This window comes from Dermacentor silvarum, chromosome 4 (assembly GCF_013339745.2).
Source record: "Dermacentor silvarum isolate Dsil-2018 chromosome 4, BIME_Dsil_1.4, whole genome shotgun sequence".
NCBI classification, from domain to species: Eukaryota; Metazoa; Arthropoda; class Arachnida; order Ixodida; family Ixodidae; genus Dermacentor; species Dermacentor silvarum.
This window is the reverse complement of record NC_051157.2, coordinates 171,972,927-172,117,105: the sequence shown is the minus strand read 5'-3', so window position 1 is coordinate 172,117,105 and position 144,179 is coordinate 171,972,927.

Below are 144,179 nucleotides of genomic sequence, written 5' to 3'. Positions count from 1 at the left end.
CCATGGAACGAATGTGTGTCCACAACCGGCCTTGTCTGTGTGCCGCGTGTGCGGGTTACAGGACCCACCGGAAGGACACGAGTGCAGCCCGAAATGCGCTGCCTGTGGGAGGATCAACCCACGGGTGACCGCAGCTGCCGAAGACGACTTAAACCTGTGCGACTTTCAAAGAAGACTCCGCTAGCCAAGCGCACATCACGGTGGTTTGCCAGCGAGGACGAGGACTCTGAACTAGAGGCCTACCCAGGACTCTGGTTTGAACATCGACGAAGCTGTTCCCGTTCCAGTTCGAGGGAGCAGACCTGGTCCGGGCAACCTGTAGTGTAACCACGACCAAGGTCCCAGTCGCGACCAGGAAACCAACAGCAGCAACATCCCATCCAGATAGAAGACAGCGCCAAGGCCGCAAAGGGCCCACTGGCACAGAGCAAGTCACGGCATAATCACGTGAGCTGGGCACAAGTCGCGTCTCACACTGCCAAACCAAACTCCCCCAAAAAGACGCCGATGCCCATTACACAGAACCCCGAATATCTCAAAATAGTGGAGGAGAACCATTCCCTCAAGAGTAGCTTGGCGGAACTAAGAGCCGAGTTTGAGGCATTTCGTAGATCAGTTTCTCGGAACAATACAAATTCACGCACACAGGCCGATACAAACAGACAGCTGATCATAGCGACAGCACACACACAGGCTGAAACTATCTCGCCGACGACGACGCTAGGCCAGGTAGCCCGAAATGGGGAGAGGCTATTCGCTGAGATTCACACGCTCAAACGACATGTCAATGACTGTATTGCTTCAGTTCGCGCGGGACACCACAAGCGCCCGGGCGCGCCGACGCGGGGACGAAATGGTATGGATGCGACTGACAGCGATAGTACTACCCATGGCTAAACTAGGAACACGTGTCGCAAAAAGTCTTGAGGTGTGGCAGTGGAACTGCTGCACGTTTCGTACTAAACACGCTAATTTCATACAATATATGGAATCGGTGCCTATTCCTCCGGATATCCTTTGTTTGCAAGATATAGGAAAGCACAAGAGAAATCCTAAAGGGTACGACTTGTACACCCATCCCGATTACCCACAGGTTGCCACTTTCGCTAAAAAGGGTGCCGCGCTAAGTGTAGAATACATACATGGGGAGATTATACAACATCAAATAATCACGATATGGCCACATAAGCACGGCAAGCCGAAAACAGTGATTGTAAACATATATAGCCCTCCCTGAGACAGACTGGCGGGCTTTGAGGATGTGGTTTCCGCAGCGATGCGTTTAGCGTCTAGACGGGACAGAGTCTTGGTTTTAGGGGACTTCAATGTGCAACACTCCGAATGGGGATACGTGGTAGGCTCTCCGAAAGGAAAACTTTTGCTGGAATTTGACGGAGAGGTACGATTTAACCCTGTTAACTCGTCTTGATGAACCGACCAGAATCGGTAACAGCATCTCGAAAGATACCTCGCCGGACTTTACCTTTAGGAACCAAGCGGATGAGATAACGTGGACGAACCTAGGGGACAACCTTGGAAGTGACCCCTATATACTCAGCCTTTCGGTAAACTCGTATAGTATAAGACGCAAGGTGGCGCACGCCACACTGACAGATTGGACGAAATATCGTGATCGTCAGGGCAGCACAGGTCCGATAACGAACGTCGGAGCTTCTCAAGACGCTAGCAGGGGTGACGAAGGTTGTAGACACAACGCGAGATGCCCCGGTACTGGACAGGCACCTGCTACATTTATGGCCTCACAAAGAGATGGAAAAAGCAGAGGTTAAACAGGAAGCTTAAAATCCGCATTGCTCAGTTAGCTCAGGAGGCGAACACGTACGCGCAAGAATTATGCGACGATAATGGCGCCAGCTCTGCGATTCCTTTAGGGGGACCCTAAGTAACAAAAAGACATGGCACATTCTCCGCAGCATGATGAATCCCGGTGGAACCAAGATGGCAGCGCACAAGACGCTCAAGCTACTGGAGAATGAATTCAAGGGCAACGACGAGGAACTCATTGATCACTTAAAGCATATTGATATAGGTGCGAATTCCAAAGGGGCTAGCCGGTGCGGTAGATATACGGGGTCGGAACAATCGAATCTGGAGGCACCAATAACTACGGCGGAGGTTTATGCCGCGGCGCAGTCCTTCAAAAGAAACACTGCGCCAGGGCCCGATCATATTACCAACGCCATGATTCGAGACTTGAGCGACGAAACCATAGAGCAGTTAACTGAATATTTTAACGAGAATGTATGGGTGGATCAGGGAGAACTACCGGCTGAATGGAGGGAAGCAAAAATCATCCTCATTACAAAACCGGGGAAGCCCCGAGATATTCGAAACCTACGACCTATATCGCTAACATCGTGTACCGGAAAGCTCTTTGAAAAGGTGATACAGACCCGGTTATCGCGCTACATAGCAAGCAAAAATCTTTTTCCCACAAACATGTTCGGATTTCGCCCAGATGTGTCCGCTCAGGACGTTTTTCTGATGCTTCAGCAGGACGTTCTGCACCCGCTAAGTGGTTCCGAAGACAGCATTGTGCGTTCTCTCAACGCAAAAAAGGCATTTGATACAATTTCCCACGATGCAATACTGGAAGGACTAGAAGCAGTAGGTTGCGGGACGCGCATTTACCAGTATGTACGCAGCTTTCTGAGAAACGTACAGCCACCATCGGTGTGGGCTCAACTAGGTCGAAACCCTTTGCAGTTTCCCATCGAGGAACCCCACAAGGGTCCATGCTCTCCCCTCTCCTATTTAATCTGGGAATGCGTAAACTCACACTAGAAATGGCTGCGAAGCAATCTCTAGGGAGCGCCATTTATGCTGACGATATTACGCTGTGGGCAAATCGGGGATCCTACGGGGATAAGCAGGAGATTCTCCAGTGGGCCATCCAACAGGTCGAGACCTTCACGCAAGGGGCCGACATGACAAGTGCCCCAGAGAAGTCCGAATTTATTCGAATAAGAGCGAAGTACGCAAGACGAGAAAATCGTCTGAGTTTGAACTTTTCTTGACCGGGGGTCGTGTAAGAGAGGTGGATAAACTCCGCATCCTGGAATTATGGATCCAATAAACGGCCGGAGCAGCACACACGCGCCGTCTCCTCAAAGGTACTACGCAAAACGTAGCTAAGATGATCCGTAGGGTTACACGAAGCCGTGAGGGCTTCTCGGAAGAAGAAACGATCCGACTGGTACACGCCTTTGTCATCAGTAGGATTACGTATGCACTCCCCTTCCAAAGCATTATCAAGCAGGAGCTCAAACAGCTTGAAGTCATCATTCGGCTGGCATTTAAAGCTGCTCTAGGGCTCCCGGAAAATACCAGTACACAACGTTTCGACAAATTAGGAATCCAGAATACCTTCGAGTAATATGCGACGGCCACCCTCATCACGCAAAAGGAACGGCTGTGCGCATCAACGCAAGGTCGGGCCATATTAACCAAACTCGGCTTTGCACTCCGCCCCCAGTTCAGTGCAGAAGAGACGGTGCAGATGACTCAGGAAGTCAGGCAGCACATAATGGTGTCCCCAATTCCGCAGAATATGAGTCCGAGATATCATGTAGGGCACCTGAAGGCCCGAGCAAGAACCTTGAAACAGAGGTTTAAAGGACAACCGGACGTGTACTACACTGACGCGAGTCAAATGGACAGGGACAAGTATACGGTGCTAGCCACGAACCAAAATCGTGTGATAGCTGCATCGGTCAGGGCAAAATCTGCCAGCACAGCAGAAGCCGCAGTGATTGCACTTGCAATTAGGGACGCGGAGAATAGGGACGTATCTGCTGCCATACTCACGGACTCACAAACCGCCTGTCGCCTGTATCTCTCCGGGACGGCGCCGCGCTTAGTACTAAAAATTCTAGGGAGTCAAATTACTGGATTCCACAACCTCACTTGGTGCCCCGCACACGGGGGCATGGAGGGCAACACAAGGGCGGACCGGCTAGCTCGCGTACTAAGCATCCGAGCTGCGGACCGACCCAGTGACGAGCCTCCCTCTACACCGCGCGACATCCTCGAACACCAAAGACAGGAGCGGACGCAATATGGACGCCCTCAACCTAAGTTAAACAGTCAACGGGCGAGGAATTGGCGCCGACTTCAAACACACACATACCCAAACCTACATACACTTAGCCGTATTCACCGAGCACGATACACTGACGAATGCCCCTGGTGCGGGAACACGCCAACGTTACCGCACATCACGTGGATATGCCCAAACTGACCGACACATATAAACTCCACACTACTAAAAACACAAGATTTTAACAGGCAGTGGGAGGCGCGGCTTGCGGACGAGGACCAGGACAGCCAACTGGCTCTCCTAGACCAAGCCCAGCGAGCCGCTCGTGCCAGTGGAGCCCTGGACTAGGGGCCCCAATCACGGGACCTCAAATTTCGTTTTATCCATTTAAGTTTCTCTCTCTCTCTCTCGGCAAGAGGGCGCGTAAAGTTAGCGAAATTGCCTACGATCCTTCGGAAGTATGAGCAGCGGCCCAGAAAGCTTCGAACCTAGTTGGCAGGTTGGAACGGGGAAATTCTAGACAGCGCGAACTTTCTCGGCATCGGGCCGCACACCGGAAGAATCGATGAGGTGTCCGAGCATAGTAAGGTACCGGTGGCCGAAGTGGCACTGTGCCTCGAGCAGCCAGTCACGCGGCAATTCTGCGTGTATTCGGGGGCTTCTTACACGCTCGGAAAAACGCATTTATGTAGCAGGTATTGAGCAACAGAAAGCTCTATCGCGAGTTTTTCATGTTGCTCTACAATCTTCTCATTGACACTTTGATAATTAGGACAGTTCTTCTCGAGTTAGATAATTATTTACAATTACCTATGTAAATCTCAGTAACCAAAAAATTACTGGTAACAATACGCACTAGGTTCGCTTCGCGTAACGCCGTTCCTATTTTTTTAAATCGTGCTGCGTGATAGCTGCGACACCCTGTATATTTAGTAATGAGAGGTGCGATACCTCTGATGGTGCCGGTTTCCTCGCATTTTTTAGGTTTTTTTTCGCAATGAGGAGTTCCAAAATTTGATGACGCTTAAGCTTCGCCTTTAAGAGTAGAACGCGATAGCGTTATCCGGAACCGTTCGCATTGCATCGTTCGCATCCGGCAAGTAGGCTTCATTCACTGCAACACAGAACGTGGGAAAGCCAGCTTACAACAACCAAGCTTACACGGATCCCATTAAAGTCGCCTTCACTTTTAAACAGAAATGCATAGCTGGGAAAGCGTTTTTCCAGGGGCAATATAAGTCGTCTTGTATTAAAATGTGAAGGCACTAGGACCTTTTTTCCTTATTTTATTAATTGTTTGCTATTTCCCCAACGCGCGCGTGTGTCCAAAACGAATTTGGCAGGCCAAGTCCCAATTTGACCTGCCGATGACGCCGGCGCCGTCTGGATAAAATTTTCGCAAGTAGGCTACCCGAGTGAGCTGTTGTTATGATAGAAATTCAGGCAAATAAGGTTTGTGTTTGAGTTTCCTAGTAACAGAATTATGTTTCTCGTACATTCAAATAACAGTGCGACGCCACCATGTCTAGGTTGTGCTGAAGTAGTACTTTACCGGATTTCACTGTGAGAAATTAATCTTTTGTTCACTAACACCTTGCACCACGACGAAGGGCCTGCGCGGTCGGGGTGGTACGGAATGGTTTTTTCCTGCTCCAACACTTTGCACCACGTGGAGGGTCTGCACGCTCGTGGTGGTTGCGGATAATTTTTACGCCACGGATGCCGACATCCATGCCGATCCGGACGCCAGATTTTCTGCGGCACAGGGCCCTTAACGCTACGCGTTAAAAACTTGCCGAGAATCCTGCTATGCAGCAATTTCGTTACGGATTGAGGGGACACGTGTCCAGTGTAATCGCCCCCTCTCTCGTTTTGACCATTTTTTTTGCTACGCCCCTGCATTGCGGTAAAGAGCAGTGAAGATGTCGTCCACAGAGAAGTGAATAAGTAGGCGGGTACATATACAATCGAATGGCAAGAAAAAAAGTTAAATGAACAAAATCAGACGAGACCGTTCACTGAGCGAGAAGGGGTCAACTGCATGTAGTGACCAAGGTAGCGAAGACATTTCAGCAAACATGAAAGAACGCTTCGCAGCGATTTCCACATATGCATGATATCGGCTAATTTTTTTGTATTTTCATATTTTTGATGATTAGACTTCGAGATTGTCAGGCATTGCCTTCCACCTAGTCTTCGTCCTTCGTCCGTGCTTTTTTACCCTGTATAGACGCATCATGCTACTACACAATTCGTGTCGCGCAAAGAATCTGATTATAAAAGGTTTGGCGAGAACATACACAACAGATGGAATCAACGATCACATTCGAGTAAGTTCAAAATCACGCAGGTGCGTTTTTACCTGAGTGCTAACTCCTTGAGTCACAAATTATGATCGACTGTGGATGAATGCATGACATTTACATAATTGCGTGCCAGGCTGCTGTAGACTACATTAAGATGAAGTCAAGGTGGTAGAAGGGCTCCTTCTGCATTTTATTATGAGTCACAGTAATAACACAGCGATTAAGTGTCTAATTATTTTGCTCTCTGTAATGATACGTTTCTTCGTAAAAAAGATTTGAATCACTAGCGTGAATTACCCGCACAAGTTAAGTATTGCTTGCAAGCTTTATTATAAAAAAAATATTTCGCAATTGCTACAGAAACGTCATACGTCACACCCCCCGTCAAATACTATAGTGCCTTCTCCAAAGCGATCTTCGGTAGCGATAGATTTCCCTCAAAAGTAAAAGAAAGACACTTGAGCTAAGCAGAGCGTTTATTTACCCTAAGATTAGTTCTTGTGGTCCATTCCTTGCCACAGATGCACAGAAATGGCAAAAATAAGTCGCGTCCACAAATGTGTACACCGTGACTAAAGCAGTTAAGTTCTTATCGGGTGAAATCAGGTCCCTGAGAAAAAGATAAATAAGTAAACCGCTACTGTTGCCACCTGGCTAGCTCAAGCAAGCCTTGGATCTGCGTGTTTCTATTTTTATTTTCAACGTGAAATAAAACAATATGCAAGATCCTTATATATTTTATTTTATTCATCTTTCTTCCCTATGCATCATGCCTTTCAGTTCTATTATACTTCAAATTGTGTCCAAGCATTTATTGCTTGTTCTTTAATATCATAGTGAGAGTTAAAGTGATTAATTTGCATGTCAATTATTACGTGCTATCGCTGCTTTTTGGTACTCACCTTTTGTGTCAGCATTTTTTTTTCTTAACATAGTTCTTGATGATATTGTTACGGGGAGGAAAACACAACAGGAAAACGTATTTACAGTATATTTACAAGGCGATCAAGCGTCAACCATATGGCGGAGAGCGCGCGCCCGATCATCAGCGTCTTCTTCATCGATGTTGGCGTGAATCATATCGTGACATGACCCCCGGCTGCTAAAGCACCGTCACGGTGCTTGCAATGATCCAGGCGAGTGGTAAGGTTTCAGGCGGGATACGTGAACAACGTCAGTAGGTGATGAAACGGTTGGCGAGGAAGACTCGAGCGGGCCAATCTCATACGTGACGTCTGTTACACGACGTAATACACGGTAGGGTCCGGAGTACCGCGAAAGCAATTTTTCTGAGAGTCCAACACGCCGAGTCGGAGTCCACAGAAGCACAAGGGCACCCGGAGTATAGATAGCGTCGCGATGACGGGAGTCGTAGCGGTGCTTCTGGTGGCCTTGCGATGTAGTAAGGCGACGGCGAGCAATTTGACGTGCCTCATCAGCTCGAGAAATGGCATCACGAGCGTACTCAGTTGGCAAATGGACCGCATCGGGGAGGATAGTGTCAAAAGGTAACGTTGGGTCGCGGCCAAACAGAAGATAAAAGGGTGAGAAACCAGCAGTATCATGACGTGAGGAATTGTAAGCGAATGTAACGAAGGGCAACGCAACATCCCAGTCTTGATGGTCAGATGAGACATACATAGAAAGCATGTCAGTAAGCGTCCGGTTGAAGCGCTCAGTCAAGCCGTTAGTTTGCGGGTGGTAAGCCGTCGTAAATTTGTGTTTGGTGGCGCAGGAGCGAAGCAGGTCATCGATAACTCTGGAGAGAAAGTAACGGCCACCGTCAGTGAGGAGTTGACAAGGGGCTCCGTGATGTAAGATGACATCGTGTAGTAGGAAATCTGCAACGTCCGTAGCACAGCTGGTAGGGAGAGCGCGTGTAATTGCGTAGCGGGTGGAGTGGTCCGTAGCAACGGCAATCCATTTGTTTCCAGCAGTAGAGGTCGGGAAAGAACCGAGGAGGTCAAGGCCAACTCGGAAGAAGGGGTCAGCTGGGACGTCAAGGGGCTGAAGGAGGCCAGCAGGAGGCTTAGGTGGTTTCTTTCGGCGTTGGCAGGGTTCACAAGCAGCTACGTAGCGACGAACGGAGCGGTAAAGACCGGGCCAAAAGAAGCGACGCCGAACGCGATCGTAGGTCCGGGAGACTCCAAGGTGACCAGCGGTCGGGACGTCATGTAGCTGGCCGAGAACGCTCAAGCGCAGATGCGTAGGAACGACGAGCAACAGTTCGCGTCCGTCCGGGTGGACGTTGTAGCGATATAACGTGTCATCTTTAAGCACGAAGAGGCGAAGGGAAGGATCGGGCGTGGCGGAATCCAGCTTCTGAATAAGCTCACTTAAAATGGGATCACGGCGCTGTTCATCACGGATGTGGCTTAAAGCGGAGAGCGAGAGTACACATGCAGGCATGTCATCCGAGGCTTCAGGCGGATCCACGGGATTGCGGGACAAACAGTCAGCATCCCGGTGCAATGGGCCAGATTTAAAAGAAACAGAGTAAGTGTATTCTTGGAGCCGGAGTGCCCAGCGACCAAGACGCCCAGTGGGATCCTTAAGCGACGAAAGCCAGCAAAGTGCGTGGTGATCGGTAGTCACAGTGAAATGCTGGCCATGTAAATAGGGGCGGAATTTGCCCACCGCCCAAACGAGAGCAAGACACTCCCGTTCTGTAATAGAGTAGTTCTGTTCGGCTAAGGAGAGGAGACGGCTGGCATAGGCGACAACACGGGCATGCCCATTCTGATGCTGGACTAAAACAGCGCCGATTCCGTAGCCGCTGGCATCGGTGCGGAGTTCTGTTGGAGCGGAGCTGTCGAAATGAGCCAGGACAGGTGGTGTAGTGAGCGACGTGATGAGGGTAGAGAAGGCGGCAGCCTGTGCAGCACCCCAAATGAACGAGACGCCTTTCTTCAGTAAGTTTGTGAGAGGGCGTGCGATTTCCGCGAAATTCCTCACAAAACGACGGAAGTAGGAGCACAGTCCCAGAAAGCTACGAACTTCCTTTGTGCAAGTCGGAACGGGGAACTGCTGCACAGCTCGAACTTTGTCAGGGTCGGGGCGAACACCGGTTGAGTCGACGAGATGACCGAGCATGATAAGTTGCTGACGTCCGAAATGGCACTTAGATGAATTAAGTTGCAGGCCGGCTTTGCGAAAAACAGAAAGGATAGAAGAAAGGCGGTCGAGATGCGTTTCAAAGTTCGGTGAAAATACAATGACGTCATCAAGATAACACAGGCAAATGGACCATTTAAAACCGTGTAAGAGAGTGTCCATCATGCGTTCGAAGGTGGCCGGGGCGTTGCATAAGCCGAAAGGCATGACTTTAAACTGATAAATAAACTGATAAAGGCCGTCAGGGGTAACAAAAGCGGTCTTCTCACGGTCCATGTCATCAACGGCTATCTGCCAGTACCCTGACCGAAGGTCGATGGAAGAAAAATACTTGGCGCCGTGAAGGCAATCCAGGGCGTCGTCTATGCGTGGGAGCGGGTACACGTCTTTTTTTGGTGATCTTGTTGAGATCACCAGTTACGGGGAGGAAAACACAACAGGAAAACGTATTTACAGTATATTTACAAGGCGATCAAGCGTCAACCATATGGCGGAGAGCGCGCGCCCGATCATCAGCGTCTTCATCATCGATGTTGGCGTGAATCATATCGTGACAATATTATATTTCGTACTCGGGCTACAATCTAAGCCTCTCGCACATAGTGGGAGCATGCCATAGTTTACGGCCATTATCAGCATCATCATTGCCTCGAGACGCGTCAGCCTCTTTGGAGCAAGCTCCTGCTAGCCCTCGAACGGTGCTTCAATTTGAATCGGTGAGTGGTCCTTCTGTGTTTCATGCGTAGACAAAACTATTATCACTGTAGCGTGAATGAAAAATGAGATCGCCAAGATATTAACTCCGTAACAGCCCAAAAAAGACCAAGATTGCTATTATGAAAACTTCGTGTATCTGTAAAAAGAACAAATATGGCGATGTGTGCGCTAATGTTAGTGTTATCGCGGGATTCGAAGCCCTGCTCACAAATTCATCGTGCTTTTCGCAAATGCGTTTCCGATGGGGGCCCAATCAAAAAGTTCCTGTGTACTGAATTGACTTAATTCTACGGCATCCTCCCCATTTCCTGCGTCTCTTTGTGACGTCGGACCCAATCAATAAATCAATCGATCAATCCAACTAGTACACGCGCTCGCTTTGATGTGGGGAATAATAAAAAAATGTTCGCTGGAACCTATTGAAACGAGCGGAAAGCTTGCTGAAAACTTGGGTGATTGTGGTCGCTTCTAGCCGGCCGTTTTTTTGTGCATATGTGTTTAACGCTTTAAACTATGAACCAACCGGTACGCCTTGGCACGCGACACGATGTGCGTTGCGTGCGAAAGATCTAGTCCTTCAACTATGGGAACATACTGGAAACTTGTGGGTGCGGCTGTTGATTCGACAAGTAGAACAAAGGTTTGCGCACACTGTAGTACCGTGTGTGTCGTGCTTCGTGATATATATATATATATATATATATATATGCTGGTGACCCACCCCTGCCAAGGCGCCGGAGAGAAGGGCTGCTTTTAGTTGTCAACGACATGCTTGAATGCGAATAAAGGATTCCTCAGGATTCAACTTCTTTACCTACCTTTGTGAAGCCATACTTTGTAGGCCATACATACGCGTTATTAACTCTAGAACTAGAACATGTTACAGCAATCAAGCACTTTGCTGCGTCAGCAACAGTAAAGTAAAGTACGCACTGTCTCGACGAGTACTTTCATCTTCTTTATGGGGTTTCACGTGCCAAAACCAGTTCTGATTATGAGGCAAGGGGTAGTGGAGGGCTCCGGATTGATTTTGACCACCATGAAGTTCGTTAACGTGCACTACAACGCAAGCACACGGGCGTTTTTGCATTTCGCCTCCATCGAAATGTGGCCGCCGCGGCCGGGATTTGATCCCGCGATTTCGTGCTAAGCAGCGCAACGCCTTAGCTGACTGAGCCACGATGCGGGTGTCTCGAAGAGTAGTCACCCTGTGTAAGCTCTCGCTCCGGGCCTATGCTTCTGTAGTTTGCCTACTTTTCATAAATAGTGTATTATAATGACAGATTATACTCAGCCCCCAATTTATTAGACCTTCAAAAACAAGCGCTCGCATTGAGCAACTCTGTGCGCGCGCTGTGAGTGATCCAAAATAGTCCCACCCTTATCATAAAGAGGCAAACAATAACTCAGTTTAGACGGACAATTTATTTAAAAACGCTGTCTTCTTTAATTTTTCCATAAGTTGCTCATCACTAGAAAAAAAAACATACGGACTAAACTACATTTTTTTTAGTTTGCGTCAATATTCTAGTGCCGGTACGTCAATGTGAGGCCACGCATTTCGAAGTATTTTCTGGTATTTATGCCTTGTCGGTGCAGTACGCGTTTTCTAAACAAATTTCAGTGTCTGGCTTTTCTTTAATACACTCTAGCCCGTCTTTATCACTTAACAATTAACTATAGGGGCGAGCAGGAACCGTCAATATCCATGAAGTAATTGCGCACCAATGCTGAAACATCACGGCGGCGTCATAACAAGTATTTCGTTTTTGCGCGTCTTTTCTTCCTAATTAAGTACCTGCAGAAGTGTGCTAAGGCATTACTCCCATTTCTGCACTGAGGAAGACCTGGACGCTTCTATTTAAATACGCATCCAAGGTGTGCAAAAAAAGTCTCCTTTCACGATAAGAGCTTCTCTGTATGTATTGCAGTAGGCCAATTTGCTGATGCGGTTCACATATGCCTATTTCTTTTCTTTAGGGTCCATTAACAGTGTCAGCAGGAATTTTCTTTTCCCTTTCAGCTTGCCAGCTTTATCGCCGTGATGCAGTACGATTCTGCCTATTACAACAATCCAGCTGCCTACGGGCTGGCGTATGACCCGGCAAATTACGCGCAGACGCCGTCCGGACAGGACCCGTACGGGCAGGCTCCATACGGACAGACTCCGTATGGACAGACGCCGTATGGACAGCCGCCGTATGGAAAGACGCCGTACGGCCAGGTTGACTTCGGACAGGCGGGTCCCGCCGACTACGCCTCAGGCCCCGTCCGTATGTAATCAAAAAACTTGAATCAATACTGGTTACTGAGATAGTTGACTGGTAATTATTACGGTGTAACATAGAATGTGTAACAATATGAAGTAGGATGCTCCTTCCTGTCTTGGTCTTCGCATTGCTTCGTGTATTAGAACAAATAGAGAAGTAAAATGTGCCGGCGTATTTTCAGATCTATTTCCTTATAATTAAGCGGCAGCTTTGATAATGAGTGATTCAGAGCGTCGTAGCACCGTAGAAAGGCAACCTCGCGGAAGGCTGTGACCGCACATAACTGCAATTCCTGCTTGCCGGCAGGTGTCGCTGCCAACAGGCAGGTATGTCGCAGTATGATTCCAAAGATCTATTGGGACGTCCTTACCCAGGACTTTGGCTTTAAGGCTAATAGCGGAAAGGGTAATCAATCTGCGGTCGAGAATAGTAAAAGGCTGCCGCTAGAATACTGAGGGCGCAAAGGCAGGGAACATAGATATATTAGGGCAATAAATTTCTTCAAACTAAAAGCTCGAACGGAAAACGGACAGAGATTCAGATAACACGAACGTTCACAAGGATTGATTGGTGGGCTAGTTGAACATGTTGACCTACCAACCTGCCCAGCTTGCTGTTTTGATCCAATAACTCTGTATCTGGATTGATGGTTTGTTAGTATGAAACATAGTAAGCGCAGTAGAGAGGTATATATAATGAGCTTAGTGGAATCTGCCAAGAACTTGTTTCGAATTAAATGGTTATAGTAGCCATCATTAGGTTAGCATATGATATTTCATGTAAATGAAATGATGTGGGGGTCAAACAGCGCCTTCCTTGTGTAATTGTTCTTCTTAGCAGAGAGTGAGAGATTAATTTTTAGCGTTCATACGTTGATATCCGGGAAAGCAGCGGTCATGAAATTTAGAGCGGAGAAATCTATTTCATATATATATATATATATATATATATATATATATATATATGTGTGTGACGGTGCACAGATGGTCCGTGCATGGAAGCAGAGGAAGAGGAAGATTAAAGGAGTGTTCGGGCGACCATGTTTGTCTCCGTCCGCAACCTCCTGCTCGCGTCACACGAGTCGACAGGATAAAGACCTGGCAGCCACCGCATCGAGCTCACATCATCATGCAAGAATTGAACACCACGCCATGAACCCCTTGCGCAGAGATCCACCACCTACACAGACCAGCATCATGACTGCACCATCGGAAGCCTTGGACGTCCCCAAGTACACCGGATCAGTGAACGATGGGCCCGTGGAAGATTGGTTCCACCTTTTCGAGCTCCACGCACCCGCTGCATCATGGTCGGAACGGGATATGGTCTCCAACTTCAATGACTACGTCACTGGTGAGGCATTTCGCTTCTAGCTCACGCATATCTTCGAAAACGACGAATTGTGGGACAAAATCAAAGAAAAGATGATCAGTAGATTTCACGTATACGTTGCAGCACCCCCTCATTATGCAACAGTTGGAGAAATCACAACTGGGTCGCCGTAATGACCCGCATTCTCCACTTAGCAATCATCATCAGTGCCAACCAAAGCCACGCATGACTAGATCATCAACAAGTTTGTCATGTAGTAACCCTGCTGAAAAGACGAAACAGAATCGCACGCCTGGCATGATTTCAGCACGCACAATGGACAAAGTAAAGCCTCCTTTCGCTGAGTGATATTCACGTCGCATTCTTTCAAGACCAAACACTCCACCTGACTTCACTTCTGTGCAGGAGTCACCAATATGTGCGTCTTCATTCCGCTATCGTACTCGTGCAAACGCTAAAGCATCGGCTGCGTTCACCGCGTCTTGCACGCGTGGCCCGCCGCCTCGTTTCAAGTCACGCGACTCTTCTATGAAGCTCATTCGGCAGCCCGTGCTTCACACAATCGCTTTGTTCACGCATGAAACCTCAAATTTTCCACAGACAGACCTATCACTTCAAGCACGTGGTGGAGGCATATTCACTACGGCATCGTCCAGTGATCGACCACCTGAGATTGCAGGCTGCATGGACACAATCAGTGGAACCTATAAAATTTATCCAACGTACTTTCCGCTGGAACACCAAAATGTAAACACCAACACCATATGCTCATTTGGCGACAAAGAGCATCTACTGCATCAAGAGCGGATGAACAGCTTCCACTTGGAGCTCAGGCTGATTTGCATATCTCAAGCTCTTTTGCACACACTAATCTTAAACAAAACGCTGACATTGCAGAAACATCGGGGCCACCAGATACCACACATTGCCAACTAGCAGAAGGTTCCGCTCAGAACGATGGCACATGGATGACAGCCTTAGAAATGGCTTCTGAAGAACCTCACACATGGACCTCGCCATCAGACAAGCCACACAAAAGCAAGCAGTGTGTCAATTACCTGCCGCTGACGGCACGAACATGCGAACCAGATACCAGCCTTATTACAGAAGCAATGCTACATCATCAGCTGTCGCTGCCACACCAGAATGATCGGAATCAGTCACTCCAAGGTCAACTTCAGCTACCTCGACGACGACTTCGACACCGACGACGACGGCGAGCGTCGCCGAAAGCAAATTTGCAACAACAAATAAAATGTCAGTGCGCAAGCCACCTAAACATAAGGCGCACTCAACGAAGACGACTTTTTGCAAGCAAGAGACGTCGCCGAGCACACCTTCAGCACCACCTATCAGGATTGCTCGCACCTCAAGGATTCCTGCGACCACGCTGTGCACAACGACGTAACGGACACGGGCACTTTCCTGGCATACAGGACCAACAGAGATATCACCGCAACGACCCAGTCCACCGAACGTTCGATCAGGGGACACCGTGGCAACGACAACTGAGTTACCACGGCGGCCATGTGTCCAAACCGTTCCTCATTTGGGCATGCGTATATCGTCCGGAGCGCAACAGTCAGGCTCGTCCACCAGAGCTATGCTAGACGTCACCGGACAGATAAACTTTTCTGTGAAGTTGCCAAGGCTTACAGAGTCATCTTGAGACATTGGACTTACTGCGAATTTTTTGTGTTCGTTTATCAGCGTCCTCTTGCTTCCGCAGATGTTTATTGCTCGCGCTCTCTTGGGGGGAGGGGGAACGTGTGACGGTGCACAGATGGTCCGTGCATGGAAGCAGAGGAAGAAGATTAAAGGAGTGTTCGGGCGACCATGTTTGTCTCCGTCCGCAAGCTCCTGCTCGCGCCACATATATATCGATTGATCAGCCGGTCACAAAAAGAAACACTAAAGCAATGATGGTCGAGTACGAATACCTAGAAATATGTCAAATGGAGACATTGACAAAGATGATGATTTAATCAAAGCTAAACGCTAAAATAATGTGGATGTGCTGAAACGTAAGCAGTTACATCTTGTATGAAGTCGCTAGAGATGTATGAATAGGAGTAATGGGCCACGGACTAATGTTTGCTACTTAGCTGCTTAGCTCTTTATAACGCAGAGGAACATGTTACCGTCTTGTCCAAGAGTTTTGAAGGTGTTCTTGAAATTGCGTGTTAGTTCCCTCAAATTTTGCCCGGTGTCATCAGAAGGATTCCTCTCAAAGTCGCGTGGGATTCTACAAAACATATCGTGCAATCCTGAGGCATAAATATTTTCATCAACTAAACGAAAGGTAACAAAGAGTCACTTAAGTCCGGCGCTGATGCGCTTCCCATGTAGATGCGGTAGCGCTGTATCAATATGCGTTTGGACTTTTACAAATTGGCACCAACACGAAAGAGAATGCTTATTTTGCGCTATGGACTACCATTCGACGTCCTCGTTGCTGTGGAATCATGAAATTACATAATATTTCATTGCAATCATTGCAATCAATTTCAATCATTGCAGAATATTCGAACAGAAGAAGCACACAGCAGGTGCAAACAGTAAACGCACGTCCTTGTACGCCCATTTGTGCCTGTTTTTTTTTCTTTAGTACTTCGAGTCCAGAAGTAAACGAATACCAACCAGCCCACTCTCATATCTTGCTTATACACACCGGCATCAAACTCTTCTGCAGTTAACGCTACTCTATATCGATCAGATGTTTCCTTCTTGAATCTACAGTACTCTACGCGATCCGTTATGACGTACACTTGTATAGTTCAGATAAGAACTACTGCGCCGGTAGCGCTATTGAATGCACTGTTCTAAGTCAGTAGGATTTTTCTTTTTGCTCTTTTTGCTTTTTGTCTTTTTTGGGGGTGGGGGGTGGGTATTGCACGCAAGCTACTCAAGCTTGCTCTGTTTTTTCTGCCCGCTCTTCTTGCAGAATCTCAAGAGGCCCAGTCATCGTAAGTACCCCCGTTTATCGTATAGTTGTAAACACATATGTGCCCAAACCGTCCTGTGCGTCTATGCAATGCGTCGGCAAGATGGTTGCTCCAGCATTTCAAATGTGGTAGTATATTTTGAAATATTTTAGGGCACTCCGAAGGATCCATGGAATAACCTCATCACCATTGTAACGAAAGTGACTAATGTGCTTGCCACCACGAATTCTGCGGGAGCTCTTGATAGCGTACGGAAAAGTATAAAAAGGCACAGGCAACATGATCAGGGGGGATTCGGGAAACCAAACTTAATGAGTACCAGCCAAGAGTAAGATTATCGCTGCTGGGCAACACAGATCCGAATACTGTTTATCGATGCGTGACAAAGCATTCAGCGTTCATTAATTTAATTGATTGATATACCTCACGTGCTCCAGACGGAGTATTGCGTAAGGGGGTTTCAAATATCAACATAGAACGAGCATCAAAATTTTTTTAAGTTTTATGGAATTTTTAAAAGCAGCCTGTTGCAGATAGGATAATTCTAGTCCTTGAGCTTGATTTTTCAGAGAGGCGGATATTACTTGCCCGAGAAATCTAAACACATATTCAACTAAATAACAAAGATCCACTATTTATCTCCTGAAATAATTACTTTACGGCGCATATTTACGAATTGTAGCCGGTGAGATGGCAAGGCGTATCCACTTGGGATGAATTTCCAGAATGACGCCAGTTTGGAGATATGTGCCGTCAAGCTTGGCGTAAAAGTGCACTGTTGTTCCACTTACTTTAAAAGAAAGGCTCGTTTATATATTGAAGCACAAAAGTAACTAGAACCCCCGTGTATTTCGTTCCGCACTTTCGTAAATAATATTTAGAAATGGCTGTCATCGTGAAAATTGATTTCAAGTGATTGATTTGATTGATTGTGCAAGCAATATTTGCAAGAATTGATTTCTTGCAAGCTCACAGGCTACAATTAGTAAATTGCGATATGTGCCGTAAAGTTAATAATTAAGAAGTTATTTAGTGAATTTTGTTAATTATTTGAATATGTGTTTTGATTTCTCGTGCGAGTGACACCCGCCTCTTCCAATAATCCAGCTCAAGGACAATTATTATGCTATCTGCCCCAGGCGATTTTGCAAAATGCCATAAAACACAAAAATGATCACTGTGTATATAGTACCGTTAAATTGTCCAATACAATACTTTCTAGCGACAAACAGAAACTCTAGAGCTCTCGTAATGTAAAAGCCTTTTAGCAGAAGGAAAGTATGAACAGCTCACATCATGGTTATATAATTAGGTAAAATAATGAGTTACCTACATCTGAACTAGAAACAACTGAACATTAGCCTTTAGGCAAGTGAGACACTAGGCAAAGATTCGTCTAATTTTTGTTGGAAGGTTACACGATCACCAATGTCCGCGATGTTATCGGGAACACCATTCGAATGATAATTGGCACTGGGAAAAGCCGACAATTTAAATGCATTGGTCAAACTTGTATACCGCCAAAATCTGACGTAATTGTGGAGCTGCCTCGACTGGCGGACTGGCGGGATGGTTGAACGAGCGGCGATTTGGACGGGTGCGCACTGTGAGGGATTTAAGGGGCAGCAGACAAAGTGACATGGTTCTATTTACAGTGCCTTACTGGACTTCTCGCACGATACAAGATGACACTCATGTTTGTTAGGTTTCTTTCTTGAGTTCTCTTATTACTATGGCTTATTACCTTGCTTGAAAGAAATAAAAGGCAAATTAAGCAATTCTACATTCCCACGCTATTACAAGGATGGCAGCGACAGTGACAACCTAATGTTAGTTGCGGTCGAGTATAGGCTATAATCAGTGGCAATGGAATGTGTGATACGGTTCTGGATCGACTCAAAAATGTAGATAAGATATGCCTGGCGAGATGACCTAATAAAAAAATCAAAAGCCCCTTTCTCAAAGAAAGATGGTTGAGCGCGAAGCTTTCTCCCATGCAAACTGAATCAAAGTTCAAAGGCAACGACCACGCAACGAACACAAGAAATGCTGAGCGACCCGATGCGATGCATATGTGATTTCATGGCCTGTTTAGGATTGTATTTTTGAACGTTGAAGTTGAATGAAGACACATTTCGTTTAGCCTTTATTTTAGATCGTGTAGCCGTTGATTACACGCACACGCTCACACTTTTTAGGACGACTCTTGCGAAGTATTGCCTAGTGATCCCTGTGGTAGATGGTCTAAGGCTCTGTCGTTGCACATACACGGAATCGGTCTTACAGGCACAATCGCGCTCGCGCTTACGTTCGCCTACGGCAGCCTCTTCTGTCTTGCGCTGCACCCGCGGCTGACCCATGGTGACGGCGGGGAATGCATTGCGTGACGCGCCTAATGCAGTGCAGGTATATACAGTTCGTCTGGGTAGCGTGGCGTTGCAGTTGCCATTGTTCTTATCGGTGCAACTGCGAATGTAGACTGTAGTGTTCTAGGATTATGTGCGCAGATGCGCATAGTTCCATTGTGTTAGTTGGTTTTCCTGCAGAGCGGTTTCAGCGCTGACGGACGAATCAGTGAGACATAGAAAGCTTCGCTTTAAAACAGCAAATTCTTGAATGGGTTGGACTAGTGTCTCGTGGTCAAGCCTTTTGGTGGAGAAATTCGAACATCCAAATCGCAAATTCCCTTGTTTTGATTCGCTTAATTTACCCACCCGATGCATGGCCGATGGCCCCCTGTGGGTATGCGTAACAACAACGAGACCGACGACAACAACTCGACCACCACGAATGTTGCGTTCTCGATAACCGAGCGTGCGCGATGTGTTAAGTGTTACTGTTCTCATTGTGGACAGACCATGATAGGCTTGCTGTTAGAAGAATACCTAAGTAGTTGCTTGTAGACGTGTAAGCGACTATATGTACACGCTGCTCTAAGGTTGTTGTTTCCGAGCACCGTGACACTGTAATAATGGCACTGTAGCTATTCACCGGGTCAGATGTGCACGCTCAAGATTCAGCATGCTCTAAAGTATAGCTGTATAGACTGCACTACTATGTACAGTATGAAAGATGGATCGCCGTGCGCTCCTAAACATGGATGGCTATCTAATTCCCACTGTATTTGAACACCACTACGGTAAAGTTACCAATGGTCGCAATTTAAGCTGGAAGTGTGCTTATTTTGGTGTTTCGGTCACCACTTTCTATTGTTTGTCCGTCTCTAGAGTGAAAGCGCTGGTCTTGAGGATGTTGTGCTTATGTCCTGATCCCCGTTTATCCAGGCTTTTGAGGCAGCGTGTTCGTTAACCCTAAGAACTCCCGGTCTCCATTTCTCAGCACCTCAGTGTTCCAAGGAAACAAAAATATTTTGTGCCGTAATTGGTTCAATAAAATTTAATTCTCCGGTTTTACGTGCCAAAATGAACACATAATTATGAGGCACACCGTAGAATGCTATCGCGTTCCACTCTTAAAGGCGAAGCTTTAGCGTCCTCCCATTCTGATGGTGTTTCGCTGTAGTTTGGTTCTAGGCAACACTGAGGGGAATGTTGAAAACCGAGCCTCTCTAAATTTTGATCGGGCCCCATGTCGCAGAAAATAGGGTGGCGGTGTTGGCGTCAACGGCGTCCAATAACGCTATCGCATTCCACTCTTAGAGGCGAAGCTTAAAGGGCCCCTAAACCACCCAGCTAAGAGGTCGAAATTCAGTTGTAGTGTTACAGTTTTGCACGAGTGTACAACGAACACGTAGCCGCAAGAATATTTCGAAATGATGCCGTAATAGCCGGGTTACACGCGTTTGATGACCGAAAAACGGCCCTCGCTCTTTTCGCTCTTTCCTTCGCTACTCTCCTCGACGGCTGGTCTCTCCTCCTCGCCGAGTGCTGCTCCAAATGTCACGTGACATACGTCATCGCCAACGCACTTCTCGAAACACTACCCACTTCCGGTTAGCGGTTAAGGCACGTCCACGCTAGCGGCAAATATACCGACGGCGAACCGGCCTCCCGTACCCTAGAACGTCTGCCGCGCGAGAGGTGTCCAATGTATACGGCAGTTCGGCCGGCGCACCGCCCACTGCACGATCGACGGGCCAATCGACAACGCGCGAAGCTGCGCGCCTTCGCCGCCGGCGACGAAAACATCGGCTGCAGCTTCTGTTCCAAGCAAAATTATTTCCGCTAGATAAAGCGATGCATAAATTGTACATTTTATGAAAAACAATATCCGCTTTCAAACGTTTAACATGAACGAGAGCTTCGATACTTGTCGAGCTCAGCTGCAGCGCACGGCTACCGGCGGGAGACGACCGGCTCGGCTGTGCTCGCATCAAAGTGAATGGCGCTCCTAATATCAGCGTATTTTTCTTATTTGTGTATAGTTACTGCGAAGAGCGACAACAACGATAAGAAAATATTGGAGCCCGTGAGCGTCGGCAATTCATTCCGAAGCGCCGTCCGCTTTAGCTTTGAAGGGAACCGGAAAAGGCCTAGCGACAATATCGGCACCGTGGAGCGATCAGCGGCGATGAGGCTTCCGCACAAATGAATCCTGGTCGCATCCTCTCTACGTACGGCAAGGAAATCTCGCCGCTCGCGAACAAAACCGCTGTCGAACGGCGGCCCGCGAATGGCAAACGGTGTGCGGCGAGTTACCGTGCCGGTAACGTGGACGTAGACTCAGCGCTCCTCGTCTACCCGCTCTCTTGCTACGGTGCCGGCCGGTGTTCATGCGAAGCGTGCCGCTATTGACCCTTTTCGCGGAGCAGTTTGCTCTAGAGGAACGAGATGGCGCTTTCGGCCGTGCGCCATACGTTGCCTCAGCGAATGCGCACGAATACGAAACCATTACTGCTTCTGCCCTGCTACTGTGCGATCAGCTGTCGAAAATGCAACTGGGTGTACGCTAATGCACTCTGCCCAATTCATACTGCAAAATGTGTAGCGATAAAGGGAAGACGTGTGCGGTAGTTCGCTGCAAAAATAGTGATTCGCATATTCATGAATGGAATCAACCTGTGTCACCGCTACTACATGAGGGCTGCCTGCGTTGCCGCCCTTCGCGATGCACGGCTTTCCTCAAGAATAAAAAAATATAATTCATCCACCTGCGCTGTATAGCTAATCTCCAAAGAAAGGACTTCCACTCCGGAACGTCGGCACTTGGGAGTGAGTACCGCTCGTTACAAAATGAAGTAGTGCCACTTACTGGCATAGTAAGTTTCCCGCACGTTATCTACACACATCCACCCTTACTCGCACGAAAACTTACGCTCACCCTATCGCCAACATGTGAGTGAATAGGCGCACACTTGAATCAATGTGCCGAAGCATGAGTGACGGTGACTACACCGACAAGACACGAACGTTGGAAGCTGAATGTTTCGTGACGGTCCACAGAGTAAGCGAGGGACTAGCGATAATACGTATTTGCTACGAGCTACCGCAAAGTACAGAACATTTAAATTCCAAGCTTCGTGCGCAGCAAGAACAAATTTATCGCAGCAGAGCACACCCGCGAGTGATTACGCTGAAAATAAACTATCAGATAGTGGCCGCACCGAAGAACATTAATAAGTCAGAAATATGATAAGCCGCTGGTTCAAAATGTTTGCCAAATAAAGAACTCAAAGCACACTGATCCCGATTTAATTCATAAGCGGAAAGTTTGGACAGCTTGGAATGCATTTCTAGCCCCGCTTTTATTACAAGCACCCTATACGCTGCTCGCGCCGTTTGGACAAGACGTAATGAGCTCTGAAAGCACTTACATGTCCTCTAAAGCTGTGGCCAGAGCTTCGTGTCGTGCCCACAGATACCGTCTACAATATGCGTCGAAACGGAGGGTTGCTGCGCCGCACTGGCGTCACGCGCTTGCATTGTAAACGCGGAGGCAACGGAGGCGGCTGAGGCAAGCAATGGACGCGTCACCACGGGATCAAACATGGCAGCGCCCACGGGAGCGCCGCGAAAAGGGTCAATAGAACCTGTGTGGCGCGCTCGTCTAGAAAGGCCAACACTGTCGCACTCTGTTCGCGCAGCTAATGAGACCGCTAAGTAAGACTGTGTTGGAACGCGAGCGATTTGGCACTTGCGTTGCGGGCTGTACTTACCGATTCGCAAGGGCGCACAAGCGAGCAACACGACAAGGCAGGGCGGGGAGCGCGCGTACCTGCTAGCAGACAAACCTGAAGTCGTAGGTACTTGTTCGACCAATGGGCATCGTAGCCGAAGATGACATCACCACATTCACCCTGCTGACATCGTGACGACCGCTGGAGATACCGGAAAGGCTAGGAGAGGAGGACGGCATTGTTTTTTTTTTTTTTTTTGTGGCGCGCCCGCTATCGCTGCAACGTTTTGCATCGTTGATCGTGACGGCATTCTGAACTCGATGCGTGTGTGTACTTGAAATGTTCAACAAATACCTGAGGTTGTTTAGGGGCCTTTTAAGCGTACTCCAAGCTTTAGGCGAGGTTTTATAGGCGCACAAGTTTCGGCACTGCTGCTGGTGGTGGTAGGGGGGGGGGGGGGGAGGTGTCCGCTGAAAAGTGGACCGATCCTGGTGATAATGCAGAAAGGGTCCAAGCCCAGTGGCACATACCAGGGACAAAAAAAGAGAGGTAGAGAGAGAAAAAAGAAATACAAAGAAAGAGAGGAAGACAGAAAGAGAGAGCAAGAGAGAGAAAAGGAGAGTGAAAGAAAGAAAATCACCGCGAAGGTCAGATAAACACACGACAAGCTTCGTTTACCCCATTTTCTTGATAGGTGAAGGACTGGTGATTTTTTTCTAAACCTTGTTCATTTGTATTTCAATGAACGTCGCGATTATAATTTTTACCCAATATGTGGATATTCCAGGCGAATTTTCATTGTCATCGTCGGCGTGGGCGTCGGTGTGATTGTTCGTATGACGTCTTTAGGCTAAACAGATGCTTTAAAATATTGAAACACCAAAGTTGCTTTGACTAGGCCTAATGGTATTGACTGATTTATTCGTCAGAATTTTGGCATTTGCAGAAGGTGAAGGACATCGGAATACATTTCATTCTGTGTGAACGCCTTTTATTGTAAACTATCAAAAACAATATTTTGGCTCACAGCGTCAAATTGATGTAATTTCCCTGATGCCGGCACCAGTGCTATTTTCCGATCTAATATTTCACTTGCCCTAACTAATGTTAACGGCTTCCCGTCCATCTCTTCTCGTGTAGCGTCGAGGATGGCGCCTGCATCGCCAATGGCTGCACTCATGGCGTGGCGTTCCGATACGCCTGGCGGCTGCATGGCGCTGTTCCATCTGCCCATCAGATGTTGTCTTGCGTGCGGCTTCGAGCCATGTCGCAACCGCGTATAGTTGTAACAGCGTCCGAGAAATTCAATCGCAACTGTAGACCATATCATCCCTCTTAATACTTTGCAAAACTGCTGGTTACTGCTGGTGCAAACAGCTGGTTAACGCATTGTGCCTTTCAATCTTGCTATTCATCTTATAGCCCACCGTTGGCTCAGTAGCTGGGGTTTTCTGCTGCTGAGCACTACGTCGGACCTTGCGGCGGCGGCTGCATTTCGAAGGGAGTGAATTGCAAGTAACGCTCATGGCGGCTGCGCATAGCATGCCGACTTCTCAAGATGGCGCTATTGCCTACGGGGTCTGCCGGCGCCCAAGAAAAAAAGAGCTCTGTGAATACTCGGCTGGTAAAAACTTAATCCGGAGCCCTCCAATATACATCTCTCCGAACCCACTGTGCTATTTCGGGACGTTAAACTCAACAATGCACGTCTCAGCCTGCCTGCCACTGTATCAACCACATGACCATGTTTATATGGCAGAATGCACCAAATGTTCCACAACGTTTCAGTAGTATAGAGCCAGGTCGACCTCATCGCTTCCTTGACCGACGTCACTTTCCTGTGTCGTACGTGTGCGGTCATGTGACCAGCTTTGCTTTTCTTTTTTTTTTTTTGACGCAGACGCGGCGGCATGTGGCTGACCACAATGGTGCTGTGCTTCATCATGTTGCTCCTGATCAGCATTACACTGATCGCAGTGGTATACCTGGTGACGATCGGTGAGACACCTTTCTCTCGCTCGCGAGTTTCTTGCGGGACTTCTAGGTGCTTTGAGTTGAATACAGGCTACAGACATTAGGAATTCTGACTTTGTCATCCTCCGTTCTGCTCACTATAACAGCGGTGACGACATTCGAGGAAGCCTTGGCTCTGTGCCAACTCTGATTTCTCTATTCAAACAGTCGTGTTACTCAGGAATACCCTGATTTGGTAACTGCCGGACAGATTAAAAAAAAGTGTGCGAACACCAACAAAAGACGTAAAAGAAGAATGTTGTGGATATTCGCGCTCGCCCTCCTTGGCCGTTGATCCGAGCGCTTTCGTGTCCTCTGATCCCTGCGATAAATAAAGTCTACACCTAAACGTGTGCTTACATTTAGTGAAGGAGCTGGTTTTGCTTTTCCTCTTGGAACTGCGTAACCGGACTCTACCTCGAGCCTCTACTATGCATGATGACGCGCCAACGCAACAGGCTATAGCACACCCGCGGCTGTCATTTCTTCCAGCGTTCCCAGACAGCGTGACCTTCATATATTCAGCCGCACCGAAGACAACGACGTGGAGGACTGGCAGTCCTCCTATGAACGAGTCAGTGCATACGGGGATGACGCCGCCAACCTAAACAACATCCTCTTTTACTTGGGCGAATTGGACCATCTATGGTTCCGCAACCGCGGAGTTGACATTTCCAACTAGTAGTTTTTAATTCGAGCATCGCGGAAATATTCGGCTGACCTACTGCCTGCAAGCGCCGCGCTGAACTGCGCTTGCGTCGTCGCACCCAGCATACAGGTGAAAACTTTACAGCGTACATTGAAGATGTGGTAGATCTCTGCCGCCGCATCAACCCCGCCATGTCGAAGCTCAAAAATCAAACGCATAATGAAGGGGATTGAGGACGACGCCTTCCACAAGGTCGTTTCCAAAAAGCCCCAAACGGTCGTTAACGTCATTTAGCTTTGCCAATGTTACGACGAGCTGCGAATACAGCGCATTTCCACGCGACGCTCTTTGACCCGGCAAGCACTTCGGCTCTCGCTTTTGGTGATTATGCTTGTAACCACACGTCTTTGCTGCAGCAAATACAGCAGTTTGTTCGCGAAGAAGTGGCACGGCAATTGACCCTTGTGCCCGCTATTACGGAGCTTACGCTATCGCTCGCCCCAGTGCTTCAACAGGTGATCCAACAGCAAGTTTCCGAGGCACTGCCCAATCCCCAATGCGTAATTCCGAATACTCTAGCTTCTCCGCCCCTCTGACCTACGCTGACATCGCCTACAGCTTCGTTTGCCATGGATCCCGGGCACCCACCTAACTCCTTCTATGCAGCGCGGCGACCGGTACGTTCGCCTCCGCTCCTTTTTATGCGTCCCACCGCAGTGTCTGCCAACCCTTGGTGCACTGTGGAAAACAGGTGAATATGTTATTAAGCATGAAATGCTTTGAGCTCCCATTGTCGGCGAAGTTCCAAGTGACCGTAAGCCAAAAGCCAGAGCCGTTATCCGGGCACTCAAACGAGAGCATCCGGGCATCGTTTCGAGAACAAAACGAGATCACCCGGGCAGCCACTGAGAAGTTAAGAAAATACTGTCTCTGGCACCCAACCCTTTGAACAGGACCTGATTACATAGGCTCATTGCTGGTTAAAAAAAGTTACAAAAAATATTGCTTCCCATTTCTTCCTAATGTTTGTTCACAATATCACTGAAGCTGTAACTTCTAGTACGCTGAAAAGCTTTATTTGTCATTTCCAATTGCGACGTTCAAAAGGCAGATAGAGGGCACCATACACTTTATTGCCATCTTGTGGTGCTGACGCAGCGTTGCCTGTGCTCTTTTGAGTGTCAGGGGTCCGTAAGTCGTGAGGGGTGCACTGTTGGAAAAATAAAGCGGTTGAATGCGGTGGCACCACAGGCAGCAAAAGACGCCATGTGGTAGCTATTTCAAGCTTACATCTACCCTCGATTGCGGGAGAGGCAGTGTTTTTTCTGGCATCTTCCTGGCCATGTAGTACGCTTTTGCCATTGCCGCGCCTTCCGCATGCGTAATAGTGACCGTGTTTAAGGCTACGCTCAAACTGACCGTTGCAGTTCCGGACGCAAGAACTACACTCGTGTTGAAAATTTCAACACCTCCGTTTTTTGCAGCTAATGAAATCAAGGTGTATATTGAGGGTATCGCTGTACAAGCGCTCGTTGATACTGGAGCTGCTGTGCTCTGTGTTGAACTGTGTCGCAAGTTAGAAAGATTACGACTCCGCTTTCTTCTGTTTCCCTGCGTATGGCAACCGCGCACCATGTCCAGCCTTCTTTGTCGTCCACGGCTCGGATTGCCATTCAAGATGTTCAAGATGTCGTTGAATTCGTCGTCTTTTCACCGTGCTTACATGACGTCATATTGGGCTGGGACTTCCTTTGTACACATCATGCCATTGATCAATGTGCTCGTGCCGAACTTAAGTTATCGCGATGTGTCACGCCGTATCTGAGCCGTGTTTCTCTGCTTTTATCTCCGCTGTTATCGCGATGTGTCCTCGCTGCGGACACTGACATACTTCCTTACTCTTCGCTCTCGTGCCTCTCTCTTGCTACTCTGCTGCCTATTTTACTGCTCTGTTTTCACCCTCCGATGCCTTCGCCTCTTTTACGTTAAGCAATTTTCGTTACGAATTCGTTATCTTCATCACCAACTTTATTCCGTGGTGAATGTCTGGGTCGACTTGAGGACATTGACCACGTTTATCCTCATCAACTTCCTGATCACATGACCGACCTACCTGTCGCCAGCATTACTCCTGCTACTTCAGCTGCTTCGTCATTTTCAGATGTGTTCAACCCATCAGCTGATTCACAACTCTCCGATAACCAGCACACCCAACTTTTGGAGCTCCTCAATAGTTTTCAAGCTTCTTTTGGACCATAAACACTTTTCTTTCGGCCGCACATCCGCAAGCGTTCACCACATCGACACCAGAACCCATGGGCCTCAGCGCAAGCGCCCGTATAGAGTCTCGCACGCAAAACGCCGTATCATTGACGATCAGATATGCTTCACCATGGCGTGATACAGCCCTCACAGAGCCCTTGGGCCTCCCCAGTTGTACTGCTGAACAAAAAGGACTGCAGCATCATGTTCTGTGTGGACTATCTGCGCCTTAATAAAATCACACGCAAACTTGTTTATTTCCTGCCCCGAATCGACGACGCCCTCGACTGCCTGCAAGGAGCAGAGTTTTTCTCCACCTTGGATATTCGATCGGGCTATTGGCACGTCCCTATGGATGAAGTTGGCCGCCCCAAGATGCGTTTGTAAGTTCCGATGGGTTATACGTCTTTAAGTTGACGCCATTGGGCCTTTCTAATGTGTGTGCCACCCTCTAACACCTCATGGACAACATATTTGGAGACATCAACATACTTGGACACGTGCCTTTGCTATCTGGATGTCGTTGCAGTCTTTTCAAGGGACTTCGATTCCCATCTCACCCGCCTCGCAAGTGTCGTCACTTGCCTGACACATGCTGGGCTGCAGCTTAATTTAAAGAAGCGTAATTTGGCTGCACGCTGGCTCACCATCTTGGGTCAAATTGTGTGCAACGATCGTGTACTTCCCGACCCTGCAAAGCTTCGACCCTTCACCGGGTTTCCCAGACCGACTATAATGCAAGAACTACGTAGCTTTATCGGCCTCTGTTCGTTTTTTCACCGATTCGCCCACAACTTTGCCTTCAACAACACCTCTTTGACACATCTTCTTGCAGACAACCAAGACGTTTCTACTTAGTCTTCCGCTTGCGACGACGCATTCGCCACTTTACGCCATGTCCTAACCTCCACTCCTATTCTGCGCCATTATGACGCAGACGCTATCACAGAAATCCGCAGGTACGGACGCTAGCGGTGTCGGCCTAGGCGCAATTCTTGCCCAACGCAAGTCTGGCTTCGACGAGTACCTCACCCTCACCGATGAGGAAACTGTTACGGAGAAACCATGTCTCGCTATCGTTTGGGCGATCACAGAATTTCGACCTTATGTCTACAGCTGACCGGTGCTGGTTGTCTTCCCTCAAGGATCCATCTGGTCGGCTGGCTCGTTCGGCACTACGTCTTCAAGACTATGATATTCGTTTCGTCTACAGGTGCGGACGCAAACATGCGGATACCGACGCCCATTCCCACTTTCATCTTCCCCATGTGCCTTGTACCGCACCTGTAGTCAGCTAGCATTCTTCGTCCCTTACCTATGCCGACGTGCCATCCGAGCAGCGCCAGGGTCCTTGGATAGTCTCTCTACTAAACTTCCTGTCTGACCCGTCGCCGCGTAACACCAACCACACGTTTCAACGCACTGCTCGCCGCTTTACAATTCGCGATGGACTTCTGTACCTCCGCAATTATTTATCTGATGGCCGAATGGTTGCTGATAATTCCTCGTCGTCTACATTCCGACATCTGTGCATCCTTCCATGCGGACCCGCGATGCGCACATGCCGGAGTATTAATGACCTACGCATGCCTGCGGATTCGGTATTACTGGCGCGGAAAGTACCGCTTCGTACGGCAGTACGTCCGCTCGTGCTCTAGTGCCAACGCCACAAAAGCCCACTTTATGCGACCGCTGGGCCACTCAAACCCATGCCCTGTCCCACCCAGCTTTTCGACCGCATCGGAAGGAATTTGTTCGGGCCCCTTCTGGATACTCCAAATGAGAACCGCTGGGTCATCTTCGCTGTGAACCACCCCACGCGGTACGCCGGAAATTCAGCGCTTCCGTCTGCCACATCACGTGAAGTCGCCTTGTTCATCCTCCATAACCGCGTTGTTCGGCACAGTACACCTCTTGAGCTACTGAGCAATCGCGGACATTCCTTCCTCTACGAATTCGTAGAAGCATTTTCTATGTAAATGCAGCATTGTCCATCGCAATACGAGCGCAATATCATCCCCAAACCATTGGATTGACCAAGCGCTTTAATCATACACTAGGTGATATGCCCGCCATGTACGCTAACCCTACCAATTGGAACCAGATGCTACCCTTCGTTATCTAAGCTTACAATAGCGCCACTAAGTCTACCTCAGGATTCTCCTCGTTCTGCCTTCTATCCGGCCGTGAACCTTCCTTCTTCATGGACACTATCATGCCATTTCACCCTGATGTCTCCGAAACGACTACACCATCTCAAGTAGCCACGTATGCTGACAAATTCTGCCAGATCGCGCGCTCACTTACCTCGCAAGTCCAGGCCAACCAGAAAGAGTGTCACGACCGTAGGTTCTACTCGGCGTTATACTGGCCTGATAAACTGGCGTGGCTCTGCGGTCCCTTCTCCGCCCCAGGCCTTTCCTCAAAGCTGCTGCCTAAGTGTGATGGTCGTTACCGGCTTCTACATTTTTACATCAGACGTCCCCTGTCAACTACCTCATTGAGGCCCTCCAGCCATTACGGACTATTGGCGCTGCGGCAGCGAAACAGTTCACGTCGAACGACTGAAACCGCACTACGACCCGCCAGTATCGTTGTTTCCTTAGGTCACCCGGGTGGCTTCTTTTTCACAGGTGGGTGAAAAAGACACCATACGAACACCAGCAAAAGACTTAAAAGAAGATTGCTCATGCTCGCTCTCACCCTGTTTGGCCGTTGATGGGAGTGCTTTAGTTTGTTTGATTCCTGCGATAAATCCAGACTATACGTAAACATCTGCTTGCAAAAGAATTTGTTGCACTTAAGAGAGAAAACTAGCTTATGCAAGGACGCCAAGGACTGTCGAACACGTCAAGCTGTCAGATTTAAAAGAGCGAGCAATCGCAGAATCCAGCTCCTCCGACACACCCCCGCGCTGGTATGGTTTGTTGCGGTTGAGCAAAACACGTGCCCTCCACGCGGATGTCTACGTCAGCGTAGACCGTTCGCAATGGCGTGATGTACGCGTCACGTAATGCAAGCTCATAGGAGCAAACCGTCGCATTTCTACAGTGTGTGAACATCGCTTAGGCCACAGTAAGCGTAATCTGAGTGGGCCGACTCTGATACACGTCGTGTGATACCTGTACATTGTCAGGCATTTACAACACGTCGTCGCGCGCCATGCACGCATGACTTTTCTGCAACATATTGCACATTTGTAGGCTTTGCAACTCCTCATGCACACCAATTTGAGCTTGAAGAATTAAACCTATTAGGACCGGAGTGAGTGCTCTCAAACGCGACCATGCCTGCTCGGATGAGAAACATATTAGCGTGCAATGCCGCTCTGAGGGCCACGCGCGAGGTTTTAAATTTAGCTACGACTGCCTCATGCGTGGCGCGAAAAAGGCGCTGTCAGCGCTCACGACACGGGTTTGGTCGAGTAATGTTTCCTCTACCTGAACAACGATATCAAAGTAAGGTGCGTACGTAGTACAATTTCACAGATAATGCTATAACCTGTTTTTCTTACATCGGTTTCAGCAAACGACCATCTTTGATCGTTTTTAAAAGTTTGACGTCAACACAACCACTCGTTGCGCTCGCAGAAGCACCCTCGACCGCGGAAGAGGTTGAATTCCCGGTGGTCAGCGGTTCTCCGCCTGCCGGAGAGGATGTTCCAGTGCCTATTGCCGAGCCGCCGACGACATCGACAATGCCAGCGCCTGTTGTCACTACGTCCCCCACAACGCCCACGATGAGCCCCACAGCACCGACGGCGCGCACCACAGCGCCCACAGCTGTCCCTGCCGAGCCGCCCACAGCGCCCACGGTGACCTCTGCCAAGCCTTCCGTTAGTGTGTTCAAACCCGATGAAGGCAAGTCTAACTGCCGCGGTAGTTTCGCAGACATGGTGTTGCGCCGCCGAGTTCGATGTCGCGCGTTTGATCCCGGCCGTAGCAGCGGCATTTCTATGGAGGCGGAAATGCTCGTGTACTTGGATTTAGGCGCACGTTCCAAACCTCATCTGCGGGCTAGGATAGGATAAATATAGGAAGACAGACTAAGCAAGATACATGCGGACAGGCAGATATTGACAGAAATATGACAAACACACATGTAGATAAGTAGGCAGGCAGAAAGGTGAGTAGGCTTTCTAAATTTATCTTTAGAATATTTAGTTGCGACTGTTGCCAACATTTCGTGCGGAACCTGAACATTTCAAATTTCTTCAAGCCACACTTGGTCTACGCATTACGTTGGCCAGCCAAATGCATAATTTTAAGAAGGTAACATTGCGAAGGTCTATACATAGCACGCGCTTATACGCCACTTCCCTGTTTTGGAACCAAAGGCAATGCTTAACGTTTAGTTTTGCTTTGTTAGATCACCCGCTGATCTTCACCGTCGAGAAAGAAAAACAAAGACCACATTAGTTGCTAAAGATTGGATTCTAGAGTAATAAAACTTGAAGAGTGAATTTCATCTCTTGAGAGGTCTCGCCGCTTGGGGGCCGAGCTGAGAAGCCGCGCTATCCATGGGCTCCGTAAATTTTCCATGATTGTGAGCGAAAATTCAAGACTCTAAACCGTACTTCGACGAAGAGAGACGTCGGAACATCACTGCCTTCGGAGAACGACAAGTTTTTGGCAGGAGGGCTCCTCTCTGGGGCACAGTAAGGACTTTCCTCAGCCGCCACGCCGGCGGCCCACCTAACCCTTACCTGGCATACGACGACACCGACCCGCTGCGCCGGCGGGTCTCCCACACCCTGGCCTGAGTGGAGACTGGGCCCCGCTCCGCCAAGGGCCAACACCGGCAGAGGACATGGACGTCGTCGGAGTGGAGGGAGAGACAATCTCCCCTGAAGAATACGAGGATCCAGGATGGATGGCGGCACACACCCGCCGAAAATCTAGGACTAAGGAACGCTCGAGCAACGTCTCCTATAAAGACTTTATAGGAGGCGTTGGCTCGAGTATCGGCGACAGCTTAAGGAACGCCGGCGAGACGCATCGGCTGGCAACGAGACGCAACAGCTGGCGCAAGCACGGAACGCCGGCTCCACGACAGCCACAGCTACCAGAGGAGGACTACAAGGTAGTCATTCGTCCCAGAGGAGGTTTTGACACGATGCAGAGCTCTGCGATTATAAAAGACGGCGTTCTGCGTGCAGCACGAATAACTATGAAAGACGCGGAAGAAGATATTCTTCGAGTGAACTCAAAGCAAAACACTTTCATCATGAGCACACCGAAGCTGGAAAACGCGAAGCGTTACAGTTAACTAAAAGAGATCCGGATTGGAACAGGCGTCTTTGGAGCAGCCGCGTATATCACGGCACCTGACAACACATCCAAAGGTGTTATAAGGGGAATCCCGGACTACGATGCACCAGAAGACATAGAGGAAAGTCTTGTAAATCGAAGAAATCCGACAATTCTCCATGCGAGACGCATGGGCCGAACGGACTTGGTAGTGATAGTGTTCGAAAGCACTTACGTGCCGCACTACGTGTACTATAGAGGCGCGGAATACCGCTGTGTGTTGTACCGAAAGAAACACGAGCTGTGCACTACATGCGGTCGCCTAGGACACCGAGCGGACGTCTGCCCGGCACCCAATACCAAGCACTGTAGAGGCTACAGAATGCTGAATCCCACCCAGGATCACCAATGTTATCCGAGATGCTCTTTGTGCGGAAAGGGACACCTTACAGGGGACACACAGTGCCGCGAGTGGTTCAACACACCGTACCTACTGAAAAAAAGGTACTGGGAGCGTGTGCAGCATGAACAACAAGGGACCAAGCAACCGAGGGACGACTCCACACCCACCAAATCGGACCACCAAGGGAACCGCTCAAGCCATGAAACCCTCCGTACAAGACAAGACAACGCGACGCCGACGAGGGAAATTAGAAAGAGAAGCCGTTCCAGCTCCTTCCCAAGACTTCCCCCTCCGGAAGGGAAGCACAGAGGACATCGCCAGTCACGGTCTCCAAAACCCGGTCCCGGTCCCCATCGAGGACGAGGAGACAGGCGTCACCACAAAAGGCGACCAGCAGCACCAGAAGAACGCCAGCAGACGAAGGTGTAAAGGTGAGCTGGGCAGATACGGTCTCCTCTGCTCCGAGGGACGAGAATAGATCCGCTCTAGAAAAAGAAATCTATGATATTAGGAAAGCACTCGAGGGGGTCATTCGTAAAAACGCGACACAGAGAGAGGAAATCCGGCGCCTCCGCTTAGAAAATAAGGAACTTCGTGAAACAAAGGGCAAGAGGCCAATCCCCCGACAACTTTGGGAGGAGAACCAGCAAAATGCACAACAGGAGCACCTCCAGCAAAGAGGAAAAATACTGAGGAATCTAGCACAGATGATATAACTGAGAGAATTGAAAAGATCGAGAGCATGATAACCAGACTGGCCGAAACCGTACAAAAACAGTATGTAGGCATAAAAGTACCACTAGAAAAAATGCAGCAGATTATTGAAGGAATCGATTCTCGGGTTACAATGCTTGAGAACATGCAAAAAAGTGGACGGTCGACGGGAATAGGACCGATAAAAATCCACAAACCCTCTCTGGGGCACAGTAATCGTTTTTGTAATAGGCCTGCGGGGACCGACGTCACTAGAGCCCCCGGAGAACTAGTTCCCAGTAAACATGGCGTCACGTAATCATTATAAAATTTGGCAGTGGAACTGCAAGGGGTACCGCCGGAAACAGAGTAACCTTCAGCAGTTCATAAATAACAAGGAGGCGCCAGACATCATTGCTCTGCGGGAAACGGGAGGACCAGCCAAACTGTCCGGATATAAAACGTATGGTACTTCGAGCGAGAAGACGCCCGTCTCAACTCTAGTGAACAGAAATTTAGTGGTATTAACGCACGATACAGGGGTTTTAAACGTGGACCACGTCCTGATCTAGATAATCTCTAAAGGACATCAGGGAAGTTTATTCGTACTAAATGTTTATAGCAGCCCTAGAAGCAACAAGATGAGGTTTGGAGAGTTAATTACACAAACACTAACTATAGCCAATCGTCAGGCAGTGGTAATACTCGGAGACTTTAATGCTCCACACCAGTGCTGGGGGTACAAAAACGACACCGCGAAAGGCAGGAATCTATGGCTTGAGGCGCAAAGAGCCCACCTTACCTTAGTAACGTACCCACAAACACCCACCAGAATAGGCAATAGCGTCAGCATCGATACTACGCCAGATCTAACATTTATCAAAAACATGCCTGATGCCCATTGGACAAACATCCAGGAAAATCTTGGGAGTGACCATTACATTCTTGAGACAGTAATAAAGGCCGGTCCCCCCCGCAAAGAAAAGGAACATCCCTCACCGTGATAGAATGGGACCTTTTCGACAATTACGGGCGGAGGAAACAAACGAAGATGGCGACACAATTGAGGATTTTGAGGTCTGGACACAGAAACTCCTCAATAGTGTAAAGAGAGCCACAAAGAATATACCAGACGAGGCTGGGCTAGAACAAGCAGATGCAAAATTGCTACACTTATGGGAAGCATGGACCAGCATAGCAACACGATGGAAACGGAAACGGCTCAATAGAAATCTTAGGCGGAAAATGGCCGAACTAGACAGGGAAATTGAGAAACACACAAATAGATTGACGCGGCAAAACTGGGAAGCTACGTGTAACAGAATGCAGAGAGAAGTAAACTCGGCAAAAACATGGAATATCCTACGGCACTTGATTGACCCTGAAAATGGCAAAATTGTACAAAGGCACATCAATAAGCTAACCCACCAATATGCAGGTACAGAAACCGAATTACTGCAAGAAGTCCAATCACTATACATAGGCGACCTAGCGCAGACTCCCTTACCGCACTATACTGGAGAGGAAAACCTTGAATTGGACATGCCTATTACGGAAGCAGAAGTTAGACAGGCGCTGCAGGACCTGCGCCCGAAATCCACCCCGGGTCCCGATGGTATCAGCAACAAAATGCTGCGAAATCTCGATGATCCCTCTATAAAGGCGATTACCCAATACATGAACGACTGCTGGGAGAAGGGGGCTATACCTCAACTGTGGAAAACTGCGCATATAGTCATGATTCCTAAACAAGGAAAAATGCTGAAGTTAGAAAATCTAAGACCAATATCATTAACATCGTGTGCGGGAAAATTAATGGAACACGTGATACTCAAGCGCCTAGTAAGATACATGGACGACAATAACCTCTTCCCGCACACGATGATAGGCTTTCGATGTAAACTTTCCACACAAGATATCATACTTGAAATCCAACACCAAATTATAGAGACAGCCTCAAAAACAAGAGACAACAAAGCCATATTAGGCCTAGATCTTGCAAAAGCTTTTGACAACATTACACCTGAAGCTATTTTATGAAACCTCCAAGGATTAGGAGTTGGGAAACGGGCCTACGAATACATTAGAGACTTCCTATTAAACAGAAAGGCCCGAATTACGATCGGAGACACACATTGGGACGGTATAAGACTAGGGAGCCGAGGAACACCACAGGGATCGGTTCTCTCGCCACTACTCTCCAATGTGGCCCTGATCGGCCTCCCGGAGAAGTTGAACACAGTGGAAGGGCTACATCATAGTTTATACGCTGATGATATCACGCTGTGGGTCACAGGGGGCAGCGACGGATACATCGACGCTACCCTCCAAGAAGCAATACGCAGAGTAGAGGAATATGTTGGCAGTACGGGCCTTCAGTGCTCACCACAAAGTCGCAACTCTTGATTTACCACCCACAAAGAAGCAGCCGTAAAGACAACAGCATATCCCAAATACGACTAAGAGCGGGGAGCCAACAAATACCAGCAGTTGTCAGTATTCGGGTACTAGGCATGCGGATACAAGCAAACAGGAGAAATAATGAAACGATAAAGGCTTTAGAAAGAGGGACGCAACAAACAATGCTCCTGATCGCAAGAATTGCAAACCGACACAGCGGGATGAAGGAAGCCAACCTAATTAAGTTAGTACAGGCTTTTGCTATTAGCCGAATAGTATATGTGACTCCTTATCTGAACCTCCTCATGGCCGAAAAAGCAAAAATTGAAGTCTTGATAAGGAAAGTATATAAACAAGTGCTTGGAATACCAGTCAGTACACCTACGGAAAGACTACTTGCCTTAGGTGTACACAATACCCTAGATGAATCAATAGAAGCGCACAAAACGGCCCAATACGAGAGACTAGCTAGGACTGCTACGGGCAGGGCGATACTTGATTGCCTCCATATAGGCTATGCAACGCATTATGGAATCAAGATGGATATACTACGAGAAATACGCGGAAGGATAAAGTATCTACCGATTCCCAGAAACATGCACCCGGAGAACGACGCGGGAAGGCGTGTGGAGAGGGCAAAGGCCCTCGGAAATAAATACGAAAACATCAAGGACGTGGTCTACGTAGACGCCGCGAAATATGCAAATGAGCAAAAAATGACTGTCGTAATCACTGATAAAGAAGGCAAGATGACAGATGGCGGCTCACTACGAACGCACAGCGTAGAAACGGCAGAGGAATCAGCCATCGCATTAACGATAGCTTCCTCGTCGGCCAGACACATAATTAGTGACTCAAAAGTAGCAGCGCGAAATTTCTTAAGAGGGCGAGTATCACCGGAGGCGATTAAGATTTTAGCCAATTTGAAAGACTACAGACATATACAAATTATCTGGACACCTGCGCATGCCTCCCTCCCTGGGAACGAGGCGGCTCACACATTGGCTCGAGAACTCACTAACCGAGCCAGAGAGCAGCCTCACCCAGAGATGACAGAGGAGCGCATGGTTAGTTACAATGAAATCACCAAATATTATAGATTGGCGAGGGTTCGGTATCCCCCCGCCCACCCAACACTCAGTAAGCCGCAGGCGGTGGCCTGGCGCCTCCTTCAAACCAACACCTATCCGAATCCCGTGGCCTACAGCCGGTATTATCCAGATAAATATGAGGGCAAATGTCGGTTATGTGGAGGACGGGCGGATCTGAGACACATCCTGTGGGCTTGCCCTCAGGTGACTCGACAGGGCCGCAAAATAGTTAATGAGGAGCAGTGGGAGGCCGTACTACTCAGATCTGACCCGGAAGTACAACTCTGGGCCGTCCAGCTGGCTGAAGACACCGCCAGGGCCCAAGGGCTTCTGGCCGCCGTTTAGGCGGGGGCCTATTCCCCAAACCGCTGGACCCAATAAAGTAATTTCTCTCTCTCTCTCATCTCTTGAGTGAGAAAATTTCACTCAACAAGTGGGAGTTGAGTATTGACTTGTGCTTGCAGAATTTCTCTTTACATCTTATAGATAAAATCAAAAGTCCACAAACGGCAAAGCAGTCAAAGGGAAGTCTGTAGACAATGTATAGACTTTCTAATGTTACATTTATAAGGTGTATGCAATGCGGTCTGGCTTTTGTCTGCAGAACTTAAGTAAACATCATGCAGACGACAGCAAAAGTCTACAGGAAGGTAGCGCAAGTCTATACGAAGTTTATACATACTTATGTATGATCATAAGGTACATGATGCGGTTGTCGCACTGTCTCCAGGGCTAGTGTTCTGGAATGCTCGCTTTCGAAGATAGTTTGACTAGCGCGATATTAAGCGTGACAAGCACCTAGCGCGTCGGTGTCTGTCCAATTCCATGATGGTGGAGTTTTGACCCAATGACAAATTGTAGCAGCCCTCTAAGCGAATTACATCGGAAAAGATGGCAAATTGGATTGGCTAATATCAATCAATCAATCAATTATATTTTATTTCCTTTGAAAAGGGGGAGTACGGGACTAAAATCTAGAACAGCTTGACGAGGTCCCGACCCCTTCCTTACAAGTTGGCGGAACGGTGTCGCGAGTCACCGATCTCGGGGGCGTGCGGGTGTTATAAGAGATGGAGATGGAAAACGCATGTCAACACAGCAAACAGATTTTTAATTACACTGTAAGCCCAAACTTCAAACAGAACTCGATCATACTAAAACATGATGAATAAATACTAACACTTACACAACCTAAAAACTACTTAACAAGCACTAAACATGTTCCTAATTCCGCCTACGTTAGTCTGTGTCGTCTAATCTATGAAAGTCAGGCAACCCTGGCCTACCGCTGAGACGCTACAAAGAAGAGTCGTCTTACTGCGCTCGTCGTCGCACGTATGTTCCAGACTGAAGCTCGTCGGCTCTTTTCCCAAGTAGTCGGTGCTCTTGTCAATGGTGTACTCGTTGCATTGCCGTCGTCACGTCGCCTCGTTCGTCTTTGAAGCCGGCGTCTCGTCCTTCGTCAATGATGTGGCGCGGCATTGCTTTGGCCCACCTCGATAGGCCTAACGTCGGGATGCGTCGCAACTTCTTCGTGGGTGCCGACATGGCGTCCGAGGAATATCGAACGTGCCGGTCTGCCGCAGAAGAAGGATCCTCTCTGGGGTGCCCGGTCCCGCCGTGAGAGGCTGTGGACAGTCCAGGAGCCTCGCTCGAACTTGGCCGAGTTCGACGGCCACATCTTGGATGGTCAACGTCACGGACTCAGCCAGACCCTCAAGTCTCCCGTCGCCAGAGCGTAGCTGACGATGCGACCTCCCTGGCCCGGAGCCACGACGATAATCAACGGACAGCGCCGTTCATCCCTCGATTACGCCTCAGGTCACGCGCCTCGAGGGCTCGTGCCGTTCCGAACGCCGTGCTTGTTGTGCTCCTCTTCTTTTTAGCGCCGCAGGCGGCCTCTTGCGTATGACAAACAGCAGTATGACGGCCATTCATACATAAGAATTTGAATGTGTACAATCATGCGAGAATGACTTGCAATACAAAATGAAAGTAACAGAGCGGCAAACAGTCGCACGAGCAAGAAAACAATGGCAATGCACTTAATCAACAACAACAGCAGCGGTCAACTAGAACAGGAAAACAATGGAAGGGGCATGCTAGTCTTGCACATAAAAAAGCTGGCACAAATGTTTGTTATTACAGTTTTGGATGCAGAAAGGATTAAAATCTTGTAGGTTTAATGTGTTTTGCAGCGAAGGTAGTGTGCAAGACAAAGATTTGTCGTCATAGAAAGTTCTAGGGGTGGGTACGGACCATATCTCTTCATGTCTGGTCTGACGAACACTTGTGTTGAAACGCCCGTGTCAAGTATAGTGGTAGCGTCGTCTGCTACACGGTGCGGCGCATAGAGGCCGACGAGAACGAGGTTTGGAGGAAAGCGCGTGGCACGCGAAATTGCGTGCATGTACACGAAAAAGAAAAAGAAATGAAACCCTGATGACGAGCTGACGCATTGTCTCTTTGTATCAAGGCTTGTCCGTCCCCGACGACGAAGCCTGCTCTTTCCTTCGAAAAAAGGCTTTCGCCTTTACATTTGGTGCCTAAAACCCGGGAGCAAGACTTCGACTTGGATGGGCCATGGAGCGCTTGAAGAAGATGCGTGCAGCTCGAAGAGCTCAGAAGACGCGACTTGTGAAAGAGATTAGTGACCTGATTGAAACCAACGAGTTCAACCTGGCAACGCTCCGGGCTGTCCTTCAGCGTCTCGAGAAGAGCACGAATGAGCTCACGAAGATCAACGGTGAGCTTCATGCCGAGATGTCTGACGATGAGGTCGCAGCCGACTACGATTCCGTACTGGAATATGAAGACCAGGCTGCTGGCGCCCTGGGACTGCTGCGACACCATATTTTCGAGATGTCTAATCCTCCAACCACTGGTACAGGTGTTCGTGTAGAGCCGCCGCCCATACTACCTACCAGCGCGCTGCCTTCTGGCGACAACGGTCCCCAAGTGAGTGCCCCTGCCGCACTTGGACCAAGACTGCCCAAATTGGACCTCCTGAGATTCGATGGATCAACGATGAAGTGACAGTCGTTTTGGGACGTGTTCCGCCACAACGTGCATGAGAACTCCCGTCTCAGTGACATCGTAAAGTTCCAGTATCTCCGCTCTCTTCTGGACGACCCGGCAGCCAAGGCTATCGCAGGGATCCTTACCACCGAGAACAGTTACGCCGATGCCATTGAGATTCTCAAGGAACGTTTCGGGAACGCCAAGATCATCGAGGCAAAGTACCTTGAGAACCTGCGTACCCTCACTCCGGTGAGCTCTTCGACCCATGTCACGGGATTGCGAAACCTGTACGATTTAGTACAGGTTAATATAAGAGGACTGAGAGGTCTCGGAGTTCCTGCGTCGTCGTATGCAGCAATGCTCGGCGAAGTTTTAACGAAAGCCATCCCTCAAGACGTCATGGTAAATTACCATAGACACAGAAGCCTTAAGGCAAATGACGATCGGAATTTAAGGCCAACAGCGGAGGAAGACCTTGAAGATCTCCTGCAGTATTTTCGCGTCGAGGTTGACTGCAGGGAGAGAACAGCTCACGGTCTATTAGAGGGATCCAGCAGACAGTACCTGCTGCCCGGATCCGGTTGCCGACAGACACCCGCGTCATCGGCAGCAAGTGCTTAAGAACAGTGCCACTGAAACGTGCGTCTTTTGCGAGAAGTGTCATGCAACATCAGAGTGTGACTCCTTCTTGGACCACAACGAGAAAAGGCGTCGGCTCATGGCAAGCGGCAGCTGTTTCCGGTGCACTACCAAGGCGCATCGGGCCCAGGATTGCCGCCGCAAGGTTAGTTGCACACACTGCGCTGGCAGACATGCCTCATCTATGTGTTATAAGAACAGATCACAGGCGGTTACACCTGAACCAAAGCAGTCTCTCAGCAGCGCGTCGATGCATGCTACACAAGTAGGCAGCAAGAACCATTGCAGATTTGACACTGCTATTCTACTTCAGACGTTTAGAGCATGGATGCGGGGCCGCAATCTTTCCTTCTATGTACGAGGCATTCTTGACAGTGGCAGTCAACGTACTTTTGTTAGCCAAGAATTATCGCGCAAACTGAAGCACGAAGGCATAGATGAAGTCGACTTATGCATACGCGTCTTTGGCCATCAAAGTCCCAGCCGCACTGCTCGACGAAAGTTAGTTAAGCTTGCACTGAAGAGTCAGTTTGACGGGACCCTTGTGGAAATTGAGGCTATTGAAATCCCGCACATTTGCGAGGATATTGTGGAGATTGCGCACGACAACGACTTTGTGAAGATAATAAAGAGTCGTTGTAGGCCCCTCGCTGACAAGGTTGATTATCCTGGAACAATACAGTAACCAGGAATTAGTTTGCTAATCGGAGCAGACCAGAGTTGGAAAATATTAAGAGAAGAAGTGACATGGGATGAGGCCCACAAAGAACTGGTTGCTAGGAAATCGGCACTTGGATGGGCATTGCAAGGCCCAATTAGCAACGACAGATGTCTCAATCGACGGACGCAGACGAATGTGTGTGTGCTCCGTACTTCGTGTTGCATGTTCGACGATCTATCAACATCACTGCAGAAATTCTGGCAGCTTGAGAGTTTGGGTATAACTGAACAGCCAGATTCACCTGAACGTGATAATACGATTTGGAAAGAATTTAACAACAATGTTAAGCTGTGCGACCATCGCTACGAAGTAAGCATCCCTTGGAAAGCGCTTGATGCCGAATTAAAAGACAACCGGATGGTAGCGATAAAAAGGTTACAGTGCCCCCTCCGCCGACTGTCCAAGAGCAAGGACCTTCTACTTCAGTACGACACGGCGGTCACGCAGTATCTCAAGGATGGTCATGCAGAACCCGTGCCTTCGCACGACACAGTACAGAACAAGACGTATTACATGCCACATCACGAAGTCATCAAGGAGTCTTCCACGACGACTAAGCTACGCGTCGTTTTTGATGCGTCATCGCATGCAGCCGGAGCGACATCCTTGAACGATCATCTGGAGAAAGGCCCAAACCTCAACAATGACCTGTTGAAAATGTTGTTATGTTTTCGCATGCATAAGATTGGGATCACCGCAGACGTTCAGAAGGCGTTTCTGCAGATTTCAATCAAGCTGCGCCGACAGGGATTCTCTGAGATTCTTGAGGTTTGAGAACACGCCGACGGGTGTAGAAGACCTATGTCGAGTCAAAGAGTATCGAATGACCCGTGTTCCTTTCGGTACTACATCGAGTCCGTTTCTACTCAGCGCGACTCTACAGTACCATTTCCACCATGGCTGCGAACCTTACAAGACTACTGCGCTAAAGTTGTCTAAATGCTTTTATGTAGACGACATGCTGATTGAGTGGAGAACAACAAGGCAGCTCGCCAGCTGTATGAGGAAGCCACACATATATTTGCTGGTGCAGGCATGAAACTGCAAAAGTGGGCCACCAACAGCGCTGAAATGCGTGACTACATTGAGAATAAAGAACAGTGCGGTACTCCTGACAAGACAAAAATATTGGGCCTTATGTGGGACACTAAAGAGGACACGCTAAGCGTGAATGTACAACCAGTATTGGAATGGTTGAAAACAATGAGCCCACAAAACGATTCAGTTTGCAGACATCGGCTCGAATTTATGACCCACTCGGCTTTGTAACACCGTTTCTGATCCGAGTCAAAATACTTTTTCAACGCATGTGGTGAATAGGGACGTCGTGGGATGACGGAATTCCAGACGAACTAGTTCAAGACTGGAAGAACTGGCTACGTGAATTGCCTGATATTGCATCGTTGGCTGTCCCAAGACTGTACCATCCCTCGAGCTCCTTGTCAGTCACAGAGCTGCACGTTTTCGCCGACGCGAGTAATGCAGCTTACGGAGCAGTCGCCTATTTGTGCATCCCGAGACATGCTATGGACTCCGATAGGCACTTCCTAATGGCAAAGGCTCGAGTGGCTCCACTTAAAGAGCTTTCACTACCAAGACTCCAGCTCACAGCAGCTTTAGTAGGGGCAAGGCTTTCAAAGTTCATCAGGAGCACAATAAATATTCCCTCCCTGCAACATTTTTGTTGGACGGACTCTATGGTGGCTCTAAGTTGGATCAAAGAATCCGTCACGAAGTGGAAGCCGTTCGTCCGTAATCGAGTCGCCGAAATACAAGAAATAACAGATCCTTCACAATGGAACCACTGTTCTGCAAGGGACAACCCTGCAGACTTGCTTTCCAGGGGAACGTCAGCGTGTTCACTCTGCACCAACGACCTATGGTGGAGAGGGCCAGCTTGGCTAGCGACGCGGACTGAATGGCCACCGACAACAAGTGTAGAGACCTGCCCACCACTTGTGATAGAAGAATGTGCCCCCGATGCCGTCGTGTTACATGCGTCAACAGAGCCCCACCCTGCACTCTTCGACGTGAGCAGATATAGCTCCTGGACTCGCGTCCTTAGAATGACCGCCTGGATCCTAAGGTTTGCCGATGGTTCCAGACGACGAACACGTCAAAACGAACATGTGTTACTGACTGAAGAAATTGCCAAAGCGGAAGTTTACTAGCTCTCGTACACCCAAACCCAAGCTTTCTCAACGGAAATAGAATCTCTGAAAGCTTGGCGCGCCATCGAAACATTATCGCGGATAAAAGATCTCCACCCATTTCTTGGGGAGGCCGACGGACTTCTACGCATAAGAACATGACTTCAGAACGAAGTTACTCAGCCTAGCGTCAAGAACCCTCTACTGCTTCCTGGCGATGACCGAGTGACGCCGCTGATCGCCCACAGTGCTCACAAGCGTCTCTTCCACGATGGAATAGCAGTTACAGTGGCACAGCTACGGCAGAGATTCTGGACTGTGGCCGCCAGGCAGTGCGTGAAGAAAGTGATCGCGAAGTGCTCATGCTGTGCTTGTTTCCGCGCGAAACCTGCCTGTGTCCAAATGGCCCCACTGCCTGTAGAGCGCGTGCAAATGGCTCAGCCTTTTGACACAGTAGGAGTGGATTTTGCGGGGCCGATATATGTGACAGGTGAACCTGTTGTGAAAACCCACGTTGTCAGCTTCACGTGTGCCGCAGTACGAGCCATTCATCTAGAGATTGTAACACTTGCTAACACTGAATGCTTTCTAGAAGCTTTTCGCCGATTCACCTCTCGCCGCGGCTACCCCCGTGTTGTTTATTCTGACAATGCGTTATGCCTTAAGCGGGCTTCGCTAGAACTTCGTACGTTATATGAACTCTTACGAGGCAGTGCAGTTGGAGACTACTTTTGTAGCGTTAGCTACACTGGCCTAGCCAAGCCCGTTTCGCGCGGCACATCAAGAGCCGTGCTGCGCATGCGCAAGGATCAGTGATGTCACACGGCTTGCGCACCGGAGCCACCGGAGCCGGCACCTCTCGCGCACTCCGCCGCCGCGCGCGACTCACCGCCGCCGGTCTGCGCATTCCAGAGGAGTGACGTCGTAGCCGTGGTAGACGCACTGGCGCCGGCGCGTGCTCGCTGGGCAGTCGCCGTCTGACACTGCGCTGGAGCCGCTGCGCTTCTGACTGGCGTTTGCCAGTGTGGTATAGCCATGGAGAAGGAGAGCGCAAATGCTGCTCAACAGCGCAGAAGAACGGAGAAGCTTGACTCATCGGATCCCGAAGTAGTTGCCTGGCAATTAGCGGTTGAGCGTACGAGGAATGAACAGAAGAAGGCTATATACATGTGCCACATAATACGTATACCGCGTGTGTGTCATTGGAGCATCAGTAAGCATGACAATCAAGCTAATCCTTGACTATCTAAACACCAGGAAAGCTAAGAATAATCAGCTGAACCTTTGCTAACGCTACGTATATCGTGGCATAGCCGAGCTAAGCCACTGCAACTTTTTTTTTTGTTTACATGGCATGTCATAGAAGTTTTCGCCAGAACGCGCTCTGATGGGCTGGTTCGTGCCAGCTTCTTGAAATTGTCAAGCGGCCAGGTACTCTCTCGACCAGTGCAGCGCTTGTATCCTTTAGAAATGTGCCCCTAGCACATCTAGCGCCGGGAATGTGGAAACGCCCGTGTCAAGTATAGTGGTAGCGTCGTCTGCTACACGGTGCGGCGCATAGAGGGCGACGAGAACGAGGTTTGGAGGAAGGCGCGTGGCACGCGAAATTGCGTGCCTGAACACGAAAAAGAAAAAAGGAATGAAACCCTGATGACGAGCTGACGCATTGTCTCTTTGTATCAAGGCTTGTCCGTCCCCGACGACGAAGCCTGCTCTTTCCTTCGAAAAGGCTTTCGCCTTTACAACTTGTATTAGCGTGTTGTCTTGCCAGGTGAATAGCATCATGAATACCAAATTTAACGAAACTTCTGTAATGCAACATCAACCTGTGATTATAAAAACAAAACACTGGACGAATTTCATATTTCCAAAAAAGAGGTTCTGTGGATTGGGTATAATGTACATCAGCTATGTAGATCACGGCCCTTTTCTGCAGCAAATGTAGTTTCTGCAATTTTGTCGCACCAGTTGTGCCCCACACCAGGATGCAGTACTGCATGATAGATACCACCAGAGCATTATATAGCATTATTTTCCCCTTAGTAGGGATAATGCGTCGCATACGTGCAACGACACCAATGGCAGATGACAATTTGGATTGGAGAATAAACATGCTCATTCATGTAAGTTGCATTGAAAAATGAACTTCAAGGATATTAACACAATCTACCATCTATAATTGCTGACAGCCCAGACACAAAGTCATAGTAGTAGTCAGCTTTTTATTTTACCTTTAGGCATGTACAAAATTACTTTCGTCTTCATAGGGCTGATTTTTAAACACTTCATCGCGGCCCAGCGTTCTAAAGCAGACAGCGTCTTGTTAGCCTTTATTTCTATATCTGATTTCAAGTTATCGGTAATAAAAATGGTTGTGCCATCAGCATACGAAACAAATCTATGGTTATCTGTGCAGTGTATAATATCATTGATGTAATAAAAAATAAAAGTGGCCCCAAAATGCTGCCTTGAGGCACACCAGTGATAACTGACTTCCTTGAAGATTTACCGTTAATTGTATCTACGAACTGTGACCTGTTAGAAAGATAAGATTTATGAAGCGAGGGTGGGGGGGGGGGGGTTCCGCGCACACCGTACTTTTTCAAGTTCTTAGGAAGTATAGAATGATTAATTAAATCAAAGGCCTTATAGAAATCTATGTATGTGCCTGGTACCGTATGTTTACGGCTGAATGCATCTATAATAATTTCTTTTTGACTCAAGAGGGCTGTTTCCGTAGAACGGTGCTTTCTAAAACCATATTGAAAGTCTTCAAGCAAGTTGTAACGGCTAAAAAATAACAGTAATCGCACATGCATTGTTTTCTCAATACCTTTAGAAAATACTGGAATTATTGATATAGGTCGATAATTATTCAGTGAAGTTTTATCACCGCGTTTAAAGACGGCGACAACGCGACTAATTTGCATATCCTTGGGAAAGGTACCTGTAGACAATATTCTGTTGTAAATATGGGTGAAAATAGGGCTTATATTATCGAGAACACACTTGACAGGACGAATCTGGATACCGTCGGCATCTAATGACATAGTATTGCTTGTAGCATTGATGCAAGAGAAAACTTCATGGGAGCTAGTAGGAGCAAGGAACAGCGATGCACCATTCCTCTTTACTGGTAGAAACTGAGCTAGTTGAGTTTGTGATCGGCGTCCTCGCGGGGTGCTAGGGTAAAGACGTCATTAAACCGTCTGGTATTGCATCTCTGGAAAGTCGCTGCCCATCATGATGCAAATTATCTGGAATTACTGAGTTGGAGTTAGGATGTCATTATGCATTCAATTTGCGCCCAAGTACATCACTTTGTTGGTTAGCAGGGTCATCTAAATATTCCTAAAAAATAAGCATCTTTGGCATCCCTATGCTCATTTGTTAAAATTTTTCTATACTTCTTAAACGCTCTGAGCAAAGCTTCATCTCTAATTGCACAAATTTGGCACATAAAGCATGTTTTTGTTGAATCATATCAAGAAGCTCAAGAGTCAGCCAAGGTTTCCGTGCTTTAAATGGCCTTGTTATTTTCTTGCATAGAAAGTGTGCATCATATAACGGTTTGAAAATATTGATGAAGGCAAAATATGCAGTCACTATATTTTGCCCGGTAAACGCTACCCCACGTCTGCTGTGCAATGACACGACGAAAGGCCTCAAATTTGGTGACGTAATTGACTGAACTTAAATGGTTGCTTACTTTTCCGAGTCACACGATGAATTTTACTCACAAGTAAAATTATACCTAGATGGTCTCTAATATCAGTGTACACAACGTCGGCCTCCAATGACTCAATATTTTTGTTTGACGTGAACACATCTAATAAGGAGGCGCCGTCAACAGTCACACGAGTCGCTGTAGATATTGTATTTAAAATCCGCAAAATGTAATTAAATTCTGGAAATCCTTTCGCAGCTGGGAAAATCGAGCATGTTTATATTGACGTCATCTCCTAAACAAGATTCACTGTTTGTTTTGTTGCATAACTGAAAAGCTTTTCAAGGAAAGTGAAAAAGCGGGTTGCATCACCTGATGGTGGTCTTTAGACAACATAGAACAGGTTTGATCGGCTTTGTAGTGTTAATACCTCACAATCAGAAGTTATATCAGTGAAATCTTCGACAGGTTCAGCAACAATATCATCTTTGAGCAATATCGCAACGCCGCCCCCTCGCGTAACCTGAAGACTACGGAAGAAATATTGATAACCAGGAAGCTGGAACAAATACGATGTGGGCGTTAACCAAGTTTCGGTCAACATTATGACAGTAATCCGTGTTCCAAAGCTATGGATTACCGTGGTCATTTCATCTGTTTTATTTGCGATAGATCGAACATTTTGACCAGAAAACGTCATTGCTGGCTATTTAGCTGATACAAAATATTTTATTTCGGGAGGCACATAACCCATATTTCAAATTAAGAACCACAAGACAAATGCTCACATTTGCTATTCCTACGTCATTTTCCGCAAATCATCAAGACGGACAATGGGAACAATTGGGCATGCCTTCGGATTTTCGGATGAAGATCTTTCCATTGCCATACCAAGCATATTTCCAGCCGAGTTCTTTTCTTTTTTTTTTTGTTTTGCCGTTCACCGCTCCAAACAAACGTTTCATAGCTGGACATAAGTGCTCATTTATGTAAATTGGAGTGCAAGCCTCCAAGTCTATACCTTAAGTTGTCAGTCGTTTTTTTCTAGCTTTCTCTACAAAACAGTCGCGCTTAGCCCTGCGTGTGAACTGCACCACAATGTTAGGACTACCAGCGTTGCCTGTAGTGCTCACCCGGTGGCAAGCTTCAACATCGCAATCCTGAAAGGGTACATCAATTGAATCTTCAAGTTTTCTGGTTATTTACAGAGTGTTTTCGCTCGGCTTCAAAGATATACCTTTGATTTCTATGTTGAAACACCTGGTGTGCTGTTCATTTTGCGAGAGTCTTACCTCATGATCCTTGAGTTTTGCGAACAGGGCATTTCGGTCCTTTTCCGGACTCTCCACTGTTTTCTTCAGGTCAAAATTTTTATTTTCCAGCAACTGACAGATGTGTTTATTTCCTCGTAGTTCTTCGTTCGCAAATTCCAAGAATCCCTTCATTTATCTGAGGTCTTTCCTTAAGTATCTTTCGAGGCCCATTCACGCAGTTCTTTAAATTTATTAACTCGCGTTTCAGTTCCTTGAACAATTTGGAAAGCTCTTGCTTGCCGGCAATTTCCACCAGAGTGGGAGATACAAGGAGAGATAAGCGAACAAAACCCGAGCAAAATGAAAGTTTAGCAGCACGGGAATACAAAATATAAACATGCGTGAACAGGAATGTGGAAGCAGCAGCTACGGTTGAATGTCAATCCCATTAATTCAAAGAAGCATATGGAAATCTTTATCCTGTACAGGCAAAAATAAACGTCTGAATATGCATGCATGCAGCCACAACTGCTGCTGCCAATTGATGCAAAAGTGCTTCTTGCAGGGCTTTTAAACCATGAGACTTGGGGTTCCGCGCAGGCGCGTTGCTGCAGACACTGCCAGCAAACTTTTCTTTTATTGCGACAGCAATTATATGGACACTTCAAGCGTATTTCTGCCGTCGGCGTTGCCTTCGCCGCGGTGAGGTTCCGTATAAAGTCCAAGGGCGACAAAATCGTCGCCGCGCGCCGTATTTGCGAGTGAAAGCGTGTGGGGCACGCGCGCTTTCACGGAGAGCGATCGCACGGCGGAGAGGAAACGCGACTTCCTCTCTCGTGCGCAAGTCCGTGGGGGTATGGGAGGGAGGGGGGGGGGGGCGACGCTGTGCTGCGGCACCAAATGCCTATCTTGCAACCGGGCGCAAGGGGAACTGGCGACGCAATCTCCCACGCGAAAGGAGCAAAGCAGGAAGGCAGCGCGGGAGGGAGGAGGGGGGGGGCGACTTCTACTCTCCTAACAAGTGCGTACTTTGGGCCGTGCGGGCTGTCACGCACACCGTATCTTGAAAGCGATCTCCAGACGGCTCTTACATTTGTATGCGCTGTGCTTGCGCCGCTCAGTTTCCTTGAAGTGATAGACCGTACGAACCTTAGCTTGCTGCTGCGGCCATGCTTGTTCACGACAGCGTTTTGTCACTAGTTGTCTGCGGTCATCGAGTGTGATCTATTCATGCTTGCTTGTACGCGCAGACACCAGGCTTGTTATTTCAGTTAGTTAGCGAATGTGTCCAAGTTTATGCAGCCGACAAAACTACTGTCTCTACTCCGTATAGCTCTCTACTAATTTGCTATCGCAATTGATGCTTCGGGTTTCGGGAGAAACTGCGACATTTTTCCTTGAGGTGATAAGCGCCGCAACCAGGGTTGATGAGAATTTTTGCCAGCAGTTCCTTGCAGCTGTGTTCCGTTACCTGCACAGGTAGAAAGCAACGGTTCAATATGCGTGCATGCGGCTGCAACTGCTGCTGGCGGAATTCTGACAATGCTCATAATAGCAGTCCAGTGCTAGTCACGTGATATTTCGGGAAAGCAAAACTATCCCGTAAGGTGACCGCCTGACCATACTATCGCAGAACTTCTCTAAACTGCATACCTACAAAATGAAAAGTCTACAGTAAGGTACACGAAGCACTCGAAGTTCCGAGATACTGCGTATACTGTTTAAATTTGCGTCTGAAAGATGACGTTGCTGTTGTTCCTTACGAACACTTTTTGCGCAGCAACCGACAAGCAGCCCATAGTGTGTACCATGAGCGATAGAATTACCTCGAGTCTGCAGTTCCCGCCAGACGCGCTGTGCGACTACATCTTCTTCGACTCGCTGTATACGGGAGGCCGCAACTTGCTGACCGACCCGGCCACCTACAGCAGCAGCCTCAACACTTTCCTCAACGACCACCGTGCCTACCGACGTACAACCCTTGGCGTCGGTATCGCGTTCAAGTGAGCCTCAGCAGCCATTTTTAGTGTCCCAGAGTGCCTGCAAGTGTCCCCAAATGTGTCGAAGTGTTCCTAGGCATTTTAGGGTCCCAGGTATTAATTTGCAGTGGCCCCATTTTTAACGTCCCAATTTTTGGTGCCACTTAAAGAGACACCAAAGAGATAAACTAGATCAATTCAGACTTATAAATTATTTTGTAAGCGTTGCGGTGTTCGATAGATTATTAGAAGAAAACAAAGATCGCTAAAGTTCGAAGTTGCATTTTTTTTAATTTCGCGCCTAAAGCACCAGTGCTGGTGCGTCAATGTGACGTCATGCATTTCAAACTACATTTCGCGTTTGGGCGTTGTTTGTAGACCAGTAAAAGTTGGCGAATCTATGGAGACTGAGCTCAGTCTTTTTTTCTGTTTTTCTAATAAAACGGAGCCAATCTTTACACATAGCAAGCTAACCAAGCCTGGTCTGGCAGACGGTGTCAAACTCCATGAAGTCACGACTAACTGGTGCGGGAACTTTAGGGTGACATGGCCACCCTATCATTTTGTTTATTTACGTGTTTTCTTTTTCTGCCGCACCAACGTTCATGGTGCAGCTGACATTTTCGGTATTGTAAAATAGAAAATACAGCTACACCAATTAAATTATCTCTACAGACGAGAGCAAAATTGTGGCAGATGCTTTACTAAGTTACGCTTTGACGATATTAAAAACAAACAGCCACTCTACTATGAAAGGAGCCTTGGAAAGCCAGAGAAGATACAAATCATCGAAAGTCGGGCATCGACTCCACCTTGCACTTTCAACACCAGCTCGTCAGGACGTCATTTATTTATTTTAAGGCGAAATCCTTGTATCCTCCATGAAGCCAAAGATCCGGTGTCCGTCCGGCGTTAACATGCGATGGTACCAAATCCCACATGATCAAGTGATGACGTCATGTTCCCGGTGCTCAACCACCTGGTACAAGCATTGTGAGTAACTAAAGTGAATGAAGGTGCATTAAAGTGTATTAAGGTGGATATAATTGCCCTAGAGAAATCTGCGGAGTACAATCAACCTGTTTACTCGTATATGGCTTTTATAGATTATGAAAAGGCATTTGATAAAGTAGAGATACCAGTAGTCATAGAGGCATTGCCTAATTAAGGAGTACAGGAGGCATGCGTGAATATCTCAGCAAATATCAACAAGGATTCCTCAGCTACCTTGGTTCTCCACAAGAAAAGTAGACGGTTACCTATCAAGAAAGCGGTGAGGCAAGGAGACACAATCTCTCCAATGCTATTCACTGCATGCTTAGAATTATCCAAGCTTTTAGACTGAGAAGCCTTAGGAGTGATGATCAACGGCGAATATCTCAGCAACCGTCTGTTTACAGATGACATTGTCAGCAACAATGGGGATGAATTACATGAAATGATTGAGGACCTTAACCTAGAAAGTGTAAGAGTCGGGTTCAAGGTTAATATGCGGAAGACAAAGATAATGTTCAATAGCATGGCAAGGGAACAAGATTTCAGGATCGCCAGTGAGCCTTTAGAGTCTGTAAACGAGTACGTTTATCTGGATAAATTACTCACAAGGGACCCTGATGATGAAAAGGAAATTTACAAAAGAATAAAATTGGGTTGGAGTGCATACGGCAAACATTGCCAAATCCTCACTGGGAGCTTACCACTGTCGTTGAAAAGAAAAGTGTGTAATCATTGCATTCTGTTGGTGCTAACATATGGGGCAGAAACTCGAGAACAAGTTAAGGACCGCAGAAAAAGAGATAGAATGAAAAATGTTATGCCCAACGTTAAGAGACAGGAAGAGAGCGGTATGGATCAGAGGGCAAACGGGGACAGCCGATATTCTAATTGGCATTACGAGAAAAAGTCACAGGCCTGCGCGGCACACGCAGCTCCGTCACAACGTAAGCTGGCTGTGCGGCTCAACAATAGCTCCAATTTCGGCACCACACACAACAGGGACTTCGCAGCAAAGTCTCTTCGCCTCGTTTTGACGAGAACAATCTTAACTCTCCGCCCGGCGTCGACGGTGAGCTTCGGCTTGTAAACCGTTTTGCTGAGCCCGATGATGCCTGGTTGTAGCCGCGCACGTAGCTCTACAATTCGCTTGTTCAGCAGCGGTTCATACCTTGCGAGGAGACGCCATAACGTGTACTGAAGAGGTATCCAGAATACGTGGCGCACATATCACATCCCTTGACCCGTGGCATGGTACGTTGTTGTTGTTGTTGATGATGATGATCATGATAGTTTATTGGAATCTTCAAAATGGGCTGGGGACAAATAGTTACCTAGCCTGCTTGAGTTAACCAGGGCCAGTTACATAAAGCATGCAACTGCTATATGCTACTTACATGTCCGGCACGCTGCGTTTGCAGGCACTTTAACTAGATGGTGCCACCATACTGGCGAATGCTCCATATTGCGTTGATTGTGCGCCTCGTCGGAATCGCATCTCGTCGTCTGCTCCTGCGCGCCTGCCTATAGGGCATTTTCCGCTGCCTGGCAGCAAGCTCTTGCGTGCCTCAGTGGTACAGAATGTGACTCGCACGCAGCAGGCGCGGGTTCAATCCCGGCGGGAACCGGGTACCTTTTTTTCGCATTTCCGGCGATAGCGGGTACGGACACCTGCCGCCGCCGGCGCCGGACACCATTGCGAACCGAAACGGCTATTGGAATGAGCCCATAACAGCATACGCTTTAAAAAAGGAAGCTGGTCAGGTCATGTAATGCGTCGGAAGGATCATCGGTGGGCCATTAGAGTTACAGAATGGGCACCAAGAGAAGGGAAGCGCAGTCGAGGACAGCAGAAAACTAGTGGGGTGATGAAGTTTGGAAATTTGCGGGCGCAAGTTGAAACAGCTAGCGTAAGACATGGGGTAATTGGAGATCGCAGGGCTTCGTCTCGCAGGAAAACCTACGGAGGCGAAGCACACGCGTGACAGCGCTTCTGAAAATTGCACCAAAGTTGCATTCGCGTTGGGGAAGAGAAAACATCAACAGCTCACTTAGGACAACGCGAATAATAACAGCAGGCTTAAACCACGACATTCAGTGCTACATTTCAATGTTCCTCATGACTTTGCTCTTCTGCGTCTTTACAAATGCGAAACCGTCATATTTAGCAATCTAATCTGATTCAGTATCATAGTCTGGGGTCTTACCTGCCAAAGCCATGACTTAAATAAGAGGCACGTCTCTGGATTAGCTTTCACCAGCTTGGGTTCATTACTGTGCACACAATACTGAGTACGCGGGCGTTCTGGTATTTCATCTCCACCGAAATGTGGCCGCCGTGGCCGGGATTTGATTCGGCGTCTCGGCGGGTGCTGATTCAGTATGAGCTCAGAGAAACTGAAAGTAGGTAAAAGTGGTCTGCAATATTTTCACAGATTACCTGATGAGTTGGTAATTCCATTTTTACGACAATAGAGAGATTTATCATCGCGTATACTGTACGTGGCAGTGTACCCTGTCGGAAGCGTGAATAGTGACGACCTAGGGAACACCTGGTGGGGGAGTGATCAAAGAGGAGTGTACGTTCGTTTATTGCGCATAACTTCTTGGAAGTTGGGTGTGTGGTATTGATAATTTTGAGTTCTTGCAAAAAAAATGACGGCAGCAGTCGTGACAGCACGCCGACGCCGAAAGTAATAGGAGCACAGTGGAATTGCGTCGCGAAAAACAGTGTGGACCGAAGTATTGAGAACGTGTTTTATTAAATAGGCGACTCAACAGCTACTGATATCGAAGGAAGACAAAGATTTTCTGGGGCTAATTAGTGTACAATGTGTCTTGTTCTACGTTATTTCATGTTTGTTATTCGGCAGGGAAGAGAGGTTCGCCCAAAAGACATTGTATTTCTTTCTTCGATGTCGATCGCTGTTGAGCCCCTTTAATTTCACATGCGCCACCTAACGCTGATTTAGTACCATCCTACTCCTACACAGCACTCTTTACCTTACTTTATTTTACAGCAAAGCTGTCTATGGCTAGGGTCCTCTACATTTTTAATGTCCGTCAACAGATATGTAAGTGCAAAAACTCAGCTCATGTATTAGATACAAGATCGCTTCAGTCTGTGCAAAAACTTATTCTTCTCACCACTTGCATAAGCATTTTCAGTGGGAGAGTTACGAATAGGCACCATTTTCAAAATTAGTAGACTGTGAGGTAGATAATAAGGGTTTCTCAAAGATTTGCCGCCTTGCGACCCGCGTCGGCCATGTGTACGCTTGCACCGCCCCCACTATGTCGTTGTTCCAAGCGCTTGGGTGCCTAGTTTCCTTCCGCTGTCCAGGCGTGGCGGTCCCGTCGCGCGTGTCTAGATTCCTGCGGCTCCCCGAGGAGACGGTAGTCTTCCACGCGAATGTACGCCGCCGATCAATAGCGCCGATCAAAATAAAAGTGTGTGTGCGTGTGTATTTCTTCGAGATGACCACCGTCGCCGCTCAAGAGAAATAAAATTTGTTCATACCTTTGATGTACATTCTGTGGCACCTTTATGTCGTGTGCTAAACTTCTTCGCTGGTAATCCACCTTCACAGCAGTGGAATCGCACGTAATTTTTACTTTCATTTAATTTCTTTATATAGACTGCACTATTTTAGTAATCGCACGCACACTGAGATTACACTATCTGCGGGATGGGTCCGTACTTTTCGTCGACGAGAGCCACACTTCTGCTTTATAGGTTTCAAGTGCGCGCAGTTTGAACGTGCGGACGTGCGTTTAGTTTCAACCTTTCTGCGCTAATTATGCCTTAATACTGCTCCGCACCGAGCTCTACGTTCATTGGACACATCTTTTTTTTTCGGTTCAAGCTTAATTTTGTCGCCTTTTTTGTTGTCCAACACGCACTATACAATGCCTAAATGCGTCCAGTTTGACAAGAGGAAAGTGGCGCGACTACAAGGTGCCACGAACCCCAAATCGCTGTAAAGTCGACAAAGACCTCCTCTCTGTAAAAAACCAATTGTAAATAACAAAATTAAACAAAATTAAACATTGCTATCGTTGGATAGAGGGGTTCCTATAATGAGCTGAGTATAATTTACCGTCATAATGCGGCCCTACTTTCAGTCTTTATCCAGTCTTCACCAGATACATCTGTTCAAGATTATCGCAATAACGCCAATGTATCCGCTTGTAGCTCTGTCACGTGATCAGTCATTTCTTTCCAGAACACCTGTAGAATGGAATAACCCACTTGCGTCACTAGTATAGTATGTATCCGTGATCCGGTGCTATTTAACAAAACTTGGGCTAAGAGAAACTAGTGGTGTGACTTCGCTTTATTGCTGCTGTTTGTGCAGATAGCACCTAACACATTACCCAATGTTTTTTTATTCCAAATTGCTTATATCTCTAGTACACTGACGTTCTGGTATATTTAAAGCGGTTCGTGTTTATCATAGCCGTTATTGACCATATACCGCGTTTTCTATACCGTGCTTCTATCTCGTATTGTTCACATGTTCTTGTCCCTCTCCTTTCTAAATCCACTGTACTATACTTACTAAATGAATCGCGATAGAGAAGTTTTACAGCAGCTAGAACAGTCAATAAGCGCAATTATGCGAGAGCGCAATGTCACGCCGTTCGCTTTCAAGATAGCTCCGTGAGCAGCAGCCGCATAAGCAGAACGAGCCCCCCCCCCCCCCCCCTTCCCGTCTGCGTCACCTCCTCCCCGCTGCTCGAGCGTGAACGACGACTAGAGCACTGCACGGGCCGGATTTTTCGGCCCGAGCCCGGCCCAGGCCCGCTTTACAAGGCCCGAGCCCAGCCCGGGCCCGTAATACAGAGCCCGAGCCCGGCCCGGGCCCGGGCGTACATGACCGAAACCAGCCCGGGCCCGGCCCGGGCCCGTGGTTCCAAGCCCGGGCCCGACCCGGGCCCGGCCCGGGCCCGGGCGTTCAATACTAAGCTTAGCTAGGGCCCGCGTGTGCATGACCAGGCCCGGCCTGTAAGAGAAAAAAATTTTTTTTTTTACTTACAGATTGTACCGTATCTTTCAGCCTCACTTTCTCGAGGTTTAATCAGCTGCAGTATATAAGCAATAAAAGACCAAAATCTTTGTTTCTCCCACGGGAACATCAGTAATCCGGCCTATTGCCTGTGCTGCTATTTTTCCGCTGGTGCCCATGCACTTACCTTGATTTGTACGATATGGTTCTATGATGTCATTCAGTATGCAAATATACAGGGTGTTTCATTTTAGCTGAACCAAATTTTTTAAAATTGCCTGTTGCAGATTGCACAATTATATAATAATCCTTGATCTAAACTACTCGATGAGGCGGTCATTACTTCAAAGAGAAAACAGAACGCCTAATTGAAGAATTAACTGAATTACGCTAATTAACTTTTTCATTATCATTTTACGGCACATCTTTCAATCTACTAATTATAGCCGCTGAGTTCGCAGGCGTATCCACTTGGAACGAATTCTCAGGACTGAACCAGTTTCGAGATAATAATTTTCAAAGTGTCCGACGAAATCAATCAAATCAAATCAATTTATTCTCCAATTTACATGCTTGACGGTCATTTTGGACTAAAAGCTACATACGTAGCTTGACGTGACCCAAAACACCAGGCAAGGCAATAGTACGTCAGCAAACGGAGTGCGCACATGTACACTAATTCACATATATTTCCAACTGTCACTGGAATTGCTCACGGACGAAATAGCTATGAACGGAAAAACAGAATATTTCCGTCACGGCGAGTTAAGAGAATTGGGAAAAGTTTTAACAGAATGCATTTTAAACCACACTACAATAGCAATCATCATCATCATCAGCCTATACAATAGCAATACTAGCTATACAAAACATGGCAACACCAGCTCTACAACATAGCATGAGACTGAATTTTACAAGATTAACATTTGCTAATAAAACGAAACAGGATGTACATTATATACTCAGAGCCATAAACGAAGGCAGAATGATAATCACATCAGATATATTACAAGCTACCAACGTATGGGCTGGGTTCTTTCTTACTGAAATTAGAGACATTTTTGTATTTGTTCAAAGTGAATATGGTAGGTTATGCATTAACAACTGATGCTTATAGAGTGTTCTGAAGTATGGAATTGACCATATCTCAGAATTTCTTGTGTTCGCATTAATGCGACGACGCTCTAAGGAGGATAATTGTTTTATGTAGTTCCTAGCTAATTCTGACGCGGCTGGCCTAATGGATGGTGAAAACGTGTAATTGAATAATTAACATAATTACGCTAATTAACTTTTTTAATTATTCATTTTACGGCAGATCTTTCAATCTACGAATTATAGCCGCTGAGTTCGCAAGACGTATCCACTTGGAATGAATTCTCAGGACTGAACCAGTTTCGAGATATTAATTTTCAAAGTGTCCGACGAAATGAATGGGCGTTCCAGTTAACTTTTTGAGGAAAACGCTGTTTTATGCATTGAAGCACAAAAGTAACTGGCCTTAGCGCTAAAATAATGCAATAGTATCGACACTGGTAATAGTGCAATCGCAAAAGCGGTAACATGGAAATGGTTTGAGGAGTGGTTCTTTGTATAATTTATTTTTCCTTACGCGGAAACAATGTTTGTTTTTGTGGAAAATAAAAATAGCGTAGCACTGCCGGCGCAATGCTAAAGAGACAGCGGACCTGATGGGCACCTAGTTAGTCCTGGCTTTTGGGCTAGGCTAAGCAATACCAAGTCATCCCCAGAATTCCCTGTAATTTATTTATAATTGATTGAATATCGATTAGCTATTTATTGGCTTTCTATTTTCTATCGCAAGATATTGGCCCCGTATTTGGGCTAGGCTAAGCACTACCAAGTCAACCTACAGAAGTTTCCGGAATTTATTGGTTATTGATCAATTATCGACTAGCTATTGATTGGCTATCAATTGCCTATCGATGACTGACTAAGTTTAAGTAGTCCCCACCATTCTTAGCTAGACTTATCCAGGCTCAGCTTCGCTAATCCACAGGTTTATGTGTCATTGCGCTTGGACCCTTTCTACACTGCTACCAGGATCGGCACACTTTTTTTGGATTCAGCAGACACATTGCGCCCGGCTGAAACAGCTCGGCTGTTAAAATGAGAACATCATCTGTTTTACTATTTTCTTCGATAAGATATACAGTCATCCGATAAGATATACAGTCAAGAGAGCGGTGTGGATCAGAGAACGGGGATAACCGATATTCTAGTTGGCATTAAGGGGAAAAAATGAAGCTGGGCAGGCCATGTAATACGTAGGATGGATAACCGATGGACCATTAGAGCTACAGAATAGATACGAAGAGAAGGGAAGCGCAGTCTAGGACGGCAGAAGACTAGGTGGGGTGATGAAGTTAGAAAACTCGCAGGCGCAAATTGGGATCACCTATTGCAAGACAGGGTTAATGGGAGATCGCAGGGAGAGGCCTTCGTCCTGCAGTGGACATAAATATAGGCTGATGATGATGATGACAGTCATTTTTCACGTGTGACTTCAGCTTGGCACAGAATGCATTGAACCATGCAATGCATAACGGTTGCGTGTGCTCGAAGGCCTACTTAAGTCCTTTAATGAGCGGGCCCGAGTCTGGCCCGGGCCCGTGGCTTCAAGCGCGAGTCCGGCCCGGGCCCGCGGCCTCAAGCCCGGGCCCGGCCCGAGCCCGCCAAAAAAACGCTTCGGATGGCCCGGCCCGGCCCGCGGGCCGGGCCGCGCCCGGGTTTTCGGGCCGGCCCGGGCCCGTGCAGAGCTCTAACGACGACTATGCGCTCCCGGCCGCCTTCCTCTGTCGCGTGCGCGAGATTAAGGTGTGGTTGCCGGCTCATCCTCGCACGCTTTCACTCGCACACACAACGCACGTCGCGTGGCGACGATTTTATCAACGTTGGACTTTATACGGAAGATCACTACGACGGCGATGGCGACGCCGACGGCGACGGCAAACATGCGCTTGTAGTGTCCATATAATTGCGCTCGCAATAAAATGCACGCACGACGTCGCCTGGCCCCTTCAGTACACCTTCACCGGTGGCCAGTCGGCGTTCGGCGGTTGACCGCAATGGTGGACTGCTGTCTCATGATTATAAGCTGTGACGTCGTTACAAGCTATGTATAGCCGAAAAGATCATGCCAGTGGCCCTTAAATAAAGTATACAATGCGGCTTACCAAAGAAAATAAACAATAGACTTTTCAGTGAGTAGAATACAACCAGGAACACAACTGGTATAGCCCGCTGATAATGGCTGCGCTGCCTGTCACTCGTGATTTTTTTTTATTTTTTATTTTTTATGCAGCTACTTGGCGACAGCGGAGGAACACTTGAAAGTCAGGAACCCTAGTCCACTGGCACCCTTCTGGAAAGAGGGCATTTTCCACGCCGGGATCCTCGACACTCCCGCGTCGGCGGTTCGAATTGAGACGAGAGCGGCCATTGCCACACTGAAGGTACTGGTCCACATATCGCACTTCTGCAATGAAATAAAATGAAATGTTTCTGTGATCAGAAAACAATCAACAAACAGTATCTGATAACGCTTCTGGATCCATCGCCGTGAACTGGTTTCGGGTGTATGGAATGATAGCAATAAACAGTACGATTCACTGAGAAATATACAGGGTGCCCCTATGTAAGTTGTGCCAACATTTTAAAAATATGCTTGTGCCACGTAGCTGGACAGAAACAAGGTAACGTTGTTTGCCGTCGCATGGTGCAAGTCAGACTATATTTCGTATTTCGCCTGATTACATAGAGTTATTATTTGCAACTGCCTCAAATATTGGAATTTGAACAACATTGTGAATGAGAAAATAATAGGCCACAATGAAAAATTCCCGATCCAACTTTCTGTTGCTCTATGCGTGTAACATATTACCTTTTTCCGGTTTACACACACACACACACACACACACACACACACATATATATATATATATATATATATATACATATATGTATATATTTATGTATACATACATACATGCATTTTTTCGCACATAGACACTCCGAGTGCTAAATCCGTAAAACATTCTTCTGCAGTGTAGCGCATAACACTAGGAAACAATAGTCGGTGCCTAAGTTGTTCCCTCTCTGTAGACGTTATTCTTGCGGTACGACTGCTAAGCGTTCTTGTAGATCGACTTTAAGCACCTTTTCTTATTTGTCCACGCAGGTAATAGATCGGCTTCTCGACACTCAGAGACATCGGGGCAACTTTTCAGTCACTGCAATGGCGGCGCCGTATCCGAATCAGAGCTGGAGTTCCGATTTTGCCAATGATTTCAAGTCAGTTTGAAACCCACATTAGCACACTTATGCATGTCTAGAGTGTGACTGCTTAATGCCATGACTAGTACCTTCAGTTTGAAGGGTTCAGATGAAGTCGTTGTTGGAGACAGATGGACTTTTTTTTTGGGGGGGGGGGGCAATTTTTATGTGACAAATAAGCGCGATTTCAGCTGCGACAGACGGCACGACATGATAATTGCACGAAGTAAACTGTAATAGCTATCCATCACCACCACACTTTAATTTCATAGATTTTGATGCCCACTTACTGGTCAGAATGAATACACAGTTTTCTATAATCCCTTTTTTCACCTCGTTGTCGTGTGCTACCCAATGTTTATGGCATTAAGGGCAAGGGTGTTAACCACGGGACAAACCAGCACTCCTAATGATGTGTTACCATAACATAACACTGGCATATGCAGCCACTGTAATGTTTTCGAGTGAAGTGTAACAAATTCATGGTAAATGTGGGGGATGTGCGAATAATACGAATTTCATGTACGGAATCGAATATTCATTGTTATTCAATTCTTATTATATTTGTGAATTCACTCTTTCAAGTTTCACTTGTAGGATGCTTCAGAGAGAACTACAAATGCAAATTGTGACCTTTTTGAGTCAATCTGCTGCCGGGAAGCTGTGATTGCTACACAGAAACATCAGTTGCAGAGCAAATGCCCATAGATCAGTCATCTGCTCGATAGCTTCTCATCAGGATGCCTCATCTTTGGGCCTCTTACAAAAATTCGTTTTCTCAATTTAGGCAAAGCAGAGTATTATGTGGACAATCTAACTATTTTTGCATTACTTTAGGGAGATCTGTGCTGACGTACCAGCGGACTTTGCTGTTTTAACTAAGACACCACCCCACCACACGCATCTGGTGTCGTGCAGTTCAAGTGTCTCAATAATGTCATTTCGATGATGCTCCAGGTATGAACATGTCAGTCGTTTTACAAGCTCTTCAGTGGAGCAGAGGTTCGGTTATAAACGGTAGTAATGTTCAAAATTATGCAGCTAAGCCCTCTGTTATTTTTCAATTTTTTTACCAAACGGGCACCGAAAATCTTTTCATTTTATGTTGCTCGGAAATGAGAATTTATTCGGTGTTACACTGTATATTCCAAAGTCGTTTTTCTTGAAAATCTGTATTATGTTCGACTGGGCAAATTTCCTATTCAAACAGGCCAGGCGAATAGAAAATAAGGTATTTCGAGTAGGAAATTTCTGTTTTAAAAACATATCGCACAGTTTGGCCCGTCTCTCGACTGGCGTTCAAGGCTGTTTGGGACTAATGTATCTCTATTAATGTTTATTTTCATCCGTTATCGCGAAACAGGGACATCCATTTCACCCCGTATCTGTTCATCATGTTCGGTCACTACCGGTTCGGTGACAACACGGTCACGCATTGCGCCGTCATGCCCCCAACACGTCACCCGGACGACGCTCCGCCGGACGACATCCGCAGCGACTACAAATACGACCTGGTTGGCACAAGTTTCACTCTACGCTTACTCAGGGCCCAACTGTCTCGTAAACAAGGGCGTCAGTTAGCTTATCACAAAAACGCTGTGTCGTGTGCGAATTGTTTTCCCCATTCATTGTTGTAAGCGCAGAAGGCAGTTAAGACGCAGCGCGCATGCGTAATCATAGGCAGTTGCTGCATTTATGACGTAAGTTCTTGTATAACCTTCTACCTTTCTTGTGCAGAACCAAGCTTGCTGTGCAATCCTTGTAGATATTTGCCAAGATAATCCCGTATGCCTCCTGTACTCCTTGATTACGCAATGCCTCAATGACTGCTGGTATCTCTACTGAATCAAATGCTTTTTCATGATCTATAGAAGCCGTATAGCGAGGTTGATTGTACTCTGTAGATTTCTCTATTACCTGATTGATGACATGGATATGATCCATCGTAGAATATCCCTTCCTGAAGCCAGCCTGAAGCCAAGTGTTGCCCTGATTCTATTGGAAAATATCTTGGTGAATATTTTATACAATACTGGAAGCAAGCTAATGGGTCTATAATTCTTCAATTCTTTGGGTCAGAAACTTGGAGGTTAACGATGAAGCTCGAGAACAAGTTAAGGACCGCACAAAGAGCGATGGAACGAAAAATGTTAGGCCTAACTTTAAGACACAGGAAGAGAGTGGGGTGGATCAAAGAGCAAACGGGGATAGCCGATATATATTCTAGTTGACATTAAGAGGAAAAATGCAGCTGGACAGGCCATGTAATGCGTAGGATCGATAACCGGTGGACCAAAGAGTTACATAATGAATACCAAGAGAAGGGAAATGCAGTCGAGGACGGCTAAAAACTAGGTGTGCTGGTGAAGTAAGGAAATTTGCAGGCGCAAGTTGGAATCAGCTAGCGCAAGACAGCGGTAATTTGAGATCACAGGGAGAGGCCTTCGTCCTGCAGTGGGCATAAGTATAGACTGATGATGATGATTTTGTAGAAAATAATCAATTTTGCACAGTCGCGAAGTCGTTTGACGCGAGGAGGACGAAGTTCACCTACAACCATGTACTAACCGTCATTCGCATTCTGGGTGAACCACCATGTCTGCAGCTGTCATAGACAATATAGCGATTTCTTAGAGCGAAGCTTTTCAATGCGACTAGAAGCACTAAAATATATTATACGTCAGTTTGTTCGGTTTTCTGAAACAGAAAACAAGTAAATCACGAAGTTTACACATATTTTGGGAAAGTGTGGGTGATGTGGGTAGCATTCCGGCAAAGTTTGAAGCGCGCACCTGTTGAAGTCTGTGCGAATGCGAATGCTCTGGAGCATCGCCAGTGGGATTCACGATTAGCGCACAATGTAGGATGAAACATAGCATAACTACAAATGTCACCATTGTCAAGCATGAAAAACTGGCCGCTTTGGCCAATCAGTGTGCTCAGTTCAATGCCTGCTCATAAAATACAGCTTTTGCGAAAACATTCTTATGCAAGTGTTTTCAAATGTGACGCGGCAGTTATCCATTGTCCAGAGATAAGCCTGCGTTATAGAAATCTTATATTTAAGGGAAATGATGGCCATCTGAAACGCAATGTGCTGCAAAATCTGAACGCGTCTAGCCCATTTAGGAGCTTTAGAAATATTCCTTGAACCCTCGTTTTTTTAGTTTTTTTTTTCATGTGCGATATGCGCTTACCCTGGGGTCCTCGGTGACCTAAACGAGGCACCTTGTTTACGTTTGCCGAAAGCAAGAGTAAGGAATGAGTGGTGTGAAAAAATGTTAAAAATGGTTGGGTGAATTGCAGCTTTTGCAATGCATGGCGTATGCGAGCTCTCCGCAAAGTTAGGTTTGTGTTCTACAAGCGGTGCAGTATTTAGCACGTTGCCCTGACTGAACTACGCACACCACCGAATTAACATTTAATGATAATTGGAGGAACCCTATGGCGATGCTCTGCCCGAAGTAAAATGCCTGTGAAATAAACGCAGCTGTCGCAAAAAATTTCTTATCCGGGTAATATAGCACAGAGCTATTACGACATGTTTTTCTTTCTTTAAAGCACCACTCATTTGTTCAGATTTCTAAAGCGGAACGACTTTGTGTTACTTTTATTTTTTGTGTGTGTCTTTAAAACGTGTAACGACATATATTAATTCAATTCGACATTCCGAACCAGTTATATTTTTCTCAAATATCCGATTTCAACAGATAATTTTTAGCTGATTTCAGTTGCCTCATCTATTCTGCTGGACCACTTGCTTTCAATTTCATTGGAAATGTTGCTGTTGCAGCGCCGCCTACTAGTTTTATCGGGTGCGCATACGTAGTATTAAAACGAACAAATGAGTAAAACACCTAATTCAATGAATCAAACAATCAATCAGCCAAAACACTTTGTTTCCATACACATAGAAAACGAATACAGAAGTATCTGGATCGATAACCGAAGAAGGCTAGTTTCCTGTGCAGTAAAAAATAAAGTACAGAGGCTCAGCTTTAGAAGTAGCATGAAAACATATTGACACCCTTGAACAATGTGCGGTTTTACTGCAAGAATGTTACAGAACAAAACAAAGCAGAACAATTCAGCTACAGGATCTGGTTCTCGAGTAGAAACCGTGTACAGCGTTGCCTGAGCTGTCGTGCTGTTTTAAACCAGAGGCTTTAAACATATTCCAAATTTGCGAGCCGCAGGATCAAATTAATTACTCCAACATATGCATCAACCCATGTACAATGTTAATTTACCTTTATAAAAACATGTTTGTAACAATTCATCTACTTTGCAGTCGACCGCCGTGTTCAGCCTTCGCCAGCTCTACGCCATGGGCACGAACACCAGAGGACTGGTTTCAGTGACCTTGAAGGGGCGTTGGACAGAGCCTATATTCCCTGATATTGTCGACTTCTTTATGCGCTGTTCCTTTGACCCAGACATGGTGTCATTCGGCAGCTACACTGAGGTAAGTGAGCGTATAGTATATGGTTCCAAATCTTTGGTTTAAGCGCTCGGACGTCTAGTAAGCCCTTCACACTCCATTGTGAACGACGTTGTGTTCCCGCGAGGACACTGGACATTCATGTAGAGGAAGAAAAACATTTATTGAAGAGAAAAACAACACACACAAGCAGGTGTCTTCCTGCTTGTGCTGGAGGCGCCCCTCGTCCAGGGCTCTTGCGGCTCTTGCTGTCTTCCTGGCCCACCTCACCAGTTGTTGCTGGTCACGAGGGTCCGAGCTAGTCAGCGCGGCCACCCACTGCACGGGTGTGGGGTTGGTTATTTGCGGGAATACTTGTATTTTGAGGGACGTTCCCCGACTCTTCCTGAAGTATTTAGGCGATGGGCCGTTGGCCTGTGATGATTGCAGTGGGCAGACTCATTTCAGGGCGTTCGGGAGTTGTAAATTAGGATGCTATCGCGCGCGGGGTCGTTCACATGCTGCTGGCTTGTGCCGCATGCCGCCTCACTGTAAGCATCACCGTGTTCACCTGTTTTCATCCTCCTCCTGCTAATCATAGCGTATGAAGAGCCATAGCTATAGCATGGCCTTCGAGGCTACAGCACGCCAACGTATACCACCACATCTCGAAGGCCATAGTGGCAGCAAGGACGGAGCACATAGCTATCTTCTTTATTAAAGGAACGATGCGCTGAAGGCGTACACTTGCTGCAGCAGTAATATTACATAACGTTTGTTGTTCCACTGCATTATTCTGTGGAGGACATATTTAGTCACCAGCATATGTGCAGCGGTCATATAGTGACAGACCGTTGAAGATGACGTTTTCAGACGACATCGAAGAAGACGACGCTCTGAACTTCGCGAGTAACTATGTTCTTGTCAACCGCTGCAGTTCTTGTAAATACACTGTAAATGTATCTCTCACTTCTTTTCCCCCGTAACATTTTAGCGGAGTTTGCCGGCTCAAGCGCAAGACAGATTTGCGCAGCGGGCGCTCCTTTGCTGCATCTACCATGCCAGCTCAAGGTGAGGATTACCTTGGGCTCGTCGGCCCTCACACCTACCGTCATCTTGGCACAATCGCGCGACCCCGGAATCTTTTTCGGCACCGACAACACTCATGTTGAAGATTGGCTTCAAGTGTATCAGCGGGTGAGCGCTAGCAGGCACTGGGACCAGACCATCATGCTAGATAATTTGATATTCTATCTCGCCGGAACGGCACGCCTCTGGTTTCAAAGCCATGAGGAGGAACTTACCATCTGGGACATGTGTAAACAAGCTGAAGGATTAGTTTGGCAAGCCTGTTGGTCGTCAGTGCGTCGTCCAAAAAGACCTCGCTTCGCGTGTCCTGACTTGCACTGAGTCCTACCTCACGTACATGCAGGACGTGCTCACGCTGTGCCGCAATGTGAATCCGAGAATTCCCGAAGCTGATTAAGTCGTGCATGTCGTTAAGGGCATAGCATATGATGCATTTCACTTCCTTGTGTTTAAGAATTCTTCTACTGTAGAAGCCAACATTATCGAATGCCGGTGGTTTGAAGAAGCCAAGAACCGCCGAATTGCCCACCCATTTCCCCGCTTCCCCAACATGGCTGCTACGTCCACCTGCCAAGACCTAGGCAGTCTGCCCACGCCCAATTGCTCTGTTGACATCGTCCACATCATCTGGTGTGAAATCGAAGCCACATCTCCTATACCAACCCCAACCCTTGGCCCAGACAATTGCCAGGCCGCCGTTTCCCTGATCAAGACCGTCGTACGCCAGGAATAGGCCAACGTTGGCTTGACCATGGCCTGCTCTTTTAATCGGCCTGACTATGCTCCGTCCAACTTTGCCATGCGCCACCGAAACCTGAATGCCCCTACACGGTATCGCAACCCGGCCGAATGGCGCACTCGAGACGACAAGCCAATATGCTTCACTTGTAGCCGTATCGGCCATATTTCACGTCACTGCCGCTCTTCGTCGAATTCGACCCCTCGGCCCTATCTCCCATCTCACCGTCCACCTCATGCTGCTTCTCGCTTCCCACTGCACACGCAACCAGTGACTTCTGGCGGCACTTCTCGGCCCACCCGATCTAGCCGCTCTCCTTCTCCACATCACTGCTTCTCCCGATCGCCCCCATCTCGTCGATCACCGTCCCCTAGATCCTTCCGGCGCACGCTTTCGGAAAACTAACGGGTGCAGCACCTGGACGTGATGCTGCTACACCGACCTGACGCCAAAATCCTCTTCTGACCCTGCCCACACATAGGAACCCAATCAAAGTGAACGTGGGTGGTGTACCTGTTACGGCTCTGATTCACACTGGCGCGCACGTATGTGTGATGCATGCTCAGCTTAGCCATCGTCTCAAGAAAGTCTTCACTTCTACCCCGTCGCCTGTGCTCCGAGTCGCCGACGGTGCAACACCGGTGGGTATTGGCATGTGTCCAACTCGTGCGAGTGTCGCCGGTCATCACACTTCTGCTTTATTTATGTTCTAGAACACTGCCCTCAGGACCTAATCCTGGTACTTGACTTTCTCTCAGCCCATTGCGCCTTGATAGGCTGTTCTGCTGGTGTTGTGCAACTCGCTCTACCTGTTGCTATTGATCCCCTCGATAGTGCTCCGATCCGGCTATGTTCCACAGAGCATATTCGCCTCCCTCACCTTGCCGTTACCTACATAGGTGTTTCACCCGTTGCGCCTATACCAGACGGTGACTACATCCTGTCCCCTAATCCGGATGTCCTATTCTCGCATAACGTCGCGTTTCCCCACACCGTGATTACCATTACGGGCAACACGTCCTGTCTTCCGCTAGTGAACTTTGGACTTTGTGGCAGAAGTTCTCCCGCGCGGCATTCACTTGAGCAGATCATGCCGGCCCGAGACTACCACATTTCGGCTTTGACCTCTGACAACTCCTCGTGTGCAACTCTCGCTACACCTCCTGCCCCTTCAGACTTGAATACCTTAATAAATTTAATTGCACCCGACCTTCCGCCCCAGTGTGCCCATGAACTACGTTGCCTCCTTGCCTCGTACAGGGACATATTCGACCTTGGAGACCATCCTCTCGGACGAACATCTGTTGTCAAACATCGCATTAACACCGGGGATGCAAGCCCGATCCGTCGGTGACCCTACGTCGTCTCTCCTACTGAGCGAGACATGATCCAACACGATGTTGATAAGATGCTTTCTCGTAGCATCATTGAACCTTCTTGCAGCCCATGGGCATTCCCTGTGGTACGAGTTAAAAAAAGGACAACAGTTGGCGATCTTGCGTAGATTATCGGCACTTAAACAAGGTAACCAAGAAGGACATCTATCCGCAACCGCGCATTGACGATGCCCTGGATGCCTCCATGGAGCACAATATATTTCGTCCATAGACCTTCGCTCCGGGTACTGGCAAATTGCCGTCGATGACATGGACCATGAGAAGACGGCTTTTATTACTTCCGACGCTCTTTATCAGTTCAAAGTGATGCCTTTCGAGTTCTGTAATGCACCGGCCACATTTGAACGAATGATGGATTCCCTCCTACACGGTTTCAAGTGGTCCATCTGCCTCTGTTACTCGGACGATCTGATCGTTTTTTCCCCGACTTTTGCAACGCACCTCGAACGCCTATTGACGGTCCTATCTGTTTTCCGTCGGGCGGGGCTGCAACTCAATTCATTCAAATGCCACTTCCGTCGTCATGAAATTTGTGTGCTCGGACATCTCGTCGATTCTTCTGGTGTACGCCCTGATCAAGGTAAAATACGGTCAGTGAAGGACTTTGCCGTGCCAGCGTGTGCCGAGGACTTTCGCAACTTCTTGGGCCACTGCTCCTACTTCCGTCGGTTTGTCCGCAATTTTGCGGACGCTGCACACCCTCTTACTCAGCTCCTCAAGAAAGACGCTGCCTTCATTTGGGGCCGTGAGCAAGCTGGTGCTTTCACCGAGCTAGTCCGGCTGCTTTCTTCCCCTCCCATTCTTGCGCACTTTGATGCATCAGCTTCAACAGAAGTCCGTACCGATGCAAGTGGCCGAAGTATTGGAGCTATCCTGGCCCAGAAACAAGGGCAAGAGCGTGTTATTGTTTAGGCCAGCCACCTTCTATCCCCTGGTGAGCGCAAATATTCTATCTCTGAGCGTCTGTGTCTGGCTCTCGTTTGGGCAGTGGGTAAATTTCGCCGCTATTTGTACGGCTGGCAATTCATGGTCATCACTGATCATCACGCTCTGTGTTGGCATTCTTCCGAGAAAGATTCTTGTGAGCACCTTGGACGCTGGGCTCTGCACCTTCATGAATACAGCTACTCAGTTGTATATAAGACCGTCCGGTTACACTAAGATGCAGAATGCTTGTCGCCCCATCCTGTCGAGCCACCTGATGTTTCTATGGCCGGCGTGCCTGTCACCGTTCACTCTTTGAGTGCTTTTCACGATATCAGAGCGGAACAACGCCGGGACGACTTCTTAAAAGACCTTATTCAACGGCTGACTTCAACGACGCCCGACCCTTCCCTTCGAATGTTTGAACTCCACGACGACATAATGTACCCCTGTAACATGCGCCCTGACGGCCCTGACGGACTCTTAGTTGTCCCTTTGCATCTGCGCCGGACTGTTCTCGACCAGCTTCTTGATGTGCCGACTGCCGGTCACCTTGGAGTGTCGCGGACTTATGACCGCGTTCGTCGGCGGTTCTTTTGGTCTTGTCTTTAGCGGGACGTCTGCCGTTATATCGCCGCGTGTGACCTTTGTCAACGACGAAAAAAGCCGACCACGCTCCCTGCTGGCCGCCTTCAACCACTGGCCGTACCATCAGAACCATTCTTCCGTGTAGGCATTGATTGTTTAGGCCCTTTTCCTGCGTCTGTTTCGGGAAATAAGTGGATTACAGTAGCAACAGACTACGCCACCCGATATGCAATCACACGGGCTCTTCCAACAAGCTGTGCAACCGACGTCGCCAACTTCCTGCTAGAAAACGTCATCCTTCACCACGGTGCCCCTCGACAGCTCCTCACCGACCACGGCCGCTACTTTCTTTCTAAAGTTGTTAATGACACTCTAAGCTCGTGGACAGCTAAACACAAACTTGCAGCTGCTCACCATCCACAAGCGAATGGTCTAACCGAGCGTCTCAACCGAGCCCTTATTGACAAGCTGTCCATGTATGTCTCCGCTGACCATTATGACTGGCACGTTGCATTACCGTTCGTTACCTTTACCTATAATTATTCTCGCCACGACACCGCAGGCTTCTCTCCATTCTTCCTCTTGTTTGACCGCGACCCCACGCTGCCTTTCCACACCCTTCTGCCTAATAGTCTGAATTTCACATCGGAGTACGCACGGGAAGCTATACTCAAGGCACAAGAGGCGCGCCATGTTGCCCGACGTCGACTTGTGGGCTCACAGGCCTATATATAGCGGTGCCATATACAGCGGTGCTTATATGACACCCGCCATCGTGACGCCCACGACACTCGGGTGCCCTGGTGCTCCTTTGGTCACCGTCGCGACGCGTTGGCCTCTCGGGGACGTTGCTTTCACGCTACTCTGGCCCTTACCGCGTCTTGCGTCAAGTAACCGGCGTCACCTGCGAAATCGTCCCTCTTGACCCTACCTTGGCTCAGCTTCGCTCCGACGTAGTCCATGTCGCGCGTCTGAAGCCGCATCATTTGACCACCTCCTAAATAGCACCGGGTCGGTGCTTGAGCTGCCGGGGGTCATGTGAGAGACCGATGAAGAAGACTTTTTCTGATGGCTTCAAAGAAGACGACGCTCTGAACTTTGCGAGCAAACTATGATCTTGTTAGCCGCTGCAGTTATTGTATATACACTGTAAATATATTTCTTACTTCTTCCCCGTAACAATATCTCTAACTATGTAATCGGGTTCATTATTTTTGTGTTGTATCTGACGGCGCGAGTGACACATTGGAAGGCAACTGCCCTTCTCCCCTCATGCAGATATAGTGCCTCTATTTCCATAATCCCTCTCATTCTCTTCCTAGACAACATATAGGACATCTTTCTCTCTTTAATCCCTCTCTCACTCTCTCCCTAGAGAAGTTATATAGCATCTGTCTCTCCCTAACCCGTCACTCTCCCCCTAGGGAATATATAGGGCCTCTTTCTATTCATAATCCCTCTCACTCACTCTTGAGAGAAGAAATAGGACATCTTTCTCTCCGTCATCACTCTCACTCTCTGCCTCGAAAAAAAGGGGACATATATCTCTCTTTAGTTCCTCTCAATCCTACCATCCCTATTGCCAAAACCAGCGGCTTCCAGTGCCTAACAGTGTGAAACCGGCGCGTTTTTTTACACTGGATGGCGCTGGGGACGCTGGCGCTCGCTGGGAGTCACTGGGAGTCACTGCGACACTGGTGAGATCGCTGGATAAGAGCTGGGCCATACTGGACGAGACGCTGGTTCCACTGCTACGACGCTGGGGCGCACTTGTGTGCGCTGTACTCGCGCTGGTTGTCGCTGGAGTTCGCTGGCTCGCACTGGAAGCTGCGATGGTTTAGTTTGTGCCGCACTGCCGGAGTACAGGCGCTGTTGAATATTAAGTGCTTGAGCATCTCATTATATTATGGGCATCTCCTGTCCTAAATAGCGCTATAATTTGGAACCATAAATGTCTGTCGAATTCGTGTCGGCGGTGTTGCAGCTTGGAATAAAGATGCGTGAGCTAGCCCATGCATATGCGACCCTTCAGATTACTTTCGCTTTGTACATTATCTTTTGACTGTGCGGATAGCTGTATTCGTGAACGAAATTACGCTAACGCAGATAACGCCTCGTTTTCTCGTAATTTGTACGTAGTCGATGACTGCGAGTTGTCTCAGTGTTGTACAGTCGTCACGAAACCCAGCAGCCGTTCAGACGCATTCGAACCGACATCAGGAAGCCTGCCGATGATTGATATTATCGCACCGACAACAAAACTGCGGCAATTCGTGCGCTGCCACTTTATCTGGTGTACTAAAAATAATAGTTAAAAGGTTCTGAAGCTCAAATACAAACATTTTCGCGTGCGCCTGGTACCCATACCGAGATCGTTTGCTTCCACCGAAGATTATGCCTACCGTATCCACCGAGTCCGTCTACACTCTATCGGCCCGTCTGGGCTGAGGAATCAACTAGTCTAACGAGGATAAATCACTATTAATCCGGAGCCCTTCACTACGGCGTGCCTCATAATCAGAACTGGTTTTGGCACGTAAAACCTCACAAAGAAGAAGAAAGAGGATAAATCACTCTGTAGTGCAGTTTTCCCGTCGGTGTTTTTAAACAGACCATTCTTTCGTGCCTACAGTGTCAGCACAACATGCGATGAGCGCGGATATGACGCGTTATAAACATACCTATATGTGCTGTCGCCGAAGGCTGCCAGCCGCAGTAACCGACCGCTTCTCTGACAGAATTATCTGACTAAACATACGTGACGATTGAAAAGCATTGTCGAGCTATGAAAATGTTGCATTATCTTTGCGCGAAGAATAAGAAACGGCTGTCAAAATCGACAGTAACCGCCCGTACAACATCTCGGGTCGGCGGTTCATTTAAGGATTTTTTCGTAGTCAATATACCAATCGCAAAAGCAAATCAGTGTTGCAGGACTTCCAGGCATACTATGCAATACGGACAACAACTTTTCGTTCTGATAGAGGTTTAAGTTTTAGTTGAAGGCGATATCGCATTTACCATGTGTGTGCGAGACGTCTGCGCAAAGCTGCAACTGTGTATGCACATTGACATGGGAAAATATGGATCTGATCACGAATGGGCGGGGGCGTAGTGATAAGATAATGGGATTTGGATCTGTAGGTCGAAGGTTCGAATCCTAGTGGGGTTTTTTGGTTTAAACTTTTTTTTCTTTTTTATTGCGTTACAGCGCTCTCTGTTTCTTTCTGTGTTCGAAAAAATATATAAGGTAGCCAGGCACCACGTATTTCTCGCTCTAAAGCGGCATTTCGCCCCAGTACCCCAAGCCCAGCGCCTCCCTAGTATGCCGCGCCATGCCAGCGTCCAGCATCCTGCGCGCGACATTGGGCCCATAATCAGGCATGACATTGGGCACTGGATACTGGGTTTCGCAATAGGGCTAGAGAATATATAACGTCTCTTTCTCTCCATAATCCCTAACACTCTCTCTAGAGAAGATATAGGGCCTAGAGCACTGCACGGGCCGATTTTTGCGGCCCGGGCCCGGCCCGGGCCCGTTTTTACATTGGGCGGCCCGCCCAAGCCCGATCAAAACTTTTATGGCGAGACCCGGGCCCGGGAAATAATATACGTTACCCGCCCGGCCCGGCCCGCCACCCCTTTACCTTAAGCCCGAGCCCGGCCCTAGCCCGGCTCGAAACCGGCCCGAACCCGGCCCGAGACCGAAAAATACATGTTTTTCAGAGTTGAGAAGCCCGAGAATAACTCGCAGAAAGCCCGAGCCCGGCCCGGGCCCGCGTCAAAAAACCCGAGCCCGGCCCGGGCCCGGGTCAAAAAGCACACGCCGTGCCCGAGCCCGGCCCGAGCCCGGGAAAAAACTGCTCTACCCGGCCCAGCCCGGCCCACGGGCCGGGCCGGGCCCGGGCTTTCGGGTAAGCCCGAGCCCGTGCAGTGCTCTAATAGGGCCTCTTTCTCTCTCTAATTCCTCTCTCTCGCTAGAGATGATATAGGGCCTCTTTTTCTCCATAATCTCTCTGACTCTCTCTCCCTAGACAAAATAGAGGGCCTCTTCTCTTTATAGTCCCTCTGACTCACTCCATAGACAAGATATAGAGCTTCTTTCCTTCCATAATCCATCTCACTCTCTGCAGAAGATCTAGGGCCTCTTTTACTTATGTTACCATCAGGATACCGAGTAGAATTCAGAGGGGAAGGGCAATTTACAACAAAAAGTTGTCGCAGTTTCACCTGAAAGGTGAAGCATCAATTGCGATAGCAAATTTGAAGACAGCTATACGGAGTAATGATAGCAGCTTTATCAGCTTTATAAACTTGGACATGCAGCAGCACCGGCAACACGCAGAACTGTTGTCGACGCCGTCGGCGTTTTGCCCGCGTTCGCTCAAAATGCGTGCGGCGTTGGTGACTGTTGCCGGAGCCTCTGATATAAATAGGCACTTGGTGCCGCAGCTAAACGTCGCCTCCCTTCCCTCCCCCTCCCCCCACGGCCTTTCGTGCGTCGGAAGAAGGCACGTTTGCTCTTCATATATGGTGATTGTAGAGGAGGAAAGAGACGCCTACTTCTGCAGCCCTTAAGGGAGCACAGAGCAGAACGCGCGTTTGTTCTCCGCCGTGCGTTCACTCCCCGTGAAAGCGCTCGTCCCTCGCGCCCTTTCACTCGCACATACAGCGCTCGGCGCGCGGCGACGATTTCATCCCCATTGACGTCTTACGGAACCTCACGGCGACGGCGACGGCGACGCCGACGGCAGAAATCTGCTTTTGAGTGTCCATATAATTGCTATCGCAATAATAAAAAAGAACACAAAGAACATTTCATACAACAATATAAAACAAAGAGTATATCTAATAATGCGAACAATCTTCTTACAAAAAATAATAAAGCAATTGAAGAACACTTATATATGCGAGAACCAAAACAGGATACAACAATCAGTTAGTGAACAACACAAAAGCAGTAATTAGGTAAACATTGTCTCAAAGACCTTTTTAAATTGAATGATATCAGTGATTGTCGTTAGTGATGCGGGTAGGGAATTCCAATCGTTACACGTTCTTGGAAAATATGACTGCGCACATGTTACTCTGTTGCAGTGGGGTACTGATACTTTTTGTTGGTGATTACGGCTACAAGAAATGAAGGGTGCTGGTTGAATCCATCGGGGGTGAAGATTAGAGAGTTATGGTAGAAAATATTATGGAACAGACAAATGCGTGTGTGCTTTCGGCGGGTAGCTAGTGGGATAAAGTTTTAAAATGTTTTCATTTGGGTGACGCTAGCTGAACGATGATGGTTAGCCAAGATGGAACGAGCTGCACGATTCTGCACACTTTCCAACATAAGTGCTAGTGTGACCTGTTTACAGTCCCATGCAGATAAAGCATATTCCATTTGCCGTCGTACATAGGTGATGTATAATAATAACTTCAGTGATGATGGAGCAAGAAAAAAGTTTCTCTGAAGGTAACCTAGTGTTTTGTTTGCTTTGGATGCTAAATGGTCTGTATGTAATTTCCAGGACCGTGTGTTAATTATTTGGACGCCGAGATACCGGTAGGACGTTACGCTTTCAAGGGGCTGACTGTGAAGAAAATGAGTTCGACAAGTTGTATTTGAACGAGAAACCGTCACAGACTTGCACTTTTTAACGTTTAGTTTCATATTCCAAATATGGCACAAATCAAGTATGCTATTGATATCGACCTGCAGCGAGTGAATATCGGAATCGTTAGTTGTTTTACGGTAAAGCACAAAGTTATCAGCAAATAAACAAATTCTGGAGCAGTAGGTAAGCCACTTATATAAATTAAGAATAACAGGGGGTCCAGAACTGATCCTTGAGGAACCCCAGAGCCAAATGGTGCATTAGGGGAATTAGCGTCATTAGTGCTGACGAATTGAACACGACAAAAAATACATGCACGAATCCAGTTAAGAACTGTAGGGTCAATTTTTAGGACACTAAGTTTGTATAAAAGCAGCGAATCGTTAACTTTATCGAATGCTTTAGCAAAGTCAAGAAATATCCAGTCGGTTGTAAAAGCGCAGTCTAAATTGCAGTGCAACTCGTTAGTGATGGAAAGTAGTTGAGTGTCACAAGAGAAAAACTTTCGGAAACCATGCTGAGTTAAAGAGAAGAAACTGTTATCCTCAAGAAAATTACCAAAATGAGTAAGTATTATATGTTCCAGTATTCTGTACGGTAGCGATGTGAGAGGTATGGGTCGATAGTTAGATGGAGTCTGTTTATCACCCGCTTTATGTACAGGTATGACCACTTCAGTCCTCCAGTCTTTAGGTAGTACACTATTCTGATAGGATTGTGAAAAGATGCATTTCAGGATGATAGAACTATATTCTTTGGTATTCCGTAAAAATTTGCTATTAATGCCGTCAATTCCGCTAGAAGATGTTAGTTTCAAATTGCCGGTAATCGGCATGATGCCATGCAATTTGAACGCGAAGGGATTCATAGCGAAATGATTGTGCAATTGAAGCTCGGGCCGTTGGGTGTCGTTGGAGAAATAAAATCATTTGACAGAAGTCTCATTTAGTTCCGTAGCACAAAGTTGGTCAGGAACAGGATCGCCGGTGGGTGCAAATAATGACACTTTATTGGTGTCGCCTGGATTAATTATACTCCGGAACGTTTTGGATTAGTCTTGAAAATTTTTGGGAGGGTTACACTAAAAAATGATGATTTAGAAGACTTTAGTACTCGGGAATATTCTGAGGCAGTTGTCTTGTATGCTGTCCAGTGGGCATGTTTTAGTGAATGCGGTGCAGTTCGAGAAAGTATCTTCGTTTTGTTAGAAAGTCGATTTAAATATCTGTTATACCACGGACCTTGGTTATTGGAGTAGACGCGCCGAAGAGGGATATGACGATTAATCAATTCAGACACTTTATTGCGGAGCATACGCCAGTTTTTTTCCTAGGGAATATACACACACCAGTCTTTTCCTAGAGGCCCTTTATATTCCCTAGGGAATATAAAGGGACTCTTTCTCTCCATAACCCCTCACTGTTTCCCTAGAGAATATATAGGGAATGAAATGAGGTTTATTGGAACAGGTGCAGATGTATATCCTTCGGATATACTGGCACAGAACGGTAACTTCGGCGTGGTCTTTCGCGGAGCAATCACGATGCTGCTGCTGTTGGTGGTGTGCATCATCTTCAGAGTATGGTGTACGTCTTCTTCATCACAATCACCCCCGGGAGAAACATCAACCATCCTGGCGACTCAAACAGTAGTGACCACGAGCGGCTCACGGTGGTGCTTAAGGCGATCGACGTCAACAATGTCACGTTCACGACGATGGAGGTCAGAGGGGGGTGTCAGTGGTTCGATGAGGTAATTCACCATAGACGTGCGCTGGACGATACGATAAGGTCCATCGAAGCGGGGAAGACGTTTTGAAGAGAGGCCAGGAGCATTCGCAGGTACTGACAGCCAGACGAGGTCGCCGGGAGAGAAGACAGGTTGCACACAGTCAGCGTCATGGTGCCTTTTCTGACGCTGTTGCTCAGCGGTGGTGAAGTGGCGCGCTAACTTGCCACACTCCTCGGCTGCAGTCGAAACGGGCGCACATTCAGAAGCATCGGGCTGGTAGGGTAGCAGGGTGTCCACGGTGTCCAGGGTGTCCATGCTGCTGTTGGTGTTGTGCATCATCTTCAGAGTTTGGTGTACGTCTTCTTCATCACAATCACCCCCGTGAGAAACATCAACCATCCTGGCGACTCAAACAGTAGTGATATCAGTGATTCTCGTTAGTGATGCGGGTAGGGAATTCCAATCGTTACACGTTCTTGGAAAATATGACTGCGCACATGTTACTGTGTTGCAGTGGGGTACTGATACTTTTTGTTGGTGATTACGGCTACAAGAAATGAAGGGTGCTGGTTGAATCCATCGGGGGTGAAGATTAGAGAGTTATGGTAGAAAATATTATGGAACAGACAAATGCGTGTGTGCTTTCGGCGGGTAGCTAGCGGGATAAAGTTTTAAAATGTTTTCATTTGGGTGACGCTAGCTGAACGATTATAGTTAGCCAAGATGGAACGAGCTGCACGATTCTGCACACTTTCCAACATAAGTGCTAGTGTGACCTGTTTACAGTTCGAAGCTCTTCTGTTTACAGAAGAGCTTCGACAACCTCTGACAAAAAGACGCGCCCTCTGTCGCTGAGAAGTTCACGAGGTGGGCCGTGACGGAGGATGAAACAGCGCAGCAGGAACGAGGCGACGTCGCGTGCCGTGGCGGTAGGTAGTGCCGAAGTTTCAGCATATTGCGTAAGATGTTCGACGGCGACGATGATCCAGCGTGTGACACACGCATTTGTCTGTTCCATAATATTTTCTACCATAACTCTCTAATCTTCACCCCCGATGGATTCAACCAGCACCCTTCATTTCTTGTAGCCGTAATCACCAACAAAAAGTATCAGTACCCCACTGCAACACAGTAACATGTGCGCAGTCATATTTTCCAAGAACGTGTAACGATTGGAATTCCCTACCCGCATCACTAACGAGAATCACTGATATCATTCAATTTAAAAAGGTCTTTGAGACGATTTTTCCTAATTACCGCTTTTGTGTTGTTCACTAACTGATTGTTGTATCCTGTTTTGGTTCTCGCATATATAAATGTTCTTCAATTGCTTTATTATTTTTTTGTAAGAAGGTTGTTCGCATTATTAGATATACTCTCTCGCTAGAGAAGATATAGGGCCTCTTTTTCTCCATAATCTCTCTCACTCTCTCTCCCTAGACAAAATAGAGGGCCTCTTCTCTTTATAGTCCCTCTGACTCACTCCCTAGACAAGATATAGGGCATCTTTCCTTCCATAATCCATCTCACTCTCTACAGAGTATCTAGGGCCATAGTAAGCGGTGTCCAGGGTGTCCATGGGTGACGGCCATTGAGCAAAAAGTAGGAAGAAAAGCCAGTGATAGTCTGGGTTGTAGTGTTGTAGGCGAATGTAACAAATGGTAGAATAAGGTCCCAATATTTGTGGTCACATGCAACGTACATGGCCAGCATGTCACCCAGGGTCCGGTTGAAACGTTCGGCGAGTCCATTGGTCTGGGGGTGGTGCGCGGTGGTGGTTCTAAGAATAACGTAGCACTGAGCCAGAAGAGCTTCGACAACCTCAGACAAAAAGACGCGCCCTCTGTCGCTGAGAAGTTCACGAGGTGGGCCGTGACGGAGGATGAAACAGCGGAGCAGGAACGAGGCGACGTCGCGTGCCGTGGCGGTAGGTAGTGCCGAAGTTTCAGCATATTGCGTAAGAAGTTCGACGGCGACGATGATCCAGCGGTTATGGCCGGGTGACATAGTAAGCGGACCATAGAGATCAATTCTCACTCGATCAAATGGTCGGGAGGGACTGGGAAGGGGCTGCGAAGCTCCAGCTGAATTGCAAGGTGCAGATTTCCGTCGTTGGCAGTCCGTACATGAGCGAACGAATTTGCGGCCGTATGTAAACATTCCTCGCCACTAGTAGCACTATCGAAGTCGTTCATATGTTTTGAAGACTCCAGCGTGGGCGCACTGGGGGTCAACATGAAAGTGTGCGCAGATAGTGGACCGCAGGCTGCGCGGTATGAAGAGTAGCCATTTGCGGCCGTCAGGTGCGTAGTTGCGTCGGTGCAGAAGGTCGTCGCGGATGGTGAAGTGAACAGCTTGGCGGCGGAGTGCGCGAGAGGCTGGCAGCGTGGGCGTGTCGTAAAGTAGGTCGAGGAGGGCCGCAATCCAGGGGTCGTGGCGCTGCTCTGAAGCAATTCTGTCGATGGTGAGATGCGACACGACGGGTGTTAGTGTTGACAGGCAACTAAGGTCGGCAGGCAGAGGAGACCGTAACAGAGCATCAGCATCCGAGTGCTTGCGGCCAGAGCGGTAGACGACGTTGAGGTCGAACTCTTGAAGTCGAAGAGCCCATCGGGCAAGGCGGACACATGGATCTTTCAAATTTGATAGCCAACAAAGGGCGTAATGATCTGTGACGACGTTAAACGGGCGGCAGTACAAGTAAGGTCGGAGCTTGCTAAGGGCCCATACGATGGCTAAGCAGTCTTTCTCAGTTACAGTATAGTTGCTCTCTGCTTTGGTGAGGGTACGGCTGGCATAAGCAACAGCGTATTTAGGATGCCCGGGTTTTCGTTATGCTAGGACGGAGCCGAGACCTATTCCGCTGGCGTCTGTGTGTACCTCCGTCGGAGCTGCAGGATCAAAGTGACGTAGAATAGGAGGTGAAGCGAGAAGACGTCGTAAAGTAGTGAACGCCTCGTCGCAGGCTGGACACTATGATGACAGGTCGCCGTAGCTACCCAGAAGCTGTGTTAGAGGTCTTATTATAGACGCGAAGTGGCGAATAAAACATCGAAAGTACGAACATATGCCGACGAAACTGCGGAGTTCTTTGCGATTTCTCGGTCTAGGAAAGTCAGTAACGGCACGCAATTTCGCGGGATCAGGTTAGACGCCGTGCTTAGACACGACCTGGCAAGAATGGTTAACTTTACATCGGCAAAGTGGCATTTCTTGAGATTAAGTTGGAGCCCAGCGTTGGCAAGGCTCGTCAGAGCGCACCTAAGGCGGTGAAGATGTGTTGTAAAATCGGGAGCGAAGACGACAATAGCGTCGAGGTAACACAAACACGTTTGCCATTTCAAGCCACGCAAAACAATGTCCATCATTTTCTGGAACAGAGGCCGAAAGGCATCACGTTGAACTCCATCAGGGGTAACAAATGCAGTTTTGGGTTTGTCAGTGGCGGCCATGGGAACCTGCCAATACCCTGAGCGCAAGTCGAGTGAAGAGAAGAATTAAGACCCCTGAAAACAGTCAAGGGCATCATCTATTCTCGGTAGAGGGCACACGTCTTTGCGAGTGATCTTATTTATGCGGCGAAAGTCAACACAGAAGCGGATGGAGTCATCCTTCTTAACGAGAACGACCGGCGAGACCCACGGACTGTAAGAGGGCTGAGCAATGTGGCGGCGAAGCCTGTCCTCGACATTCTCACTAATCGCACGGCACTCCGTAGGAGACACACGGTATGGTCGTTGCCGAAGTGGTGAATGGGAGCCCGTGTCAATGTGGGGCGTAACAGTTGACGTGCGTTCAAGGGAATGCTGAATAGCGTCGAAAGAAGAACGAAAATGGTACAGGACGGCGATAAGCTCCGAACGCTGCTCTGGTGTAAGGCCGTTAGCGATGGATGGGCTAAATATGTCGCTGCAAAACTAGTCGGTAGCAGAAAGAGTGCAGATGTCAGTAAGGTCGTCACGAGAAGTAGCATCTGGCACGTCGGTGATGTGCAGGGACTGAATGGCTTGGACATGGCCGAGACACTGGCCACGTAGCAATGTCTGCGGAGCGGACAAAAGGTTGCATAGGAAAATATGGCTGAAACCAGCCGAGAAATCGAGGGTCGCGAAGGGAAGCAGTACAGTATTTTTTGCGATGAATGTCTCAGAAGGGGCGAACAAAACAGTGGCATCAGAGATGCTTCCACAGGACACAGGTAAAACAACAGCGGCGTGCACAGGAATGTCGGTGTCCTCAGCGACGACTAATTTAGGGTGATGTTCGGGCGAATATTGAAATACATAGTTTTGTCATCATTGCCGACTGTACTTTACAGCATTTTTACGTCCCTTTGAGACTCAGAATGCCCCCCAACAACAACAGTCATCAATCTTGTTCGTAATTCCTTTACTTAAAACTCTGCGCTTGCTAACTAATTATCAGGAACTTGAATTGACGACGAAACATTCATGCTGCTTATGACCTGAAAGTATCAGGAGTGCAGCAGTGAAAAAAGTAAAATGAATGCAAGATAGATGATGGTTATTGTTCTGTACAAGATAATTCCCAAATGGTGAGAATTTCGCCTAAGGCATGCTTTGTAAGTTCTATGAGCAATGGCTGCGTCATTCATCCCTGGAGCTAAATACCTGTGCGCAAATATGCAACGGCTGCAGCAAGACAAGGAGGCGGCCCTTCGTATATTGCCTAAAATGAAGCTCTAACTCCGGGATGCCTGGTATTTTCCTCTTCAAATACATGTAAAACAAATACCTTCTTTGACTGGACAATCGCGCAATCAATTTGAATGAAGTTTGCTGCTTTTCAAGGAGCAAGCGGTATTCTATTGACGGCGGGTAGCAGAAGTTTGACTTAGGGCCCGAAATGTTTTACGAAAGATGCGCGAGAAAAAATTTCAACACTAAGTTTACAGATCCATATCTCTGCACATGAAAACACGTAACATAGTTCAGTAAGCTGCATCTGTTAGAACATCTATAGAGGATAAATTCTATATACAAGTTTACCTTATGTGAAATTGTTTCAAAAATTGTTTCCACAATTTAGCGGTACTCTTGAACGTGGTCAAGAATACATGACTTTTCTCCCGTTTCGATCTCGAATATAACTGCAGTTTTCAGAACTGTCATATTATTATTTACTACAGAGCTGTAATATTGAAAACTCGGTGCTTAAGTTCCTTCTTTTGAATTTTCCAATTTTCAACACTTTCTGTAAAATGGTTGGCGCCTCAAATAAAAAAGAATCTGTGTTCCGAAGGCAGTAAATTTAAACTGTTTATTTAGTTAAAACAGACCCAGTCAAATTTGGGGCAGTGGTTTCCAAATAAAAGAATGCCTGCGTTTCTTTATATCTAGATATGACCTTCGAAGGTAACGTTTTCCTCTGCAATATTATTAGTGCTTACGTGGCGAGGGTGTACAACTCAAAGTTGAGACGAGTGCAACTGTCTCTCTCGCTCTATCACCACCTCCGCGGTGTTTGCCCATCTGGTGGTTATTCAGCGACCGACCCAGAGGCATACGACCCTGAAGATTTGCTTTCGCACATTCTTTCCTCAGGTGTGCCCTGGCGGTGGCTCTGGTTTCGGGGCTCGGTTAAATTATTCGGAAACACATTACGCAGTGATTACCTACATCGAGAGCATCAGGCGCACCTTCGTCTACGACGACGAGAAGGCATTCGCTGCCAAGGTGAACAACAAGCTTCTCCTGTGTAGAAAATCTTAATTGCCTTCACCGCTTCGTGCAGACGGCAACCCCCATGAACACTTACTGATTATTACGTGAATTGGTAGTGGGCCTCTTCAAATATCCGTCACTGGCATTGCCAGACTACCCGAGGAGGCCCTTTCATTTAAAGAGTGTTGCGGACGCAGTGTCTCGGGCAGTCCAGACCAGGCCAGGACGGAAAATCGAAGAGGCCCAGTGTCCAAATACATGCCCCGTTGACGGTTGTCACATGAAGAAAACCATGGGATTTTGAAATCTCTGCTTTTGCAAACTGCATGCGGCGGAAGGGATTGTGGAGTCGGAAACCCATCATGGACGCCATGTTTAGGCATTGGCTATTGGCTAAAGGAGCACTGAGAGATATTGTATAGGTTGTAGCAGCTACCACACGCTTCTCTTGCGTATACGATTAATGGCTGCAATATGAAGTTTTCGAAACAAAATATTTTTAAAGTTGATGCTAGAGTATGTCTCGAAATGCTGGACCAGACGCCAGCTACCTGAGCGTGAAATCATTATGCAATACGAAATTCGCTCAGGTTGTGTAGCAATATTTATCTAGATATCACAATGCTGCTCATCGAAGAAATTAGCAGTTTAGCGCGTTTCTTCTGGCTGCAAACGAAGAAAGCCAGTGCATGATGACGTCGTGGTGCATTCACCTCCTGGATCATCATCAGCCTATTTTTCTCCACCTTAGGACAGAGGCTTTTCCCAGTGATCTCCCCAATTTACCCACAGACCCCATCTTATTTCTTCAAGGTTCGTAATTGCATCACACCAGCTAATTATTTTCTGCCAATGGCCACTGTGCCTCCCTTCTGTTAGTACCCATTGTGTAAATCTTATGGTCCACTGGTTATCCATTCTAAGCATGACATGGCCTGCCCAGCTCCATTTTTTTTCCTTTTAATGTCAACCAATATATCGGCTGCCCCATTTGGTCCCTAATCCCCATCGCTGCCTTCTTGTCTGTGAATGTTACGCCTAACGTTTTTGTACCATCGCCCGTTGCGGGACCTTTACCTTCTTCTTAACCTTCTTTGTTAAGCTCAATGTCTCTGTGCTATATGTTCTTGCCGGCAGAACGAAATGATTGTACACATTTGACTGTATATATCTCGTCGGTGCCGAAACCCTAATGTTTTGTAGAAACTAGTGTTATAGTAAATTCTTTGGGCATTCTCACGCTCGACGATATTTTATTTTTCTAGAATTTAGTATGTGTGGACTTTTGTTTACCGCAAAAAAATGGCAAGTCAGAAATCTCGCGATTGCATACTCGTGGCACTGGGCACATCACGCGTGACCTCTTTCTCTTACCTCATCTGCTTTGCCCACTGGCCTAACTTAGGTAGCCTCATAACGGACGCCTATTAGCGTCTATATATATGAAACGTCTGTACAATCATCACCGCGAAAAATTGGAAATTGGAAGCAGAATATATATGGGTACTTAACCAGGCCATAGCAGCCCATTGGCTATGGCGTTGCACGGCTGCGTTGAGCTCGATGTAGTGGGTGCAATCTCAGCCGTATTTCGATGGGCGCGAAATGAAAAAAAACGCACAATTTAATTTGTTGTTTAATAAGCAGATACGTTCTACAAAACTTCATACCGAACAGCGTTCATTCTTGCGTCATGTATCTTCGTTTGCAGCTCTGCAAAGCAAAGGCCTTGGACTCCAACGTGATATTTGGCATCGCCGTCTACGACATTGACTACGATGACTATGAGAACAAGTGTGCCTCCTTGAACAGATACAACCGCAACAGCCGCTTGAAGGTGGTGAAGAGGGTAGTGGAGTCTTTCAGGAGGCAGAATATGATTTTTTACGAGAAAATATGCAGGAACGCGGCGCCCTAAAAGCGGCACTTGTGGCCCTGCTGTCCGACGCAGACTGATTGCCTAAAGAATGCGGTGAAATATAGTAGTTCTTCTCGTGCATCCTGTACTTCACCGCGAAGAGCCGTTGACGAAGCTGTTCGCCTAACTGACCGTGCGTAATAAAACAAAATAAAAAACAAAACAACAAAACCCTCGCAGCCTGGCCTATCTATCTTCCAATGTATGACACTTGCTATGACGTAGGACAATATTGCAGCAAATAGTTCCTACTAAGATTACTAGAGGAAGCTGTTGCGCTGCGGACGTTCCGCTAGCATATAATGATGGTTAATACGAGCATTTGTCGTTCATGCCTGTAGCTTCAAGCACTTTTCGCTGCTCTAGTTACTGCGCTATATCCGTCTTTAGGCCGCAAAATTTAGTAGAGAAAGCAATGAGACTGCGATCGTGCGTTAAGATTCAAAATTGTGGCAGCTACAATGCAATATTGTGTTGAAAATTAGGTATTTTCAAAATCGACTATTGCTGAAGCAAAGTTCACTGGCAAAATTTCAGAATCTAGTCGAATACGAATACTCGTGCGAACCGATCTCCGGAAGCCTTATCACACGTCACGTCTATATATATGTCACATGTCACATCTATACATATATATATCAACGAGAGTATCAACGAGAGTGCTCGTTTGAGATTATGGTCCACAAATAAAGCTTACCTTTGCTCGGCAAGGTACGCCGGGTACTCAACCCTGACCGACGACCGTTACGGGATGTCCGCGTTGCGACATCCGCTGCGAATTTATCATAGATCACGGTTTTAACTTGCTGCCTGATCCAAACTGCCCCTATACCGATTTGCATGCTGCGTCAGGTACTAGTGCATATATATATATATATATATATATATATATATATATATGCACTAGTACCTCACGATCGCAGTCTCATTGCTTTCTCTACTAAATTTTGCGGCCTAAAGACGGATATAGCGCAGTAACTAGAGCAGCGAAAACTGCCCCTATACCGATTTCCATGCTGCGTGAGGTACTAGTGCATATATATATATATATATATAATATATATATATATATGCACTAGTACCTCACGCAGCATGGAAATCGGTATAGGGGCAGTTTGGATCAGGCAGCAAGTTAAAACCGTGATCTATGATAAACTCGCAGCGGATGTCGCAACGCGGACATCCCGTAACTCTCGTCGGTCAGGGTTGAGTACCCGGCGTACCTTGCCGAGCAAAGGTAAGCTTTATTTGTGGACCATAATCTCAAACGAGCACTCTCGTTGATACTATGAGTTTTGCGAGACCTTCCATTGCTCGGCACCGGACGCCTCGAACTGCACCGCCGAAAGAGTTCCTGACATTGTGCGTGCCCAGGCACAGTGCAACAAACACACTCTGATGTATACGTCGACCTCTCTGGGGCCGAGTGGCGCGAGATTTTGGGAAAGTGACGACAGCGACAGGTTTTACAATGCGAGGCAGCCTATCATGAAGATAACGCGTCAAATTGCACGGAGGTAAACAAAAACGTTTTTTTTAATGGCGACAACGGAAATACCGGTACGCCATACAAATCTGGTTAGATACGATTCATCTTTCATGTAGCATTGCAAGTTTTCCGTATTAGTTTTTCCTTTTATTATTCCTCTTAAGATGTCGTATTGCTGCCCTCTTGAGACTATACCTCAACTGTGGTCAGTTAAGCATTTGGTTGTAGTCTATGATCGTATCTTCTCATCTGGTTTGCGCATATTGACCATATACCTTAAATAGGAGTGCGAGCCATTGGCATGCTACATATGCTATGAAACAGGCAGGCTGGGATGCGGAGAGACCCGCTTCTGATCATCTACAAAATTTATGTGCGCGCCATTTTAGGATTAGGTTGTTTATTATGTTCTGATGCCCCATGCAGTTTATGAAACCGATGTCTGTGTACTCGGAAAAGCTGTGTAGGCGGCAAAAAAACTTGCCTTGCAATCAATAATTAGGAAATTCATACATATTCTTACGGGTAAAGATGTAAGCCAATCCACGCGACATCAGAGAGCTTCGTCTTCTGTAGTGTCCTCAGCATCGTCTCGAGCAGCGCCTGGTGAACGTCACCCGCGGCGGCGAAGGCGCCATCCCAGTGCTGGTTAGATCGTCCGAGTGGTATGGCTTGAGGCGGGTGACGTGTACGACATCGGTGGAAGGTCAAGACGTGATGCGATCGAGGGGCGTGATTTGATATGTGACATCGGCCACTTGGCGCAAGACCCGGTGCGGACCAGAGCAAGGTGAAATCAACTTTTCAAACAGGCCAACTCGCCGTGTCGGTGTCCAAAGAAGGACCATATCACCAGGGTTGAAGTGGGCACCGCGGTGGCGGGGATCATAGAAGAGTCGTTGCTTGTCCTACTAAGCGGGAAGGCACAGGCATGCAATCTGGCTTTCCTCTGCAGCTCGGAAGATGGCGTCACGGGCGTATTCTGATAACGAGTAGAGAACGGCGGGAAGGAGGATGTCAAATGACAGCGGAGGATTTCTTCTGTACAAGAGATAAAAAGGAGAAAAACCAGCAGAGTCATGTCGGGAGGCATTATAAGCAAATGTTACGATGGGCAGAGCCGCGTCCCAGTCATGATGGTCGGCGGAAACATACATAGCAGGCATGTCTTCGATAGTTCTAGTAAGACACTCTGTGAGGCCATTGGTTTGAGGGTGGTGCGCCATTGTCAACTTGTTCATTGTAGCGCAGCAATGCAAGAGGTCCTGGGCAACCTTCGATATGAAATAGCGATTCGGGTCTGTGAGGAGCTGTCGAGGAGTGCCGTGGTGTAGTATAACGTCTTCGAGCAAAAAGTTGGCGACGTCGATTGCGCAGCTAGTTGCGCAGCTAGGAAGCGCCGGAGTGATCGCGTAACGGGTCATGTAGTCGGCAACGACTGCTATCCCATTATTTCCGTAGGCAGATAGCGGTGAAGGACCAAGAAGGTAAAGATCAACCCTAAAGAATGGCTACGGTGGTACTTCAAGGGGTTGAAGGCGGCCAGCTGGCAGTACTGCTGGTTTCTTGTGGCGATTACATTTTTCACAGGAAACGACGTAACGACAGACGGAATGGTAAATACCGGGCAAAAAGAAGCGATGCCGAACACGGTCATACATCCTAGAGACTCCGAGGTGACCCTCGGTAGGTACATCGTGTAGCTGTGTGAGGAGAGTTTGACGCATATGTATAGGAATAACCAAGAGCAGTTCAGAACCGTCAGGGTGCACATTATAGTGGTACAGGACGCCATTCTGCAGCACAAACATACGCAGAGAAGAGGAAGCTGTCTCAGAAGTGAGCTGGACAATGACATCTCGCAATTAGGGGTGACGCTGTTGCTCATCATCGAAGTTCTGAAACGCAGTAAGCGACAGCATGCAGTTATACTCGCAGCTGTCGGAAAACTCTGGTGGGTCTACTGGATGGCGAGACATGAGTACCCTTGGAGTGTAGAGACGTCCAGTAGAATCCTTTAGGGATGAAAGCCAGCATAAAGCATGATTGTCGGTGATAACTGTGAATGTCCGCCCGTACAAGTAGGAGCGAAATTTACCGAAATTAATGAGGGCAGGGAACTTGCACTCATTAATGGAGTAATTACGCTTATCTTGAGACAGAAGACCGCTAGCGTACGCACTAACACTGTTGCTACCTTGCTCACAGTGAGAGAAAACTGCGCACATTCCATCGGTTCGACTTTCCGTTGGAGTGGTCACGTCAAAATCGGCTAGAACTGGTGGTGAAGTCAGCCGCACGGTAAGCTCAGTGAACGCAGTAGCTTGTTCAAGACCCCACACCAAAACTGCCTCTTAAGAAGTTCTATACGAGGGCGCGCAACGGTAGCAAAATTGCGTACGATCCTGCGGAAGTGTGAGCAGCGGCCCACAAATCTTGGAACGTCGTTGGCAGGTCGGATCGGAGAAATTCTCGAGAGCGCGAACTTTCTCGGGATCGGGCCGGACACCGGAAGAATCGATGGCGTGTCCGAGCACAGTAAGGTGCCCGTGGCCGAAGTGGCACTATGATGAATTGAGCTGAAGCCCAGCCTTGCGGACAACAGAAAGAATTGTGGAAAGATGTTGAAGTGCATGGAAAAAGTTGCTGAAAGGCAACAACATCATCGAGGTAACACAGCCATATTGACCACTTGAAACCGTGAAGGAGAGCGTCCATCATACGTTCAAATGTAGCCGGGGCATTACATAGCCCGAACGGCATCACTTTAAACTAATAGAGGCCATCAGGTGTAATAAAAGCGGTCTTTTCGCGGTCCACGTCCTCAACTGCAATCTGCCAGTACCCAAAGCAAAGGTCTGTCGAAGAAAAAAGCTTCAGTTTCTCACTGCTGTTTGTTGTGTTAAAAATTGAGTGTGTGTTAAAAATTGAGAGAGAGAATATGGAGAGAAAGAGGCCCTGTATCGTATCTAGGGTGAGATGGTTTATGGAGAGAAAGAGGCTTTATATCTTATCTAGAGAGATAGTGAGAGGGAGTACCGAGAGAAATATGTTCTATATTTTGATTTGGAGAGATTGTGAGAGAATATGCATGGATAGGCCTTATAACTTCTCTTGTAAGAGGGTCAGAACGATACTGGAGAGAAAGAGGCCTAATATCTTCTCTACAGTGAGAGTCAGAGGGGATCTGGAGAGGAAGAGGCCGTATGGCTTCTATAGGGAGAGAGTGAGAGGGATTTTGAAAGGAAAGGTGCCCTATACCGTCTCTAGGTGGACAGTGATATGGTTTACATAGAGAAAGAGGAATACATATCTTCTATTGGGTAAGAGTAAGAGGAATTTTGGAGAGAGGGAAGCCCTATGCCTTCTCAGCAAGGAGAGTGAGAGGGATTATAGAAAGAAAGAGGCCCTAATAATTTTGCAGAAAGAGAAAGTGAGAAGAATAATGGAGAAAAAGGTTCCCTCTATTTTGACTAGGGAAAATGTGAAAAATTCGCGGCGAATACAACGACGTCATCCAAGTACTCGAGACACATCTGCCACTTCAACCCTGCTAACACCATCTTTATCACGCGCTGGAGCATTGCAGGTGCGGAGCGCAGCCCCAATACCATGACCTTGAACTCGTAGCGGCAGTTCCGCGTGATTAAGTGGTCTTCTCGCGATCCCTCTCGTCGACTTTGATTTGTCAGTGGCCAGTGTTGAGATCCATGCACGAGAAGTACTTGGCGTTGCAGAGCCGATCCATTGTTTCGTCAATGATTGGGGGAGGGGGGTATATATTCTTTTTTGTGATCTTGTTCAACCGACGATAAACCACGCAGACACGTAGGGTTCCGTCCTTTTTCTTCACAAAGACTACAGGAGATGCCCACGGTCTTTTTGAATGGTGAATGATTTCGCCACGCAGCATTTCATCGACATGTTGCCTTAAAGCTACACGTTCTCGCGTCGAAACTCTGTAAGGACTCTGGCGGAGTGCTCGAGCGGATTCTTTGATTATTATGCGATATTTTGGAACTGGTGTTTGTCGAATACTAGATGGCGTCGAAAAGCAGTCTTTGTATCGTCGGAGTAGACTTAGACTGTTGCTGCTTGCTCATGGAAAGGCTTGGATTTATGTCGAAGTCTGGCTCTCGAAGATTGACCGCCAAGGTAGATTCGACTGAATCCTAGAGTACCAACGCATTGCTGGTTTCCACAATATCCTCGATGTAGACGATCGTCGCACCCTTGTTGGTCTGGTTAAACTCGTGGCCGAAGTTTTTCAGCATTACTTTCACTTTTCCTCCGTGCAGTCGCGCAATCCCTCTTGCGATGCAAATTTCATGGTCGAACAGTAGACGCTGTGCGCCCTCGACGACACCTTCTACGCCTGCGGGTGTTTCGGCGCAGAGGGAAATGGAAATGCGAGGCGGGATGCTGTCTTGATTTTCAAGCACAATCAAGGCATGTTGCCTACGAGAGCTCTCCGGCGGTATCGCTTGATTTTCGGATAGCGTTATCGACTTTGACTCCAGGTCGATGATTATGCCGTGTTGATTCAGGAAGTTCATGCCGAGAATGGCGTCTCGTGAACATTGTTGAAGTATAACGAAGGTGGCAGGGTAGATCTGGTCATGAACAGTAATTCTTACCATGCAGATTCCAGTCGGCATCATGCTTGTGATGACATTTGTGCAATGTGTTCTTTTACCTCGCTTCTCCCATTATCATCCCCCATCGCGAACCTCTTTATTCCCCTCTTCCCCTTTCCTTGCGTACAGTAGCAGGCCAGATAATCCATTTTCCGGCCGACCTCTCTACATTTTCCAATCAATAAACTACTTCTTCCAGTCGGCATTATCAAGTGTCCTCCCGCGGTCCAAATTTGAGGGCCATCCCATGCAGTCTTAGCTTTCTTCAACTGGGCGGCGAAGGGTCTACTCATGGCGGAGTCGTGGGGTCCCATGTCCACTAAAGCAGTGACTGCGTGGCCGTAGAGAAGCACGTCGAGTTCGGTGGTTCTTTATAGTGCATTGCAGTTAGGCCTTGGTGCCGGATCACGGATGTGTCGCGTCGACCTGTGGCGGGTACGTCGCCTCGTCAGGTCTTTTTTTGTCAGCGTATTCTCTGCTTCCTGTCTTCATCGGGATGGTGGCGTGTCGTTGCTATGTCGTCGAGATAGTCTATTCGGCGTCGTCAATCTTAGGAATTTCGACGTACAGAAAACGCACCTCCAAGGTTGCTGCTTTCAGTTTTCCGGATATGGGCATGCGGACTGACACCGGGCTGGGCCAGTGTATGGTAAGCGCTGCGGCAACACGTAGCGGCTTGGTGGCGGTGAACGGGACGGTCGTCGGGGGCTGTAGTGCGTGCCAGCGAGTAGGTTAGCGATATCACGAGGGCATTCATCTTGCTACTGGGGCGGAGCGTTCACGGCGAACGTTCGTAGTCCCATATCGCGGTATGGGCACCGCGGTAGACGTGGCCTGCTTCTCGGCAGTGATAGCAGAGCCGATGGGGGTCTGGAGCACGGTGTAAAAAAGGAAGGTGATCCGACGGCGGCGCGAGGCGCGGCCACTTAGTGTGACTCTACGCACGCCGCTGCCGCAACGGGCAGCACCTGTTCTGGGGGCCACTTTCTTGCTCGCTTTGCTGGCGCTTTTATGGGCACGCGCGGCAGAAGTGCTTTATTTCGATGAATATATGTCGTTCGCCTGCTTAAAACGACTCTACTTTGTTGGAGGAACAACGTCCCTTTATATTTCGGCTGACATTCCGATTGACTCCGACGCGGCGAGCAGCGCTAAGCGCAGCGCGCCGTGTGCTCGAGCAGACGACGCGTCTCTCTCGTGTTCGAAATAATGGTATTTTGAGTGTAAGTGGCATGAAACCTTCTACCTGCTCAGGATTTGGCGTCTAAATAACGAAAAATTGCATATCTTTGGGTATGGGTGTTTAAATGCTGACGGAGGTCGTAAATTATTCACTGTTGTGCCGCTTCTCCAAGGCCTCCTGAACACGTTCTGCCCCTAGCGGCGGCGCTCACTTCCGGTCACACGAAGTGGCCGCTCTCTCGCCCCAGCGCGGGCGTGCCGTCAGAACACCTATCTTCTTACACCGTGGTCTGTAGCGCGCAATACGTCGGTGTTCCTGGGGAAGCTGCAATGGGCGACGGGTTAATTGGCGTGGTGGCGGCGGTGGCGGACGACGCACTTGCAGCGTTGCGGAACCGTGGCGCGGGCGCGGATAGGGACCCTGGCGGCGTTCGACGGCGGCGTATGTCAACGCTTCCATTTGCGGCTGCGGTGATTCCGGTTGCATGTCAGGTACTCCAAGTGATCGCTGAACTCCTTCTTTGATGATGTCGGCGATTGATGCCAATTAAGGCTGCGACCTGGGAAACAGATTCTACAGTTCCTCGCGAATGACCGCTCTGTTGATCTCACGCAGGGCGCCACTGCCGAGTGCTGGAACGTCAATGTAGTTTGCCGCACGCGTTCGGCGGTTATTTTTGCTTGTTCGCATGTTCAGCGTCTTCTCAATGGCTGAGCCTCGGAAAAAATTCAGCTACAGTCTTGGGCAGGTTGCCCATCAATCCGGCTTAAGAGCTCTTGCTTCACACTCCTGATGAAGAAGTGAACATTTTTTTTCTGGCATGTTGTGGTCGGCGTGACCGAACAGGCGAGCCATCTCCTCCGTGTAAATCTCCAAGTCCTCGTTGGGCAATTGCACTCAGGCTTCTAGGGAAGCTTCGGCCCTTTCCTTGCGCACGACGCTCGTAAAAGTCTGCATGAAGCCGTGGCGGAACAGCTCCCATGTTGCCAAGGTCGACTCCCAGTTCTCAAACCAGGTCCTGGCGGCGACTTCTAAGGCAAAATATGCATGCCGCAGCTTGTCGTCGGAGTCCCAGTTGTTGAATGTCGCGATTCTTTAGTATGTCTCCAGCCAGGTTTCTGAGTCTTTAGCCGATGAACCACGGACGGTTGGCGGCTCCCAAGGTTTTTGCAGCAAGATGGTAGACGCTGGGGCTGCCATTGTGCTCGCTGACTTGTCCTTTATTGGTGTAGTCTTCTCCAGAAGAGGTTGGTACTCCGGTAGCAGTCCTTGCAGCCTACGGCTAGCTCACCTTTCCTTGGTGACATTGGCGTTTCTTCGGGTGTCGGGCTTGGATTGCGGCTTTGCGGGGTGTTTGGTACATCATCGCACTAGCACCTGCAGCAGATGTCATGTAGTTGTGCCGGTGACGAACACAGCAGTGAAACTGTGAAAGAAGCATATAAACTTTTATTAGGCGAACTCGTTCCCACGAAAGCAAGTTACGCTCAAAGCACAATGATACCGGCGAAGACAACCGAAAATCATCGAAAATTTGATAGGCTGGTCAAGCGCGTCGGCTTTTATACACGAGTCATCGAAGGTTCCAGAGTAATAGCTGGTGCCCACGTGTCTTGGGAGGAAGATGAAGTCACCAGTGGGAGCGGACGCTTCTCGCATCGGCTCCGTTGATTTATGAGTGTTTCCGCAGGTTTTTTTAATTCTACACCCGAAAGCGGCACATCATAGGAAAGAGCAAGTCACCGTGATCCCAGGGACATCAACTTTTGGGTGAGCGTGAACTTTACGAGTGTTTGCGGCACGAAAATCGCACGAGTCCCGTGTGAGCGTGGCCAGGCCTAACGACGGTTGGGCCTGGCGCATCCTTCGTTGGACTCAGAGATTGAACGAATTACCATCGAGATGGAGACAGACGAGGCAGGAACCGGGGAAACCACGGAAAACGGACCCGACGGCGCAAAACGCGTTTCCACGAGAGAGGACGCTGAAGGCGTTGCGGACGGTTGGATCGAAGTTACCCACAGAAGAAGGCATCGCATGAACGCCAACGAGATGGCGGGAAAGGACGACACCCGCTCGCGAAGCCCGATGCGCCGAGGCGGTCGAAGCATAGTGAACAAAGTTCTACGAGCAAGTAGGATGCCCAGGCTACCCAGGGATGATATCAAGATAATTGTTCGACCGAAAGACGGGCTGAATATAAGGAACACGTGCGGAATGAGTCTCGACGAGGCGATACGCAAAGAAGCGGTAGTGGGGGACGACGAGATGATCACGATCTGTCCCAATCCCACTCAAAACATCCTGGTGATAAGCACACCGGATGAGACAACAGCGACGAAAATCGCTAAGGTCAAGGTTTTGACGATCAACGGAAAGAGGTACGAGACCAACGCGTACGTTTCGGCGCCAGAGCAAATGGTAAAAGGGATTATCCGGAACATTCCCCTGAAGTATACCCAAGACCAGCTCACGCATGCGTTGGTGAACTCGAGAAACCCCTCTTTAACGTACGCCAAGCGGCTCGGCAGTACGACCACCGTGATATTGTTGTACGAAGGAAACAGAGTCCCCACATGGGCTTACTTCAATAGCATCATGATAAGAGTATCCCTGTATCGGAAACAGATTGACTTTTGCAAGGAGTGTGGCAGGCTCGGCCATCGACCCGACGTGTGCCCAAGACCGGAGATCAAACTATGCCCGACCTGCGGATCGAAGAACCCAAGCAGCGAACACGAATGCACGCCCAAGTGCCGGATCTGCGGCGAGGCGCACCCCACGGCCGACAGAATGTGCAAGGCAAAATACAAGTTGCCGCACATGGTGAAGCAGAGAAGATGGCGGGCGAGAAGCAGAGCGGAAAGGGAACGCACGTTAGAAGAAGGAAAGACGACCCCTCAGCGGACCCCATCACCATCGGGGTACAGTATGGCGAAGGGAAAAGGCCAAAGTCGCTCGAGATCCAGATCCCTCTCACCAATAAGAAGACGGAGCCGAAGTCGTAACAGACGTAAGAGCAGAAGTCGAAGCCGGAGTCGGAGTGGAAGCAGCAACCGGAACCGAAACCGCCCCCTGCCAGACGGCGTGCGGGCCACACACGGCGAGACACAGACAGGGCCGCGCAAAGTCACCTGGTCCGACATAGTCGCGGGAAGAAATGGATACTCTGTAGAAAGCACCCCCGTCACTGGCAGCACGAGGGGAGCCCCCGACGCCCTCCTGGCAGCAAGGATGGAGAAAATGGAGCGAGAGAACAAAGAACTTCGAGAAGAGCTGGGCAGGGCCAGAAAGCAGAACGAACAATCAGCAAGGAAAATCGACGAGTTGCAGCAGACGCTGAACGAAATCTTGAAGAACATGAGAGGATCCTCTCATGAGAGGATCTCCTCCACCTCCCGCGAGGCCGCCGAGCGAGGCGATGCGACCGCGACAGGAGGCGAAGTAGGGGAGATGGACATTTCTTGCGGCGACGAAACGCCGGCGACGGCGGGCTCCAAGCGCAAGGGCACGAGCGATGCACCACCTACGGAAGACGCTGTGGACCACGCACAAGCTCCGAAGAGACCCAGGTCAGGAGCCAGAAAGATAGACGCGATCGAAGAGATGGTGAACAAACTGACGGACAAAACGGAGCGAATGTTTGACATGCTCCTGACAAGGCTGAACGAATCCGACGTGGGACGGAACGCGCAGTACGCAGCGGTCAACAACCAACTCGCGGCCATGAATAACCGAATCGTAGATCTGGAACGCGGGACGATGCAGCTGCAGCAACAGCAACATCACCACCACCTGCCCGGAAAGGCCGGGGTACCGTCACCCCAAGCGGTAAATGTACCGGCCATCCTCACCAGCGGCAACAACGCTAACACCACCCGCACTGGGGAAGGAGGGACGCACGGACAGTTGTGTCCCCCCAACACCTCTGCATAACAATCATGGCTGTGTTCCGCAAGTTCGACAACAGACGCATAGTCTGGCAGTGGAACTGCAGGGGCTTCAAAAACAAAAAAGCAACGATGGTGCAATACATGAAAACGCTTTCAAATAGCAAACTTCCTGTCGTGATTGCCTTGCAAGAACCTTTCGACCGGGCCCAGCTCCCGGGCTATGTTACGTGTGGTCCCCCCTTCGAATGCATGGGGAGGGGCGTCAGGGTGTGCACCCTGGTTAAGCGCGGGACGGCCTTCATCGAACACGAACTCGTGCTCCATGAAGAGTCGGACATAGACCACGTCCTGATCGAAGTCGTGCCGAGTAGTGGAAGAAGGAAGACCGGCCTCTTCGTGCTCAACGTATATAGCTCCCCCTCGCAAAGAAACCGCACTCACACTTTCAACGCCCTCTTTCGCGAAGCGATGTCCAAGGCCGCCTCCAATCCCCTGCTGATATGTGGAGACTTCAACGCGCCGCACACTCAATGGGGATACGGAGCCGACTCACCGAAAGGAAAGAGGCTAGCCGGGCTGATGGACGAGCTCGGCCTGACTGTACTCAACGAACCGGCTTCGCACACCAGGATCGGACAGGGAGTGTGCCGCGACACATCCCCCGACCTCTCCGTCTGGTCGGGCGCGGACATGGTCACTTGGTCGAACTCCTTCGAGGACCTGGGGAGTGACCACAGGATCCTGTGTGTGACCGTGGGAGAGAATGAAAGCGAGGAGGACGTCTGCCGAAAGGCCAGAATTGTGGACTGGGATAGATTCCGGAAAAATAGAGAAAGAGACAAGAAGGAGGGCCCGATTAAAGACATCAGCGAATGGTGCAGAGAACTACTCGCGGACGTAGAGAAATCCACAGATGAGATCGAATGGACGGACTGGCGACAAGAACCCCCAAAGAAGGAGGAGACAGATCCCGCGGAGCTGGGGACAACGACGCTCCCCAACCGTCCAGAGTGGACAGCCGGCTGGCACATCTCGTTGCGGCCAAGAAATCCATGCAACGGAGAGCGAATAAGCAAAAACTCAACAGGAAGATACGCAAGAAGATCGCTGAAATCAACCGGGAGATCGAGACGCATTGCGGCCGCCTGTGCGAACAAGAATGGCAGGAGCTGTGTGACACGATGAACGGGAACATGAGCACGGGACGCACCTGGAAGATTCTCAGGCACCTGCTCGACCCGGGAAGCACCAGAACGGCGACCCGTACACAGATGGCCAAGCTGCGACACAAGTACAAGGACGACCCTGAAGCCTTCGCAGAGGAGATCGTGCAGACGCACCTCACTCGACCGGAAGGGAAGAGTCACCCCGAGTATCGCGGGGCTCCCAACGAGGAGCTGGACGCAGACTTTTCCGTGCAGGAAATTAGAGCGGTCCTCCAGCTATTGAAGACCAAATCGGCGCCTGGTCCTGACAGGATCTCCAACAAAATCCTTAGAAACCTGAACGACGACGCCATCGAGAAGCTCTGCGAGTACATCAACTCGTGCTGGAAGGATGGCCGAATTCCGCAAGCGTGGAAGTCCGCGGATGTTATACTCATACCAAAGCCGGGCAAACCGCTAGAGGTCCGAAACATGAGACCGATCTCCCTCACGTCCTGCGTCGGGAAAGTGATGGAGCATGCCTGCCTGAACAGGGTGACGACGCTCCTCGAGAAGCAGGACGCCTTCGGCACCCACATCATCGGTTTCCGGAAGGGACTTTCCACTCAGGACGCCATGCTGCAGATCAAGGAACAGGTCGTGAACGCTCCGAGTACGCACGTGCGCGCCTTACTCGGGCTAGACCTCAAGAGCGCCTTCGACACGGTGAAGCACCTGGCCATATTGGACAAGATCAGCCGACTCGATCTCGGGGCGAGGTTCCACCGCTATGTCAGCAGCTTCCTGAATGGGCGCGAGGCGACGGTCAAGATCGACGGGGCAACACCACGAACGGTCCGAATGGGCGGTGCGGGAACGCCGCAGGGCTCAGTACTTTCCCCTATGCTTTTCAACCTCGTCATGATCGGCTTGCCGGAGCGTCTCAATGCAATAGAGGGCATCAATCACACGATCTACGCAGATGACGTGACGGTGTGGACCACGGAGAACACGAGCGTCGGCGAAATGGAAGACCGGCTGCAGCGGGCCGTCCGGGAGGTGGAGCGGCACCTTGAAGGCACGGGACTCGTCTGCTCACCCGACAAGTCAGAGATCCTACTCCACAGACCGCGCAAGAAAGGACCCCTCCCGCAGGGCGTGCTCGACGCCCGTCGTTTGGGCGTACACGTCACGACGAGGGAGGGGACCCTAATACCGACGGTGTCCAAATTGCGAGTGCTCGGCCTGTGGCTGGAAGAGAACGGTGCCAACCGCGAGCTGGTTTCCCGACTGCAGAAGAAAGTAGCCGCTGCCACGCACCTCGTGCGGAGGGTCGCGAACAAGAGAAAAGGGATGAAAGAACACAACGTGACGAGGCTGATACAGGCGTACGCGCTGAGCCACATATCGTACGTCGCCGCCTACGCCGACTGGAACAGGAGCGAAACCGACAAGCTGAACGTGGCGATCCGCAGGGCGTTCAAAACCGCCCTGGGGGTACCCCAGTACACGCCAACCCACAGGCTCCTCGAGCTGGGCGTGCACAACACGCTCGAGGAGGTCGCCGAGGCTCAGAGAATCGCGCAGCTGGAGAGGCTGTCGGGCACCAGAACGGGAAGACGAATCCTCGACCTGCTCGGGATTCGATATCATGAGGCACGGGGACTGAAGGAAACGCTTTTACCGGAAGTCAGGGACGCCATACAGACGGAAAACATGCCGAAGAACATGCACCCGGTGCATGACGTGCAACGACGTAAACGCAGGGCGGTAGCAATCCTCGAGGAGCATGGAAGACGAGAAGGCGTCCTCTTCGTCGATGCAGCCAGGTACCCGCGGCCCGCCGTTAACGTTGGCGGCGAAGAGGGACGACAACCACCACCGCCACTACAACAGAATGTGCGAGACGAACCGGAGATGCCAACTCCACCATCACTACTACTACTACAACAAAAACGGCAGCAGCAAAAGCGCCAACATCAACGACACAGCCGGCCGACGGCGTCGGCGCCCGCCTTCTCCATGGCAGTCGTAGATACGAAGGGAAGGATACGAGTCACGGCATCAGCGAAGCTGCCGTCGGCCGAGGCAGCGGAGGAGATGGCCATAGCCCTCGCGGTACTCCACGGAAGTACGGAGGATAGCCTGATCATCAGCGACTCCAAATCAGCTATCCGGAACTACACCAAAGGTTGGGTGTCCGCGGATGTGGCGCGCATGCTCAACGCCAGAGTCGGGGACTTCGTGTCCGGCACGATTTCGAACAAGGCCCTCAAATGGTTCCCCGCGCACGTCGGGGAGCTTGGCACCACCAAAGACAACAGCCGCGACAACAACGACAACAACAATACCAACGGCCGAAGACACACCGGCATTCCGCCCAACCACAACGAGCGCGCCCATCTCGTCGCGAGGCAGCTTACCCGCCGCGACGCGATCCCCCAGAGGGCAGCCGCCGCCGTTGTTGTGCGGGGCCCCAACGGAGGAGTTACCAACACAACCCAAATCGCGGCGGATGGAGCTGGGGGCCACGGGGACGCCAACCGCGACATCACGGAGTTTCCGGCCTCGTACCGAGAGGTTCTTGGTCACTACAAGAAAGAACGCAAGAAATATCCACAACCCCACGGGCGGCTGGACAGGTCCCAGGCAGTCGACCTGAGGCGGTTGCAGACAGGCACTTTCACCAACCCCTACCACCTGCACCGCCTGTGGCCCGCGCGGCACCCATCGCCCGGCTGCCCCTGGTGCGAGCACGAACGGGCTGATATGGCCCATATGCTTTGGGAATGTCAACGCCATGAGCAAGAAGCACCAAGAGGAAGGCAGAAGACAACATCAGGACCCTCTGAAGGCGGGCGCCTCACAGAGAGATGGCAAGCCGCCCTCCTCAGCGAGGCACCCGAAGACCAGGAGTGGGCCGTCCAGCGGGCCAGGGCTATTGCCGAGGATCTCGAGAGATTTTTCTCCGGCGATGGACCCCTGGCAGCCTAGCCCCGGGCACCAACAACCATATCCGTTGGACATATAAAGTTTATTCCTCCTCCTCCCACGGGTCTTCAAGAAAGTACTACACAATTCACGTCGCGCATGCAGTGATATTTCACAAGCTTCGGTGACAACAAACAATTGATAGAACCATCGATAACGTTCGTGTAAGCTCGAATCACTCAGGCGCGTCTTGCGTAGAGCGATAATCTTAAGTGTCGCCGAGAAAACGATAACTACACGTGTCAATATAGTGAAATACAAATTTTTTTTTCACGGAATATATTTTTTTTGTGGTAGGTGTGCTCGTTTTTGTTTTCATCATGCCTCTATCTTCTCGACCAGGCGGGATTCCGTCGAACCCTGCATTTTATATACCACTCTAAATTTTCTTTTTTTTTTCTCGGTTTCTTTTCTCAAGTGTGTCCCGGCCCTAGTTCTGGTTCATGACTCGGTTAACTTACCCGGAAAAGCACTAAGGCGTGAATACTTAAATCGAGAGCATCAGGCGCAGCTTCGTCAACGACGACGAGAGGTCATTTGCTGCCAAGGTGAACAACAAACGTATATTTTCTACTCGCCACTCGCCTGCACCACTTTATGCAGGCGACAACCAATATAAACGCTTATTGATTATTGTGGCAATAGGCGTAGTCCAAATGCACGTCCTAGCGATGCTTGTCTGACGAGTAAGAGCAACGGATCTTGAAGGCTACGCTTTCGCAATCTGTATGCGATGGAGGAGATTGCGGAGCCGGAACACGCCATCAACGCCATGTTTTAGGCAATACGTACTGCCTGAACCAGCAATGACATAATTTGGAAGCTGTACAGAATACCACACGCTACGTTGGAGCGTAAACTTATATTAACTGCAAGTATGAAGTTTGCGAAGCTAAAAGATATCTTTGGGTGACCCCAAAGTAGGCCTCGAAAGGCGCGTCCTATCGTCAACGACCCTTCCTTGACGTCATGGTCCATTACGAAATTTGCTAATTTTGTGTAGCAATAATAATCTAGGTTATGATGGTACTGTTCATAAAATAAATTTGCTGGCGGCAAACGGGGAGAGCCCGTGCATAATGACGTCGTGACTCATCGACATCCTTGATCATCAACAGCATCATTCTGTTCTATGCCCACTGCAGAACGAAGGCTTCTTTCACCGATTTTCAATTACACTGGTCTTGCGCCATCCTGTCTGACTGTTAGAATTACACCCGCCTTACTCCTGTATTGCGCCCTCGTCTTACGTATATAGCGTTGCGCCCTTTCCCGAGGAAAAGTTTATATCGTAACCGAGAAGGGGGATGAGCGGGGCGGAATTTTGCTGCCTTTTTATTTTTTAAATGTACTGTGCGCAAAAATACATGAAAAAAGAGCAAAACAATGTGCTGACACGCCGAGTATGAACTCAGCATGGTAAGGTTCATTGAAAGGGCTTACGAAAAATTTGCTGTGCTGTCAAATGCTGGCTCACGCTTTTGTTGTCGCAAATAACTAATTCGTAAGCCTCTCAGGGGACTGCATGGTTGTCAGCTTGCCCAATAGCACCCTTTATCCGTCGCGCTTCTGTCCGTTCATTGAAATAGACGGAAATAAAATGCCTAATGGATTTACTTATAAATTACCGGTCTCGGAACAATACAGCGATGCGTGGAAGTGTAGGTGACAACAAAATGCACGCTGCTTTATAGAAATAACAATTTTTTTCGACATTTGAGCTATCTGCTTTGCACGAATGCCTGACAGAGCACTTTCAATACAGCCTATAAAAATGCGCCGAATAATTGAGAGTCGGGAAACCAAGAAATGGCTCGTCGATGTTGAGATTCGTACGTAACATATATGACATGACAATATATATGTAGTAATGAGCGGTCCGATACCTCTGATGGTGCGGGTTTCCCTCGCATTTTTTAGGTTCTTTTTCGCAATGAGGCGTTCAAAAATTGGAGGACGCTTAAGCTTCGCCTTTAAGAGTAGAACGCGCTAGCGTTATCGGGATCCGTTCGCATCCGGAAAGTAGGCTTCATTCACTCCAACACAGAACGCGCGATAGCCAGCTTACAAAAACAAATCTTACACTGATCCCCTTAAAGTGAGCTTCACTTTTAAACAGAAATGCATTGCTGGGAATACGTTTTTCGAGGGGCAATATAAGTCGTCTTATAAGAAAATGTGAAGGCCCTAGGACTTTCTTTCATTATTTTATTAATTGTTTGCTATTGCCCAGACGCACGCGTGTGTCGAAAACGCCTTTGGCAGGCCAAGTCCCAATTTGACCTGCCCAGGATGCCAGCGCCATCTGGATAAAATTTTCGCAAGTAAGCTACCCGAGTGAGCCGGTGTTATGGTAGGAATGCTAGCAAAGGAGGTTTGTGTTTGAGTTTCCTCGTAACAGAATTATGTTTTCTCGTGCATTCAAATAACAGTCCTACGCCACCATGTCTGTAGGTTGTGCTTAAGTTGTACTTTACAAATTTTCTGGCGGATTTCAATGTGAGAAATTCAATTTTGCTCATTAATACCTTGCACCACGACTAAGGGCCTGCACTGTCGGGGTGGTTCGGAATGATTATCTCCTGCTCCAAAACTTTGCGCCACACGGTGGGCCTGCGCGGTCGGGGTGGTTGGGGATGATTTTTACGCTACGGATGCTAACATCCCCGCCGACGCCGGATTTTCTGCGACACTGGGCCCCTAACGCTATTTCGTTACAGTTGGAGGGTACACGTGTCCGCTGTAATCACCCCCTCTCTCTTTCTGACCTTTTTTTTGGCAACGCCTCTGCATTGAGGTTAAGACCAGTGAATTTTAACTGGGATTCATAGCTCTAAAACGACACAAGGACGAGGAAGAACACGGGACGAGCGTCCTTGTGTTGATTTTGCGCTATTAATCCCAGTTAAAATTACAATGACCTACCAACACGCCCAAACTTCTTCCCTGCTAAGACCAGTGAAGATGTCGTCCGCCGAGAAGTGAAGTAGGCGGGCATATGAACAACCGAATGGCAAAAAAAGTTAAATGAAGAAAATCAAAAGAGAGCGTTCACGGAGCGAGAAGGGTCCAACTGTATGTAACGAAGTTACCGAAGACATTTCAGCAAACATGAAAGAAAGCTTCGCTTATAACCGATTTACACATATGCATGAGATCGGCCAATCTTTTTGTTTTCTTATTTTTGATGACTAGACTTCCAGATTTTCACTCGTTGCCTTCCTCCTAGTCTTTGTCCTTTCTCCGTGATTTTTTGCCCTGCCAACGCATCAGGCTACTACACAATTCGTGTCGCGCAACCAATCTGATTATAAAAGGTTTGGTGAGAACATACACAACAGATGGCATAATCGGTAACATTCGAGGAAGTTCGAAATCATGCAGGCGCGTTGTGTGCAGAGCGCTAACTCCTTCAGTCACAAATTATTATCTAGTATCGATAAATGCATTACATTTAGATAATTGTATGCCTGTCTGCTGTAGACTAGATTAAGAGAAAGTCAAGATGGTAGAATGGTTCCTTCTGCATTTTATTATGAGTCACCATAATAACACAGTGATTAAGTATCTAATTATTGAGCTCTCTGTAATGATGCGTTTCTTCGTAAAAAAGAATTGAACCACAAGCGTGAAATACCTGCACAAAAGGTAATTATTGCTTGCAAGCTTTATTCAAAAAAAATATTTCGCAATTTCTACAAAACGTCCCACGTCACACCTCCCGTCAAATCTGTAGTGCCTTCTCCAAAGCGATCTTCGGCAGCGATAGATTTCCCTCAGAAGTAAGAGGAAGACACTTGAGGTAAGCAGAACGTTTATATTACCCTACGATTAGTTCTTGTGGTCCATTCCTTGCCACAGCTGCACAGAAATGGCAAAAATAGGTCGCGTCCATAAATGTGTACACTGTGACTGAAGGGGCTAAGTTCTTATCGAGTGAAATGAGGTCCCCGAGAAAAAGATAAATAAGTTAAACCGCTACTGTTAGCTACCTCGCTAGCTCAAGCAAGCTTTGAGTCATTTAGATTCCAACATAGACCCTAAAAAAATCCGCGCTTATCTAAGCGTGCGTTTAGGGTATTTTTACACGCTTAGTTCTAACCATGATATTTTTCTACACTTACCGATCCCGCCTACTAGGAGCGATCAGTAACTCCTCCTCACGCTTAGTAGGCGGGATAAGGACACCTGTTCCCACGCTTATTATGGCGTTACTATTCTCCACGCTTGGAGACGGCGCCGAGGGGAAGGCGGATGGGCTGAGGAGCATGCCCCATCCCCGCCTCCCTCGCCCCCTCCTCTGCGTGCATACCTTGTCGGCTTGGGTCGCTTCTTTGAAGCGAGCTATGCTCAACGAGCTCTTCGCAGTCTCTTCAACTTCTGCTTTGACGGCAAGACTGTAACGGATCAAGACGATATGGCACCGGTAGCAGGTCGTCGTAGCTCTATGTGCTGCAGAGAGATTGCGCAAGACGCTCCCGCCGGTGACACTGAAACTAATCGACTAAGAAGCGGCTTTGCTTAGCCCTGGCACATTTCAACAACACCAGGAAATATAAAACGTAAAGAAGGGCCTCAGTATTTTTTTTTTTGCATGAAAGTACGAATGCCTTTTCAACCGCGCTCTGCTGCGCCGCGCGTTCGAAGATACCGAGCTGTATATGCAGGATAGGGACGTCAGGAGAGCATTTCTCCGTTTAAAATCCTTGTGTTATGCACTCCATATTGATTGTTGGCCCAAAATGCCTTTTCAAATCATTTATCAGCGCCCTATTTTAGCGACAAATGCGAGTGTTCTAAGCAGTCAAACGAATCTGACAAACATATTTCTTCCTCGGTACATGTTTTATTTAAAGTATTCATTTACAGAAAATCGGATACATTGAAACATTGATATTTAAAAACAAAATTTCCAGAGTTAGAGGATCTTCATATAGTTAAAAAACCGTATGCCTTTATATTTGCTTGCTTAAATGCCCAACGCGGGGAACAAGTTCTTCAATCTTGTTTGCGCCCATGAAATTTCGGTGCTACTATCTGGCTTTATAATTGAGTGTACGAGGCCAAGCAGTTGGTCATATGCAGCCGGATAGGATATATCTTTAGTATGATATGATATGATATATATCCACCACCAATGTCAGGAGCTCTCGTGACAGATGACAGAAAGAGCGCGAATGAGCATGGATACTGGCAGTAGAAAAAGAAGACGACGTTTGGCTGGCTGCTTTTGTACTGGGCCCAGAACACGCTAACCGTTCCGATTTACCTGCCCTGTATATTTAATTAAACGCTTCGCGCGTAACATTTAGTGGAGCTGTGCTGGGCACCTACCACGACCAACGGAATCGTCCGTAGAAGACTTTCGTAGAACCCGCCGCCTTGCAGGACTTTTTCCATCGTTCGCCATTATGCCTAGAGAGGGATAACGCCCCCAGTACTGCATCGGCAGTACCAGCTCCGATTCAACACTACCGAGAGCTCGTGACAATATAATACAGGCAGCACCTAGAGCCTTTGCAAGGGATGTGTCAGAACTGATGTCTATGATTTGATGCCCGCAGATGAGGTGCCTTCTTTCTCCCCAGACAATGCAAGGTCCTATGTGATCACTTGGTGGTGTCTGAAACAAAAAGAAAAAAAAAAACTTGGGAGGACGCTTAAGCTTAGCTTTTAAGAGTGGAACGCGATAGCAATCAAAGGTCCCTGACTGCTACTCAAGGTTCTCGATGACTGCAGCTTATAGTGGTTACTGGAAAACACAGGCGGCAAACGTTATTCCCGTAGGCGAGCTTTCTGGTGGAAACGCGGTCTATTGTGTGGGCCGATCCCGGAGATAGTGCACAACCGCGCCAAAGAAATTGCATCATTTTCAGGTTTTAGTATTTGTTTCGCACTTTTATTATTTCAGTATGAGAAAATTTAACATAAAAGGCATGCGCTGTGGGTGTTTTGCTTCATGACATTTGTTTGCGGATTGTCATTCTGAAAATTCCGTAGAATAGCTTTGCAAAGAATGCAGGACAAGGTATGAGCAAAATTTATGATAGAATAGTCTGGCATACTTAAACGTGGCTGGAGATTATTTTATCGGCCGCGGGCGTACATGCTGACGCCGACGCCACATTTTCTGCGACACACATCGCAACGGGATTTCGCCTCCCGGTTCCATCGTGGGCGGAGCCGCCGACTTGACCCGAGGGAGCCTTCGGCTCCCCCTGGCTAGTTTCTCAGGACCAATTAAAGTTCTCGTCACCGTCACGGGGCACTAAACGCTATCGCGTTAAAAGAAGCGTGTCGCGCTAACCAGAGTATAATAGGCGAAATCATGTTTTTAGAGTAAAAACGGTAACTAATGACCGCTTGCTTTCTCAATGCAGTGCATTGATTGCACTTCTTCTGAAATTAATGATATCGGCCGCTCTTGAAATGTTGTAGTTTTGAAGTTTTTGGAAGTTGGCGATATGAAAGAAGAGCGTCAACTCACCGCGGTAATGATCGCAAGCTTTGGCAGCCGGGGTCGCATGTATGCTTCTAAAGCAAGGTATGATGGCTCAGGAAATTTCAGGACTTTTCATGCGATCAGAAGGAACTTTTGCAGTTTTTGTTCATTTTGTTTAATTATACTTTCAAACCTAAGTTCTCCTTCAAAGGCGACCTGAAAAATCAAATAAATGGTGTGCAAAACGCATTCAGGGGAGACGCAAAGCTTAAACTGGTTGTAGTCCATCATGCTCTCCATAAACATAACGTTAAAAAAATGTCACAGTTTCGCCCTAAGGGCGAAGCAATGAATGCGATAGCAACACAGCAATGTCATACGAAGTAAGGTGAGCGGCTTTGGTAGCAATATGAATTGTAGTAAACATGAGCTGATTAAGTAAGCAGGTGTGCTGCGGCGTAAGTAGACCGACATGAAGAGAGACTCGATGACCACGAGAAGGCGCGTGTGAAACGGTGGTGTTGATGAGAAGCGCTTCCCGTGGGCAGCGCGTGCGAAGGGACACACCTGTAGCGCTGCACTGCCGACCCGGGCAGCATTGCATGTGTAGCGTGCGTTGGAATATGTGGCCCGACTATTACTAACTGATTGAACAAGCGTGGTGTGAGCGCGCACAAACATGAATAGATCACACTGAATGACTGCATACAACGACTGTCAAAACGCTGGCAGCAAGCGCATAGGCCGCACCAACGGGCGAAGGTACGTGCGGTCTATCGCTTCAACGGAAACTGAGCGGCGAATGCACGGCGCATAAAGGTCAGAGCCGTGTGGAGATAAGCGACGGTGCGAGCGAGCAACGAGCGCGGTTGTTGGCAGAGAGGAAGTGCCCCCCCCCCCTCCGCTCCCTCCTGCGCTGGCTTCCCGCTTCCTTGCTAGCGCGTGGGAGACTGAGTGCGTTCGCTCTCCGTGATAGCGCGCGTCCCCGCACGCTTCCGCTCGGGCATACGGCGCGCGGCGAAGATTTTATCTATAGGGAACCTCACGGTGACGGCGACGACGACGGCAGAAATCCGGTTGAAGTGTCCATATAATTGCTATCGCAATAAAATTTGGACTCAAGGGGCAACGTATTCAATGCAACCTTTTAATATCGGATTGTAAATTAGCTAAAAGTGCATTGTTATGCTAAATTTCCGACACAGTGTAAATAAAATTTTGCGAGTGAACTTGTCACTGCGGATTCCAACACGAAAAAACAATTTCCTTCATTTCAAGTAATGCAGTTTCTTACGAAATGAACTATACGCCTGATAAACATCTCCTACGGGTTGTTGAAGCACAAAAATATTGTCACGAGCCTCGAGAAGTAGTCCTGAAGGTTTAATAAACGTAGAGCAGCTGGCTCTTGGAAGACGCGACCGTCGGAGCTGGCTAGAGCAGAGAAGGAGCCCGCGGTCTTCTTTCTTCTCTTGGGCTCGACCCACTCTTGCCCTCTACCCACAACCTACAGGTGGCAATATCCCCCCTTCCGAACAAAAGCATCGCCTCGATGCTGAATAAAATAGGCGTAGAAGACAAAGAAGAAGAAGGCAGGCAAAGCGAAAGTACAAAAAAAATGTAGCCGTCACGCCGGCACAGGCAATGAACGAAGAAGCAAGCTCCCAAAGATAAATGAAAAGTAGAAACAAAGAAGGGAATGAAAGAAAAAAAAAACAAAAACAAAAAAGCTACGGACGCGCAATGTACGGCTTCATGCGCACAACATGAACTATGTCTGAGGTCGGTTGTCTTTGTGTCCTACTCCGGGTCTGCGATGTTGTGTCCGGAACAACTTCGTAGTTTACGTCACTGACGCGGCGGAGCACTTTATACGGACCGAAATACCGGCTCAGCAGCTTTTCACAGAGGCCATGACGGCGAACGGACGTACACACCCAAACTTGGTCCCCGGGGTTGTAGGACGTTCGGCAGAGAAAGTGATACGACGTTCTTGCAGATCGATAATCGCGCCGTACTCCTGCAGGAAGTCAACCCCAAGAATAACGTCGCGCGAGCATTCGCCTAAGACAAGGCAGCTCGCTACGAATGTAGATCCTTGAATCTCAACTCTAGTCGTGCAGGCGCCAGTGGAGTAACGACGTGGCCGCCAGCCATCCGAATCTGCGAGTTATGCCAGGGCGTGATCACTTTCTTCAGCTGCGTTGCTATTTTCCCGCTTAGTATCGCGTAGTCTGCGCCGGTGTCCACTAAAGCACTAATGGCATAACCGTCAATAGTCACTGGTATATCGAGCGAAAGCCGGTCGTCCCGTTCAGGTGCAGGTGATGTCGGATCGGTAGGTTTCCGTAACTGCGTCCGTCGGAGGTCTTCAGCGCTTCGACCGTCAGCGACCTCGCCCCCAAAGATCGCCTCAGTTAGTTTTCCCGGTGGGGACTGGTCGACCGCTCGGGAGAATACCGCTGGGGCGGAGGTGAAAATCGTCTCGGAGACGGCGATCGCGACTGCCGCCTGGCAAGCAGTGGCAGCGCTGCTCAGAGAGGTAGTCCTCAATGTCCCGGGGTCGCTGGCCGTATCGGGGCGGCGGCGAGTATGCGGAAAAGCCGCGAATCCCAAGGCGGCGGTATGGGCACTGGCGGTACAGGTGGTCAGCTTCACCGCAGTGGAGGCACAGAGGCCGATGATCGGGTGTGCGCCAAACATCCGATTTCCGAGGGGGCGGGCGTCTGTTGTCCACGTAGTGAACCACTTGCTCCGAATGGTGGGCAAATGGAGCGGCATGAACAACGGGTGGCGTCGTGTACCCAGCGTCGTAGTACGGTATCGGCTGCGCCAACTGAACTGACACCGTAGGAGGAGCACGAACGAACAGCGGCGGAGAGGAAGCAGGGCGCTTCAGGGCTTCCCCGTAGATCGCACGGGTTATTCAGGAGGTACTGGTGCGGCGTTAGCAGGAGGCAAGGTGTCACGAAGCGCCTGGTGCAGTTCGTCCTTTATACTGCTTACTATGGAGCTTACCGTAGGTTGCGCTGTTACGGCTGCCTTTTGCAACTCTTCACGCACTACAGAGCGGATGAGTTCTCGCAGAGTCACCGTTGCTTCCTATGGCCGCGAAAATGAGAGCAGTAGACATGCTGTTCGCTTGCCGCTCATATAGGTTCGAGCGAAGCAGAAGCATCTTTTCCATGGTCACGGCCTCGGACAAGAACTCGGCGACCGTCTTCGGGGGGCTCCGTACGAGGCCAGCGAAGAGTTGCTCCTTGACCCCGCGCATCAGATGACGTAACTTCTTCTCCTCCGTCATCCTTGGATCCGTTCGTCGGAAGAGGCGCGTCATGTCTTCGACGTACGTGGTCACAGTTTCGTTTGGCAACTGGACGCGGGCCTGAATCGCTCGTTCCTCTCGTTCGTGGCGATCAGCACTGGTGTAGGTCTCCAAGAGCTGCCGACAAAACTCGCGCCACGACGTCAGTTGCTCCTCGCGGTTCTGAAACCACGTACGCACGCCATCCTCCAGGTAGATGTAGACGTGTCTGAGTTTTTCCGTTTCGTTCCATTCGTTCACGGAGGCCACGCGCTCGAAGTCGACCATCCAGTCTTCGACGTCTTCGAACACTGTGCCATGAAATGTCTTCGGGATCAGTGGGCGCTCAAGTGTGTACCGGTTCGTCATCGTCCTTCCCGTGCCGGTTGGGGCGGTTTGAAGGTCATACCGGTTGATGTGGTGGGAACTATAGCGTTGGCGACTTCTGCAGACAGTCCCCTGATCCTGCGGCTGGCCCGATGCACGGGAGTGTCGACAGGCACTGGATTCGTAGCGCGGATCCTTGGAGGGGTCTGCAACATCCGTGAATACGCTTACCCAGCACCTACACCAATTTGTCACGAGCCTCGAGAAGTAGTCCTGATGGTTTAATAAACGTAGAGCAGCTGGCTCTTGGAAGACGTGACCATCGGAGCAGGCTTGGTTCGGTTTGGTGCCTATAGATATAGCACAACCCACTACGGGGGATTGGCCATGAATCGGGCGGCAGTGGGAAGAAAAATGAAAGATACCTAAATGGATTTTCTTACTTAAGGATGAGATAATAAAATTATTTATAATCGTTAATATTAATTTTCATGCTATAGAATCTTAAAATTTGAAGCAAATGTTTTTGTTGTCTTGTGAAAAAAAATTTGCATGGCACTCTCCTTGTTTCCATTACAAAATTAAATATGGCATCACATACGTTTCTATTACAGTGTCCTAGTGCCGACGCCCCCAGAGATAGAACGATAGGTAACGTGATGTTGAATCCAAGTTGGCGAAGGGGACCTTCTAGAAGTCGTTTTCTATGCATGGTGAACCTACGACACTCTATAAAGAAATGATCCATAGTTTCGGGTTCATTGCAATAAAATTGCTGCCATTGCTGGTGCCATTGCTGCTGCCATTGAAAATGGCAGCAGTGGCGTGAACAGCACTGGATCATTCACATGGACTGACAGCAGTATCTTTTTGCTGCAGGTCTCGGTAATCATTTCATTCTGATCATTCTTTTCCTATCTACTTCCTGGGTCTACCTGCCACGTGTGGTCAAGTTTTCGCCCTTCGGCCGCTACCCCGAGCAAAGCGCTGCCCCCAAGACGAAACGTGCGCACTGTTCCTAGCTGCTGGTTTGCTGAAACGTCTTGACGTCATCAGCGAAAAGACTACAAATACCGGGACCTTGTCGGACACCGACCAAATGGCAGCTGTGGCGTGAACACCACTGGATCATTCGCATGGACTGACAGCAGTATCTTTTTGCTGCAGGTTGGTGAAATCTGTTTACTCTATTTGTAACTTCGTTGCTACACTTGAAATTGTGCCACGCCACTGCTGCCATACGATAGCATACCAGTGTTTTCTTGTAACTTACTGTTGGTCATCATGGCAAAAATAAGTAAAGAATTGGTAAGTGCCCTTGAGGACCTGAAAAGAGAAATCAGGATCGAACTCAAGAATTTGAAAGATTCTCTGGAACGAGATTTTCGAAATGAACTCAGAGAAATAAAAGCCAATCTCAAGTTTACTGATGAGAAATTTGATGATATGGTTACCAGCCTGAAAGCAGTTCTAGAAGAAAATAAGCGCTTGCGCACTGAAAATGACAACCTAAAGTCACGTTGTGATCAGATAGAAAGTCAAATGAAATCGAACGAGTCACGAATCGTGGACGGCGAACAGTATTCGCGAAACGCCAATATAGAAATAAAAGGCATACCAGTGAATGCCAATGAAAAACTGACGGAAATCGTGGTGAAGCTTGGTGACTGTATTGGGGAACCCATATCACCGTCTGACATTGACGTGTGCCACCGGGTTTCACTACCAGGAAGCCAAACTGGAAAGAACATTATTGTCCAGTTTGCACTCCGAAGGAAACGAAATGCAGTGCTGGAGAAAGGAAAACGAAAGCGACTAACGGCTAGTGAACTTGGGTTTTCTGAATCTGTGCCAATTTACGTCAATGAGCACCTGTGTCCTGAAAGGAAGCGCCTCCTTGCACAGGCCATTGCCAAAAAACGTGAAACAAACTGGAAGTTTGTTTGGGTACGTGATGGGCACATTTATGCCCGCAAATCTGAAAACAGTGCCAGACTAAGGATCACTAGCTCGATCGATTTGAGTAAAATGAGCTAAAAACATGGATACGCCCATGAGCTGCCTCGAACTTTCTTCTATCGCAGATCGAGATAGCGTTTACTCTGAGAATAGCATTGCTCTTTTTCATATGAACTGTCGTTTTGTGTGCAACAAGGCTGACGAAATACATGACCTGTTTACTTTCCTTAATTTTTCGTTCCATGCAATAATGTTCACTGAAACCTGGTACCACGATGATTCAACATATTTTGTACTAGACAATTATACTCACTTTGCTAATAACAGGCAAACTCGAAGAGGTGGTGGTGTATCCCTGCAAATTGTGAATTCGCTTCCGGCAACAATTCTTGAGAATTTCACGTTCTGCACTCCGGACTGTGAAGTGCTAACCGTCCAGAGTGACAAAAATCTAATTTGTGTTGTCTACCGCCCTCCAGACGGAAAACTTCAAAAAATTTTTTTTCATCGTTAGAAGTCCTTTTTGATTAGGTGTCTATAAATGAGCATGTGCTATACCTTTCCGGTGATATGAATATCGATATGCGAACCGTGTCACCAGAGCAGACAGAATATGCTTCTTTACTTGATTCTTACGCTCTTGTGAATGTAATTAATGTACCAACGCGCGTAACTTGTTCCACTTCCTCTACTTTAGATTTAATTATCACTAACAACGATAAAGGCACTATAACTTCCGGAACTTTGATAACTGACATCAGTGATCATTTGCCAGTGTTTGTTTTATTGCTAATACCGACCCTAAACATGCATCTAAATCACCGCTGTATTATTATCGCTGCATTGATTCAAAAGCCCTCGACACCTTTCGTAATGAAATATGTACAGCCGACTTCTCCCATATACTGTCCCTGTCTGATGCCGATGTTGCATACGATGCACTAATGACTGAGTTACAACACATGTATCAAAACTGCTTTCCTTTAAAATGCTGTCGCAAACGAAAATCGAGGAAACCGTGGATTACGAACGCCTTATTGAAAAAAATAGAAAAAAGAACGAAACTATATGCGCAATTTGTTAAATCCAAGGATCCCGTGAAATTGTCTCAATATAAGAAATATCGCAATACCTTGAACAAAGAACTACGTCAAGCCAAGTACGAATACTTCAGCTATTAATACGTTTTCAGATAATTCTAGCACAAACCCTCAGCATCGATGGCATCAATTAGGTAAACTACTTGGACGTCACTACAACAGTGGTCCAAACTGCATTATGAGCGATGGTGCTGTGCTGACAGGGCGCGATCTCTCGAATGCTTTTAACAATTTTTTTGTGAATATCACAAATACACTCTGCTCTCCCATTCATTCGACCAACACGTCAATTCACCAAGCACCAGGAGTCTCGATGTCGATGTTCATGTCCCCTACAACTGAACATGAAATAATTTCTGTATTCAGAAATCTTAAAAACAAATAAAACCTCTAAAATATGTAATTGATTTGTTAGCTCCGATATTAACATACATATTCAACCTTTGTCTCAGTAGTGGAGTATTTCCTAAGCAGATGCAGATTGCGAAAGTTATTGTGATACACAAAGGAGGCGATACGTCTGAATTTTCAAATTATAGGCTAATTTCTATTCTACCGGTACTTTCTAAAGGTATAGAGAAAATAATTCACACGAGAATAACTAATTTCTTAGATAAGCATTCCGTTTTGTCGAATGATCAGTTCGGGTTCAGACCAAAAAGATCCTCTGAGTTGGCACTTCTCAAGCAAAAGGAACTCATCATAAATGCATTTGAAGACAAGCTCCTTGTCCTCAGAATTTATATTGACTTTTCCAAAGCCTTCGATTTAATAAACCATGACTTGCTAGTAAATAAACTAAGCCACTATGGTATAAGGGGGATTCCTAATTTATTGATACGGTCATACCTTCAACATCGTAAACAAATTGTGGCACACAATGATGCTCTGTCTGATGGCCAATACATAAAATCGGGCGTGCCGCAAGGCAGCATCTTAGGTTCTTTGCTGTTTTTAGTTTACTTAAATGATATATTTTACACTAAGCTACCGGTGAACCTTACTGCCTACGCTGATGACCTTACGGTGCTCATTACGGGTAGAAGAGAAAATGACTTATCCTCTACAGGTAATGAGTTTTTGATATACATGTATCTATGGTCGCAGGAAAATTAACTAAAGGTGAACACAAGCAAAACTAAAGCCATGGTATTTCGAGCGAAAAACAAAGTTGTAAAAGATATTATGCTTAGGTTTGGGGACAACTATATTGAAATCGTGCGTAGTATCAAATGTCTGGGAGTAACCTTCTCCGAATCGCTTAATTGGGATGCCCAAATAATAACGTACGATCTAAAATGAACAAAGTGAATGGGGTGCTAAGTCGTCAACGGTATGTACTATCAACAAGAATTAAACTGTTAATCTACAACGCATTCTTAGTTCCAATACTTAACTATTGCCACACTGTCTGGGGCACAAGTATGAAGCAAAATTCATCCAATATTATTGTTACTCAGAAACGTGCGATAAGGTTGGTTGCTAACATACCATGGTATGCCCACACAGAAAACTATTATTCCGAGTTTAACGTAATTCAAGTGCCTAATATTTATGCCTTCAGGTTAATTCTTATGTACAAGAATGCTATTAGAACAAACAACGCCGATGTGTTGACGCTATTCAACCTTCAAAGCCATGTGCCCATGTACAATGTACGCCGTTGCACGGCTTGGTCTACACCGTTCTGTCGGACTGTGTACCGATTTCAATCAAGCGCCTATAAACTTCCCTGTTACCTCAACACACTTGAACGAAATAACATCTCATTGGAAGAATTATCCAAAAATAAGTTAATTAGTGTTTTGCCGCTCCTGCACTAATGGATGGTGTTTCATTCTGTGTTTCTTTTTTTTGCATGTTGCATTATTGTTTGTTAAATCACACAATGTTAACGCACTAAGGCTGTTCTCAATATTGTACGTATATTTTCTTACTGATCCCTACTGTAAGTATTTTTGCCCTTGTACGTTTGCAAATTCAGAATGTATTCCAATGTTTTCAGTATTCCTCTGCGTTTGTCATAACTAAGCTGTTTCCTCGCCATACTGTCATGTGGGGCGCAATGGGGTTCTCTCAAGCCGCTGCATGCGGCTTTTACCCTTACGTCCGCTCTCATTCTGTATTCTGTGGAAAGAGAGAAATAAAGATTATTATTATATTATATATATTATAAAAGCATAGAGGGGAAGGTGCCAAACCAGACCTATGGGTATAGAAATTAAGCCTTGGTATTCGGCAACGCATTCTAGTAAACGACTCTTCAAATTTTCTTGTTGAACACCATCTGCTGTGCCAAGGAAACCTAAGGTGCTGAAAATCGGTGTTATTGAGTACACATGATTTGGCCTGTTCTTCTTCGACAGAAAATTTTTTAAAATCTCGCAGAAGTGACGTATGCCCAAGGTCTTAGAATCCTCAGTACCGGGCTGTTAAGACATGCCGCTGCTAGTGCGTCTGCAGATTCGTTTAAGAGAGCCCCACGTGCCCTGGCACCCATACCAGATGGATAAGGCGTAAATGGTGGGGGATGGATGAATGAAATTCTCGGAGAATGATAGATGAATTGGGCACTGATAAAGCGGAGCAAACAGACAAGGAGTCAGTTAAGATAACGGCTGAAGTAATAGATGTGGGAAGTTTTCGTAGAGCTAGGATGATCGCTAATAACTCCGCCTGAAATATTGGCGTAAAGTCGGGTAGTCGAAGGGAGAAAGACCAATTTAATGATGCCGAAAAAATACCCACTCCTGCCTTCTCTTCACTGACAGAAGCATCTGTGGCTATTACTGCATTTATTTGGAGGTTCTCGAGGTGGTCATCTAGTAAACTTTTTAGGTATCGAATAGGCAGGAGTTTAGCGTTATTAGGAAATATATCATCGAATTCAACGCTTACTGTCGCAGTAGGGAAATTTTGAAAATCCACATCACGGATTGATATTTCTAATGGCTCTAATAGTTTCTGCACAAAAACTACCTGGGGACAATGTAGTCTGGACCATTGATTCTCAAAGAATGCAGTCGGTTCTCTAATAAACATATAGAAGGAGCGTCTCTGGGGAGAAGCATATATGTTCAGTAACGTTCGGACTGTCAGTATACGAAAACGAGTTTGAAGAGAAGGCAGGTGAGTTTCATGATAAAGAATATTATTCGCTACATATTTTGGAAGGCCGAGACACAGACGTAGTGATTCGCGTTCTAAAAGAACCAGAGGGCGTAATTTAAAAAATAGGACTTCCAGAAAATAACACGCATCCAAACTCTAGAATGGGGTGGACATACATACAATAAATCATCAGCAAGGTCTCCCTGCGCATTCCAAAACGATTGCTGCTGACTCTTCGTAATAAACCAACTGCGCGTGCTCCTTTAGATGCGATGTATTCTATGTGTGTCTTCCAATTAAGCTTATCTGTGTAAATCATTCCCAGATATTTTAAAGATTGCACCTGCGGAATAATCTCCTGGCCATACGACAGTGTTATTCGGATAGGAAAAGTTAAGGGGAAAACAATGACTGCACTTTTGCTGACATTTAGCGATATCTGTATTCCTTTTAGCCAAATTTCAATCTGATTCAAATATAATTGCAAAGTTTTATGTAAGCTATGAATATCATTCGATACTGAGAAAAAGGCGATATCATCAGCGTATACGTATACCTGTACGTCATGATGTGTCGGGATGTGATTTAGTAAAATATTAAATAATACGGGGGAAAGTACTGCACCTTGAGGAACGCCCCTTGTCTGTTTGTAAATGTGAGAAGACACACCGTTTTGATAGCAATAAAATGTGCGTCCGCTTAGAAAATTTTAAATCCATGCAATTATGTACTGTGGGAGACTCACACTTTCGAGCATGTTGATTAAGGTACTGTGATCGACACTGTCATACGCCTTCGCAATCTCTAATGTGACTAAGGCAATGTACTGGTTGTTGCGGCGAGCGAGTTGAATTCGACTCTCCAAGTCAACATGAGCACACCAAATTGAGCAGCCGGGCCTGAATCCTATTTGAGAGTCACTTAATATTTGGTTCTCGCCTATCCACCTATCCATGTGACCATACAGAACTCTCTCGATTAATTTTACGAGATTTGAGGTCAGATAAATAGGTCTAATGTTATCGTTTATATATCCATCACCCGGCTTTTTGAGTAGCGGAATTATTTTGGCAACCTTCCAGTCTGGATGAATCCATGCATTTTTAATCGAGAAATTTATAAGATTAAGCAAATCCTGGGCTAATTATTCGAATAATTGTTTTATCATTGCTGTAGTTATGCCATCAGGACCTGGGGCTGAAGCTGGCAGCATCTTTACCACTCTCATTAATTATTCTAATGTGACTGCTATGTAATCATTAGCTGTTTCAGGCGCCGGTATATGATAGGGGCGAAGTGGTGTGAATCGACGCTCTAAGCCTTTTGCAATCTCCTCCAGTGATTGTACCAATTCAGTGGAAGTTAAGCTAACAGACTCTACATTTATCGGGGCTGAAACAATCTTTTTAGACCTTAGAAACCTAAATAGAGCTTTTTTATTACTAGGCTGCGATAGGTAACTGTAATGTTTAGTGTTATAATTTTCTTTCGCTTGGTGAACTGTTTGCCTGAATGTAGTTGCAACAAATTTATAGTCATTCCAATTACGCGGACATTGATTATAGAGTAACTTTCTCCAGGCTGCCTTTCTTCTTCTATATGCGCGTTCACAGTCCGGATTCCACCATGGTGAATAAGTACCCCCTTTAGTTGACTGCATACTGAAGCTGGATTTTTGTAACTGTCACTTATCACTTGACACAGATTAACTGCCTTAACTTCATCAATTAGGCCAACCTGTTTATTTAAAGCTGATCGCAGTGAATCTTGAAATTTACTATAGTTAACATAGGTGCAGACATGCTTTTCGACCAAATTAATTGGTCGCATGACTTCAAAAATTATTGGAAGATGGTCGCTATTTGTGGCCGAGGTGATAGCAGACCAGGAGAAAATTGCACAACCCGAACTGGAAAAAGTTAGGTCTAACACTGAACGCGATTTGCCGGATACATAAGTTGGGGTTCTCGAATTTACACAGTTAAGATTATTTGACGAAAACCAATCCAACAATCTTTTACCACAAGAGTCGGACCGATAACCCCATGATACGTGGTGAGAATTAAAGTCACCAGCTATGATTAAATCCTTTCTGGAGGCTGCAAGCACGGCATCGAGAGAACCTGTATTGAGAACTCCTGTAGGAAAATAAACATTGACTACCGAAAATGGGGCGCATCCAGGAAGCGTTAAATCCAATGCTAGAATCTCACTTTCAGCAGAGAATGACTGGTGACTAATCTTAGCTCTATGACAAATTTTTGTTGAGATGAAAAATGCTAATCCCCCTCTACGAGAAGGGCGATCTAGACGAAAACGGCGATAATTCCTTAAATGAAAACTCTTTTCTGTGGATAACCAAGTTTCTTGCAAAATAATGAAATAAGGAGAAAGCTCTTCACAGAGATATAACAGATCAGCGGCTGCAGAAAAAATGGAACGACAGTTCCACTGCAGCACTTTCAAGCTTCCTATGTTGACGGCAGTATTCCGGCAGTATTTACTGCCGTCTGTAGAATGTTATCCTTTGGGAAATCATCCTTTGTTAACCCGTCATTTTGACTCTTTTTAGCTTTTAGTTTATGGAGGGTAGTTGCTCTCGGGGAGTTTGGAGAAGCACGACGTTTACACGTTCGAGCATCTAAATCCATGTTCTCAGTGGTGTCTGAACCAGTCTCATGACTGTTAAAGCCCTCAGGTTCGACAGGAGTTGCGGGAGCTGCGGTGTCATCAGTACTGCGAGGCGAGGCCTCTGCCGATTGGTGTTTCTTTATATTTTCATCAGAAACTGCTATTCCAGAAGGAACATTTGGATGCGCACTAACATGCAAAAGTTGCGACAACTGAGAAGTGAAAACTTGCCCAATTGTCTCTGAAAGGTTTGTAAATAAACTGTCAAGTTCTTTAGCCATAGCCTTCTCTACATCTGCAGCTACAACATCGCCAAGAGATGCATCCATAGCTTTTGAGTGACGAGCAGCAGCTTCAGCATAACCACATGATTTATCTAAGGCAAGAGCATGAGCTTCAGGACGCGAACACCGTTTCCTTTCTATAATTTGCATAATTTCAAGCTCTTGGTCTCTCGCAGGGTATTTCGTGCAGTCCGCAGGGTGGGAACCTTCACACAAACAGCATCGTTCGCTCTGAGAGGAACACGTTTTTCCATCGTGGCCTTCTCCGCAAATGCGGAACCGAACATCAGATCTACATCCCTTAATAATGTGGCCATATCGCCAAAACTGAACGCATTGCACTGGGCGGGGAGAAAGCGCTTCCACCCTGTATAATAAGGGCCACGCCTTGATCTCTGACGGCCTAGTTGTGCCTGCAAAGGTGACAATGACCGACTCTGTGGGGACTCTGATTATCAGAAACGCGTGAACATCGGTAGACTGATACGGCACCTGCGGGGAGAACATCTCCAGGACCTCGGAAGCACACAGACTCGCATCGACTCCACGAACTAGCCTCTTAACGCAAGCTAGATGAGGAGGAATAAAAGGCCTCACCGGGTGATTCGCGAACATTTGACACTGCAGAAGGTCGGAGACACAGGTCTGGTCCGGCGAACAGCATAGAATGCCCCCTCTGCCAAACTGTCGAACATCGGTCATGCTTTGGAAGTGCGGGGTTGCTTTCCGCAGCTCTTCTTGGGTCGCTTTTGGATTTCTCACGCGGATGTATCCCCCATTGGTCGGCACTAGGTCCACTGGAACGCTGTGAATACCACTGCGCAAGAAAGCCTCTATGGGAATGTCATTATTGGGAAGTGAAGCCGTCAAGAGGAAAGACCTCAGGCCGGGAGAAGAAAAAGACATTACGAACTCACAATCAGATTAATTACACAATAAGAGGAAAGTACTAAACAAAGCTAAAGAAAAATAAGCCGCCCGATACTTGACAAATTCCCCGCAACACGACTCGAACAGCACGGGCACAGGGGCACAGGGGATCGCAGCCAGCAGGCTCGGCAGCCGAAATCGAGCTAGCACTCCGAGACAGCGGATGGAAAAAGCCATCCGCTGAAGTTACGGAGCTGGCTCGAGCAGAGAAGGAGCGCGCGGTCTTCTTTCTTCTCTTGGGCTCGACCCACTCTTGCCCTCGACCCACTACCTACAGGTGGCAATATGTATATGACTTCGGAATATTAGTTCTTTGCAATCATTTTTCACTACCAAGCGGGCATTGTCAAAAACGCCAGGATCATTGGTGTGCTACCACCAGCTATGAACACTACCAAACAACGTCTTCATCGGGTACTCAAAGCAATATAAGTGCTTTCCTTACCATTTCTTGATTGAGCAAATGCGTGGGCATTGCTGTCACAGCTTCTTGACATTGGAGTGAAAAAGATGCCTTCATCACCCTTTTAATGCGGGTTACAGATATCTCCGCTCCAGAAACAGCTTCTCCTTCTATGGTCTGTTAAATAAACGAAAAACCTAAGTGGGTGGAAGAACAAAACGATCCTCTCCAATAAAGTTGTGCAGCGACGGTGAAAGCGGAGAAGCCCTCTACCTTCAGGTTATCCACAAATAAAGCAGGAAATATATTTTCTCAATTAACAGGACAAAACACCCTCTCCTTTAGACGGTGCATTCAAAATAAAACTCTACCAAGCTGCTCAAAACCCCATTAAATCACAGATTTTCTCATGCGTTGCTGTATATCAGTGTTTGTCGATTACACTTCAGGTGTTTGATCTTGTAATTAGTTGTGCCACCAGTGGTAAGATATTTATTGTCAGGTTTATAGACAGCCCTAAATGTAGCATGAAAGCTGCGTTTTAGGCAAAATAAGAAAACGTACTCCGATTTAGTTCTTTCATATGAAGAGCTATCATTCTAAACAATAAATTATAAGCAAGGCATCCATAGCTCGAACTGGCTTGGATTCATGGCCTTCCAACAAGCACCACCTTGCAAATATTACGTGCATAAAAGTTCATCATCATCATCATCATCATCATCATCATCATCATCAGCCTATTTTATGTCCACTGCAGGACGAAGGTCTCTCCCTGCGATCTCCAATTACCAGTCTTGCGCTAGCGTATTCCAACTTGCGCCTGCATCCAACTTGCGCCTGCAAGGTTGGATTCTAACATAAAAGTTAGAAAGCTTCAAATGCTTTTACCTATAAATAATAAATAAGAATTGTATAAAATAAACATAAACATGCGGATAAATATATTTCATGGTAACAAAGCGCAATTGATAAACTTCGCTTGCCTGCAACGTGCAAACTGCCGATTTCGGAGTAAACTCTTCAACTGAAGTCGCCGCTTTGTCTTGCGAGCTTAGCTGCTCCTTCTCCGTGCGCTTTCGTTTCCTCGAAGTCAGTCCTCGCCTCGAATCTGATAGCCGAACGATACAAATGCACTAAAAAAAAAGAAAACATGTTACGACCTGACTTATTAGCGTCCTTGATGCTTACCCATACATTTCTACTAGTGAACCGCAGACGGGTTCCCGGTCTTAATACCCTTCATACCACTTCATACCCGGATATTTTTCGGCAATGCACTGCCCTAGATCACTGTAATTATATCGCCTAACAGCGGGCTATACACCATTTATTACTGCATTTACTGCATGGACATGCAACATGGGGTTTGTAAAGAGCTAGCTAGCTGATTTTCTGCGCTGGAAAACTATACCGACACTTGTATACTCAGTTTAGAAAAGCAATGAGTTCATGCCGCATCTGCATGCATAAATATTTGTGCTGATTGTTGCCAGGAGCAATATCCCCTTCGAGAAGCGGCTGTAGGGCGTTGAAAAATAGCGGAAGCTTGCGTGTCGCGCTCCTTGCGTTCTTTTCGACAGAAATAATTTCGTTTCTGGAATGCTAAATTTTAAAGAATTATTAGATACTGACAACGTCATTGAAATTCAATGACGTTGACGAAATTCAATGTTTTAAGTTAAACTTTATTGCTCCTTGCCACATCAACATCACGATAGCACAAACCTTCGCCTCCAATTTAAGACAACATTCAAGTCACGTTACAATTTGCGTCACTAAAACGAGCGCATAGGAAACAAATAACACTCCGTGTATCAAATGCACAGGCTGTGTGCAACTGAACAGTGTGCAGCTCCCCAAAGAAACTAGTGCTTAGTAGAACCATTGTTGCTGTTCGTATATCATCATCACTGTCAAAACAATGGCCTTGAAAGATGTGTTCACCACAACGTTACAAGAGGAATTTATTAATAAAATTGTATAACAACCGGCCAAGTGAGCACGGAGAAAAAAAGTGCAAGTCACATCAAAGGCTGCTTTAGTGCAATACAAAAACACTAACGGTCAGAAAAAGGTAAAAATACTGTTAAACAGAATGTTCTATTGTCTTACAGTACATAAACGTAGTGAGACTGGATGAAAACGAAGACGCACACTGGAAAGGTAGTCACACTTCGCAGACATTATATGTCATATCCAATGCTTTAGCGGGCGAGAAACGTAGAAACAGTTATGATATTGCGTGGTAGGGAAATACCGTGTTCAGTATGATCTACAACAAGAAAGCGCTTGGCAAAGCAGTTGCGTGGTGTACCTCATATACTAGGCGTGACAGTATATGCCGCGTAAAAATAATACGCACGTATATTTTCCGCCTAAAATAATGCGCACAGTGACCTTCACTAAGCGGAGTTAGCCCGTGGAATTCTCAAGTGCGTCACACTCGAATGCCTGTCATGTGAAAATAGAATGTACCAAGTTCTCTAATCCGGGAAGGACTGAGTCTCACGAACAGAGTGGCTTTAGCAGCGACTAAAGTCTACAGTTAACCAGCAAAAATTATAATTTTTGTGTACCCTATAGTGAAGCAAAAGGGAGTGAGAGAGCATATCATACATTACTAAATAAGAAATGAGTTACGGTAAATGTTTCGAGTAGTAAAATAGATACCTATTCACGTGTCTATGAAAATTATTCTAAAGAAAGATGACACGAAAAGTGAATCGTTGGAGTAATGGCAAGTATGCTATCAGCTTAGGAGTAGGTATATGTGGGCCATGGGTGTAGAAACTGGTTTGAACAAATAACCCTAGTTGCACCTGTTTCTGTGAGGGCAAACACGCTTGTAGTGTACAGTGGACACAGACATGCCTACAAAAAGTTCTTTCTCCTTGTATATTAATATGTCATTCACTTTTGCAAACAATTCTCTTCCACTGGAAGCCGCAATAAGGATAATATCCATGGGCTGAATTTTGACCTTGTTAACATGGACAACGTTCACATATACCAGCCGCCAAACATCTGTCTATGAGAGATTGTCATTTTGTATTTGATGATGATGCTTCTTGTAAGCAAAGAGCCTTTGACTCACCACTTCCATGCCAAAGCCCAAATAACTGATTGATCTCATAGTAACTTGCTGCGGAGCACGGAATGTCATTGAAATTTAAAAAATCCTTAATTTGGGTAAATAAATTTTACTTTCAATTCTCATCGTCAAGTGGTGTTTCCCAGGGCCGAAATTGCTGATTTGGTCTGGAATGTGTATTAAAATGTAATGATTTGGTGTTAGCGCCTCAGAGCCATAACACATGCAGTACTGACGATGCTGCTCCGGTATGAGCTCTTCAAGATCCAGGCCATGTCGGCATGCACGACTGGTGATAGACAAATCTGCGTAATCTGGGGTAAAGGACCAGATACTTTGCAAACATCTCTGCATTTGCAGGCAGCAAATGATGTATAATGAAGGGGAAATCCAAAATTAAGACTAATGCTGCGCTCGTGGAAGGGATTAACTGCAGGTCCGTTTCAAATGCTCTTGGGTAATCACTTCGTGACACAGAAGAGTGAAACTTGAATTCTTTTAGGGCATTGGCATTATTCAGTTGGTTTCGAGAAAACCATGTTTCCCTTTCCAGTGCAACCTTGAGAAACTGTGTAACCTCTTTTGGGACGAGACCTTCGAGAAGGATATGTATGGGATCGTACAACACAGCTGTAGTGAGGCAAAAATGTTTGGAATAGTTTAAGAATCGAATCCTCGTTTATGCTTACTCCCGTGACAACGCTTTTTTTTTCGTTAGGACCCGCAGCAGCTTTCATCTTTTCGAACTGCATGTCGATTTGACGATCACTTCTTAGCGAGCACTGTGAATGTTAGCTGTACTCAGATATCTTTTTTGTGAGCACATAGCATATTCTGCAACAGCGAAGAACGTTGGGATCAAATGATTCTTTGAACTCAGCGACATTGTTTGCTGCCAGTGCATCACCTGTGAAACATGCGACAAAATCATGGCACAAACCTTTCCACTGGGTGTAACGAACTCTATCCCCTTAGTTGCAAGTCTCCGCAGTACATGTATGCCGTCCTGAAGAAGCGCAGCTTTTGCAATAGATGATTTCAAATAGCGCCAATGCCCCACTGCCAGCAGGAAGATTTGGTTTAGACTTGATCATACGCGTGGAGGCAGATTTAGAACTGAAATATAAAATATTGTAACCTTCCCTTTGTCACCTCTTTTCATTCATATATCGCCGTAAATATTCAGTGCAAGCACATTTTTACGACACTGGCGTAGCACTGCGTGCGATAAAAAATACGCACCGTCCTTGAAGTCGTTCATGATGCCATCTGCTGACGGATCAACAGATGCCTGGGAGTAAGCAGCAATTTCAGGATGCTTCAACAAGTTCCCTAGAAGGTTCTCAAGGGGCAAAAAGTAGGATTTATTTCCAAAAGAAAGTGTTACAAGCTTTGGGGGAACGTATATTCCGCACCTATAATAGTAAGCTCTCCTGTTGCAGTCCGATACCAAGAAATTCACATTTAATACAATGCCCTGTTCTACTACCATACTGCTTACACCCTGTACCACTGAATCAATTGTTGCTTGGAGCACCTATGACGTCCTTAGAGTTATATGTACAGGTCACTGAGCCTTGTGTTGATTAGTGGATGGCACGGTGATGCTAAGTATCGCGGCTCTTTAGTCGTCACTGGTTCGGTAGCTGTGGATTCTCCTACAATGACGCTGTCTCTTTACCGAAATTGGTGTGGGCGCGATCTGCACTCGAAGAAGTGACAATTGGTGTAGCCATTCCTGAACCTAAACCTTGAACCGCAATATTTGCATAGATATTTCAAGAGTCTGCCTTTTTCTTCAGCGTTAGTAACTGGCAGAGTCGGTATAACGTGACAACGACGGCAACTTTAACGACTGACCAGTTTGTTTTCACACCGGTGTGTGATTCCGCGTTCTCCATCAATCCCTGGAGTGTGCACTTCAGTTGTGATGCTCCCTCTCCATGTCATGGCGACTGGTCGAAGGTTGTTCACCAGCTGAGCCTTGAAAGGCATTTGTGGAGCCTATGTCTGTACAAAAAAATCGAAAATCACAGTTGCTCACATGGCAAAATAAAGCACGTATTTTATTAAAATACGCATTTATTTTATTTGAAAGGTGTGCAGTAAGCAATAGTACAAAATGAGATGTATGTATTAATAAATCGCATGAACACTTCCCACACAGGACTCTGTTCTGGTAATGCATTTTATTTACGTTCAAGTATTATGTAGATCCCACGCTTTATGAGCTGCAGTGATATATAAATTTCTAATGAGGACAAACACATTATAGACAGGTTGTAACAGCATTTATAGGAGGTGTGTTCAAAAAGAAAACAAACTTTTGCTATAAAACCTTTACTGCTTACGGTACAACATTTGAAGTACTCCCCCTTCAAAGTGCTCTCCTCTACTGGCAATGTACTATTCCCATCTTTTCTTCCATTTTTGGAAACCTTCCTGGAACGCACTTTCTGAAATGGCACGCAGGTCTCTTCTTGCATTGTCCTGGATCTCCTGTACGGTCTGGAAATGACGTCTTTTCAAGGTGGTTTTCAGCTAGGGGAATAAATAATTCTGCTTGGGCTAGGTCCGGAGAATATGGTGGGTGGGGCACAACAGGAGTGGGGTGTTTCGCTAAGTAGCTGCGGACAAGGAACGACGTGTGAGCCGGGGCATTGCCATGATGCAATATCTAAGCCCGAATATCCCCCAATTCAAGCCTCTTACTGCACACAGAATCTCCAAAACGTGGTAGGATTCCCTGGTAAACTTATTTGTTTACAGTCTGACCATGTGGCACAAATTTCTGATGGACAATGCCTTCGCAGTCAAAAAACACAACCAACATCACCTTCATTTTTGACCGACCCATGCGTGCTTTTTTGGACGAGGAGAACCTTAGGCCGCCCACTGCGATGACTGCACTTTCGTTTCAACATCATAGCCATAAGAACATGCCTCATTGCCTGTTATGATGTTATTAAGAAAGTTTTCATCGTCATTGGCTGCGGCGAGCAGTGCCTGGCTGATTTCAACACGGGTCTGCTTCTGTTCGTCAGTCAACAAACGCAGCACGAATTTTGCACTGACACGACGCATCACAAGTTTGTAACTCAAAACTTCATGACATGATCCTACACTGATACCCACTTCGTCAGCGACTTCTCGAACGCTCAAACGACGATTTCCACGAATCGCCGTACGAACTCTATAGACGTGGTCATCATCTTGTCGATGTGGAAGGTCGTCCTGACTTGCATGGGATGGTCACCGACTGACATTCTTCCGTCTTCAAAACACTTGAACCAATCATAGCACTGCGTGCGACTCATACAGTCCTCCCGGTATGCTTGGTTCAGCACCTAAAATGTCTCTGTGAAAGTTTTCCCAAGTTTGTAGCAGAACTTCACACACACACACGCTGTTCTTCCAATTCCTTCATTGTCACTTTCGCACCAATCCGAAGAACAGCTGTTTCATGTGCTCACTTCAGCGGCTGTAGCCCGTCAACTAACGTACAAAAAATAACGCGGCAAGTAACGCGGCAAATGGCAGTTTGTTGTCTAAACCTGCCGCTTCATGCGCTGAGTAGCCGCAGCGCCCTCCCTTTGCCGGTTGGTGCGCTATTTCAAAAGTTCGCTTTCTTTTTGAACACACTTCGTATGCCATAACATTTCTTATTTTTGTTTTTATGCTGCATATTTTGTTTTATATTACATATTTGAAATATTGTTACGCGAAGGATCAGTCAGTAACACTACCAACTATATACAGGTTGTATTTACAACAGCGGTTGCAGCGCTGACCGGTTAGACTCACAGCGCGAGCCCAGCTCCTTCTTCCTCTTCTTTTCTCGAGTGATGGCGCCCGCGCGCATCGTTCAAACAACTAAATACCACACGCGTGTAGCATAATCCCCCGGCGGCAGAAGCGACGTCCCGGAGAGTCTAAATGTCATCACTGGGAGGGTGATACTGCTTCAGTCGTGTAACGTGCACGATATCACTGGACTGGGAAGCAGTTGGGGCGTCAGGGGCGATCTCGTAGGTGACGGGAGTCACGGCACGAAGCACTCGGTAGGGGCCTATGTAACGAGACAGCAGTTTTTCTGACAGGCCGACCTGGCGCGACGGAGACCCTAGAAGCACCAAAGAACCAGGCGGGAAGTGCACGTCTCGGTGTCGCTGGTCGTACAAACGCCTTTGACTTTCTTGGAAGTGCAGAAGGCGGTCACGGGCAATTTCCCTTGTGTGGGCAGCGCGGGCGACGGCATCAAGTGCATATTCACTGGTGGGCGCTGCGTGAACAGGGAGGGTTGTGTCGAGGGGCAGTGTTGGTTCTCGGCCGAACAGAAGGAAAAATGGCGAATAACCGGCTGTGTCGTGGCGTGAGGTATTATACGCAAAGGTGACAAACGGTAGAGCGAGGTGCCAGTCAGTGTAGTCGGAAGAGACATACTTCGCGAGCATGTCTGTGAGAGTGCGATTAAGACTCTCCGTGAGGCCATTTGTTTGCGGATGGTATGACGTGGATAGCTTGTGCCTCGTGGCACAGGACTGCAGGATGTCCACGATAACTTTTGACAGGAATGTCCGACCACGGTCTGGGAGAAGTTGTCGCGGAGCTCCATGTAATAAAATCACGTCGTGTAGAAGAAAATCGGAAACATCTGTGGCGCAGCTTCTAGGGAGCGCTCGGGTGATGGCGTAGCGCGTGGCGTAATCTGTGGCCACCGCGACCCACCTGGTCCCAGAGGTAGAAAGAGGAAAGGACCAAGTAAATCTATACCAACCCGAAAGAATGGTTCCGCGGGAATGTCAATTGGTTGAAGGTACCCAGCAGGGAGCGTCGACGGTGTCTTGCGTCGCTGGCATTCCTCACACGCAGCTACGTATCTTCGAACCGAGCGAGCAAGCCCTGGCCAAAAGAAGCGTCGGTGGAGCCGGTCGTAGGTACGTGACACACCGAGGTGACCGGCAGTGGGGAGGTCGTGAAGTTCTTGGAGAACAGCCGAGCGAAGGTGTTTAGGGATCACAAGGAGTAATGCTGGGCCGTCGGGGTGAACGTTGTGGCGGTAGAGTACGCCATCTTGAAGTGTGAATAAGCGAAGGGAGCGGTCGGCAAGTGACGATTCCAGGCGGTCAATGAGGACACGCAAGGACGGGTCACGGCGCTGCTCGTCGGCGACATGGACCAGTGGAAAAACAGAGAGAACGCAGGCGTCGCTGTCAGGTTCACACGTAGAGGTCGGGTCTTGGACTGGGTAGCGAGAGAGACAATCTTCGTCCTGGTGTTGGCGTCCCGACTTGTACGTCACTGTGTAGGGATATTCTTGTAGTCGGAGAGCCCAACGACCGAGCCTGCCAGTAGGATCCTTGAGCGACGAAAGCCAACACAGCGCATGATGGTCTGTGATTACTGAGAAGGGCTTGCCATATAAATGTGGGTGGAACTTTGAAACAGCCCAGACAAGAGCACGACATTCGCGCTCGGTAATCGAATAGTTGCGCTCTGCAGTTGTCAGGAGCCGGCTAGCGTAGGCTATAACGCGGTCGTGTCCGTGTTGCCGTTGCGCTAAGACTGCGCCGATCCCATAACCACTGGCATCGGTTCGGAACTCTGTAGGTGCGGACGGGTCAAAGTGGGCTAAGATCGGTGGATTGGTCAGAATCTTGATAAGGCGTGAAAATGCGGCAGCCTGAGGGGAACCCCACGTAAAACGCACGTCTTTCTTGAGAAGTTCAGTGAGTGGCCGAGCGATTGCTGCGAAATCTTTCACAAACCGTCTGAAATAAGAGCAGAGCCCCACAAAACTCCGGACGTCTTTGACAGACTGAGGTACAGGAAAAGCTGTCACTACTCGAACCTTCTCCGGGTCGGGTTGTACTCCGGAAGCATCGACGAGATGGCAGAGCACTGTAATCTGCCGGCGCCCGAAGTGGCACTTCGAGGAGTTTAATTGGAGCCCAGACTTGCGGAAGACGTCAAGGATAGCTGCGACGCGCTCAAGGTGCGTCTCAAACGTAGAAGAAAACACAAGGACGTCGTCGAGGTAACAAAGGCAAGTTGACCATTTGAAACCTTGAAGCAGATAGTCCATCATCCGTTCGAACGTGGCTGGGGCATTGCATAAACCAAACGGCATAACCTTAAATTGGTAGAGGCCATCTGGAGTGACGAAAGCGGTCTTTTCTTGGTCTCGCTCATCGACGGAAATCTGCCAATAACCAGATCGACGGTCAATGGACAAAAAGTATTTGGCACCGTGAAGACAATCAAGAGCGTCGTCAATTCGTGGTAGCGGGTAAACGTCCTTTTTAGTGATTCGGTTTAGGTGGCGGTAATCAACGCAGAAACGCCACGTGCCATCTTTCTTTTTGACGAGCACGACTGGCGACGCCCAAGGGCTTGACGAGGGCTCAACAATGCCTTTGGCGAGCATCTTGTTGACTTCCTGCTGAATAACTTGCCGCTCTGCCGTGGACACGTGATACGGTCGGCGATGAATGGGAACAGCATCACCAGTGTTTATCCGATGCTTAACAAGGGACGTCTGACCAAGTGGGCGATTGTCAGTGTCAAATATGTCACGGTAAGAAAGCAAAAGGCGATATAGGGCGGCTGCTTGGCCAGGGGCGGGGTCCGGAGCGACCATGGGACGTAATAGGCCGTCGACGTTCAAGGCATCCTGCGTGTAATCAGGAGGATCTGGAGACGCGTCGGCTGCAAAAGCAGCGACGTGGTCGTCTGTCACTGACCTGAGCGTGGCCACCGCTATGCCTTCAGGTAACACTTGCTTCGTCAAGCCAAAGTTGACAACGGGGAGACACATCCGATTAGCGGCAAGGGTAATGACGGAGTGTGGTACAGAGATGTAGCGCGCCAGGAGGACATCACGAATAGGGGCGACAACATAGTCATCATCAGGTACGGTTGCCGTAGAGGGATATTCGACGAACGTTAGGGCTTTTGGAGGTAACCGAACAAACGCTGTAGTGCATAGGGTGTTCGGTTGTGCGGGGCGAACGTCGGAAAGAAGAGGAAGCTCGAGGCACAGCGTACCGGTGGAACAGTCGATGAGGGCAGAATGCGTCGTCAGAAAGTCGAGCCCGAAGATTAGATCATGAGGGCAACTTGTCAGCACGGAGAACAGGGCGGGAACTTGGCGGCCAGCAATTCCGACGCGAGCAGTGCACATACCACAGACGGCAACAGTGGCGCCATTGGCGACGCGTATGGCTCGAGTGACGGCAGGCGTAAGAACTTTTTTGAGGCGACGACATAGGGTAGCGCTCATTATGGACACTTGGGCTCCAGTATCAATCAATGCCGTCAAGGGGACACCATCTACGTCTACTTCAATTAGGTTCGTGTTCGTGGGGAGCGTCAACGGAAGATTTGGACAGGACGAACGGGATGCAGCACTACCTCCAAGAGCTGCATGGCCTAGTTTTCTGTCCGGCGGTTTGGCGAGTAAAAGCGGCGAGGTTGGGGTGACGGGGAGCGACGGCGTTAAGGCGACGGCGATCGCCCGGAGGTGCGGCTGTCAAGGTCATCAGAAGTAGGGTACGGACGGCGAGGGTAGTAACGGCGAGCGTCGGCGTATGGGCGAGGAGCAGGGAATGAGCTCCAGTACGGCGGCATCCAGGTGGTGCGGCAGTGGCGTGATACGTGACTAACTCTGTGGCAGCGGAAGCAGATCGGTTTGTCGTCAGGTGTTCACCATTCAGCAGGATTGCGAGAGGTACTGGGATCGATACCCAGCACCTCCACCAGAATGTTACGCGAAGGACCAGTCAGTAAGACTACCAACTATTTACAGGTTTTATTTACAACAGCGGTTGCAGCGCTGACCGGTTAGACTCACAGCGCGAGCCCAGCTCCTTCTTCCTCTTCTTTTCTCGAGTGATGGAGCCCGCGCGCATCGTTCAAACAACCAAATACCACACGCGTGTAGCAATATTTTATATATTTCACTCCATAAATAGACACTGTCGTAGTGCAGTCATATCACTTGGCTCACATCGCACAGCTCACAGACACCATGCCAACAACGGAAGATCCACTGTTGTTAATTGGCATATCAATTTCCCCTTAGAATTCTGCAGCACATGCGCTTTTTCGTATGGTTAAGCAAAAAGCCTGACTGAAAGGCATCCTGCCGAGGGCGGCGAAGCGTCCCTGTGTGCAGGGCGGGTGGGGAGCTGCGGAGGGCGGGGTAGGTAGATGGCGCTTTAGCGACCGCATGCTAATAAACAATAACACGTTCATTTGTTAAATGGTCTAAAGCCACGTTGATTTATTGTAAAATATTTATTTGGATATAACAGTTCATGACTGGGCGGAGCATACCCAGAGTGGGCACAGCTGGCAGATACTGTAAAGATCGCCTCCCTTTCCGTACACATGTCGCCCTCTTCCAGATTGGCAAATCGTGCTGTAGAAACTCCAAAACCAGCAGCAGGCACAAAGCGCGTGCTTAAGGTAAAGCATGCTTCGCGTTAAACCTTCGGTGGGAGTGGCCTTTGAGATTTTGCAAGATTTATTACGTGTCTTTGCCATAACAAGTGGTAGATAAAAAATGCAAATTAGTCGACGGGTCGTCATGTGAGAAATAACTCGTGGATAACTCTAGCTCATAAAACTGCTTACCATGAGAACATGCGCACGCTGATTAATGAACCACCTCGTTGAAAACGCACAAGTTGTGCGCTTGTTCGGGTTAAAACGTAACAGACTCCTCTGCCGCCAAGAGATTGGACCTGTGGGTGACTAGCTGTCAGGTTGCCCAGAGCGTCGAGGTTCGCTTCTGCGGTGATGGCTGAGGACCCATCAAAGCTGGAGTCCCAGCAAATGCGTCATTGCAGCCTTCTTCCTAGGAAAACACAAGCACACACGCACTTTGGTCGGCGTGCCCGAGCAACACGCCTACCGGACGCTATGACCCCACATCGCTTTGCAAATTCTACCCCTCTCTCTGTCTCTCTCCCTTTCTATCGTGGTCAGCTCTCGGCAAGACAAAATTTAGTTGCCTATCTCATTAACTTCGATAGCGATACGTACAAACACGCTTTTTATGTTTAAACGTAAACCTCGAATCGTTGTGTAAAATCCCCGGCTCAAACCGTCTGCCTTCTTATTCTGGCTCCCTTCCATTTACTTGACCTCGAAGTTATATTCATGCAAAAAGAGACTCCATATGAACAGTCTCACGTTTGTTTTTCTTTTCTACATCTGGCCTCCGCCAGGCAAGATGACAATGGTCGCTCTCGACATTCAATTTAGCTTTTGAAATGCCCATCTCGCGGTGTCAATTTTCGAGTGAAGTACAGCACGGGATGCTATTCGCCGCTTTCGTTAAGTTGGGCGTGGACGACACCTAGAACACGGTTGCCGGTGTCACACAGGAGAATTAATTATCTGCGAAAGTCTGGCGGGTCGAGCACAGGCCGTGAAATCAAAGCTTCCTTCTCAGACCAATACACATATTCCGAATCCGGCCTCTCAGATCTTCCACTTTCGTGGGACTCACACACTAACATTTCCTTTCTCTTGTCCACAATGGACTTGCACTAAAGAAATAACAAAAAATTTGCTGCCGTAAATTACGTGCTCGAAAATACACGAAAACTCGACCTCATTTTAAATTCTTTCGCGCGCGCTCTGAGAGATATTCCAAACGGTGCTGTCTTGTGAATAAACGTGCGAGACACGCACCAACCCTTTACCTCTCTATGTCCGAGCTAGACACGCCTTAAATGAATGGTAGAAACCTTTCTAAAATAGTTAAATTAAATAACGGCTCCTCAAAATAACGTGGCTTATCACGAAAGAGAAAAATCTCGCGAGCACTTCCGAAAAGTGCACGGATACTTAAGCGTGCCGCTTCAGCCTTCTAACAAACAACCTAGACTTGACGTTGCACGTGTACCTCACAAAAAATGGTCTTTCTCCTTAAGAAAATGACACATCTAAAAGCAATGTTTCAAAAATTTATGCGCGCGGAAACCATCTCTTTACGAATATCGGTGAGCTTCTAAAATAAGCAAGCTAAACAAAGCTAAAAATTTGCTTATCGCCACTATTTCTATAGATCTCCAAACGTCTATCCTGGCAATAAAATTGAAGAAACAAACAAACTGTTTACAAAAAAACATATTTACCACTTCTCATTCTGAATAGCCGACGGTGGCTATCTTGTCTTGTCAAAGCCTGTCTTGTCAACCAGTGAATACAAACGACACTCAGGTCATTACCATCGCTGCTGACCCCAGACACTTTACGTACCGACCACATGCCTTGGACGCATCGCACTTCGAATTCCCTGTCCTGTGTGACGAATTCGCGTCGCCTTACTGCCTAGCTTTCCGATGTCATGCCTTGTACACCTCGACAACTATAACGAGGGGGAACATAATTGCCCCCTTGCTTTTGTCCACCTTCGCGCCGAACGACGCGCTCTGACTGGAAACATTCCAAACAACAAACGCATTCCTGAATTTGCAACGCCTATTTCTCTTCGCACTCTTTCTTGTGCTCAATTCTGAGTACCCTTTCTTTCTTTCCGTTGGCGGCTCCTCAGCCTGACCCCCTTCCTGAATTTCTTTCGGGGAATTTGGAAAGATATCCTCCTCCAGCCTAATTATGTCCCCGGAGCTTGTTGGTTCCTTCACTTTCTTTCCACTTTGTTCAGTGCCATAACCCTGTGAACCTCTTGCTTAATTTTGGTCGGAAAAATCGGAAATATTTCCTGCTCCGCCTTAACTACTTCTCCGGAGTCAGCTGTTTCATCCACTTCCTTTACCCTTTGATCATCGCAACTCAACGCCTGTCTGTCTTCCTGAATTTGGGTCGCAAAAATCGAAACGATTTCCTCCTTCAGCTTAACTACGTCCCCGGCGCCGGCTGTCTCACCCTCTTTCCTTGCACTTTGTTGAACGTCATTAGGGCTTTCCCTCTCGTGCTCAACAGAAATGCCGAAATGCCGGAGTAACGCACCCTTAGCTTTATCGTAATTACTAAATTCTTCATCGGATAGGCGAGCTAATGAACTGGACACATTACCGGGAAATACTCCCACAAAACTAAGAGGCCAAAAGTTAGGGTCGAGCTCCATCTCTGTGCGCACCTGCTCGAAACAGGCCAGAAAACATTCAATTTTTTTCACCTTCCATAAGATTGCGCTGAATAAACCGTGCCTGTTGAACTCTAAGCTGCTGAATTTCCCTTCGCATTTCTTCCATCTGAATTTCGTGCTCCTTCTCTTCCTCCCCCTTTTTTTATCTCGCCTTCCTGCTCTTCCTTCTCGCGAAATATCTTTTCCCAGGCACACGTGAGCTCGTCTTCCTCGAAACCCACTTCGTCAATCGGAGATCGAATTTCGGGCTTCCTCAACTTATGTCTAATATCCATACCGAGCTCTGCTGCAAACAGCAAAAACTCCTCATTCTTTAACAGTGTGGTATCCATGCTTTTCGAGAGCTGATACAAATTCCCCTGTATTGACCGCGCACCCGGTGGCGCTCAATCACAGCTAATTGAGCGACAGAACTCTGTCCTTATCATCCGGCAAAACGTAGTTGCTCAAGCACTCACCCGACCTCGAGCTTGCGAAGGCCCTGTCTCCCGGAGCCACATTCCCAGGTCTGCCGTACCCAGATCGTGAGGACTGCCACCGTCTGCTGCTCTTTCTTCCAGTTTCCTCGAGTCGTCAAAGACTCCACGTCGTTACCGCAACGATTGTGCCTCCCTGAGCCACGAAGACGGCTTCTGCTGATCCCAGATCCACAGAAATCGCTCTCCCGTCTGCCGTTTACCTCGAGTTCGCGAAGGCCGTGTTTCACGGAGCCACGTTCCCAGGTCCACCGATCCTAGATTGTGAGGCCTGCCGCCTTCTGCTGCTCTTCGCTCCGGTTTCCTCGAGTCATCCAAGATTCCATGCCATTACTCGAGCTTGCGAAGGTTTCAAGGTACGCCGCTCCCAGATTGTGAGGACTGCCTTCTTCATCTCACCGCTGCCAACCAGTGTGTTGCGGCTCGAAGTGGCGTTTGGGCAAGGAATCCACCAAGCCCATCGATGAACACATCCGATTGTATGAAATGAAGGAAAAAGGTTTAATTTACCTTATGTACACTGGCCCCTGGTACGGAAGCCCACTCCTTCAGGAGCATATTGAACGTCGGAGTTCGCATCAGGACACGTCAGAACCACCTCTCCCCCACTGCACCACACGTCACCGCTTTTAATCTGATGACAGTAGCTCGGCCAATCAGCATCGTTGGCTCGGTCGCAACATCCCTCCCAGGTTGACGCACCGTTCCGCCGGGCCCGCCTCCAATGTCGCACCCCCCCCCCCCCTAATTCTTGAGTATGCTTGACGTCCCTCTGGTCAGGATCAGGATTAGTAGTAGTCTTCACGGTAATTACCGTTTCCATGAATGGTGGTGGTTGTTGATGACTCGATGCGAGCTCCTTTGCTCGCTCGTCGCAGTGTATGACACTCCTGATTGCTGTCGCTGCGCGCGCTGATTAGTGGACCACCTCGTTGAAAACGTGCAAGGTATGCGCTTGTCCACGTGAAACGTAACAATGTGCGCATAAATACCGCGACAACAAATATAACGCGAGGCGGGGACTTTTGGACTACCTGGAAAAGAAACAAAAACATTACGACTAAAACAAGAACTTATGCTGCGAAGAAATAGGAAATGACGGTTAACCGCGATCGCCACAGGGTCTAACTCGTAGTTACTGCTAAATGTCATGAGTGACAGCTGACGCCTTTGTCACTGTCAGCGAGACCGGCATCGTTCTATCAACACCCACCAAGGTTACAGGACTAGCATCATATAGTCGAACAAGGGATACAAAGGAACACGGCAAAGCCTTTCACGGATTACGCGATGGTGCACCATCGCACACCATCCTGCACCAGCCTCATTTAGAACGCGTGCCTCATAATCAGAACTGGTTTTGGCACGTAAAACCCCAGAAAGAAGAAGACCAGTCGCTTGATGCACCTGCACAACAGCGCCGATCATATTGCTCAATGTTGCGATCAATACGCCGCAATCACATTCATGCGCCACTAACAGCGTTCTAAATGATGAGAAGAACACGGCGCAGAATGCACAGTGGCAACTCCCAGCCCGCCATCCTTGCCTGTAACGAAGTGGTAGCGCGCGCAGGGAGGAAATGCTGAGCTGCGGATATCTAAATAAAATAAAAAACACTATATTCACATAATGCGCCAGAATATAACGCGCGAGGCGCGTTCCAACTTCAAACATTTCTAAAATACCCTCGCGTTATAATCGTGCGAATTCAGTACATGGCCACAATAGAACAAATCAGAGGAATTCAACAGTACTTGACTACAATAAACAGAATTCAGAGCCATTCAACAGCCCGGCTTCCAAACTTCCTAAAAATCACGAAGCTGAGTACTCTTCATTTCGATAAAAGCCACTGCTAGCGTAGAAGGTTCTCGCTTTCAACTAAGGTGCAACATTAACGCAAATTTAGCACCAAACATGATACAAGCAGACACCGTAAAGCATGACGAATAAACAATTAGCCACTATTTAATAACAACGAATCATGACTTACCTATATACTGAAATCGTCCATGAATGGCAGGTGAGTGGCTGCAATATATGCACCATTCATGTGGAACTGCTGCTGCGGAACAATCAGACAATGGTGGATTTTCTCGCATAAGCTCAGCGCAGTCGCAGTCTGATCGCCTGCATCGCCAGGGTTGGACGCCAATAATGTCCGCTGAAGCGAACAGGGCGATACATCGCCAACTGTGACAAAAGCTGCGAGCTGCAATGAACCAACCTCGTGACACGCCGCCGGTGAATCCACGCCAAATAATGGCCGATAGGCAGCTCTTCGGCAGCCTGCCCAAGTAAAGCTCCGTATTCCCGGCAGGACGGTGAGAATGCGCAGAGTTTTTCTTCGTCGCCCACGCTCCCCGATCTTTATATGCGTGATGGGAAGTTTCCGCACGAGCGCTTCGTGGGATGTTTAGGCGTGTCATTTGCGTTTCTCACGTGCACGCGACTTGATAACACTCGCACCAGACCGAACCATGGCACGCAGTGATGTCCTCACGCTTACATGAAGGAATGTCGCGCTTATTTTCGGTCACGTGGTTCTTGAAACATGCATGCCTCATTTACATGCGTAACACGCCTAAAATTACAGTTTAGCCTGAGATTAAGTGTGGAATTTTTCAGACTGTAGCGTTCGATCGGCGCGTTTCTATATTTAATTTCAAAGTGAGATAAAACACTATGCACGATCCTAATATATTTTATTTTATTCATCTTTCTTCACTATGCATCATTCCTTTCAGTTCTATTATACTGCAAATTGTGCCCAACGATTTATTGCTCATTCCTAATTATCATCGTGAGAGTTAAATTAATTTGCATGTCAATTATTACGCGCTGTCGCTGCTTTTTGGTACTAACCTTTTATGTCAGCATTTTTTCTCTCAACATAGTTCTTGATGATATTATATTTCGTACTCGGGCTACAATCTAAGCCTCTCGCACGTAGTGGGAGCATGCCATAGTTTTGGACCAATATTATCATTATCATTGCCTCGAGACGCGTCAGCCGATTTGGAGAAAGCTCCTGCTAGTCCTCGTACAGTGCTTAAATTTGAATCGGTGAGTCGTTCTTCTGTGTTGCATGCCTAGACATAACAGTTATCACTGTAGCGTGAATGAAAAATGAAAGCGCCAAGATATTAACTCCGTAACAGCCCAACAAAGACCGAGATTGCAATTATGAAAACTGCCTGTATCTGTAAAAGGAACAAATATGGCGATGTGTTCGAGAATATTAGTGTTATCGCGGGATTTGGATAAAGCCCTGCTAACAATTCATCGTGCCTTTCGCACATGCGTTTCCGATAGCGGCCCAATGCAGAAGTGCTTGTGTACCGAATTGGCTTATCTCTACGGCATCCTCCCCATTTACTGCGTCGCTTTGTGACGTCGGACCCAATCGATCAATCCAACTAGTAAAACCGCTCGCTTTTATGTGGGGAATAATGAAGAAATGTTCGCTGGAATCCATTGAAACGAGCGAGAAACTTGCCGAAAATTTGGGTGAATGTGGTCGCTGGTGCGGCTAGCCGGTATTTTAACTGATGTGCATATGTGTTTTGCTCCTTAAAGTATGAAGCATACGTTACGACTTGGCAGGCGACACGACGCGCGATGCGTGCGAAAGAAGATCTAGTCCTTCAACTATGAAAACCTACTGGAAACTTGTGGGTGTGGCTGTTGATTCGACAAGTCGAACGAAGGTTTACGCACACTGTAGTACCGTGTGTGTCGTGCTTCGTGATATATATATATATATACTGGTGACCCACCGCCTGCCAATCCGCCGGAATAAATGGAGCGCGCACTCTACTTTTAATTGTCAACAGCATGCTTGCATGATGAATGAATGATTCCTCATGATTCTACTTCTTTAACTGCCTTTGTGGAGCATAGGGGTTGTGATGTGGGCCATACATACGCGTTATTAGCTCTAGAACTAGAACGTGCTACAGCACTCAAGCGCTTTGCTACGTCAGCAACAGTTAAAGAGAGTACGCACTGTCTCAAAGAGTAATTTCTTCTTTCTGGGGTTCTACGTGCCAAAACCAGTTCAGATTATGAGGCACGGCGTAGTGGAGGGCTCCAGACTGATTTTAAACACCATGGGGTTCTTTAACATGCAGTACAACGCAAGCACACGGGCGTTTTTGCATTTTGCCTCCATCGAAATGCGGCCGCCGCGGCCACGATTTGATCCCGCGATCTCGTGCTCAGCAGCGCAACGCCTTAGTTCACTGAGCCACCACAGGCGGGTGTCTCGAAGAGTAGTCACCCTGTGTAAGCTCTCGCTCCGGGCCTATGCTTCCCTCGTTTGCCTACTTTTGATGAATTGTGTATGATAATGACAGATTGTACTAAGCCCCCATTTTGTTAGACCTTCAAGAACAAACATTGAGGAACTCTTCGCCGTGAGTGAACCAAAATGGTCCCGCCCTTAACATCAAGCGGCAAACAATAGGTCAGTTTAGACAGATAATTTATTTGAAAACTGTCTTCGTTCATTTCTCGATAAGTTGTTCATCGCTAGAAATAAAATCTGGACTAGACGACATATTTTTTTAGTTCGCGTCAAAATTCTAGCGCCGGTGCGTCAATGTGATGCCACGCATTTCGAGGCATTTTCTCGTACCTGCGCCTTGTCGGTGCCGTAAGCGTTTTCTAAACTAAGTTAATTGCCTGGCTTTTGTTTAATGCATCGTAGTTTCTTTATCAATTACCAATGACCTATAGGTGCGAGCTGAAACCGTCAAGATACATGAAGTAATTGCACGCCGCTGCTGAAACATTACGGTGGCTTCATATCAATTCTTTCGTTTCTGCGCGTTTTTTCTTGCCAGTTAAGTACCTGCAAAAGCGTGCTAAGGCACTACTCCCATTTCTGCACGAGGAAGACCTCGACGCTTTGATTTAAATACGCATCCACGGCGTAGGGCAAGGTGTGCGAGAAAAAAAGTCTCCTCTCACGTTAAGAGCTTCTCTGTATGTATTGCAGAAGGCCAATTTGCTAATACGGTTCACCTATACCTATTTCTTTTCTTTAGGGCCTATTAACACTGCAAACCGGAATTTTCTTTACCCTTCCAGCTTGCCAGCGTTATCACGGTCATGCAGTACGATTCTGCCTATTACAACGATCCAGCTGCTTACGGGCAGGCGTACGACCCGGCAGTTTACGCGCAGACGCCGTACGCACAGGATCCGTACGGACAGGCTCCATACGGACCGACTCCGTATGGACAGACTCCATATGGACAGACGCCGTATGGGCAGATGCCGTACGGCCAGGTGGACTTCGGACAGGCGGGTGCCGCCGACTACGCGTCAGGCCCCGTCCGTATGTAATCAAAAACCTTGAATCACTACTGGTTGCTGATATAGTTGACTCGTAATTACTTCGGTGTAATATAGGACGTGTAACAATCTGTAGTACGATGCTCTTTCCTGTCTTAGTCTTCGCATGTTTCGCGTCCTACTATAAGGAGACAAGTAAAACGTGGCGGCGCATTATAAGATCTCTTTGATATTGCTTTGATATTGAGTAATTTAGAGCGTCGTAGCACCGTAGAAAGGTGAGCTCGCGAAAGGCTTTAACCGCGCATAACTTCAATTCCTGCTTGCCGGCAGGTGTCGCTGCGGACGGCGAATATGTCGCGGTGTGATTCCGGAGATCTATTGGGACGTCCTTGCCCAGGCTATTGGCTTTAGGGATAATAGCGGAAAGTGTAATGAATCTCCGGCCGAGAATAGTAAAAGGCTGCCGCTACAATAGTGGCGGCAAAGAGGCAGGGAACATAGATAGGGCAATACATTTCGAACGTTCACGAGGATTGTCCGTGGGCTAGATGAACAAGTGGACCTACCAACCTGCCCAGCTAGCTGTTTTGATCCAATAAATCGCAATCAGGATTGCTGGTTTGTTAGCACGAACCATAGTGAGCGCAGTAAAGAGGTATATATAACGCGCTTAGCGGCATCTGCCAACAACTTGTTTCGAAATAAATGGTTATAGTATCCATCATTAAGTTAGCATATAACATTACGTGTAAACGAAATGATGCTGGGGTGAGACAGCGTCTTCCTGGTTTAATGTACCTGGATGACATTGATTTTGTTAGCAGAGAGTGAGAGATATATTGAATTTCTAGCATTTATATCTTGATAGCCGGGAAAAGCAGGGGGCTTAAAATTTAGCGTGAACAAATCTGGGGATATATATATATATATATATATATATATATATATCGATTTATGAGCCGGTTACAATAAAGAGAAATACTAAAGCAATGCTAGTCGAGTATGAATGCCTAGAAATATGCCCAATGGGGACATTGACTATGATGAAGATTTAATCAACGCTAAATGCTCAAATAATGTGGCTGCGCTGAAAAGTATGGTGTTGCAGCTTGTGTGAAGTCGCTAGAGATGTGTGGATAGCGTAATGGCCCACGGGCTGACATTTACAACTTAGCTCCTTAGCTCTTTATAACGCAGGGAAGCATCTTAAGGTGTCGTCCAGGAATTTTGTAAGGGTTCTTCAAATGGCACGGAAGTTATCGCAAATTCTCCCCGTTGTACTGAGAAGGATTCCTCTCAAACTCGCCTGCCATTCTACAAAACATATCGTGCGGTCATGAGGCATAAATATTTCCAGCAACAAAATGAAGTGGGTCAAAGAGACACCTAAGTCCGGCGCTGATGCGCTTCCCATGTAGATGCGGTGGCGCTGTATCAATATGCGTTTGGACTTTTACAAATTGGCACCAACACGAAAGAGAATGCTTATTTTGCGCTAAGGACCATCATTCGATGTCCTAGTTGCTGTAGAATCATTCAATTACAGAATATTTTATTGCAATCATTGCAATCAATTTCAATCATTCCAGAATGTTCGAACAGAAAAAGGACACAGCAGGTGCACACAGTAAACGCACGTCCTTGTACGTCCATTTGTGCCTGTTTTTTTTTTCTTTAGTACTTCGAGTCCAGAAGTAAACGAATACCAACCAGCCCACTCTCATATCTTGCTTATACACACCGGGATCAAACTCTTCTGCAGTTAACGCTACTCTATATCGATCAGATGTTTCCTTCTTGATTCTACCGTACTCTACGCAATCCGTTATGACGTACAGGTGTATAGTTCAGATAACGACTGCTGCGGCGATAGCGCTATTGAATGCACTGTCCGCCCGAATGTTTATTTGTTGCTCGTTGTCGTTTTTTTTTTCTTTGAGGGGGGGGGGGGGTACTGCACGCAAGCTACTCAAACTTGCTGTTCTATTTTTTGCCCGATCTTCTCACAGAAGCTCCGAAGGCCCAGCCATCGTAAGTACCCCCATTTATCGTATAGTGGTAAACACATAGGTGCCCAAACCATCCTGTCCGTCTGGACAATGCGTCGGCAAGATCCCCGAGCAGTTGAAATGTAGAAGTACATTTTGAAAACTGTTAGGGTACACCGAAGGATCCATGGAATAACCTCATCACCGTTGTAATGGAAGTGACTAATGTGCTTATCACCACGAATTCTGCGGGAGCTCTTGATGGCATACGGAAAGGAAAAGCCACACGCAACATCATCAGTGGGGACTCGCGAAACCAAACTTAATGAGTATCAGCGAAGATTAAGATTGTCGCTGCTGGGCAACCAAGATCCGAATACAGTTTATCGACGCGTGACAACGCGTTCAGCGTTCATTAATTTAGTTCTTTCATATACCTCACATGCCCCAGACGGAGTATTGCGTAAGGGGGGGGGGGGGGTCAAATGTTAGCAAAGAAGGAGCAAAAAAAACAAGTTATACAATGCTATAAATATACATGGTGATCATTTTTAACTTGTATAGAATTTTTAAAATTAGCCTGTTACAGATAACATAATTCTGGTCCCTCACCTGGACTTCTGAGACAGGCGAACATTAATTGCACACTAAATCGAAACACATATTCAACTAATTAACCAAAACCCACCATTTATCTTCTGAATTAATTACTTAATGGCGCATACTGGAATTTACGAATTGTAGCCGGTGAGATTGCAAGGCGTATCAACTTAGAATGAATTTCCAGAATGACACCAGTTTGGAGATATGTGCCATCAAACTTGCCGTAAAAGTGCACTGTTGTTCCACTCACTTAAAAAAAAACAGCTCTTTTATACACTGAAGCACAAAAGTAACTGGAACGCTCGATCCACACTTTGGAAATTATCTCTAAACGGGTATCAGCGCGAAAATTG